Below are 144,179 nucleotides of genomic sequence, written 5' to 3'. Positions count from 1 at the left end.
ACTGGAGAAGTGCTAAATAAAAAGTCAAAAACCACAAATAAAAAATTAAACCCAATTGCAAATTGTCTCATCATACTAAAAGCTAACTCTAAGGTGAACAACCCTTTAATTTGATCTTTTATTCGATTATCCAGAAAAACATAGTGCTCTGTAATACATTGTGCAATGATACAATGATGTTTACCTCCTTTCAAAATAACGTTCATGTTATTTGTGATTGAAGATCAATTATTCGAGGTCATTTTAACAAATGTAGATAGCAAATATCATTTCATAGTTCCTCTAAACTAATATGGGTTTATTTTTGTTAGGTGCTTACTGTAGGTGTTGGGTGAACACTATACTGATCTAGCTATAACTATCTGTATGACTAGCAGAAATGTGTATTTTAATTGGATGGAGTGCTAAGTACTGTATCAAATGGAGTGTAAACCTTCCACAAGATGTCAATGCATTATGTGAGGATAACCAACAGCTTGTGATTAAATCTCCCCATGATAGGCATTTTCATTTCAACTATAAGACACATATAAGCGTACTGTTTGCTGAAGGTTACAATCCAGTAGCACCCTATACAAAGAAGGAAAAGTACAGCAGTTAAAGGAAAGTGGGGAAACTAACACATCAAAGGCAAACACAGACAAGCTCTTGCAAAGCTGAAGTCCAAATGAAAAAGAATTGTTTTTCAGAGGGCATAGCTGTTTTAAACGCTTTCAAGTCTGCACTATATTCAAGCAGTGTACAGTAATTACAGCTGGAAATGCAAGGCATCAGTATTCACTCACAAAGTGGTGAGCAGTAAAGGCAAATGGTATGGATGTCTTGTCTGGAGCTATTTTGACAGGCACTCCTGACAGTAGTTTCACTGTATATTTGAGTTATAAACTTTATAAATCCATAAGGATATGATTCTTTATACACTGTCAGTTATTCTGTTGATCACTGGCATGTTTTGCCTCAGACAAGGCAGCTAGTATAGGAAGGTGAGGATCTTAGGGAGAGCACATCTGCATTAAAAATGAAAAAGGAGGCAGAACAAAAGTTCAGAGGAAGAAACTTCTCGTAATAGGGAACAAGTTTAGTGGATTTCAATAAACAGAAGAAAAAAAAAGCTCTTGGTAATATCTACAGTCAAATGTCATTATTATGAATAGGAGTTAACAAAAGAAACCACATGAATGCTGCATAAACTGAGCCATAATTAGATATTGCAAAGGGTTGGAAACCAAAAAAATGCCCGTCAGTCAAAGTAGCACATCACTGACCCAGTCTTTGACGTTGTCAATCAAATACTGTTGGTATGTTCTTTCCTTATGGAGACTTAGTGCCATTAAAATAGTGCAGAGTATAGCATGTGTCATGATAATCATGCTGTTTAGCTGAGAGCTCTATTTATTTTTAGTCATGGGCTTCACATTTGCACCCGGCACTGGGAGATTTGGTGTTTTCATGCAACTTAAAATTCCAAGTCATAGGCGGGATGGATTTAAGGGTGATGCAGAGAGGTCAGAATGTTCTACTGCTCCCCTTTCACTCAATCAGGTCATCACAGTTGAGAATTTTATTTTGCATAAAATAAACAGTACACAGAATGCCCAAAGTACAGCAAAAAAGTAAAAATGTTTATTCCAGAAAAATGAACTCTTACGTAGTTATCCACTATCAGTACTATATATGTCTAACCACGCTGTGGAATATTTTTGAGAGGTGATTTTATTACAGTGGTTCCCACAGTAGCCTGTGTCAATAGAATCGCACTCGCCCCAAAAAATCACGTGCAGAAGTAATTTGATGCCAGGTGCCAGAAATGATCCATTAATTATGACAGATGTAACTTCCTCTCATTGCTGCAATTATCTGGATTTATGGGGAAAAGGACAGGGTTAAAAGCATGACAAACTGTGTATTAAGTTGCACTTGCAATTGTAAATGACCCTTATGTCTGAACTACACATTAATAGTTAAGGTTCATTGTTGAAAGTAGCATCTGGTGCTCTTTTTGGATACAAATTATAATGTTCTCCCCTCAGTTTAGCATTTTTCCTATAATTTCAGCATCATCTCGGCCAATGGCAAGTTGTGTCTGACACAACAGCGTGCAATGTTTTGAAAAAAAAAAAAAACTCTCATTCCCTTGTGAATTTCCATCAGTCACACGTTGCAGCTAGCATTTGCAGAGTTAGGATAGCATTACATCTGGTGCAGCCTGGCTCAAGTCAGTAGTGCCTATTTAAGCAATTTAACTGGCAAAAAAAACCATGTAATCCCTGTCATCCCAAAATGGAGGTAATTGCAGGGTTTCATTGTATAAATATGTGCACTTGTGTGTAATGCAGCAAGTGGAAATTTATCATTGACCATGTGATCTATCATTAGATGTTCCTGCTAATACCACTGACTAGTTGGACTTTTGTTAAAGTGGGTGAGGTTTAATTACATGACATAAACCAAGTAGAACAGCACCCTAGTATACACTGCTTTATTGTTCTTAGAAAAATCTGCTACAGGATTAATTTGAAGCTACATCTTTAGACATAGCATGACAGTCTGTATATTCTGTAGGTTGGTTGATAAGTATTAGTGCAGGTATGGGATCTGTTATCCAGACCTGGGTTTTTCTGGATAATGGATCTTTCTGTAATTTTGATCTTCATACCTTAAGTCTACTATTAAAATTGATTTTTAAAAATTTGGATTATTTGGATAAAATGGAGCCTGCGGGAGGTTTCTTGATAATGGATCCCATACCTGTATCAACAACCATAGATATGTAATAGACCTCTAAAAATTGTTATCGTATTTCTTCGAATATATGAATATCATATACTATACTATATATGCTTGAAAATGTATTTGGGTTTCTGTTGTTTATGCACTTAACCCTATGAAATCATTGCTAATAAAACAGTTTGCTGATATATATGCACTATATAGTATATACAGTATATATGTATATATTCATTGGGAGGCACATTTATCAAAGGTCAAATTTCAAATTCATGTGAGTTTTTAAAAACTCCCCTAAATTCCCATAAATTAAAAAGCTGACCAATCGAAAATCACATTTTTTAAACTCCAATGAATTAAATCAACCTGAAAACTCAAATCCAATTTGAATGGAATTCAATTCGAATTTAAAAACTCCAATGTCAAGAAGGCTGCAAACAACTCCAAATTGATCCCTGGACCTCTCCCGTTGACTTAAACAGCAATTTGGCAGGTTTTTAGGTGTCGAATAGTCAAATTTGAGTTCTTAAAGGGCCACAATATGATAAATCCTGAAAATCAATTCAAATTTTTTTTATAAAATTCAACTATAATTTGAATAACCCCCTAGTCGAGTTTGACAGTTTTGACCAAAAGAAATTTGAAAATTAAAATTTTCAATTCGACCCTTAAATAAATCTGCCCCATATATATATTTATTAAGCACGTCATTTAACATTTTAAAAGTACTGCTATTTATTTATTTTTTAAGTTCTTGATAAATGCTTTACTCAAAATGAAATATTTGTCCTAAAAAATTGATTAACTTGTTGCTTTTGACAGCTGTCATAAACTTAAATTTGGAGTTCAGTTAGTTTAAAGTGGATCTATCACCCAAACACAAAAATCTAAAATAAAAGTCCTTATTAAATTAAACATTTAAGCTCATTTAAAAATTTCAGCTGTCAATCGATTATCGTCTGCCACTCCTCTATGCCTTAGACATAGTTCTTTGTCATTTTCTATGTGAAAAAGATTCCCGCTTTCTGTCTATAATATCTTTAATGTACTTGTAATCATGTTGCAAATGCTCCTTTTTTCAGAGAAAACTCCAACCTTCATAGTCCTTAATCTGTCATTTCCTTATAGTCTACAGTCATTTCCTTTTAGTTTAATTGTGTTATATTGTTTTACATCACGAAAAATCCATGGTTTTTATGAATTCTTAAGCTAAACAGGGCAAACAAGGAAAGTGAAGCAGCTCCATGTTTAGTCCTCGTAAGGCAGATAATTAGATTACAAGTATTCAAGTACATAGATAAGTAGATATATAGTGAATAAAGTACCCCCTCTTGTAAAATATAAGGATATTATAAGTTACCGAGGAGTTTCATGACCATATAAAAACACGAGGCCGAAGGCCGAGTGTTTTTATACAGGTCATGGAACTCCGAGGTAACTTCTAATATCCTCATATTTTGCAACTGGGGGTACTTTATTTATTATAATACACAAATTTCAATGAGTCATGTGACAGAAATGACATCAGAACTCACCGTTTATAACTGATGACATCAGAACTCACTGTTTATAAGGATATAATTTACAGGATATTCATGGCTTTTGTGTATTATACAAGTATTCAACCCTCCATCCTGTCATCTTTGTTGTGACTGCTTCGTTAAAGCATTTCAGGTTACCTAATACTGTATGCAGTTTAATGCCATGGCACAACCTATACATTCACATGTGAATTATATGTATGCAAGTGCAAAGTTTTGGGGTAACAGGACTAATAAATATGTGTGTTGAACAGTAAATGTGTACAATTGCAAAAATTATGCATATAGAAACACGGAGTACCACAGGATGAAGGAGAAAATAATATTGCAAATTTATTAATTCATTAAAATCGGCACAGAATTATTGAAACATCAGAAAACCATAGGCTGCATTGCAAAAATTATGCCAGATTAATTGCACTTCCACTATAATTAAACTATATATTAAGTAACCTGGAATGTTCCTTCAGTCTATCCACAATAACAGCAACAACCATGAATAACAAACGTGTCTGCTTGTCTGTGTATTTTTTTGGGAAGGGGATAAAATATTTACAACTTAACCAATAGGTTACATTTTTATTGTACAAACAGGCAAATAAGTAAAACATTCATTCATTTTTCTAAAATTAGACTGACTTAGCCCATTTTCTTAGGTCAACTTTTGATGCTGGCAGTGCAACTGAGATGACCCTCCAATAAATAGAAGGATTATCCAGACTGCACTGCAAACAATGTCTTATTATTTGTGCCATGTGATTACCATAGTGCATTCAATGGGTCTTTGCATTCTGTGACACAAGAATCTAGTTTAAATTTCAGATCTAAATTTCCCTAGGCATTTCATAACTTTTGAAAGATTTTTGTGTGCATAGTAGATTGCTAGCTAAAATTAAGATTCACAGCATTTAATATAAATCTACATACATTTTCTATGGAAAATATTCAGTTTTTTTTTTTTTATTTCTCCAGTGGTTCCAGCATCTTTTCATTGCTTACATGCGTGTTTGAGCTATGGCTCCATCCCTAGAATTTGTAGCTCTACTACTATGGAGGATGACAGATATTAACATCAGTTTGCAATTTTTTCTGTATTCATTGTTATTTACATGTGTGTATATCTCTAAATGTTTACAGTGAACAAATATACTGTATGTTTTTAAAAGGTTTAAAATAAGCTTTTTGAACTTGATAATTTTTAGTAGTTTTAAAAAATAAACTCTAACCTCTACTGAAACCTATGCTTTATTAATACTGGTTATCAGGTGCAACTGTTACTGTCATCTGGGAAATCTGAGGGTAACCACAGAGAGTGAAAGCTCAAGAGTGAAATATTCAAGGATAATCAACACAAATGGTGCAAAAGTTGTGTATCTTGTGTTTATTATTCAAACATTTTTATAGCCAATTAATTGGTCCAAATAGATTCTCAAGCTTTTGCTCTTTTTCTTCTTCTACTGTTTAGTTTTTCAGAAAGATCCCCAATTGTTTCAGAGCATTGTATTTGTTCTACTGCATTGAGTTTTCTCATGTCATCATCATTGATGATCTAGTTACTCATCTTTATTCCTTCCCCAATTCACCAATAGTGTGTCCCATCTGGCTTAGTCTACAGGTGATATATATCTGATCACTTTTCTGCCAGATATCATTTGGGCATATTCTCATACACAGCCCAATAAAGGGCCAACTGAGTTGGCAGGTTTTATTTTAAAAAAAATGGCAGGTTACATAGAGCCGAAAGAGGATTGCATCAGCTTTAGCGATGAGTGATTCGCGCCAAAATTACGCACTTTGCCATCTGAAAATGTTTTTTGCGAAACTGTGGCTAAAATCCTCGGTGAAAAATTTTGCTGCAACAAAGAAGTCGCCAAGACAAGAAAGTCGCCAAGACGAAAAAGTTGCCACAGGAAAAAACACCTATTGACGTTAATGCATTTGGAGTGAGAAAACATTGGCGCATGCGTTAAAAAAAATTGTTGTGCGTAAAAAAAATGTTGACGTCTATTTACTTCAATGCTTTTCGCTAATTTTTTGCCGTTTCGCAAGACAGATTCGATCATCACTAATCAGCTTGATCTGACCTAGTATGGGTGGCCAGATTGTGCAAAGATCTACTAGTTCAGTAACCTTCCCATTATACAGTATATGATGACAGGGTTTTGTAAAGAAAAACAACTGCTAATTGAGATCCAATGTTTGCTTTACACAGTTCTTTTACCTTTTCCTTAGAAATAAAAGGTGGGCCATCGGAGTTATAGCTCACACACCAATTCAAATGTATGTTTTGACCATTTCTTTTCTTTTTGCTTGGTATTGACATTATAAAGATATGGCTTAAACATTCTGTGCCAGTAGTAAAATTGTGAGACTTGTAGTTTTAAAGTTTGATTTTCTGCGACTTTAACACAAAGTTGCAACTTCTACATTAATTTGCCAAAAGTAAAAAAAGGAAAACTCAGGATGTTGTCCCCATGCATGGATATGTGACTGGTAGATCTGGCTACTAAAGGACCCAGATGGCATACAAACATGTCTGTAGCGGGTAAGCATGCCCATTATAGAGCCCAGATGGCATAGAAAACATTTCTGAAATAATAGCATCTTGCTGCTTAGCTTGTTGTCTTCACAGGCATGCTGATGGCTTTGGCATTCATTTATATTTACTACAGCAGCTACGTTGCTTTAGGGCTGCATGGATTGTCTAATCTTCTGAAATGCCTTTTGCTTTTGGCTCTACTTTGATCTAGAGGACTTTGTCCACAATCTGTTCCTACTTGTGATCCTGGGTTTATTCTTTTTGAGAAAAAAAACGATTATTTTTCATGTTAAATCAAACAACAATTGCAACTTTATGTGAAGTAAAATGGTAGTTTGCTCATATCTTTGTTTTCCTTTGTTACCCTGCTCAACAACAAACGGAATTAATGGCTCTTTATATATATATATATATATATATATATATATATATATATATATATATATATATATATATATATATATATATATATATATTGCAGAAGAGCCATGAATTTCTGTAAAATATATTATTACAAGTAGGAAACCTGTTATCCTGAATGCTCGGGAACTGGGGTTTTCTGGATAATGGATCTTTCTGTATTTTGGATCTTCATACCTTGGGGCAGATTTACTAAAGAGCAAAGTGACTAACGCTGGCGATGATTCGCTAGCGTTACCGTTTTTAGGCACTTCTCCGACAGGCACAGGTGTAACATCGCTAGCGGAAGAGACAGACACTAGGGCTTATTCACAATCTATCGTCAGTCGAATTTTTGCTCTGACAAATGGACGTTACTCTGCAAATTCACTAAGATGTGGATTTTACTGAACGTTACCTCTTTCGCTAGACTTGCCTTCGCCAGCTCAGACCAGATGAAAACACTGCACTGGAGTGCATAGATCTTCCTCATTCTTCTGTTACTTACATCATATTTTTTAGTGAAAAAAGTTTCTAAGTTCAAGTTTCACAGTGATAGCCTGCAAAAGTCCTTAAAATATTTTTTGGGTAACAGGGTTCCCCCATACATTTTCTAACATATGGAACATGACTATACAGTTGGCTCATGTGTAGGACATTATAACAACTGTATTGTCTTTATTACTGTAATGTAATGTATTTGCTGCAACATATACGTCCATTCAACTTTAAATTTCCCGCTGTATGCAAATTAGCTTGCGCAAAGACCTCTAACGAAGTTGTGCTAGGATTTGCTCGCATTGCCGAAGTAACACTAGAGAAAATTCGCCAGCATTCGGTGCCCTGGACGCAACTTTTCATATTAGTAAATTAGCACTGTCTGAGCAAATTTTCACCTGGCGAAGTGTTGCGATTGCTGCGAAGCTGTCGCTGGCGAATTTTCGCCAGTAATTTTACCCCCTAAAGTCTATTAGAAAATCATGTAAACATTAAATAAACCCAATAGGCTGGTTCTACTTCCAATAAGGATTAATTATGTCTTAGTTTGGATCAAGTACAAGGTCCTGTTTTATTATTACAGAGAAAAAGGAAATAATTTTTTAAAATTTGTATTATTTGGATAAAATGGAGTCTATGGGAGCTGGCCTTGCCATAATTCAGAGATTTCTGGATAACAGGTTTCCAGTTAACAGATTGCATATCTGTATGAACAGATTAAGAAATAAGAAGATTATAAACAGTACTCAGTAATAATTGATGCTTGACTCATTATAACTTGTGTATTATTAAAAAATAATTTAGCCCCTGTTGCAGACACCTTGCAGTTCAATGACCTGTATAATAGCATTTAGCCTTCAGCCTAAAAATGCCTTAGGGGCTACATTATTAATATATATACATATACTGTATATCTAAGTAAAACATTTATTCTTTGACTTTAATTAAAAAAATAACCTTTTTGCATTGTAGCCAGTTTATATTAGCTGATGTAAGGTATAATTTAAATTTAAAATATTTGCTATTGAATTATGTTCTAACTTCTTTCACAGGAGCTTTTTAGTCTGAGACTCATTTCCCATTTAAATTAAATAATCAAGTGCTGATTTTACCCCACAAACTCACGCAGACAATAACCAAGGGTGCAAAGTTTTTTCAAAGTTGTTTTTTATTTAAATCAGTGGAAAGCAATTAGCAGAGGTTGTGGCTATATTGAGCGCCACACCTTACTTGAATTTTATATGTAAGGGAATTTATATAGAGCATTATGCAGGTATCACTCATCTCTATTAATGTTTAAGTACACAATGAATATCTATAGAAACACAAAAAGAGAAAAAAAAATGTTTTATGGACCTCTCTGTTGTTGGGTGTGCTGTACCTGTCTGTTTGCTCAGCAAGACTGAATGGGGATAGTGATAAAACAAGGTAGATTCCCATTGATTTGTTTTAGCTAGCCTATCTGATCTCTGGTTGAATTATTATTGTTAGTAAATGTATTCATTAAGCCGAAACATATTCCACAACATTATTCAATAGTAGGGTGTCATTAAGTTCCACAGAATCTATTATAGTATCATTCACAAGCTTTTATAAGCTTTTATAATGTTTTATTTGCTGGATTTTATATACTTATGGAATTCCTTACTGCCTTACTCTGTCTCAGCTTTGCTTTCTTATCTATTTCACTGACATTGTTAAATCAGCCACAGGATTATCCAAGCAGGACTGTTGTAAATGTTAATAAGCCTATTAGATAATGCGTAATTAATTCTCTTGTATGGCTCTGATAATGACAGTACATCAAGAATCCTTGCCATAACACAGGACGTAACTGTTTTTGCTATAAAGAAGGTAAAGGCAGTCATCTGAGTACCAGAAAACACATTCCTTCATGCTAACATTAAAAATGTCAAATAAAGTAAAGAAATGTTTTTTTGTTTTTTTTTAATAAAGCTGCTTTACGTGTTACCCATTATTTTTCTGGCAAACCAAACAATTATTCTTCTGATGATGGTATCTTTCAAAGTTCCTGTCCCAGCCTTCCCCTACTTGGGCTTCATATTTAATTAGCTTCCAAACAGCATATATTATACATGTATTTAGACATTGTCTACATATGGGAATGTTTGCGACAATTTTTTTTTAGTGTAATTGTTTTGATTGCTTTATCAAATATTCAATTCTGAATATATGATTCAATTACAAGACAGTGTCACAGAGAAAGAAATATCAGCACTTGTCTTCCCACGGTGTAGCATCTCTATTAGAGTTTGTCAATCGTGTCAGTTTGAGATCTTTAACCAGCCATTTCTGAAAAGCGTATGTTAATTGTGGCAGAGATCATGAGCAGGTCAATTAGGATGCTAGTCTGAAACAGAATGAAACATTCAGCTGGAGGGGAAATACAGGGCAGGTGTTGGACAGAGCACAGTATAGCCCTGGCAGGAGCTCTAAGGATCCTGGGTAGAGCTCATTTAATGTTCTCATTGAGTAAATTAGCATTTTTTGAATTTCTTTCCTGATAGACAATATAGTGAGTTTTTGTAATGAGGATTCTGATTACATGAGTCATAATAATTGGTAATTAGTAGGGCAATCTCTATTTTTGGACTGCAGGCGGTTATACTAAAATATCTGTTTTGTTTTTAGTGTACAGTGAGCGCATTTTCTATTCTGCTTGGTGGCATGTTTTCAATTCCCTTTAATTCGCTGTTAGTTGAGGTAGAAAAGATGAACCTGCTACAGTTTCTGAAATGTAACTGAATGACTTAGAACTTACATGTACTAAGTAGTTCTCACCAAGACTGAAAATTAAAACACTATTTTCAAGGTTGATTAAAAGAGAATTTAATAACAAAATATCACAGTTATATTTAGACAGAGGCCACATACTGAAATGTTAATCAAAGATCAACTTTGACCAAAAGCAACAGACTACATAGAAGAGTGTTTACCCATGGGTGTATTATTGAGATATTTGTTAATAAGCCAGGGATGACACAAGAGTCATCTATGAATGCACTGGAGTGCAATTGCTCCAAAATGAAAGCAACAGAGATGCAAATGTATTAAGGTATTTGCATCCACAAATGCTGCTGTACTTTCACATGGTTGCCAATGCATCTATCCTGCCTGTTCTATGCTCAACTACAATATCCCTAATGACTTTAGGGAACCCTGGAGCTATCATCACCCTGGACCTAGCAGTAACTCCAGCAGGTTGTGTGAGTAGGCCACCCATTTTAGATGCAAATGCCATCTTGAAAACACACTTCAAAACCCCCACTCTGAAAATACCCTCAAATTTGAGATTCATTTGAGATAAAGCATTGCAGCTTAAGAGTTCACTTTTTTTGTGTTAAGATTTTTTTTGTGTTAAGAATATAAAATTGTATACCTGTAAGCCCTATTTTAATTTCTGAAGACATTTTCAATATAAGAAAGAGTATGGTAAGACTGTAATAGGACCTTGATGAAAAAGGTCAGTTAGCATATAGTGTATCTGTGTATCTCAGAACTAGATGAGAACAACAATTAACAATGAACTAGAATTTCTTTGTATATACAGTATCAGGCATATTGTCCCTGGGTACCTGTACTAAATCCATGTTAGAATTACCCACTGAGTTAGCTGACAGAAGACGTTGTGCCCAGTACTGCTGAACATACTGAGGCTTTACCAAAGGTTTAATAAAGAAAACTTGAAAAATATAGACCTCAGCATAAATTGTTCAAGGAACTGGCAGAAAATAGATAGTTTCCGAGTTCTGGCACAGGGTCAGGGCAGGCAGAAGGCAGACATAGTCCAGGAGGCAAGCAGAAGTTACAGAAGGTGACAGGTGAGCAGAATCAAAATACCAAGCCAAGGTCAAAACCAAATACAGTCAAAGGTAAAATAATTTGATGCTGACCTCCAGACCAAAACGTGCCTCCTGTGGCTCAGCCTGGAGGAGCAGTAGCCAGTAAGCACAGGGTCCATAGTTCTAGATTAAGGAGTTTCTAACAATCACACAGGCATTCCCACAAATACTTTATTTCAAGTATCCAGCACTATCACCATGAATTGTCCTCTATTCCATGCTTTAAATTAATTTAAAAATTTTTATGTATACACCTCTTTGTCACAGAGTGTTGTCTATACATGTGCATTTTTAGTTATAAAGTGAGTGGATTTGTTTCTCCTGTACGTAATCTTTGAGAGAGGAAACCAGAGGTTCCAACTGGGAAGTGAAAGATAACATATTAACTTGAACAGTGTATTTAATTTGACTAAAAGTGCCCAATTCAATTCTAGAAATTCAGCTCTTATTGTACGTTTTAAAACAATAATACATAAATTAATGTATACTGTATTCTATATTGTGCTGTATTGACTCTTTTTTGGGAGAAGGTGGCTTGATGATTAGACAGTATTTTATGACTGGGGGATGTTCAATTCTGAAATGGTATATCATGTTTGTGATAATTAAGATGATTGGGATTTGTGCAAATAAAATATAAAAAGCTGTGAGGTTGTACCAGGAAGTACCCATAAAATACCAAAGTTGACCTATAGATTTGGCTAAGTCAATATACTTTGATGTTTATGTAAATAGTAAATTGTGTGTTATTACACCACTATTGAGCTCCACTCCCACTAAATGTGCTCTGGCTGAGATCTGTAATCTTAGGGAGTGAGCCCTCGCAACGGTGTGGAGGCAGGGTGTAGAGCAACTGTAACTGGATTCAGGGTATAACAATTGGGCGCCAGTGGTTCTTATAACTTAAACTTGAACTGGTTTATTGAACATACACAATCCTCAGTGGAGTATACAATAGAGCATGACAGGATTTAGCATCACATTGAATAGGCAATACTCACAGCACCATATGGTCAGTAATAGTCCCCACAGGCAAGAGGACAAGCTCAGCAGCAATAAAGGTAAACCCAGCTTTCAGTCTTTTCCCTAAGTGGAACCTTAGGGGAATCTATCTACCCTGTTCCTATACACTTAGTCCCTACTTCTGGGCTATTAGTATCCGGGATCCTAATCCCTCTGACTCTCCTCGTCGGAGCCTTGAGCTGCTCAGCTAAATAACCTGTCTATCTGTCACTCCTAGAGTGACCTATAATGATGAGTAGCCTATTCTTACTAGACCTGATCTGTCTAGGTTCCACAGGGCTCTACCTGCCTGTTCAGGTCAGAGCCAGCACAAAATGGACACTGAAAGCATGGCTTCAGAGCCTTTTATATCCTAGCACAGTGCCATCTGCTGGTCACTGTGAGAAGTAGAAGGGGGCATAGCTTAGAGCAGAAAGAGCAAACAGTACCCCTCCCAACTGTATTTTAGGACCCAAATAGGTGTCCATAACATTGAGGGACTGCCTGCACAAAATACTAGGGGTGGCTATTTTACACATCCCTACATTTAGTTTTCACATTTTACTTTAAGTCTGCATATACTGGTTAAGTCCCTTAACAAATATAAATGAAAAACTATTAAAACAAATGTGACACTATATAGAACTCCCACCATACAATTACAAATAATCAAATTTTTTTTATTAAAGGCATCTTAGGTTTGTGTATAATATAGTTTTTTTATGAAAATCTCACCCTCCAATCTCAAATAGAGATTCTACAACAGAATGTCCTGTACAGTTCCACAGGATAACCACAGCAATACAGAGGTTAATTTAAATGACTATTTTACATTGCTGCGCAAGGTAAAAAAGTCAGAGAAAATTACAAAAGAAAGTGATGATATACACCAGGTTGTGAAAACAGTTCTATATTTTTTACAGTTTATTTTATTTGAAGACTCTAGGGTAAACTGCTCTATGCACCATAATAAATCAATTTTTTTGAGCTGAATTAGTAGCAATTTAGGTTATCTTTTTTTTAAATTTGGTTAGCTACTGACAACCACTGCCATATGTATGACATCACTGGTCAACCTAGAGTTGGAATGGTGCCCAATGATCAGATCATCTAAAGGTCTGCTTTGCTCAAATCGTACACTGACTATCTGAGAAAGGCAATTTGGGGCATATTGCATTTGATCTTTGATGACAATGTATGACATTGGTCTTTGATGTAAATATGTTAAGGTAGTCATTTTCACTAGTAATAGTGATCAAATCAAGTGAATGTGAATAAACAGTGCAAACACAATCCATACTGGAAAGCACAATGGAATTTAAGGGTTCTTGAACCAAAGAATTTTCACAGTATGACTGATTAGTATTTCTGTTTCTGCATGCCTAAAGCAGACCATATGCATAAAGATTCAAACTGCTGCCTTGGCCCTCCAGACTGAATTGGAAGCTAATTGGCTGTGCATGAGGACCTCCTTGTCCATCTTCTGGACTAAAACTGACTACAAAGGTTTCAGGCATTTCTGAAAAACTCATCATCCAAGGATCACATCAGCATATTGAATTAGTTGGGTCTCCATAGATCACAGTGTGATTGGTTTGTAGGCCCCTGTATCAAAGACCAACTCAAACAAGCAACTTGTATATGAATATGAACAGTTCCATTTTACTTGAAAATAAAAGGCAAATAATACAATTTTTAGTTATACTGCAAGACTGAACCTCAAGTCGGGGTAGCAGCGGAAAAAAAAGGAAAGGTTAAAAGCTTATGAATGTTAAGTTATACATCCGTACTTAAATACATTGGCAGAATCATACCTTGCAATGTATTTATAAAACTATGTAATCATTTCTGCACATGTCAGGAAAAAGGGCTTATGTAAAGCTGCCTTTGCTGCTGCTTTTCATGGCTTTGTATACAACTTTTATTTTTTATTTCCCATCTGAACTTTTGTGATACTTGGTTTGAGATGGTGTAAAACAATGTTGTACATTGGAATTAGTGGCAGGTTAAAGAAAGTACATATTTATATAAAGACAGGTATGGGATCTGTTATACGGAAACCCACTATCCAGAAACCCATTATTCAGAAAGCTCTGAATTACTGAAAGGCTGCCTCCTATAGACTCCATTGTATCCAAATAATCCAGATTTTTAAAAATGATTTCCTTTTTTTCTGTAATAATAAAACAGTTGCTTGTAACTCAAACTGAGATATAATTATTCCTTATTGGAAGCAAAGTCAGTCTATTCGTTTTTTTAACGTTTACATGATTTTCTAGGAGACAAGGTATGGAGATCCAAATTATGGAAAGATATGTCATCTGGAAACCCCTGGTTCCCGAGCATTGTGGATAACAGGTCCCAAACCTGTACTGTGAATATAACACTTTAACTAATGAATGATTTTCACAACTGTAATGCATAATGTTAATTCACAAGCAAACAGTACACAGAGCTTTAGAAACAAGCCATTTATTTTACACCACTTTTCATAACCATTTTTCTAGCACAGAAGAAACAACAAACAAATAAGCCCAGTAATGCACAATCCATATCTTTGTCTAAAAAGAAACCATTTTGTTTATGCAAAAGACATAAGCAGTGACCCTTCATATATGAAACAGTCATTTAGTGAGCTTTTCATCATGTAGCAGTACAATATTCTATAATCCCACATATGTCTTTCTCTGCATATATATATCTACTTGTTTCTTAACAAGAAAAAAGAAGTCATGTTATAAATTTGACGGGGAAGGTTTGCAGGGTCCATGACATTGCGTACTAAGTCATAGTGTAGTTGTTATTATTTATACATGAGTAAAGATTACAAATGCAGGCACTAGCTCAGATCTCTCACCCCCTGGATCTGTGAAACCTGTCACTCAGTCTCCTGCGGTGTGTCTTCCTGTCTCTGAGCCATTGGACCACCTGCTGCCATGACTCTCATCTACTGCATAGCCTGAAGGCCTCGATGATAACAGCATTGATTCCAATGTACATCTAATTACTTCTCATAATCTATTCATTTCACAATAGTGCAGTGAAACATCTGTCACATCATAAACTCTTTAGTATCCATATCAAACCACTAAAACATACTAGGCTGCCAATTGGAAACCACCTTTATTTTCCTTTTCATTAATATAATGCAGGCATGTCTATTTTGGGGCACCTTAATGGAATTTCCCTAGTGACCTGTGAAACAAAGCCGGAGAAGTGCTTTTAAGATTTAATACATGAAAATGAGATTACGGTTAAGTAAGGCCCAGTGAGATGAAACAATATAATTCAATGAAACAAACTTCTCGCCAGCATGTTAACATATTATTGCTCTTTAACAAACATCTCCTGCTTTTGCTCAGTGTGACTGATTAATTTACTGTAATCAATGATTTCATTGTTAATTTTATTGTAACAAAAGTATAATATTCTGTCCGGATTTTATTTTGCCTCAGGGGTGTCTTGCTTCCTGCCTTTGTGTTAAACAAAATAAGTGTGCTGACAACTGCCCATAAACCCACATATTTATAATGTATCTGTAAAGAGGACATTAGCCTGAATACCATTCTTAGACATTATATAGTTTATACATTTAACAAGGCAATTAATTGCATGTTTGGAAAAATTCTTTCAATAATAAATATTGTAGTTGTTATCAGAGTTCACTAAATTAGTAATGGTTCACCCTCTATAAAGGCTATTGTTTTCTACATTTGGGGGCAGATTTATCAAGGGTCGAATTTTGAGGTGTAAAAAACTTCGACCATCGAATTGCATTACTTCGACATTCGAAGTCGAAGTATTTTGTAATTGAATATAACCATTTTCAGTCGAAGTAAAATTGTTTGATCGTATGATGAAATCCTTCGAATTGAACAATTCAAACGATTTAATTGTTGGCTATGGGTTCTAGGAGGTCCCCATAGGCGAACATAGCAATTCGGCAGGTTTAAGGTGGCGAAGTGTTGAAGTCGAACTTTTTTAAAGAGACAGTACTTCAATTTTCAAAGTCAAACTTTTTTACTTCTAATTGAATTTAGGCCTATTCGATGGTCGAAGTACCCAAAAATAGTTCGAAATTCGAAGTTTTTTACTTCGAAAATTCACTTTGACCCTTAGTAAATCTGTCCCGTATTATTGTAAAGCAACTGTACATATGAATATTAATTTTTTTTCATATTTTTTGAAATATGGATGCATAAACAAATTGTCACATATAAAGTTTAATTTGTACGTTGTCTTACAAATAATATCCCAGCCCTTTTATATATAATGTAAATACTGTATATATGAAATGTACTTGATCATGTAGGTGTTTTATACTTATTGAGTAAAGGTGGGAAAAGTCATAACAGTCATCACAGTAATGCAGTGACCTTCTCCGTGTCTGATTGCACTATAGACTTTTCATTGTACCAGCTGAGAAATGTTAAGGTCCCCATAGAAGCAAAGATCTTTAGTTGGTGAACACTTGAAATGGTCTTTTTAGTTGATGATCAAATTGTACATTTAAACGATCGTATCGACATAATCGTGGTCTCACGATAACGAAAAGATCTTTTAAAAATCTTTACATCTATGGCCAGCTTTAGGTTTTGTTTAGGTCTTCTGAGCTGTTAAATTTATCTGTCTCGATTATCAATGCAGATCTCCCTACTAGTAAATTCAGTGTTTTATGATATATATATATATATATATATATATATATATATATATATATATATATATATATATATATATATATGGGTAATACTTACAGATCTCTTTCGGTCACTCTAGGGAGCCTATTTACTAAAATTAGAATTTTCATATTTTGTCTCTTAAAATATTTTTTTTATTTCTCTAAAACTTGAGAATACAAAACTTTGGCAAATAAAAGCAGTCCATAGAAGTTAATGGGAGCTCCATGTATCCTATTTGAAATTTTTTTTTACAGATTTTTTTTGTCACTAGTATTGCCCAAAAAAACAAATGTTTAGAGGTTTTTGAAGTTTTCATATTTTTTAGCTTTTTTCATTCATACTTTTTTGTATTTGGATCTTGTAATAAATCACAAGGTATTAGTTATTTTAGAGAAATAGGGGCTTATATAATAAAAGTCACTAAGTTTGCCCAGGAGCATTAACCCATAGCAACCAATCAGCATGAAGTATTTATTGGTCACCTGTTTAAAAGCAAACATATTATTGGTTGCTATGGGTTACTGCCCCATGGCAAACTTAGTGACTTTTATTACATATGGGGGATAGAGTTTAATCGTTGTTTAAAAAAGAAAAAAACTCTATAGCAAATAAAGTTTGAATGTTCATAAATGGGCCTCTAAGGGGCAGATTTATCAAAATGTAAGATCGCGCCACATTTAAAGTAGCCCAGAAACACAGCAAGGAAACACCCAAAACATCTTATCATAGGTTTACTTTGCAATACAATATGCACCAGTACAAACATTCATCAGGCTACCAGAAAAAGTACCTGTACTTTACATGCATCCATGAAAATGTTATTTCTTACATGCATGTTGACTGTCAAAGATTTAGTCTACGATTTACAAAAGCTTTTATGTTCTTGCCCACACTTAAGAAACATTAAGGGGGTTATTTATCAAAGGTTGAGTTGAATTTTCCATGAAAAATTCAAGTTTTTGAGGGTGTTTTTGAGTCAATAATCGATTTTTTTCGGTTAAAAAAAACTTTCTAGATTCATTGTACCCCGAAGCTAGAAATAGCTTAAATTAAAAAAAAACCCATCTAAAACTTGTTGAGGTCATATAGAAGTCAATGGCAGAGGTCCCTTGAACTACAGTATTTGATGTTCGAGTTTTTTCTGAGGTTTTTGGGGTTTTTTTTTTGCCAAATTCAAGTTTTTGGCTTGTTAACTCAGAACTCGCGGATTCAATTTTTTTCCATTCAAGTTTTTTCTTAAATTAGAAACCATTCAAGTTGTTCATTCAAGTATATTCAAGGTCTAAAAAAACTCACATAGTTCTAAAATTCAACCATCGATAAATAACCCCCAAAATGTGAGGGAACCTCTTTCATTCAAAAGATTTGTGTTGGTTTGATTTTTTACATAAAACAATCCCACAATCTTCTATAAGCTTTCTTAAATTAAATATTGTTTTATGTTTCGGCTTATAGAAAAGGTTATTTCTATATCATTCTATTAGACAACGCTTAAATGAAAAACAATGAAAAAAAAAAAGGATTTTCACAAAAGTAACTGTTGTTTGGTTTAATAACCATCTTGTAAATGAAATAGATTTTCACACAACTTTTCCCAGTAGGAAAACCAAAGGCATGGAAAGTTAAAAAAAAAAAAGTTACAGATAACATTACTGTATGCATTGCACTGTAATGTAAAATGTAAAATATAAAATCACTGGCAACACACCAATTTACACAATTCACACACCCTTTGGATCAGGGGTGCCCAAAAAGTAGATTGGATCTACCAATAGACCTTTAGCTGGTGATCAGTAAATCTCAAGTCATTGTCAACAAACAGCTTGTCGAAATCACCCTCCTGTTTCATTCTTTTCATTCAGATATTTATTACGTTTAAGTAACATAAGAAATAGTGGTTTGTTTAATAGAATAATATACATTTCCCCATAAATCAATATTTAAGTAATATTTTCCATGGAACATAATGCTAACAATGCTTTTATGGATGTAACAGTGGGAAATAATGACTAAAAGTAGACCTCATATTAGTAAAGTATGGCCACTCCTGCTTTGGATGAAGAACCATAAAGGACTAAATAAAACTTCTGATAATTAAGTATTATGTTTTGGATTTTTTTTCTCTCTACCAAACAGGGGTGTTCTGCATAGTATTTTTTTTAATTAATGTAGGGAAGTAGTGCAAAACCCTAGCTCTTATCCCTGTAAGGGCACAGGCAGAGATCCTGTGTCTGTGTGCTACAAGTTGTTACCTAGCAACCAGCTATTCTGTGATCTCAGTGCAGCAGGAAGTGACACAGAAGCTAGTGAGTGGCTGACAGGAAGAGGAAGACACAGATTCTGGAAGAAGAGAAAAGATAGGCAGAAAGAATCACATGGTCGACAGAGAGAGATTTATAGAGCTTCCGGTGAGCCCAGAGAGCTGAAATTTGGATCAGACTGGCACAGGGAAGCCAGATACTGTGCCTGAAGAGACAGAGAGCATAAAGGAATCCATACTGGAGGAGTAATCAGCTGGAGATTCCTATCTGAGCATCCAAATGGGCTGGTAGTCACACTGTATGTCTGAATGTGCTGGACTCGCCCGAAGAGAACTCTGTGAGGCATCTTAAGAGTATTTGGAATGAGTATCTTGTTTAAAGAGACAGTACCCTAAATAAGTGCTTGAAGATACAGAGACTGTTTTGTGGAAGGACATTAAAGGACTTTGCCTTCTTTAGTTAGCACAAGCAGGTTAGTTAGTGAGGCCCTACTCCCACCTGGTTAGAGTGAGATTTGTACTAGTTGGCCATTTAATTGTATTCAGTTTAACAAATACTGTGTGTGTTTTATTACTGTATTCCTAGTGGGACCATCCGTAGGTGCATTCCCAGATCCCAAGTGGAGGCACTGCGCTAGTAAGTACTAGGTACCCAGTCTCTCCCAATACCACTGCGGAGTGGCTCAGGTGTGTTGAAAGGGTTACATTAGATTTATTAATCTGTGTCCATGATAGTGGTACAGTATATAGGAATGCTTCCCAATTTCACATGCATAGGGTCTAGTAATGACTATAACTTGGGGTCATGCACATTTACATAGTTACATAGTTAAATCACTCACAACCCTACATACCTTCACATAAATTATATATACTCATATCTATACTAACTATTGAGTTTAGTATCACAATAGTCTTTGATATTGTGTCTGTGAAAGAAATCATCCAAGCCACTCTTAAAGGCATTAACAGAATCTGCCATTATACCATCACCCGGCAGTGCATTCCACAACCTCACTGTCCTCACGGTGAAGGACCACCTATGCTGTTTCAAATGAAAGTTCTTTTCTTCTAGTCTGAAGGGATGACCTCTGGTGCGGTGATCCTCTTTATGGGTAAAAAGGTCCCCTGCTATTTCTCTATAATGTCCTCTAATGTACTTGTAAAGTGTAATCATGTCCCCTCGCAAGCACATTTTTTCAGAGAAAACAACACCAACCTTGACAGTCTACCATCATAATTTAAGACTTCCATCCCTCCAACCAGTTTAGATGCACATCTTTGCACTCTCTCCAGCTCATTTATATCCCTCTTAAGGACTGGAGTCCAAAACTGCACTGCATACTCCAGGCGAAGCCTTACCAGGGAGCTATAAAGAGGCATAATTATGTTTTCATCCCTCGAGTTAATGCCCTTTTTTATGCGAAACAGAACTTCGCTTTAATAGCCAAAGAATTTGACAACGTGTTATCTACAAAAACCCCTAGATCATTCTCAGTTAAGGAAACTCCCAATACACTGCCATTTAGTGCATAACTTGCATTTAGATTATTTTTTCCAAATGCATAACCTTGCATTTATCAACATTGAACCTCATTTTCCAGTTTGCTGCCCAGTTTTCCAACTTAGACAAATCACTCTGCAAAGTGGCAGCATCCTGCATGGAACCTATAGTTCTGCACAATTTAGTATCACCTGCAAAATTAGAACCAGTACTTTCAATGCCCACCACCAGGTCAAAGCAGCATGTACAGAGCACTGCGGCACTCCAACAACAACATTGGTCCAATTAAAAAATGTTCTATTTACCACCAATCTTTGTAGTCTATCTTTTAGCCAATTCTCTATCCAGGTACAAATACTATGTTCCAGGCCAACTAAATGTTAGAGATGAGTTTGGTATTATTAGTTATTACAAGATCCAAAAGAGAGTTATTCCTAGTAGGTTCTTTAACGAGCTGGAATAAAAAGTTGTCATTCAGCATATTTACAAACCTACTAGCTTTTTCTGTCTTGGCAACCCCATTACCCCAGTCAATAATTGAAGTCACCCATAGTGATAACTTTACCTAGTTGTGAAGCCACTTCTATTTGTAAGAGTAGATGGGCTTCATACTCGTCACATATATGAGGTGGTTTATAGAAAACACCAACGATAATTTTCTTTGTACCCTTTTACCTAGTCAAAATCTCTACCCAGAGGGATTCCACACCCTCACCAGTGCCAGCAATGGTCATTTCTTTAGTGCATGACTTTAATTCTACCTCCATTCTTTTTAATCCCTCTGTCCCTCCTAAAAAGGGTGTAACCATTTAACATTTCATCCCACCAGGTCTCAGTGATACCAATTATATCATAATTTTTAGAGCATGCAATTAATTCTAGGTCTCCCATTTTACCCGACAAACGCCGTCCATTTGCCAGCATACATTTGAGGTTACTACTTTTTCTTTTGAAATTTGCATTACTTAGTGGAGAATTATATCTTAAGTTAGTATTAGTCTGTTATTCTTGTAACATAGGGACCTCTTTAGCAACTGTATGCCCAGCTAGCTGCCTCAACATCCTGCTGCTGTTCATTTCCTCCAAACTATCTGACTCTGCTAGGTCCTGCTTAGTGAGCAAGAGAATCCTTTCAAGATTGTCTATCGACCACAGTATTGCAAATTGTTGCTCTAGTGCTCTAACTCGAGTCTCCAAAGTGGTAATTTGCTCATAACCACGACATAGGTAAGCAGTTTGGATCTATTGTTCCAAATCTGCATACATATGGCAGACTGTGCACTGTGTCAGGCCTTCACTCTTGCTAGCGCTCATTATCCCAGTTACAGATCAAAACAAGAATAAAAAAATAAAAAAATTAGGGTTTATAACAAACTTTGAATCTCCTTTAGTCTGAAACTCCTGTGGTTGTAACTTCACTTACAGATCTCCCACTTAAAAAATCAGGCAAGTCAAAAAAAACCTGATGCTCAAAATTATTCGGACGTCCATTGATTTGAATGGACCAAATAGTCGTGTGTAAAAAAATTGTCGCTCACATTAAAATTGACGAGCATCAAAATTATTTTGCTGCCCATTGACTCCGGTGTGTTTCACAAATTTTTCGCCATTTAGCAAATTTTCCCGGAAAGCTGCAGATTTGCCCATCACTAATCAAGATGAAATCAGAAATGTGTGCTTTGCTAAAAATGCTCCTGAGTGGGAGAAATAATAGGTTATCTGAAAGCAGTTTCATTGTAAAGTGCTGGCTCTTTCTGAAAGCTCAGGAACAATAACCTGAGATGGCTGCATACACCTCAATATAAACTAAAAATGATTGCATTTATTGTTTAAATAATAAGATTTGAAATGGTAGAATGAATTATTTGCAATATACATAGGGGCCCATTTATTTGGCTCGAGTGAAGGATTAGAAGAAAAAATACTTCAAATTTTGAATGGTCGAATATGGCTACTTCGACCATCGAATAGGCTACTCCAACCTTCGACTACGACTTTGAATCCAATGATTTGAAGTAAAAATCATTCGACTATTCGACCATTCAATAGTCGAAGTACTGTCTCGTAAAAAAACTTTGACCCCCTAGTTCTCCACATAAAACCTACCGAGGCCAATGTTAGCCTATGGGGAAGGTCCCCATAGGCTTCCTAACAAATTTCTGATCGAAGGAAAATCCTTCGATTGATGGATTCGAAGGATTTAATTGCACGATCAAACGATTTTTCCTTCGATCGTTCGATCGTAGGAATAGCACTAAATCCTTCGACTTCGATATTCGAAGTCGAAGGATTTCAATTCGGCAGTCGAATATCGAGGGTTAATTAACCCTCGATATTCGACCCTAGGTAAATCTCCCCATAGTGTAAATTAGTAATAAAAACTATTATTTAAATATTTAGCTGATTTTATGTAGTGATGGGCGAATTTTTTCGCCTTGTTTCGCCAAAAAATGATGCCCATAGACTTGCATGGCGTTGTGCGTCAAAATAAAAAGACGCGCGTCAAAAAACATTTCGCTGGTGGCGAATTTTTGGCGAAACGAAACGGGTCAAATTCACCCATCCCTAATTTTATGTTCTATGTAATTAAGATCTGTAATACAATTACTCCGCCTGTGACTAATGACCTCTTTTGGACTTATAATGGGTCAGTTGCACATTATCCAAAAGCCTTGAACATTAGTGATGGGCGAATTTGCGCCGTTTCGCTTCGCCGAAAAATTCGCGAATTCCCGAAACGGCGAAAAATTCGCGAAACGGCGCCGGCGCCTCGTTTTTTCGGAAAAATTTTTTTTGACGCCGGCGAATTTTTGACGCGAATTTTCGCGGGCGTTTTGCGAATTTATTCGCTGGCGGCGAAACGCGCAAATTCGCCGCGAATTCGCGCCTGGCGAATAAATTCGCCCATCACTATTGAACATGTCTATTTTCCCTTCACAAAAAGTGATAGTTTTCTTTTGAAACTTAGGTTTATTCGTCTAATAAATACTTTTTCTTGGTTATGTAAATAAAAATAAGCACACGGTCTAATCCATTCATTTCCTTTTATGTATTCATTTTAGACTCTTCACAGAAATATGTGGGAGTTTCTCTTTAGGGAATTTCTTATTAAGGATTTGAGATGAGCTTACATTAAGCCAGTACACTTCTATTTTGATATCAGATTTAAAATCAAACATTTATCTGTAACATAAACTGTTGTAAATAAATAATAAATCAATAAAGTATATAGTGTAATAAAGATCAGTCTTATTTACCCGTATAGTATTCGAATGATGCAGTGTCCTTATTGGATGCGTTAGGATTATTGATTCCATTCTGTTACATTAAACAACATTAGCCTTCAGGTGCTTGACCTCTTTTATATCTGCACAGTATTTTAAATGACTTCTGAGCTCATTTTCAATTTTAATTTTAAAAATTAAACATAAATAAGAAAAATTCAACTCTTCAACAAACCAACAAGACTGCAACCTGTGTAAAAAATTACACAACCCTGGAAAGTGGTGGCAAAAACAATTTATGCAACCAAGATAGCCTAGGTAAACAAATGTCTTATTTTTTGCATTAAATAAAGTTTATAGTGGTTTTACTATACCTGTCTGTGAGATTTGTGAGTGCCTGGTGTATCTCCATAGTATAAACAAATGTCCGTATGCCCAGCTAGACGAATGAAAAAAGACCTGAGCTAATACAGGTCTTTCCTTACACTATCTTCTCTTACTGAGACCTATTTCCCCCTCGGGCTCTCAGTAGCTACCATCCAGCCCCAGAACTAGGGGTAGGCAGAAGAGGCAGCTGCCTATGGTGCAATGATTGGGGGGTGCTGGGCAGCTACCTCGTCTGCTAACCCCTAGACCAGACCTGGCACAAGATTTGTGCCCGTGAATGTTGCTGGTGCGCATGCAAGCTACTGCATCTCATACGAGTGCTGCTGATGCACATGCATGGGGATGGGGGGCGAGCTTGCTGGCTGGGCTGCCTAGGGCCCATAGTAGCACAAAGGAGACCTCTTTATAACACTAGACAGTGCCAAGAAGCCTATACATTTCGGCACTGTCCTAATACTTCTAATAAACTGGTTAGGAGATTATGAGGGACTCCTGGTAACATTTTATTCCTTATGCTTTGCATATTTATGTTCAATTTACGAATTGTATTTGAACAGTGATGAGTGACAGTTTCACTTTGCCAAAAAGTTGCAAAATGGCAAAAAATTGTGAAGTGAAACGCATTGAAGTCACTGGCCGTTTTTTTAACACACTCAACAATTTTTGCCACTCCAAATGCATTAAAGTCAATGGTAGTTTTTTCTTGTGGCAACTTTTTTGTCTCTGCAACTTTTTTGTTCAAATGCATTAAAGTCAACGGGCATTTTTTCTTATGGCTACTTCATTGTCCAAATTCTATAAAGTCAATGGGCATTTATTCTTATGGCTACTTTATTGTCCAAATGCAATAAAGTCAATGGGCACTTATTCTTATGGAGACTCATTTGTCCAAATGCATTAAAGTCGATGGGCATTTTTTCTTATGGCGACTTTTTTGTCTCAGCGACATTTTTATCTTAGCGACAGCGTTTTTCATGGTAAACTTTTGCTGCAGTTTTGCAAAAAAATTTGCAGGTGGCGAAATGCAGAATTTCATCATAAATCAATTACTGCCGAAAAAAATTGCTCATCGCTATATTTGAGTCATTAAAATTGGTTACTCTACGAAAGCGTGCAATTATACAGTTATGGTGTCTCTTTTTATGGAAGGTAAAACTGAAAATGCTAATAAAATGCTTACGAATGTTCATTTTTGTTTTCTTTATTAAGACAGGTCTAACTGAAAGAATGACAAACAACAACTATAAACTTATACAGCAAACTTTTCTTTCACTCTTTCATTCTTATTTTTGTAATAATAACTTGTAATAAAAATAACGTGAAAGCTATCTTAACATACAGATCTTTTTGATTACACTGACTTCATAAGTGTCATATTAAGCATCATTTATATAGCAGAAGTTCCACTGGTACACACAACATGATGGTACTGAACATCATTTTTCACTTTACCAGAATAAAATACAGCACTTTCATGCTTTAACACACAAGTTTGCAACCACAAAAGCTATACCCAAGTTTTTAAGAGCATCACGGCTGTCAGGGGCAGTTATTTTGAATGAAACCTGACAGTTGTGAGTTTAGCAAGAGAATGCATTTTATTGTTTAAAAGCATCCTTAACATTTAGCTTCTTGGACTGGCCTTAAGATTGTTTTTTTTAATTAACGTTCTGAGAAATGAAACAGTTGTGGTCAGGTTGATAGCTGGTATATATTAAGGACTGGTTTGTATTCATCCAGTCTGCAGAAAGGTGGATGTTGGTAGATGGGGTTTATTTTCTTCATATTTCTGGATGTATATGAGAATACAATGTTACAATTTTTATTTTAATAAAATTGGGAATGAGAAGCCATACATTGCATTTTGAGCAATTAAAAGTATATTGGAAAATAAGTTCTATGTAAAGACCTGGTTGCAAAAAATGTTGGATTTGTAGCTAAGCTTTGGTATCTCCTTCCTTCTGTCTGTCTGTTTGATATAATTTAAAGCAATATGCATCAGTTCTTTTTTTCTTTGTCTTTTTAACGTCAATATGAGCAATCAATAATTAATTCAATTAATAATTATTTTGACGGATGACTATAATTTTGTAAACTATGATTATAAAAGTCTTAGACCTAAGATTTACTTTTAAATGAACATATTCTCTTTTACTACAGTTTTTAAACTGAACAAATAGCAAGATCCCAAACATTCTTGCTTGTATTGATTTGTATTGTTGTATTCATGAAACAAATGAACACTACAGACATCATTGAGGAGAAGTGACATCATCTTGTTAAATTGAGAAGCATCAGTAATCGAAATAGACTTTACATGTGTTTAATTCCAATATATTATTTAATTACCTGTTTTATATTTTTATTCTGTTTCTGTTTTTTATAGCAGATTTAGGGGCATATTTATCAAAGTGTGAAATCAGAGGATTTTTAGAAGTATATTTATGAACTGGGCAAAGTTAGAGTGAAAACAATCCATATCTAGGTCATTTTGCTAAAATTACTTAAGCTCTGTGTGTGTTTTTTTTTCTGAAAACTATAAAACGTAGTTTTTGAAAACTATGAAAACATGAGGAAAAGGGTACAAGGGGATATATGGCATAGAGTGCAGTAGAAGAAGAGAGTGGGATCTTTACAATCAGCAACTTCACATGTCAGAATAATATTAATTACAAATGTATTGACAATGCAATTAATATTTAAGAAGAGGAGTTGAAATGAATTTACAGACAATATTTTTGAGCCGTATAAGCAAGATTACATTTTGAGGTGCAGCTTCTGTTAAAATAGATGAGCATGTAAGAAGAAAATATGGAACGAATTTGTAGTGTGCAGGTCTTTTAATTTTATTAGGATCACCTTCCTTACATAAAAGAGAATACAGCATCAATGTTATCATACAAAGTTCTTGCTGAGCAAATTGTTTAGTCAAATTAGGTTGAAAAAAAGACCAAAGTTCATCAATTCAACCACTCCAAATGAACCCCAGTGTACATATATACACACATACTTATCCAGTTCTCTCTATACACTCTCATATATAAACTCTATACCAATACCTATACTAACTGTAGATCATAACATCACGATAGCCTTTCATATAATGCTTGTTCAAGAAATTATCCAAGCCACTCCTAAAGGCATTGATTGAATCTGCCATCACAACATCACCTGGTAGGGTATTGCACAATGTCGCTGCACTCACCATGAAGGACCACCTACTCTGCTTCTAAAATAGTGGCATAAGGTAATTTGACCTTATATGGGAAAAAAATATCCTATACTGTATGTCTAAAATGCTTTTTAATTTATAGAGAAATAATGGGCCCCTTCTCCTCCAGAGAAAACAATCCCAACCCGTCAGAGAAATCACAAATGCATGGATTGGATGGGCAGTGAGTCCTAAAGCAAGGAACTGTTTGGGAGCAAGCTGGACAAATTGGAGTGGGACAGAACCAAACCAAGGCAGGACTGCTGGCGTTGACCCAGAAAAATACAGAAACAGGATGGAGCTGATGTAGAGCCAGGAACAGACAGAAGTGGGACAGAATGGATATAAAAGCAGGAACAGGACCAAAATAAGGGCAGGTGAGAGCAATGAAGAGCTAAAACTAGGCAAATCACAATACTCAAACCAAAACTACTTTAATGCTCAGGCAAGGAAATGATATGGGAGGATGCTTTATATAGTGCAGAGTCAGCTCTGATTGGCTGACAATAAGGCTGCTGGGTAGAGATGGAAAGTCGGGTGAAAATACTAGGACAATTTGCCAGTTGCTCTTCTAGCCTAAGAGTTAGGAAGAGCAACCAGAAACCTGGAGGTTCCTGGCTTGAATCCCAGCAAAGCACAACACTACCTTGACAGTCTTCCCTTATAGTTTAAATCTTCCATCTCTTTTACTAGTATATTTGCACATCTGGAACCCACAACTTCACTGCACACTCAGGAACCTATTAAGAAGCAAAATATGTTTCTATCCCTCAAGTTAAGTTGCCACTGTTTGTTTTAGTAGCCTCTGAATGGCACTGCCTAGAATTATACAGCTTGTTATCCAAAACAATCCCAAGGTCCTTTTCAATTAAGAATACCCCAAACACACTACCATTTAGAATATAACTTTCATTTAAGTTGTTTCTAACAGTCAACATATCAACAATTAACCTCATTTGCTACTTTACTTCTAATTAAGTCAAATCTGCAATGTGGCAGCATTCTGCATGGGACATAATGTTTTACACAATTTAGTATCATCAGCAAAGACAGAACCAGAACAATGCCAACCTCAAGGTTATTATAAAAGTTGAAAAGCAAAGGGCCAAGCACTAACCCTAAACCCCTACTCCACTAACAACACTGGCCCAAATAGAAAATGCTCCATTTACCACTTACCTCTACCTTAAAAAATTGCCCATGTCTCTCAAATCAGAGTATATTACCCATAAATATAGCACTGTATTTATGAGCTGCATGGGGAGTCACATTGTAGTCCATTCTCCCATTCATGAACTTGCACATCATTCAGACCCTTAGGCTGCAACATAGCCCTGTACTAACTACCTACCATAAGGCAATGAGATAAGAATACTGCAAATTCAGCTTCATTGGAACAAAATGTTGCTGACCCCAAAATGACATCTAATTACTTCCTAGCCAAAACCAGCAATTAATTTCTGACAGTTAAACCACTCATAATAACTGTATATATGCTTGTATTTGTTTTTCACTAGATTGGTATCCAGCCAGACATGTCAACATTCTCAGTTGGAGAAGAGAGAAAACCTAACTCCCAAAGTTGACAAGAAAACTTGTTGGAATATCGCACATTTATTTTAAGTTAATTAAATGTATCATGGCAGAAGCAGTATTTCAAACTAGTAAAGGTAAGGTGGTAAAGAGATGGCATACATTTCAAGGCCATGGTTGTACTTATAGCAAGATGTAAAAAACAAACAAATGCCATACACTAGCATACAGACCTATCCACTTTCCCTTCTATGCACACATCTGCATTCTCCTCTTCTACTCTTCCATTATTTCGCTTCCCTTTACCCGTTTTATTCTCCGTCCTATGTTTGTTGAATTTCATTTAATCAAAATCAAATTGTGTACTCCCTTCTAGTTTGTACACTTTTTTGCCTTTTTACTCCTTTCACATTTATTTTATCTCTTCCTAGTTTTATACTTTTGGCCCCCATATCTTTCTTTACTCATCCACCCCCCACCTGTTTCCCTTTTTTATGTGCAGATTTGTGTTTAGATTTAGTTTTAATTTCTTTAGACAGCTGCAATCTTAAACCTTTCTTGCTCTTTATATTATATTGTGTTAGTTATACTTCTTATGTCCAAAGGCATCATTGGTGCCTGAACTCACCATCCCAAAAGATTTATTTTTTCAACTCTCTACTTTCAAGAACAGCACAGAGCCTTGTGAATGAATTTCAACTCTGTTTCTCTGAACTTAGTTGTATATTAAATATTTTATTCATGTATGTCCATTACAAAAGTCAGTGCTATTAATATGTATCGAATCACTAGGAAATATGCAGCATACACATTATTCCAAATAACCCACAGTCTTTGGCAAATAGATTAATGAGACCGTTTATATTTTTTTATTAGAAGTATTTTTAAACCTTTCTTCTACATTGATTTTTATGAATATTAGCACTGCTATCTAAGTTGCCTGGTTTTATATTAAGGCAAACTCTTCATAGAGTGTATCTAATCATTTTCTGACAACTTTCAAGACCAGAGCATAGACAGTGGTTAAGCAAACCAGTCTCTCTGTCTGGCTTGTTCTAAACCACAAATTAGGCTACGAGAGCAAAGCGATTCAATTTCTATTCCTTTCGTCATCACTGTTAATACTAAAGTAATTCCTAAAGAGCCCATTTACTGGATTCTTAAATTGTCAGAAAAAATTAATCTCAGCAAAAATTATGCTTCTTTTTTGACTATGTATGCTAATCTTGTACGTATGTCATAGGTGTAAGGGAAAGCCCTTGAGCTATAAGCACAGGGGCAGCATGACAAGGGATCTGAATGACCAGCAGCCAAATTACACTGGTTTATGTGCTGAACTTATCTCATGGTGGGATATGCAGCCCCTGCTGGTAGCAGAGTTTGGGGTCATCCTCTCTGTAGGTAGAGGCAGCCTAATACTCAGTGGTGGATACAATGATATAGCGCTGATCTCAAGTCTTCACTGAGGAACACCACAGCATAGTAGAGATGGAATTCTGGCTTTAGAATATTGCCTTGGGTTATAGGTTGGCACGGCTCTAATTATTTAATAAAATATGAATAAATGCTGTGGCAATTTTATCCCATTTCTGGATCCTGGTGTTTCATTAAAGTATATAACAATGGGGGTTCAGTGGGATGGTTGAGGGTAAAGGGTCAGTTGAGGAGTTGCCTTGTCATAGGTTCTACAGCTTTGTACATTTTTTTTCATATCTGAGTTTCTTGTATTCAAATGGTCATTCAGATGATAGTTCAGCATACCTTTCATTCCTAACCTGTTATGAATAGTGTCTTATTTACCTGTTATTAATGGCCTACAGAATGTATCCTGTTAAAAAAAACTCCACCAGGCATGACTAATTCCGATAATTAATTTGCAAGAACATTAACACCCTCAAATGAGGCTGCTAAACCGGTAAATTTAAAGTAAATTAAACTTAATTTGCAGGTTATTGCAATTAAGTGTGTCTTATCTTTCTGAGGGATTTCATCATCCTCAGTATTTAAGAGGCAATCATAATGCATGAAAGTAGGCGGGCTTTTTGGCTAATTAACACAAGAGCCTAATCTGCTTTTCAATTAGGGTTGATGTTTATTATGTGTCAGTGTCAGTGTTGCAATTCAGTACAGCATAACAGGAGCGTGTGGCATAATTATAGCTGAAAAGAAAATCTCATGCAGGGCCTGTTTAGGGGTTAATGAGACATTGGCAGTTTCCAGCTGGGGAGATCGAGCCAGTTTAGTTAGGCTTCAAGAAGAAACCACCCATAGGGGTTTCCTTTGAAGTGTCAAAAGGTCCCCTTGTTCAGGGTGGCTTATGTTTCATTTGTCTGAGTGGCATATAAAAAATTGATGAGCTGCCAGCAGCAGTCCTCATGACATTAATTCACCAATTGTGTTCCTAATAGTTTCATCCTTAAATACATTTGGCTGACAATAGTGTAAAAAAGTCAATGTTATCAAAACAATAAGAGTGACCTGAGTAATTGAAACTATGTATATGAAATGGGAAATGGTCAAGCAGCCTCTTAAGAATGTTGACCTAGTCTTTATTAAACATAACACAGTAAATCAGCAGTAATATTTGTTGGGCATTTTTTCCCCTATGGTTGGATTTCACTAATTAGGCATAATAAATGTATACACGCAGACAGTAAAGGTCACAGAATCCTTTGCATTGTGAATTTAACATTCAAGCCCTCGCACCTGCTCTCTACAAATAGAATCCAAACTAAGGTTGAAATAAGGCTTTGAGTTGACTTAAGCAGCAAATATTTATTTTTCTAGTAATATGAATGTGCCACTAATAAATGCCAATATGTATACGTATTTATTTGTACAATGTCATAAATATACTCCTTATACAAAACCAAAATAGTGCAAGTAGAACATGAAGACAGTAATGCAATATGCTATTTTTAGGAATCACATATCATATAAGTGCAGCTCCGGATTTCAATGAGGGGCGCCCCTAGGCCACACTGTCCGACCAGGCGGCCGCGCGGTCCTAGCGCCCACCTCCCCTTCCCAGCGCACCGGGGAAAAAACGCCGGCGCAGCTGCTGTAATTGAATGGGGACGCACACGTCCCCATAATGCGGCTGGGCGGCATGCCGCCCCTATTTTTTTGCCGCCCTAGGAAATCCGGGCCTGCCTAAGTGACCCAATTCATGAAAAAGTGGGGCAAATTGTACCATAACCACCAAGGGGAACTATTGTGAAAATGAAAATGTAATATAAGCTTCAGCATACTAAAAATAAGAAACTTTCTAAATACAATCAATTAAAACTTTCTTTATTGTTTCTGAAATAACCAAGTTCATCTTCACTAAGGTGAATGTATGGAGGGGTGTGTGTATGGCTTCTGGGTTTTCATATGGAGGGGTTGAACTTGATGGACTGTCTTTTTTCAAACCGATTTAACTACGTAACTATTCCTCTCTCAGCATCTGTTTCTTTTCATTCTCTCTTCATGCAGGAGTTGGGTGTAATAATCATTGACAGTTAGATTCAATATATGTTATAGTGGGGCTTCTTTTGCCTAGAAGATGTATTAGAGCTCACTCTATTGAAATCACCAGACGACTCTCTCTATTCATTTCCATGGGATTTTTATCAAAGGGTGAAAGTGAAAGTTCACCATTTGATAAATACACCTTTAAAAATCCCATCACTCTTAATAAATATACCCCATGTTTCTCTACTTGCAGAATTTGTGCAAAAGGAAGTTATTTTGTTAGATTTTGTTTGTACTGGAATCAGTTATTTGAATGAGCTCTAATACATCTGCTAGGAAAGGAAGCCCCTATAAGATGTATTGGATCTCAATATCTGAATATCTGACACCCAACTGCTGCATGAAGACAGAATGAAGAGAAACAGATGCTGGGAGAGGAATAGTGCAGATTAACTTGATTATTTCAGAAGCAATGCAGAATATTTCATTTACTGTAATTACAACGTTTCTTATTTCAGTATGCGGACGCTCATATTAAATATAAATTTTTGCAATAGTTCCCCTTTAATGCAGTGCATATTGTAATGAACTAAACATTACAATAATGCAGTAATACCACACTTGTTTCCAAGTGTGAACATTTTGAACATTATTAAATTACTTTGGGAGCTAAAAAAAAATAGTTACAATAAAGGGTTCCTCTGATTTGCAATTGTTACTATAGCCTATAAATATTTTGTGTTGCAAAGTAATGATAAAGTGAATATGATGATCTGATTACTTTTCTTGGAACACCGACATATTTCCCAAGGCCTGCTATGCAGAAATGTACCAATTTATTACAGTTCTAATTTAAATATTCAGGGCTCTCCAGATGAAGCGGTAGAACTGGAAATTGTTGGTGCTTTGGAAATTTGGTTAGACCTAGGCTTTCCAGTATACAGTGTATGGCAGAGGAAACAAACACATTGCTCCTTCACAATATCAAATTTGAAGTTCAGCTTGTAGCAAAGCTACCTTACTTTGGACATATGAGAACACCTTGATCTTTAGAAGCAATTATACATGAAAGAGTTGAAAGGAAAAGAACAACCAGAACCAAGGTGGATGGAGTCAGTCACAATGCACTGTGAAGCCTGAAGACCCAAACATATGGTGACCACAATCAAAACTGCCTTGACAGCACTAAAATATATTGGACTATCCTCAACTATTCCTAACTAAGACTCTCCAAGACTATTTTCTGGAAAGGTGGACCACACATGTGATGTGATAACACTAGACTTCCTAGTTTGCATTATGAATGTGGACAGTGTATTCATCAGCAGAAGAAAATGTAATGCTCAGCAGACTCCTGGGGCTAGAGATGCCTTATTGCTTCAGAATGTTAATAAAATTACATTATCTTTTTCTCTGCTTCCAAGGAAGAATGTATCATTGCTTTACAAATTCATAGCCTTGAATTGTTTATGTTTAATACTGCATTAAAAAACAATAAAAAAATACTAACTATACTGGAGATATTTCTGTATATTTTGTAGAAATATATCTAATTTTTATTGCCTAATAATCAATTGTTAAACAATGTTATTTAGTGTTGTATTATTTAGAAGGAAAGAAACAATAATATTTTAGAAGCCAGAGGCCAAGGCTACTGAGTAAAGGGAGGAGAAAAAGCTCTTAGTTTTCTTTACAAAGACTTTCTCCTTTGTAGATTTGCGCTACATTATCTATTTTATCATTTTTCGCTCCTTGGAAAACCTTTTGTGGCTGCTGGCATTTAAAATTGTTGTAAAGAGCACAGGCTTTAAAAGCTAAACTTATTCAAAATGATTTACAGACTCCCTCCTACTTAACCTGACTTTACAGGAAGCTCAATGACTTCAATAAATCTTGCAAAAAAGCCTTTGGAAGCATTAAAATTACTTGTATAACATCATCCGTTTACATTATTATCAGACAATTTATACAGAAAAATCCGTGTTGCAGTCACTTTACCAGCAGTATCGGAAGAGGAGTGGGTATATAATACGTGATCTAATTCTTGCTTTCACTGCTTTCTTTATTCAGTGGAAAATAAATAAATGAAAACTCATTTGAGCATAACACACATATAAACAAGTGAACCAGAATAATGAAATAAAGATTAACATATACTATATATGAATGTTTTTTTTCCTGCAGATTCAGATTAAATTGAACGGAGTTAGAGAGACACCCAACCTCTTTGAGCCTCCATTTTTCCATCCATATAAATTGCTTCTGTGGCTCAAAAGTGATAGAGATTTCTCTACAGATTTATGTCGTAAAACATCATACTCTGCAGGAAAGCCACTGAAAGATGCCACAGAGGATCACCTGGGTACTCAGAGGATCACCTGGGTACTAGCAAGGCAGCAAGCACATTTACAGGTTTGGGGGGCAATAATGGTCCACATGCTGTGGTATGCTGAAAGGGTCAGATTTGCAGTATCTAGTAGAGATAAGGATAAAACAACTGAAGTTATAATGTTCTTGAAAATTATTCTCCACTCATCCGAGTGGCTTCTTCTTGGCATTTCAAACCCTTGAGGGTAATATAACATCCATTCAAAATGGCTTTATTGAACTTATTCAGGTAGGTGTTCACACCATTTGCACCTTCAACTTTTTTGTAACCGCTTGTAGTGTTTTGTGTTGCTTTTCAAATTGTTTGGGCCCAAAGCCCCTTTAAATATTCAAATTTTGCACCAAATAAACTTGATGATTGCACGCGCACGGCACAAACCAAAGAGGAAGCACCACACGTCGGGCTTCCCTGCCAGCCCACTAGACCACCAGGGTATTTTAGTAGAAAGCAGTCTTAAAAATAGTAGGTGAATATATAGTGGAATTGCTCCACGACTGAAGCTTTTTGTATTACTGTCTCTTCTTGCAGTTTACAACTTGCATAAACTGTTACTGTCATACTGGCATCCAGGGTCTCTATCACTTTTTCAGTCCTCCTAAGGTGTTTATATATGATTTAAAAGAAACCATAAGGGAACGTGGCACGAATTGAGAAATGTTGATTGTTTCAGTACTTACTCCCCTTTGCTGTGAAACTCAACTCAACTAAATAATCTCCGGTGCAACCAAATATCTTCACACATAATTAGTTAAATGGAGCTATGTGCAAATAAACTGTTCATTGATCTCAAAATAAATACTGTTCACCTGTTTCTCAAAGGCTGTGGGGTTAATTATCTAATAAACAGCATGATTAAGACCAAGAAGCTATCAAAACCAGCTTTTAATAACATTTTGAAGAACCACCAATCAGGGTTGGGTTATAAAAAGGTAACTTTAAATATCTTTCAGTGAATTCTTAAATCCTGTATTAACTAATGGGAAATAGTTAGAGAGGCAACAGAAGTCTTGAATGCTAGATCTGCTGGATAGATCTACAGCTGATATGAACTAGAACTGAGCCCTTCACAAAGTAGTCATTATTGTGTTTCAAGACAAACTCCATTGCTGAAAACCCTACTTGTGTCAGAAAGTCACCACTGCCCATGATCCTGAGAACATCATGACATCATGAAGAGTTGTTTTTTTATCATTAGGGACTGAAAAACTAGTCAGGAATGAGGACAAGGTGGATGAAGTTGTGTACAAATCAACTGTAGAGGAAAACCTGTTTCTGTCTGCAAAGAGACCTGACACTGGGTGGAAGTTAATTTTAATCAGGACAATGATCTTAAATACACTGCCAAATCTTTACTGTAGTGGTTTAAAACCAAGAACCTGCATGTCTTAGAATGTATAAGGGGGTTATTTACTAAAACTTAAATTAATAAAAAAAAAATTATTATAACAAAGTCAACCAAACTCCCTTCAACAAATTGAACTTATTTATCAATAATTTTTCATGAAAAAGTAAATTGGTATTGTACTATTGACGCACTAAAAACTTGACTTTTTCAGATTATTTGACGAAAATCCAGCGCAGATCAAGATGTCAAGACTTTGACTTCTATATGACTCAACAGGTTTTAGATTTTTAGTAGCTTTGGGGTATAATAAATCTCTAATAATTCCAGTTCTTTTTTTCTTCGAAAAATGTGAGTTTAACCCTTTAAAACCTTGACCACATAAATTTGAGATTTAATAAATGGACCCCTAAATCAAAGCCCAGACTTTTTCTAAATATCTGTGACTACTGTTCACCAACAGTCCTCACTCAACCTGATATAGATTTACCAAGCAATTTTGTTAAGAATAAGCAAATCCAGATATGCAAAGCCTAAATGACTTGTAGCTGTTATTGCAGCCAAAGGTGGATTTAACAAGTTATACTTAGTGGTTAAATACTTATGTAACTAACAAATGTCTGCTATTTTGTTTGATTACTTTTTGTGTCACAATAAATAAATGTTTTCCCATTCATAGTCTTAAATACTGTTTGTTGTGTAAATTAGATTATATAACTACCAGTTTAATGCATTTTAATTCCAGGTTGTCACATAACAAAATGTTGAAAAGCCCAAGGGAAGAAATATTTATGCAAGTCACTGTATTTGCTAGTGAGGCAATCAATTTTTCATCTATTTTTTGCCTTTTGATTGCTGCTTTATAACAATTTTATAGGTCTTAGCCTCAGTCTCCTGTGCCTTTCTTCCTTCCTATTCCTTCCTTACACCTAAGCCACATAGGTTTGCATAAGTCTTTAATGCTTTTCCATTTCAAATAACAATAACTTCAAATAAGACAATAACTTGAGAACTTAAATGGTTTATTATTATTTTACAGGTCAACCGTTTTTGTTGTGTGCTTTTTACAATGAAAATGTCAGCCCAGTCTACAATTTGCATTATATGTTTGATTTTTTATAAAAGGTTAGTGACATGAAGCTGTCTCATATACCCACAATTATTATTTCCCCTATTTTCTCAATGATAATGGACAAGATGACCTGAACAGTACAGGAAACCACCCATTAAATCACTAGTAGTGATGGGCAAATATATTCGCCAGGCATGAATAAATACATTCGCGAAACTGCCACGAAAATTCGCAGGCATCAAAAACAAATGGACGCCGACGCATTTTACCCAGCGAATGTGCGCCGGCATCCAAAAATACAGATGCCAGTGCTGTTTCGAATTTTTCGAACGGCCCAAATTTGCCCATCACTAATCACTAGCCTTACAATGTACTATGAGGCCTATGTTTAACTTGCTACTAAATTTGCCAACCAATATATATGTGTGAGCATGAAAACTTGCCTACTAGAAACATGTAATCCCATCCTCCCCCTTACTATGATGACCAACAATCCTACCCCCAATTTCATTATATATATATATATATATATATATATATATATATATATATATATATATATATATATATATATATATATACAGTATATATATATATATATATATATAATCTGCGTTAAACTTGCTTTTCTAAGTTTTAATATATTTTTGACCAGTGTATGTAACCTATATGGTCATGTTTAATTTATGTGTTCTCTATTGTTAAAGATCAGATTAGAATTTCTACTTTTCAGATATAGGCCTTCTGGCCATTCCTGATGAGTGAAAACCTACAAAACTATCATTAACTTAAAGAATCAAATGGTGCAGATTCATGTAGAGCAACATTGGATGTGCTAGACTGATGTAAGATGTTCTACAAAATACAGTACACATGCAGGGTTGTTAAAAACAGTAGGGCGTCTACTGTGTGAAGCTTTACATTGCATTCTCTATTCCTATACTGGAGATTCAGACAAGTTGCACAGTTCCTGCTTAGTACAAAAACTAAAAATGCTCTCTTACTTATGGACCTTTGTGATGCATTGATGGGTCTGGGGTTTAACTCTTTTTCTAATACTGGGATATTTGGCACCTGGGCAGAAACTCATGGGTGAAGAAACCATTGATGTCTTAATTTTGATATACTATACTGTAGTGTCATTGTGACCTTCTTGAATAGAAACATGGGCTGCATCTGCTACTTAGACTGTAAGTTCAACAGGGCAGGGACCTCCTCCCTACTGTGTCTCTTACCACATAGTACTTAAGCTCAATGTCCTTATATAAGCTTTTTGTACTGTGCATATTTATTGTACCTATTATGTGACTTGTCCTCCCGGTGTGTACTTTTTATATAATGTTCTTATATATATTGAACTTGTATGAATTGAACAAATAAAGTTATACATACTAGGGGGTGTGTCTGTGATCCTCTAAAAAATATAGCCCAGTCCTACTTAAATATTTTGAGAGATATCTTCAACAGTATGTTTCTTCCTCAGTGGAAGCATAAACTCACATTTTTATGACTATTCTATGTTTATTAGTTTCAGAAATATGAATCCATGTAACACTGGCTGTGGAAACAAACATAAGTGCCTGTCAAAAAATAATTCCAAATGTCAAAAAATGGCTTCCTAAAGGAATCTTTCAGAGCTTCTCCATAGATGAGCACTTGCTTATAAATGCATAAAGAAAGAAGGCAGATGAAAGCCTCTTACTCTTTAATTCGTGCTGTGACAGAAATCATATGCAAATAGAGCTCATTTCAAGACTGTTTGTTAAGTGTCACACTGCCGTACATTAAAAATAGTACATGTAGTTAACTAATCAACATATAAAATATTACGCATTTTATTCTCTAAGAAGCACATCAAATATTCAGATACTCCTTCAAAGCGGAGATGTTTCCTTTGACCACCTAAATCAATTGAGGTACTTGACTCATATCTCAAATCCTTTTTTCTAAACATGGCCTTTTTTTTGTTTACCAGTCTCCCTAGGGCATCTAAACAAATTGCACCAATCTGTTACTATTTACTACACCTGCACATTTTTTTTTACAAGGTAAAATTATGAGTAGTAAAATGTAGAAATTGCATATACTGGCATTTTCTCAGTGCCTACCAAAACTGTGCAGTAGTAACGGGTGGTGTGCCCCATTTCTGATTACATTATTCCTCCATATACTAAAAATGTATTACATATTTTATGAAATATTACAAAAAAGGTTGCTAAATTTTAATTTCTTCTGTATTAACATCAACTGTATACAATATTACAGAATTTCTTCTCTATTAACATTTCTTCTCTATTAAGGGAAGACCCCTTACTGTGTTAGGTAGGGCAGACTGAGTGGAAAGGGAAAGAATGTTAACAGGTAGTGGCAACAGTGAATAGGAAATGGAAGTCAGATGCAAGAGATGCGGGAGAGTTATAGGATGCGGGAGAGGAAACAGCAGCCTTTTTCAGGGGTCAGCATGGGGAGAATCAGCATCCTTTTAATCTGCCTTGGTGATGAATAGGTCCAGTCCAGTTTCAGCTTCAAATCTTACATAAAGATCCTAAAGAATGAACCCTACAGTTATGAAAACTATTTCATAATTCAAATCATAAACCCTTCCATGAATTTTTCCAATGTATATTTTTAATCTCAGTTACGTTATTTATAAATACAGCTGAACATTTGTGACTCTTTAGGAATTAATACCTGTGTACATATCTTTCATATTCTAATATTGATATAGCGTGTTTATATTCTTATACATATCACAAAGTCACAGATAAAGCAATAGAGAACATTTATCTCTATATTTTCATGTAACTTATTATGCTTTCATTTTGAAGAACGAATGGAGAGGTCTGATGACAAAAAGTAATTATTGAAGGACCTGGATTATAATACAAGTGATTGCAGATAATTGAATGCTATAAATACTTGTGAAAACAAATTATGGGAAATGTGCTGTTTATGAAATGAAGTAGATTATTTAAAAAATAGAACATTTTTAAGTACCGAACCATATTTGTTGAGTTCTACTGCATACTTAGATGGTCTAATACAATTTTGCTTGGCAAGTATTAAATATGAATGCAATTTAAAAATAACACTTATTTACAGAATACAGGAAGCTGTATCTAAAGGCCCACAAATTATTTGAGAAAGAGTGACTGCTAAGGTTTGTCAGATTGGTTTTGATAATTATTATTTGAGATCTGTTTGATCTCAATGATGAATACCTTATTAGTTTTTCATGAAATCATTCAACCACACCATTCGGTATTGCTCATGTGAAACGATGCTGATTTAGCTGTCCAAATGCAAGCAGTCTACCTCTTAACAGGTCTGCTAGACTGGTCTTTAGGGAAAAAAGAGGTGGAAGGAGGGCAAGTTTATGGGTAATGACATTGGATTACTAGATATTTAAGGGTTTGATATTTCTCTTCTCAATTATGTCCAATCCTTACCTTATTCGTCTGGCTGCTACATCTCCACAGAATCAATCTTAACGGTTAGATATGTTTCTGTTTTTTCAAAAAGAACCCTTCCTGACACCATTGTCATGTTTGAAGCCTCTGGGGGATTTACTCTGATAAATAATATTCCATATGTGGAATGCTTATGTGATTTTCACGGAGTGATAACCTCGTTTCTGCCTAACTTTGATGCATTGAGATTGCTCCTGTTCTATACTAAAGTGCTCTTAAACCAGCTCCAGCAAATTAACTTAAGAGTAAGAAATGTAAAATGCAATGTCACTCGGAATCTCTCAAAAAGGATTTTATATGTGGATTGCATTATGCTCTACCTTTTTTATATGGACGTTTCACATAAAATGGCGTGTGTTACAGCAGTTACACCAGTTACACAAAACGTCAGAAAACATCTCCCTAAAGCCAGAATTAAAATGAAAAAAGACAGTATTCTAAAACTGGAAAGCCTACTTTACCAGTGATCAGGTGTCTCAGGTTACATTTAATGACAAGTGAAAATTATTCACGTAAAATAAAAATGTAAATGTTTCATCTTTTCAGTAGGTAGCTATGCTTGACATGCCATTGTAAATTTAAAAAATATGTGTAAAAGCCAATTGTATGTTTATTGAAGTACCTAACAAAATGGGACAAACATTATTCTATAAAATGGCACTATGTAGCCATCTAATTTGCAAGTGAAACCAACTTTAGTAATGTTTTTGGCTGAACAAGAAAAGAAAGAAACGTGCATTTTGGAAGATGTCAAATTTCTTTCTCAAAAGGATATGGTACATTTTACTTTGTAAACAATTAACATTCATATTTCATTAGACAAATAAATAAAAATACAGTTTAAAAAAATATGTCTGATTGGTTTGGGATATTCAAATTACAACAATTATTTTTAGGATTATGGCCATGGTTTCAAGGTGCTTCTGCATTCATATAAATCTTGCCTGTAGTCATCTTACCAAATGAATCAGGAAGATTTTATGGCAATTTCCATTTTTGTTCTCTAATAATTGATGGAAGGAATGTAAAGGGCTTTACTTAACCCACAAACACAAACAACACATTTGGCACCCTATTGTATAGGATTGAGTGATTTTTTTTTTTTGGTCTGGAGTTTTACAGGGAAATTAGCAGCTGTGCTTGCGACAAAATGTTTGCAATGCCATGCAGTCTGTTGTGACACCTTGTTTTCCATATCATCATCGTACATTGAATAAGCTTCTTTAAACAGGTGGGTCTTTAAGGAGCGCATGAAAGTTTGGAAAGAAGGAGAAAGTCTGACAGCTCGAGGCAGAGAGTTCCAGAAAAAAGAAGAAGCCAGAGAGAAGTCTTGTAGACAAGAATGGACAGAAGTAATGAGAGGAGAAGCGAGGCGAAGATCAGAAGCAGAGCGAAGGTTGCGTGAAGTAGAGTATTTGAGGATCACAGATGAAATATAGGAAGGGGCTTCATTATTTAGGGCCTTGAATGCGAGTGTTAGTAATCTGAACTAGGAGTTGCATGACACATTGGATAATCTTATCACAGTAACTACACAGAATAAACACCTCTGTGAATTTCTTCAGATGTCACCTCATTGAAGAGTTACAATGTGCCATTGTGATTGGATTAGTGGAGGAGTTTATATGCCGAGAACTTCCCACACCAGTCAGTTGAATTGAAGAAGCTGCTCGGATGAGTAGTGAAACGTCTTCATTGATTACTCAGCAAGTTCAGTTGTTTTTAGACTTACCTATACTAGATATACCATGACCTGGATGAATGAAAATCTTCATAGTCATATAGTAGAAGTAGAGTTAGAGAAGGCAACTTTAAAGGAACGGTCAGACAGATAAGATGTAAACCATGAAAGAGCAGTGTCACGAATTACAGCTGAGTGTAGAATGTCTAGGTGGATTGTGTGGTCAACTGTGTCAAAGGCTGCAGAGAGATCTAAAAGGATTATTATGGAATAGTGACCTTTAGACTTTGCCAGTAGAAGATCATTGGTTACTTTGGTGAGTGCAGTTTTAGTTGAGTATGTTGGGCAGAAGCCAGATTGCAGGGGGTCAAGAAGGGAGTTGTGAGTCAGATGCTGGATCAGGCATTTGTAAACAAGCCTTTCTAGTGATTTGGATGTGAATGGAAGAAGGGATACCGGACGATAGTTAGCGGGAGAGATGTGATCAAGGGAAGGTTTTTTGAGGATAGGAGTGATTAGTGCTTGTTTGTACAAGGATGGAAAAGTACCAGTTCCATATCAACAAATGGGATTGGAGCCTTTCTCAGCAATATGCTGATTGGTTGTTTTTATTGTTTTTTTAAACCTAGTGCAGACTTTGGACCAATCATTACATTAACCCACAGAATTTTTGCAGCCATGTCTGTGAATTTTGCCAGTGTTGGACAAATACCTTTAGCATACAGTATCATAAACCATAAACATGAAAGAAGAAAAGCTTTTAACAGGTATCACAGATAATGCAAGGCATTGTTGAATAGGAATTCTTGGCTCGAGAAGAGCTTGACTTCAGAGTGAGGATAATCAGCCAAGAGAATAGATTACATTAAATTACATTAAAGAATACATGTCACACCGACGAAAATGTTTAAAACAACTGAAATGGGAAGTTGCTTCAAATTCGATTTTCGATTTTTTATGATTCAAAATATAATTTGTTTCATAATTATTTTACTCTATAGGTAGAGTTTACCTTTAAACAATACTTTTTAAAAAAGTACTGCTGAAAGGTAAACTCTGCCCATAGAGTATATAATAATGAATATATATCACATGTTGTTCAGTTTTTAGTGTGATGACATTATAATACACATTTCTATTACCATGCCAATGCAATTTTGTTTGCTTTTTCCAGTAAACCTTAACAGAAACAAAATGAAAGAAAAATAATCTTTTGCATTATCATAATGATACTTGTATTGCAGTAAATTGACTGGATGGATAATTATCAGGGCTTTTTCTGTTCTAAAAGTACTTACTGTAACATGGACAACAATAAAATGAAATCCATAGTGAAGCTCAATCATCTATTGTTTTAGCTAATGGAAGTCTTTTACTAGACTAAGAAGCCAGCTAATAATGACAGTGACTTCTCATATTTAGAGTAATAAATTTAAATAAATGGGAGGTTTTTATTAGCATGGAGTAGCAGTATGTTAGGCTTAGCATCAGCCCCTGCTTAGCAATGTTGCAGGAGAGACTGTTCTTTCACAAGATAATAAAAATATGAAACAGGGAGATTGCTCTATTGCTTTTGGGGATATTTAGAGACCTGCAATTTGAGATATCAAAGCTAATTTGTATCAACATTATTTCAAACAATATTCTCCATGTAACTGTAATGCAAGAGATTCTGATTAAATATTTTATTATTTAAGTTATCGAAGTTATCGAAACCACACAGAGTAAATCATATTGATGAATTCACAGTGTGTCACAGGGGTGTCAATATGGTAGTTCTAATGGAACTTTCTGTTGACAATATTGGACTGCTGTGATTTACTGGTAAGCAGATGTTGAGTTGGTGATCAGTATATTACATTAGCCTTATATTGTCAACAGACAGTTCCATTCAATCATCTGTTTGAGTATTTGCAATGAATTTTGACTTTCCATTGCAGTGAAACACACATGCTGGTAGAACCTGATATACTTACTTTGCTAAGAATAGATCCCAGTAAAGTCTGTGCACCAAACTGTGTCCTCAGTTTATTCCCACTGGCAGGCCAACTTAGAATCAGAAAAAAAGATAAGAATACCCTATAAAGTATCAACTTTTTAAAAAATATATTTTTACTGAGATGCTTTCAGTGCCAATGATTACATCCCATTCCCTGTGTATATATATATCTCAGCAAATACATATAAAGGAACATGAGGAGACACAAGGAAAGGTGCAAGGAATAGAGCCACATTTATTGGGAAAAGGGCTGTGCATAAGGTTTCTAGATAATATACCCTTCATTGTATGTGTCATACTACAAATCATGTTGCTGTTCTTGGTGCTTTTACAATTATTTATCCCCAGCAACACTGTACATTAAAGTGTAACTGTGCAGCAAAATCATGTCCGCTTACCCTTTACTCAGAAGCTCTAGTGAGACAAGCAGGGTAGCTTTTAAGTGCCAGCTGTTTATAAAATAAGAACTGCTTAAATTAAAGGCTGAATCACAACCAGAAGCAGTATTAGGCTACTATTTGTACATGAAAAAAATAAAGAGATCACCAGTGCTCAGTTTAAAAGATCACCAGTGCTCACCATTGCTCAGTTGAACCCATGCAGTAACAGTGGTCAGCAGCTCAAAGCACATTTATGTTAGCACATGGTCTAACCTACATTATAGATTTGGCCAGCTCCTGTACAGTCATGTTTGTATAGATATATTCATATCTACATCACTTGTTTTCTTAAACCTTACTAATATAAACAGAGTGCACTCTAGTTAAAATCAATTAGACTAGTCCACATGCAATAGTGAGGGAAGAGGTGAAAATGCCAAAACTTTAGGCAAACTCAATATGCGTCAACAAGTATTGGGCCAAAATGTCACCATGCATTTGTTTCTACAAGGGAAAAAGATGCCAAAAAATGCCTATTGACTCTAATGCAGTCGACAAAAATGGAAGACATGTCTGAAAACTCAAATGACCTTAGTAATAGTGATGTGTGGGTTGGGTAAAACCTGACCTGAACCCGACCCGAACCTGCCCTTCCTCCACCTGCGCCTGCCCGATCCCAATTTCCGGCTTCCATTCTTAGACCTGCGCAGCCCCGCTGATGACGTCACAAAAGGGCCGGAGGAGCGTCTATAAAAAAGGAAGTCGGAAGCCGGCACTGTAAATGGGGATGTGAGGTCGTCCTGAACCCGCCCGACCCACGGGTCCCGCAGGTACCGGGCCGGACTGCACATCACTACTTAGCAGGTAAGAAGATGCATTTACAGTATCTGCCTGCACAGTGAGTGATAAGCAGTGCTTTGGCTGGAATGAGTGCTTCCTTTGTTTTTTATCACTAGAACAGTCAATATTGTTGTATAGGTATATATGATTTATTATTCTGAATGTTCAGGCCCTGTGGTTTTATGGACAAGGGATTTTTCTGTAATTTGGATCTCCTTAAGTCTGCTCAAAAATGTTTAAATATTAAATAAACCCAGTGGCATTGTTATGCCACCAATATGGATGCAGCTTAAGCAGGATCACATATAGGGTACTGTTTTATTATTACAGTGCATAAAGGAATTATTTTTAAAAAGTAGAGTTATTTGCTTAAAATTTACTATATGGGAGATAGAGTAGAGTACTTTTATTTTTGGCAGAAAATCATAGTTAATTTTAATATCTTAAAGTGTCTACATTTTTGAGGCAAGAATTTATGTCTGACCTTTATAGATATACATGTAATAACATTTGAGTTTTAGATACCGAATTTTTGTTAATGTATTTTATCCCCTTTAATTATGTGCTTTTACCCACTGGTGCCACATAAAACACTGATGTTTACAAATGTGGAATGCAAATAATTGTGGTGTTACTGTGAAATGCAGCAATTTAAATTTGCTGACAGAGTTGCTAAGGAACAAACCTTTTGATATGGGGAAACTCTTGTTTAATGCAGATACACGGTCTGACAGTCTAAGTTACTAAACAAGAGTGAGGATTTTTTAAAAGGAAATATCTGACATTTGTTATGTTTTTGGAGTCTTTTACATTTTGCTGAGTATTCCTTCATTGTCACTTTCACTTATAGCAAGATTTGGGCATATTTTCTTCATTTGTTGTAAGAATATTTTAAAAGTGTCATGCTTCGTAGCAATTTAGGTATGCATTCACAATTGTTATAGATCCTGTCTATATTGCATGTGAAAACCTTTAAAGGATAAACAAGTCTATTTTATACACCTTCACTCATAAAGGAATATAATCCTGTTTTATTAACCTAATTATTAACCTCATCATATAGTTTACTGTATATACTATTTATTAACAGTATATTTATTCTTTTGCATCAGTAGTTTAAAAGCAATTAAAGGCCATATAACTGCTTTAAACCAGCTAAGACTTGGAGACTGCTGCACCTTGGCCTTACATTTTATAGATAAATAAGCAGACAATAGAATAAACTCTTCCGTGCCTTAGTCACCAACAGATTCAACCAGGGGACACAAGGGCATATATTTGTTTATGTTTAAATGCAAAAAAGGGCTTGTGCCAAACAAACTTATTGCTTTTTGGTTTAATAACAAAGAATCTGCATTTTGTTATTACTTGAGCTAATCAGGACAAACAGGGTATATTGAAGCTACTCTATGTTTGGTTCTTGAGAGGTAGATAAGTAGATTGCTAGTGCACAGGTACTACCACAGCTAACATAACAGTCATAAAGAAGGGTAAAGAAAGGGTATTGCAGTAATTTTTCACATGTAAGGAAATAGCATTTACCACCAACGTTTTTATTTATTTTTTTTGACAAAGTACAAGAATCAGTAAATCGAATTATATAGTATGTCTTCTTTTGTAGCTGTTCATTTAGGTCTACTTTTGTAGTTCTCATTATATTGGTCATGGGGTTTTTAAAGAACTCATAAACATAGAAATATATTTGACATTAAAAGCCCTGACTGTCATTATAAGCACAAGGCCTAAAATAATTGTTAGATATTGATCTGCTCCATTATTGACAATTCTGAGATCCTACTCAACATCTGATCTGGAGACAAGAATTGCAAGACAATGTTGCCTTGGGTCAGTGATGAATCAGTTTGGGTACCTTCCAGTGAGCAATACATCATCAAACAATGGTAAAAAGGGGAGAAACTAAGAGTTTAAAAAAAAACCAATCAGGATTCATAAGGGTCAAGTCTTATGAGTACTGCTGCCAAGTGTAAAATAAAATAATAAAGTACATTGAATACCAGACAGGTAGGGATTATGGCAGTGGCAAATCAGATTAGAAAGTAACTTAATAAAGCAAAATCTATTAGACCAGTTTTGCTATTTCTTAGATAAACTGTAACACTCACGCTAGCAGAAAATATTGGGTAAAAGGTAGGTTCTAAATATGTTTTGGGTATTCCATTTTATTTATTTATTTAGTGATTCATAAGTTACTAGTTCACCTTCTTAACATTATTAATATTATTGTTATTTTTTAACATTGTTATTGACAAATGTTGGTGTTTTTTGGAACCTTCTTAATGTTGATGTTTTGGGGGGTTGCATGTTTTTCTAATAGCTATATGTTTAATGAATAGCAAAAAAATAATGAATAACCAAAAACAAAAAGTTCCAGTTGATCTTGCACGGTTTATCTTTCTAACAAGATATTGCTTATGGTCACAATATAGCAATGTTTTTAAATGTTTTTCACCATAAGTGGGAAGAGTCTATGGAATCCGTTGCCAGGAGGTCTGTAGACTTCATTCTTTCTTCTCTTTACTGTCAAAAATTTAATCGGACCTCATAATGATTGTTATAGTCACTCCCCCATAATTCTGGTTATAGCCAAGACTGTAAATAAGTATCCAACCTCAAATTTTACCCTAGGAGCCCTTAAGACCCTATGTGAGATTTAGGCCCTTTTGAGGGGTTAGCCTCACAGTTTCAGAACCATTGCCTTAATGCCTTTACAATGGGCTTAGATATAGTGCTTTGCATGCCATGCATAATTAGCACTTAAGAACGAAATAGCAATTCTATCTAATAATTTTGTATGTATGGCTTTTGCTCAAGATCTTTAAGTCAAACAGGATTTCTATTTTCAGTACTTCTTTTTAGTAATGCACAAAACAAACCAGCAGGTGTGAGGGTGTGTGCTTATACAGAAACTCTCCAGTTTGACATTTTTATTGCTCTTTAAAGAGTTGAAACAGGGAAATCTGTAGTACAAAATATTTGTTCTCAAATGTTACTACTAATAACATCTAGACTTAATGGAAATCTACTTTCTTGTTTTCTTAAGTCACTTGCCATCTCAATAAGTTGCAAATTGCAAAATGAAAAGGCAAATTATAAAACAGAAGGAAACTTCACAGAAAGTCACTAACTTACCATGGGGTAATGCAATAATGGCTTTAGTTCGCTCCAGCTCTTCACCCATAGCAATCAGTCATCAGGTGGCTATTAATGGTCTCTACTCTCTATACGTAAGGTTACTACCAGGAAACAACTGTGTACCTATTATTAGATTATCACCGAAAGGCTACTGTATTTTTAACTTATTTCGTATGACAAGTCTTGGCTCAGAGGCATAAAAAAAAGGTTTATGTATAGCTTTTGGGTCATATTCTACTTCTGAGTACAGTTGTTAGTTCTCATGTCTGGTACTTGGACTTCTTTAATTAAAAGGGATATTTGCACACTGAATACGTGAATAAGGATGAACTAGTAGAAAAACAAACCTAGGTAACGGTAGTGGCTAGGGTAAGGGTATGATAGTGGGTATGATATCCTCATAACATCCTCATCCCCAGTACAAACAGCAGGATAAACTGTATAAGTGATTAGTTCTATGTAAAGTAACAAAATTGCTACACATTTTCTCTAAACACGCAATTCATTTAATTTTTAATTTAAGACCAGACATATCATATTCTGTGATTTAATGCTTCTGTTCATACTGTATTTACAAAAAAAAAATATTTAATTACTTTATTAACATCTGCATTTAAATAACACCAGGGTTTAAAAAAACTTTCCAATATTTTTAAATCAATCTTTCTGATTCCACAAACTCTGTGTATTTTCCTGTGGATATTTTTTCACCAAAACAAATATGTGCTTTCTCTTCAGATAACCCAGGAGCATACTAATACCTATCGTCTAGATTCTGTTTCAATGCCCAAAGGATTACTGAATGGAAGTCCTCCATGTTCACAGGCTTGAAAAACATTGAAAATTCTTGACAATCCCCCATGGATGGTATAACATAGAAACCATTTATTAGGATTGAAGAAACCACACGACAGACTCCAGATAATTCTCTAGTCAATGTACAATTGCCGTAGGAGTGAGGTTTAGTCATTTGTTTCTGTTAAAATTGAAAAATGACAGTCCACTGTACTCTATCACAATTCCTTTCTTTTACTAAAAAACAAGTCAAGCTAATAGAACATGTTAGTTAGAAATAAGGTGCATAAAGACCTTGTTTACACAATTCTACATGTGAAATAACATATCAGATTACATTAATTATATGCAATTAATTGCAAAGCAACCATGTATTATAATGCACCTAATGGCTCACATGTGCAAAGTTCTTGGCTCTAAAGCATATACTGTATGTTAAGTCCTATATTTTCCCATGCCGAGTTATTATGACTAAACCTTGAATTTACTAAACCTTGAATTTTCTGATCAAGCTTTTTTTCCCAAAAACTAGAATCTTTCGCGGGAATTTTTTATTTTTTTCGAGATTTATTATACCACGATGCTGCAAAAAGTCATAATCCGAAAATCCGCCAAATCAGACCTGTCGATGTCCTGTATAAGTCAGTAGTACTTATTTGAAGTTATCATGGTCTATGCTGGGTTTAGCCTGAAAATCTGACTTTTTCAGGTTTTTCAGGCAATACTCGAAAAAAAATCGAGTGATTCGGTACAAAAAAAATTGTACGATTCCACTCAATTTTATAGAGTTTTTTTACGATCTGATTCAATCGAGGTTTTCTTATTAATAAATAAGCTAAAATCAGTCATGGGAGTTTGGACGATCTTTTTTAATAATATTATAAGATAAATTTGGATTTTAGTAAATAAACCCCCTAAACACTGCCATCTATACAAGAATATGAGATTATTTCATGAAATCCTAAATAAATAAAAGTTGCTGGGCTTCACTGGTTGTAAACAGATAGTATTTAAATACAAATAAATAAACGAAATATAGCAGCCCTTCTAGATTGTGTCCATTAATTTATATTCACATGATCTACTCTATTTACGAGTCTCCATATACAATTAAAACATGGGTCACTAATGCACACTTTGTACTCTAATTATATGATCGTCATTATCGAGGATTCTGCATCTTTGGAGCAGATAAATATGTGCAAGCCATGTCTTGTTATATCTGCCTAGTTTTATAGGCAGATACAACAATATATACTGAACATTTTTCAGTAAAAAGAAAAAGCTTTGGATGCAGGCAAATGTACAGCCTCTCTACCTTTCTTCTCAGAACAGCAGCAGCAAATCTCACAGCTGTCTCCCCAGATTGCAGAACCACTAGAGAAAAAGATTCTAAGTCTAAGCAAAATTCAGTACAAGCTATCTGTCCATAAACAAAACATTAAAGTGTACTAACTCATATTCTGCAGGGGTTAATAAAAAGGTATTCTCTCCTAGGTGATCAAGAAAAAAAAAATACATTTGGAGTTTATTTCTCCTCTTTTATTTTGATTATCAGGTTACATAAACTATGGTAGAAACTGCAATGGGCTTGACTGCTTTAGGCTCAGTAGCAAATGTTGCATCATTCATCCCAATGGATATAAAAAAGGACTTTGGAAGAGGCTATGAAACTTCTCAGTACTTAAAAGGTGTAAAGCTTTTGCCAGCTGAAAACTTTTTATGAAGCAGCTTCCTAGATTACAAATAAATAAAGAAATTGGCATGCTTGTTTACATTTTTATTCTGTGACCAAGAGTGAGCGAACCCTAAAAAAAGAACAATGGTATTAAGGTCATATGGATGTTTATATTTAAACGTTTTTTTTTTAAATTGCTTTTGCATTAAGGGATTCTTTTCTGGGGTTACTTAAACTCTAAAATAAGCAATCCTTTGGAGAGAATCTCTCTTAAGCACTCCGTACTGGAGAAAAATATCTACCATCCCAATACTATAAAGTTGGTGTCCAGTAACTACAATATTTTACTAAATAAATTTCTTGACCCACTCCCCAGAGACAAACTAAAATGGGAAATGTTGAACCCACCGCTAGATAAGTCAGAATAGGAAGATGTTCAAGACAATATGCAGCACAAAGGTTAATTTAAAGTTGTACACCAGACCTACATAATACTCCACAGAAACTATTTCAAATGGGGGAAAAACCCTACTCGCAATGTTTAAGATGTGGAACAGATAATGGAACATTTCTACATGTTATACAGGAATGCGCCCTGGTATACAGATATTGGCAAAAAGTACTCCAGTTCTTGGCAGATAAATTATAGCACTGCCTAATGTGATGTGCCCAAAGGTCTGCATTTTACATGTAACTGATGACCTTCTACTTAATACGCGGTCGCTTACTTTACTGTTTTTCCTCCTGTTCTATGCAACAAAAATTAGTGGCTATGACTTGGATGGGCCCCATGCTCCCCACTATAGCAAAATGGAAAGCCTTAGTTAATAAGCAAATGGAGCTCTATAAATTGACATATTACAAGGGGAGCTCCGGACAAGTTTGACCCTGGATTGACTCTAAAGCCACAAATGCTAAATGAATGCAACGTTGTGTATCTTATGATGTTAACTGCTGAATGTAACCTCCTTATCTTTCCTTTTTCTGTACTTCACTGTTATGTTAAAGTGCAAAATAAAAACCTTTAAAAAATAAAAGGTGGAGAAAACTGGGGTTTTGGGCAATATATAGAGGGGGAAAAATTTAACAAAGTAATGAAAAATATTGTCTGGTGCTGAGAAATTTGAAGACATATATATCAATTTGAAATAGTGAGCATATTATATGAAACAGAAAAAGTCTGTAAAGTGGCCATTGTTGAAAATGTCTAGAGTAGTAAAAAAGGAGAGGGATAAAAGATATTCTAATAGAAGCTGTTCGACTGTTCCTCCTAAGTGGGTCATGGCAAAGGACCAGGAGAGATATGGGGAGAATGCTTATTTTCTCCTTAAAACTAGACTAGACTGAAAAAACAATTAGGGAGAAATTTTGGGTGAACCCTGATTTGTAAGTAGCAAATGTTAAAAGGCAACAATAGCACTAAATCCTAAAAAAAGGTAATTCTAAATCAGTGGTAGGCCCCACTTGAATGTCGAACATATGGCTTGCACCCTCCTTTAGCTCAAACAATGAACATATTGAGTGTATGCAATGAGTTTATTGAGTATATTGGTGTATCAGTCATTAAGTCATAGTTTACATATTTGGTAGATTATCTCAGGGTCAGGGTTACAGGTGAGAAAGAATAAAATGTTGTGTATGCAGATTCCTCCATGCGCCCCCCTTACTTGATAAATGGATTCTGTTCTCAAGCTAGCCTTGGTTACTATTACCCTGAGCATGAGGCAGAGCCCCCTTTTGGCTCTAAGAGCAGTTCTTTGTTTTTCTGGGCTGTGAAGATATTTCTATACTCTCCCACCCGTAACTCCCATTCATTCTCATGTATGTATGTTCTAATTTAATATGTTCCCAAGTCTGTAAAAAACTCCTTTGTTTAGGGTTTTGACTCTTTCTGAGTTCTGAATCCACAAGCTTGTGTCAAATAAACTTTATATTTTACATCAAGTGATCTCTGATAACTGAATTTTCACAACACAGACATTCCAATGGATGGTACGTCAATGAAAAATGCCCTATGGCCAGTGTGAGGATTGATACAACCAGTGTGACTTTAACTAAACAAAACATCCCTAGACAGAATGCTGCATAAGCATAGAAATAACTGCTGGAGCTTTCACTGCTCCTCACAAAACATACTACATTGTCCTTTCTTTGTTTTTACAGGTTCTGAAATGTAGATGCTCAAGCAAAATACAGATTATGAGATGTTGGTGAAAATGCAAACAAAGTATGGTGTATTGCAATAGTATTACGTTTTAAAAGTCCAGTACACAGTATCTACTTTATTGGCCTAAAGGACAAATTAATAGGTAAATGTCAATGTATCATTATTAAAATATATGTTTATATATAATCACTATATAAAGTATCTCTCTCGCCTTACCTACACCTCTTAATTTGTGTTTCTTCACATTGACTACTAGAGCTCTGAATGTTTTTGATACTGTCACATGACACAACAAATAGTGCCTGAACAAACATTTATATTTCTGTAACCATGTTAACTTACCATATACAATTCAAAAAGAACTTCTCAAAACATGCCACGTACTGTATAAATACAGAACTAAATGCTAAAAACAAATATGGGTAGAAATTCTATATTTTATATACTGACTGAGCATTGATATACCTTGTATATATTATAAAAGAACATATTTTCCTTTGATGCAATTCTGGATTATTTATTGTCCCTAACTTACCTGGAACAAGCTACATGGGACTTTTTGATCCCCACAGTTGTTGTTATGTTATTCTGGGCACTTCTCCAGTTAAGTGACAATTGTTTGGAAACACAACTTCTTGAATATGTGATAAGAACAAAGAGCTCCTTCTAGTGGTTGCATCTTCTAGTATTATAAAAACAATGTTTGTACATGTCTGGGTGGAAAAAAGGTTTGTAACAATTTAACATGCTTTTAACTGTATTCTTGTTGTTATCAATAACACACTGCATGTTTCTATTGGTACAGGTAACAGCAGCCAATATGCTGAGGACCACAGTGGATAGCCTCCAATGGAAAAGACCACATAACCAAAGACTGGAATGGAAAGGACCAGGGGGCAGATTTACTAAAGGGCAAGTGGCTAACGCTAGTGACTTTTTGCCAGATATCATATCCGCAGGGGAATCGCCAATTCACTAACAGGCGCATACGATAATTCGCTAGCAAAAGAGACTGTTGCTAGTGTTGGTTTGCACTCTATCACTAGATGACTTTTTTCGCTCAAGCGAATGGTCGTTGTTCAGCAAATTCACTAAAGTGCGGATTTTACTGAACATTACCTTTTCCGCCAGAGTTGATTTCGCCACCTCAGACCAGGCGAACTACTAAAATGAAGCTAGATCTTCAATCTTATGTCACTTACATCATATACTGTCTGCTGAAAATGCATTAAAGTTAAAAAAAACAATGGCAACTTTTCCTTTTTTTAAGCGGGTTTGTCTGCAAAAGTCCTGAGTTAAACTTTTTTGGGTTAACGTGTTTCCCCAGACATTTGAGGGCCATGGAACATTTATTTTACAATGGGCTCATATACAACTTTAATGTATCCACCCTATACAGACTGAGCTAGGAGTAAGATCACTAGCGACTTTTCGCTAGGCATAAACGCCAGCGAATCTTCGCTATGACAAGCCCGCTCTGAATAAGTATCTCTAGTGAAAAGTCTCCAGCGTTCAGTGCCCAGGACACAACTTCCCATTTTAGTGAATTAGCTTAGTGGTAATGAATTTGCGCCTGGTAAAGTGGTGCAAAGCGACAATTTGCCTTTTAGTAAATTTGCCCCTATTAGAGTAGAGACTGTAGCCTGACAAACTGCAAATGATTATGGAGGTATAACATATGGCATCTATATAGTTTGTACTTACCAATACACAATAAAGGCAATTGTCATGATACAAGATTTTACAAGTAATTTGAATGATGTTGTAGATGCAGCTACGTGGAAATTATCCATTTGCAATAAAATATACAATACAAATTTGGGTTACCGAGGACACTACAAACACTTTTTTTTGTGAATTGTTCTTGTTACCTCGACTACATTTTCTTTCTTGCTTACTGCGTATCTTTCCTAACTGTATCATGCTGCAGACACTGTAATGACAAACAATTCAAAACATTACATTATTATTGTGCACAATTTTTTTTTTTTAGCTTTCTTTGCATAGACACTGATCTGAGATAAAGGCATTGAACAAGCACCTGTCAATTACGAAGCATCACCTTAACAGAAAGTCCTCTCCACATTTCCATCAGGAAAACCTTTAGCAGCAAAGGCCAAGAGTTTCAGACAATCTTCCCGCATCATATCAGAATTGTAAGACCCTTGACATGGAGTGCAGCCTGTCTCCAATGAAGACCTTTTGATCACAATGCTCTTTTATTAAGATTTGACTTCACATTATTGCTAATCAATATCTTGCAGCCCTCAGAGCACCTTGTTATAAATATGTCTCCTACAATCAGGCAGGGAGGACCACTAATTGAAGAAAAAGTCAGCGAATCAGGTACCACAGCCCTCAGGCCATAGTCCTGCTTGTACATTTTATCTTGCAGTGTATTCTAGCAATGGTAGAAATAAAATTTGGATACATGACAGGCAAAGAAAAGAAAGATCAATTTCTGTCACTTGCCTCCAATGTTTACTGCTTTTCTGGGTGTTCAGATGGTGTTTTCTTTCATAGCTTAGGGGAACTTAACCTTTTCTAAATGGAAAGCTGGTGTTCCCATGCATTTTAAAGTATTTTATCTCACAGTACCACAATCTGTATTCTGTCATTCTAAACTAGAATGTTAGGACTGTTATACTGTGAGTACATTTATGTGCCTTATTCTGCATATTCTTATATGTTACATGTGATTCCATAAGCTGTTTTAAAATATATTAAATGAAATGGTGTGCTGTATATTTATGCAAATATCCTGTAAATCAGTTTCTTTTTGTGACACTGAACTTTGAATCCTGTTACACAGATATCAACAGATTTTTTAATTAATTTCATGAGATTTATTGTTATCAAACTGCTGCTTATATTTACTTTTTACTTCATATTTTATACTATATTTTGCACAATTTTTAGGGATACTAAAACACTCTCAATTGTTGTCTGCTGTGTATAAAAAGTCATTGATCAGTATCTGAAGTGACTTAAACTCAAAATATAAAATAAAATAATGCTTTTTGTACAAAAAAAATATTTCTTTCCCAATAATTTCCCATTAATAGCATTTTTTTTCATTTTGCTTTGATATCTCATTAAAATGTTATAAGTGATGAAGCCTTGACCTTGAAGGCCATGCATAATACATGAAAGTAAACCTTTAGTAAAATGTATTTTTTTTACTCTTCACTGACTGCTGCGTGCATTTCGTTTTTCTCATCCCCAATGACCCAATAGGGAGAGTTCTGCTAGAGAAGCCAAGGTATGCAGTTGTGGGCTGCAAATCCACTAGTTCCATTAGTTTTCCCCACTGATGACAGCTGCAATATGTTAATGGATTGTGTTTGGATGTGATGGCCTTGCTGCTACTTAGGGCACTATGCTAATTACCATAAGATGGTGACAACAGGTGCAAATGTCACTTCACATCAGCATCAGCCCTATGCGAAAAATAGCTGGCAGCACCAAAAGCGACTAGAAAAATGTATACTTCAGTATGTAGCCTGTGATTATCTGAAGGACTTGCTCTTTAATGCTTATGATTAAAGCATTTACAGCAGAACTTAGGATTTTTTGCAAGTACAGTGTTTTTTAGTTTTCGCTGCCTTTCCTAAAATAAGCATTTTTACATTATAATGGAATAGCGTAATTTATTGCACAGTTTGGGCAATATGCTCAAGCTGTATAATTATGATGTTTTTTTCCATCTTAGTAAGCGTTTTTATTCCTGTTTGGGACTTTTTCATGCTGAATAAAAGAAACAAGACATTAAAATGTGCATTTGTTTAGTAATAGTATCCTGGCCTGTTTGTAAGGCAATATTTAATTATTAAATTATAGAGGGATTTTCTTTTTTCTACAATAATTGATCATTTGCATAATCAGAATTCAACGCCTGTCAATGGTATGTCTGGAAATAATGAGAGTGCTGTTGTAACGGGTGGCAAAGTATTATTCATTACTTTGGCAAATTATATCGCCTCAAATCCACTGAGTGATGCACACAATTGACTCTTTCATTTCATTGTAACACGTTTGAGGGCAATTTCTTTTAGCCTAGGATTTTACTTAATTAGAAACTTCTTTCGCCCTTGCCTAAGAAATATATATGCATACACTTTAAACTTAATCCTTCATTTATATAAGGAAAAGAAAATATTATTTAAATAGGTTTAATATTAACAACTCACAGTATGTTTAATAACCCAGATAAACTTTGTGTTATTTTTTCATTGCTGAAACAATGTTCTATAATATCTCAGTATTACAGGAAAATATATAGTTCATTAACAAAATAAATTTAAAATAGCAAATTTTGTTTAATTTAATACTTTGTTTAAAAAGCTGCTATCAATTCCTTTTGCAATAGACAGATAGAATAGACAGCAGACAGATTAAGACAAACAGACATAAATACAGAGTAGATAATAGCTGATTGGTAGATGATAGAAAGATAGATAGATAGATAGATAGATAGATAGATAACTTTACTGACTATATACTGTAGATTGTAAAATATGCTATTCATATTTTAGCTTTGTCTACTTTATTAAATTATAGAAATTGCTTTTCCAATTTGCACCAACCAATGTTACATTCACAGCTCAATTCTCATCTTTCCTTGTAGTTCATTATTTCTTTATCTGGTATTCCCCAACGCACAAATCATTTAAGGCACTAATGAACAAATCATGCATCAACGCAGAACTACGGTAAAATATTGTTATTGGATTTCCTTATCATTTTGTATGGAATTTGTATGGGTCAGATTTGCTAGTAATATAAAGGGTTAAAACAGGGGGTCAATTTATGATCAAGTTCAAGATATCGATTGCTATCTCCTTATGAGTGGTATTCATGCACTCAAAAAAAGGCACAGTTTTTTTATCCTATTTAACAGTTAATTGTCTGAATCCTTTCTCTCCACATGCAAATTACATTGGGGATTAAGGATCAGGATAGGCATTAGTGCTTAGTGCTTATGCTGAGCTACGCTGAGCACTGACACCCATCCTACAGATTCATAATTCCAACATACATGCTTCCATTAATATAAACAGATGGGTACACATTATGTATAGTAAAGACATAAGTATTTGTTTCATGTTCTAAGTATAAAGCCTACATTTAAACAATTTCTTTAATTTACTAACAATGCAAAAGAGCTTTTGTTCGTGCTAAAATTACATGTAATCTCACATTTGTTTGTTTGTTTGCAACACTTCCAGGTTTTGTTGGATGCACACAAGCAATTGGTTGATTCATTTGTCAAGACAAATTATATTATTGCCCACTTTGCCCCGCTGTGCTCTTTCATGCAAATATGAATGCTAAAATAGCTTTATTTAGTTAACTCCTTGTAAAAATGCACTAAAAAAAAGAGTATTTGAAAAGCAATGTAAATATTATTTTTTTTTTTTTATATAAATTACCCAATTGTATTGCTTATAAAGACACAATAATAAAAGATATGGCATTGTCTCTTCTTTGAGAGTGCAGCGTAAAAACAGCACTTTATCGGGGGAATGTAATAATAGTCGGTAATGGAAAAACTATTCACAATGCAAAAAGTTATGCCTTTGCGCGAACAAATTTTGCTTTGTGCGAATTTAGTATAGCTTTTGTGAACCACTTCCGACAGTGGAAGACCTTTTGTGAATTTTATGGTTTGCGCCAATGCGCAGTAAATGTAATAAAACTTCTTACTGAAAAAGTCGTTGTTTGCTCCAAAAGATTACGACACCTTCAAGCTCTTCTTGAGTGCGCAATTAAAATTCGCAATGCGCAATTACAATTTGCAATGCAATAACAGTTTGAGGAACAAGATTACATTGTGAGATGTGGATTTTTATTCTTATTGGTGCGAATTGTTTTGCTCTTTTCGACTTTCGTTTTTATTACATTCCCCCAAAAGTCTTCTGAAAAGCACTTAACAGCAACTTTATTCGCATGTTGGCACCTGCTGATAGAAGTTTCCTTTTTCCTTTCTTATTTTACAAATTTGTGTTAAAAAATGTATTTTGTTACTTCTTTAAACCCTTCTGCAGCAACAGCACACAACATTGCTTGACCACTTCTAGGATATTTCTGTGCATCAACCTGGTATAATAATGAAGGCAAATTGTTATGGTGTGTCTTCCATAATTAAGTGAACCTCCTTTGTTGCCACAACATGATGGCCCTGTTAGCAGCATTCATTTCACTTCAAGTCAAAGTAGCAAGCTATTGTGTCTGCTTGGAGAGGAGATTATAGGATTATTAGAACCTAATTATTCCAGCTGAGCTACCAATGGAGCTATGGTACTTATACTATTGATTCCTTATGGAATTAGGCTACAGATTCAATATCAAGAAATACAAAAAAAAGCAAGGAGCTTAATTCATATACACCTTTAATAATGAAAACTGGTTATGTGTAAACCACTAATACTTTATTTTATAGTTTTAATGATACATTGAATTAAACAAAAAAAAAATATTAATATATAAATATGATACTATGCTATTCTATGGATTTGTTTTGTGGATACCTATTTAAAAAAAATCTAAATGGAAATTATGTAAGGAATGATCTGATATAAGCAACTGTATTATGATTTCCCTAGATGAAGAGATGGTAAGGCTTAAGGGTATAAAAAATGCATAATTTTGTTTTCCCTCTTTTTTCAACTTTTAGGATCAATACCATGCATTTCAAATAGATTTAGAGGGAATTTATATATGGTGCATGTACTGCATAGCTAAATTATGCCATTGAAGATTAGAATGCACAATATACACACACACACAAACATCTCTTCCAATCTGTGTCAGTTTGCTGAAAGTTCATCCACAACGCATTCTTCGAATCCTGGACAAGCTCCCCATAGAGCACAGAGAGAAAAAATACAGTCATTAGGGGTCCATTCATCAGAATCTCGTGGCTGAAAATCTTGGGCAAACTGGAACATGAAAGGCACCACACTTATTAAAGAAAAAATTCCCCACTGAAAGCCATTGATTTTTTACTCCTTTAAAAAAAATACAAATGTTGCTCCAGTTTTGCAGACTTTGATAGTGAACCTCTAAGTTCTCCAGATTTGCTCTCAATATTTATTTCACAGAATAAAAATAGACAGCTAGTTGGTCACTTTTCTAATAACAGAAAGTAAAATGAATACTTAATATGTAGCAAGAATATAAAGGTGGATCCTAACATTTTATTTGGAGACTATAATATTACATAAAACATGGGCAGATCATGCACTAGCAGCAGGCACAATACCAGTGGCATCATGAGCCTGAGGCACTGGCCCTTAGTAAAGATAAACACACTGCAATAACACCAACCACCCAAGCTGATCTGTAAGAAGGGAAAAGAGAGCTATTGCCCTTTGGACAGAAAAAGTCCTTGGTAAAAGTAAAGTTGAATAATACTGCATTGTATAATACTTATTTGATGTTACAGGACTTAATCAGTGATGGACCTGGTGGATTTCCAACTGCTCTTGCACTGTAACTGACAGAATCCTGCTGACAGTTCATAACTGATGAGTGATGAAAACTATATTTTAACAATTGCAGAACGCCTGTGGGTTACATATCCTAGATCCAACTGCACAGTTGGCCCTCCTATGGATTGTCTTGGGGGGTGGAGATTGAGGTAGAATGACCATTTGCTTTTCTAGATACTGCTGAAGCAATTCAATAAACCTGGAACAAAGTTTTATTTGCCAACCTATAAATATTTTAAATAAAATGATGAATGACTGATACAGAAATGTCATAGTTTACCTTGTAACTCAAGTGGAGTCTGAACCACTGTCCTAGATTTATGTATGACCATAACCTTCAACATTCCTGAAATACATGGGTGACCCATTTATGCTAATGCAATGATGAACAAATGAAAGATATTATAGGAGCAATGAGGTCTACCTAGCTCTGGCCAGGTAGGTTGCAAATAACATCAAAGCTGAGTTTAATGAGAGAGTGGCTTTACTGGTTCAGTTTCTGCCTGCTATATGGTTGTGATTAGGAAATCAGAGACATCTTGTACTTGTTAGGGATGTTGAGGTTGCAACTCTAATCATTTGTACCATAGCAATTTACAATTTTCAGTTTTTTAACATGTGATTAACACTACTGATCATTTTAACATTAATTTGGAAGCAAGCTAAAAAAAAAAAAGACTAGCATTAGAAATGGGTTCTACCTTTTTTAACTAAAATAAAAAAATTCACATAACTAGTCTACATTAAAAGATCAATTGTAAATGGAAAACAGATTATAGAGAGGAAGCCCTGCCCTATATTACCTAACACTAGAATGAAAGCTTTAGAGTACTCCTAATACTTTTCCTGTTCCAGCAGTAAAATATGGTTTCCATTTATGTAAATGGGTAATAGAATGGTATATTCCAGACATATTTCTGCCAGCAGAAAAAAGCCTGCTGAGCATCCACATACTGTGATATTACGCTTAAAGAAGCAGGAAGTAGAGAGACTGAGACCCAGGGCCCTAACTATGAAGCAGGGATCCCCAACCCTTTGAACCCGTGAGCAACATTCAGGTGTTAAAGGAGTTAGGGAGCAATGCTAGCATGAAAAATGTTCTTGGGTGCCAAGTAAGTGCTGTGATTGGTCATTTGGTAGCCCGATGTGCACTGTCAACCTACTTGGGGCTCTTTTTGGAAGAATATGTGTTTGTATGCACTAAAAAAATACCTCCTAGTCAGTAATTCAAAAATAAGTGCTTGGTTTGAGGCCCCTGGGAGCAACATCCAAGGGGTTGGGGAGCAACATCCAAGGGGTTGGAGAGCAACATGTTGCTCACAAGCTACTGGTTAGGGATCTATGTTATAGAGGAAGCAGACCCTGCAGCTGCAGGGGGCCCAGGAGTTATAGGGGCCCCATGAGTCTCTAATTCATATATCATTTTAATAAATATTGGTAAAACAGGACAACCTCTGGATATGTTGGGGGCCCTGAAATGAATTTGCTGTGTGGCCCAGTAACATCTAGTAGACCATTATAACATTTAAATGTGGGACTGTAGACATGCCTGATATTACTAGAAGATAGATCAGCCATGTAAATGTGAACCTAAAAGAGCCTCTAGTGGCAGCAAAAGGTTGTAAAGCATTGACTGCCCCCATACACATAGAAGGATTAGATTAGAGTGAAGAGCTCTCACCATTCTATCTCTCCTGCTGTAGCGGGCGTCCAGGCTGAAGAGCTCTCATCATTCTATCTCTCCTGCTGTAGAGGGCATCCTCTTATGTCCGCAGTTCTGTGTAGCAATAAGCATGAACAATGAACAAAAAAAACACATATACAGAAGGTTGCTGTTAAACATTACAGGGGTAAGGGGCAATAACTTTGATTTCAGAAGGCTGGAGACCAAATACAGAGGCGGAATCCTTTGGATTTAAATGTAATAAAAGCCTTTTTGAATTTGTTGACACATACAATCTTAATATTAAGGCACACATATTTATTTGTAATGGTTTCTAGAGCTAGATAGCAGGGTGCATTACTGTTATCTAAAAGACATGACACGTACAAGATTTTAAAGGCCCACACATGTCCTTACTGAATTACTTTGTAGTCCTCTTGCTAATTACCTGTCAAAATATGCACGAAGTGTGGAAGGCAAAGCTTTACATTAATATCTTGGAGTGCTCTATATTCACCAGAACAGCCTGCTTTAAAGCACGTTTGTGCTGAATCCCTAGAAGTATTACAATCACAGAAGTTCCTGAATCCTTCCATCTGCAGGCATTCTTTAATGAATATGTGCTGAATATGAAACTAAAGTTGATATAAATGTGCTGGGTGAGACATCGGCTAATAAGCATACTTTTTGGCCATTTTGCAGTAGGACAATTGATAAATTAGTCAAATGAAAATTGTCTCAGCTAGCAGTGGCTTGTGATAATTCTGAATTCCAATGGAATAAAAAGCTAATCAAAAATAATTTCCCCCAATAGTGAGTATGTTCATTTTATTGCAATTAGGGAAATACAGATACATGCCGGTTCAAAGTTTTGATCTTTTTCCTTGCAAATCCGTATTTATTCACCTGCAATATTTTCAATCTTGGTTGCTGTATTTGCATACAGAATGCCTTATTATACAAATGGGCTTGAATTGTTCACCATCTCTTTTCATTAAATGAATAAGTGACAACACAGGCTGCAAAGCAATACAAATAATGCAGATACAGCATTTGAAAGAAAACATGCAAAAAAAAAATGAGGCAATCAAACTTTACTAAAAACTTTCTTCAGCTTCATAAGGAAAGTTCTGTTTGACATGAACGTAAAGGGACACTATGAGCTTCATTTGCAAAGGACCAAAAATCACGGCTCTTAAAAACTCATGCAATAATGGGTTGCACCCAGCCCTTTCAAAAGTGCTACTGCACTCTACACCCAGACAGATTAAAACCAGGTATGGGAGAATTGCTGTGAGATGCAAAAGAGCTTGTATCCAACACCTTCCTTAAGCAGCTGGTAAATACAGGGTTCCCTTGAGCCTTGCCCACCCTTCTCTCCAGACTGAGCACTCTAAATGAAGGGCAAGCAGTATTGCAGGGGACACCCGGCTATGGAGCTAGTTAGAACAAGATGAACCTTATTACTTTTTTATTTTTTAATTTTACCTTTACGTTCCTTTACACACATAATTTTATTCCCTTCTCTTTTTTACCCAGTTTCTTTGAAGGTGTTAATCACTCAGTTTGCATTTTTAATCTTATGTAAGTCGTGATACATCAATAGCTAACTGGCCACAATGTTCCTTCTCATAAAGCATAGTCTTCCTGTGATATCAGAACTGCCGCACAAGAAGCCAGTAGGGAGTTTGGCCTACAAAGCTTTGGTATGTAGCATGATGTCTTTACTTTGTGATCAGTCTCAGCCATGCTGAGCATGTATGGCACCTTAGGGGTGATTTTGCCAGATCATACTTGTATCCTATCATATTGCAGCTAGGCTTTGTAAACTGAAATTTTCAGTTCTCTGCATATTTTTATATTTTTTTTCACGGGAGGAATCTTTTAAAGCACATCTTGTTTTTTGCCATCCCAGACCTGTGAAAACACAGCAGCTGGATGCTTCTGTGCCATTGTGCCAACCATAGGTTCCCTAAGGTCTGTCACTGACCTAATGAGCCCCATGTATCGTTGCAGCCATCGGATAGCCTTTCTTTTGCTTGCTATATCATCCTGTTAGCACCTGCCGGAGTGTTTCAAGCAACTGAAGAACAAAAATCTAAGCTCTTGCTGTGTGTTCTAATATAAAACTCTATCACAGAAACATTGCTGGTCTTTTCAGAACCTTGAGGTACCCAATAAAAAAAAAAATCATACAAAAGACAAAAAAGTAAAATACTAAGAATGTAGAAGAAATAAGTAAACTTCAATAATTACATTTAGTAAATAACTTCAAAGCAATATAAAATAAAAATATATAAAGTATAGTATACCTGTAAATACCCTACCTTATGTTACTCCAAACATCCAAAATACAATGGCTGCTCATAGAAATACCATGGTGCAAGTCCCCTGGATAATAAGACAGAAGCACTAACTATGGGAATGCATGGGGTTAAAAGAGCTCATTAATTCTTTCACCTTTCAGGAGGTTGGGAGAGGGTAAAATGGTTGGAAAAAACAATGATTTATGAGTGCCTTTTGCTGAAAGGGTTAAAAACAATTAGGTTTTGCAATTTTAAAAAACATAGTATTGCCCTGTTAATACTGTAGTGTGCAAATGAGCACCATTGAGCACCATGTGTGGTCAGTATGTACCAAAAACTTTTTAATGTGATTATTAATAAATAACTTACTTTTATTACAAAAAAAGCCTTGGGACATATATCTTTTTGGATATAATTTATGCATTGTGACTGCCTTTGGAATTGGCGTGTGTCCCTCTGGCTTGGATAGTGATTTACAGAAATCAGCCACGTGGACTTCCGACTAGTAAATAATCCATTTTCTGGAAACCCATTATCCAGAAATGTCCAAATTACAGAAAGGCCATTTCCCATTGACTCCAACTTATTTAAATAATCCAAATTTTTAAAAATTATTTATTTTTCCCTTTTCCGTTTTCTCTGTAATAATAAAACAATAAATTGAACTGGATCCAAACTAATTTTTTTGGAACACAACCAGCCTATTGGGCTTATTTAGGGGGTTATTTATTAAAAGTCCAGTTGTATTTTCACAAAAAATTAGAGTTTTTAAAGAATATACCGAACCCAAAAATACTCCAGCTAAAACCTGTCAAATTCACGTAAAAGTCAATGGCAGAGGTCCCTTTATCCACTTGATGCTTTTTACCTTCATGGTTTTTGGGGGTATTACCCTCGTTTGCGCTCTAAAATTCAATAAATTTGAGGTATTCAAGGTTTTTTAGCCTATAAACTTGACAAATTTGAGGTATTCAAGTTTTTACGTTCGGATTTTTTCATAAATAAGCAAACATTCGAATTGTGAGTTTATTCGAGGTAGAAAAAAACCTCTACATTCAAGGTTCAAGGTTCAAGGTTTTTTTTTTATTCATTTTTTCATATTAATGGCAACATTGGTACAGACATCATTTGTCATTGGTATAGACATTGCGTTTGGTTAGACTATGTTTGATGGTGGTCTCGTTTTTTCATGGTTACATGAAATCAGAAAGCATTTGATGTCTCAACAGTAATTAGTAGCGATAATGTAAGGTCAAACAGGAAAAAGAAAGGGAAAGAAGGAAATGGAGTAAAAGGAGGGTGGGGGGTTAGGAGTATTGCGTAAAGTAAAGGTGGGCGGGGTGGAAGGAGTAGGATTAGTAGAGTTTCCGATCTCACTTTTTCTGTCATTGCCCTTTACTTGTTTTTTAGGTAATAGAGGGGTCTTCATCCTCAGTGTGTTGACAGATGGTATTTTTCTTTCCAGTTCTTTACATGGAAGATTTCATTTAAGGAGTATTCAACCCGTAATTAAAAAAAACCCTTCCCCCTACCCTGGGTAGACCCCCCTCCCTCCTCCCCCCAGCCTACCTGCCCCCCCCCCCCGGGCAAATGCTCCTAATTTTTTACTCACCCCTCCATGGAGATTCTGGCCTTGGACTCACAGCAGCCAACTTCTTCTTCTCCGGTAATCTTTGTGTCTTGACTGCATTTTCGGCGCATGCGCAGTTGGAGTAAATTTCCGGTCCCAAACCACTGTGCATGCGCCAAAAGTCCCCAAAATTTTTCCGAAATTTTGGTGACTTTAGGCGCATATGCAGTGGTTTGGGACTCCAACTGCGCATGTGCCGAAAATGCCGTCAAGACACGAATATTACCGGAGAAGAAGAAGATGGCTGCTGTGAATCCGAGGCCAGAATCTCCATGGAGGGGTAAGTAAAAAATTAGGGCCATTTGCCCCGGGGGGGCAGGTAGGCTGGAGGGTAGGGGGAAGGGATTTTTATATTACGGGTTGAATTCTCCTTTAAGATAATTCTTATTCCTGTGGCCTTCTAGCATCGCCCTAGCACTCCCATTCTCCTAGCAGAGAAAACAATATCCCAGCATGCAGGGAATGATGTTCACATAACCTTAACAGATAAGGTTAGGTTAAGGAAGTATTTTAACAAATCATTTATATCTTAAAACAAAAATATTAAACACCCACTACATTTTGGGTACAGGGTACTCTATGTTACGCAGCAGGCAAGTTTTAATTTGAAATTGTTACATTTAGAAAATTCTGCTCATTTATGTATTACATGCAATAATTAAAATTAAAACATTTGGATTATAGCTATAAGTTATAGCTAAAGGCTAATCATGTAATAATTAAGTAATGTGTGGACAACCTTGGCATTAATGCAGCCCTAGCTTTGTTTTACCTGTTTAATTCAGCCCTCGCTTTTACCTGTTTGACATGCCTGCTTTACAGCTTCCGTAGAGACTTTGGGTTAATTGCATTATGCCTGAAAGACATTCTGAAATGAATAAAAGAAGCTGTGAGTCAGTGAACTAGTCAGGCTGTGTTGCAGGTTACAGTAAAAATCTCCATTCTCATTGACCTGAAACCCAATAGCTAAATAATGGCAAACCACATAATGGCTAGTCATAGAAACAGATCCTGCACCTGCTTTCACGGCTGTAAAAAGAGGAGAAATTTATCCTGTGAATATTGTGGGGTGGGGGGGTGACATTTCCATATATGTTTGAAAAACAAGTTATCTTGCCTGATTTTTACAGGCCCTAGAAATATTAAGCTGTGGGGCAACAGTAATTTATTTTTGTATACCATTGCAATGACAAATAGGGGCAAAATCTAGGAAAAAATGTGATTATCGAATGAAGTAAAGATACACTTTCTATCGACTTCTATGGCATCTCGGCAAATTTTAATTGGTGTCATTTTCATTTTTCTTTTTCGCATTAAGCAAAATCATGAAAAAAATGGTAAACTACAATTTTTTTGCAATTTGCATGCATTGCTACAAAATCGTGGTCATGTTTTATCATGCATTTAAATAAATCAAACATTTCATTGTAGCTTACCCCTTTATCTGTGGTGCAGCCATGAGATCCTCATGACACTTGCATAACCAGTCTGTAGAGTTTGATATCAGGGTTGGGTTATAAAAACAAATGTCAAACACTGAACATCCCCCAAAAGAAATGTTACACTCATATGAAAAAATCTAAATAATATGGAACAACCACAGCTAAAGAGGTAATACTCGTTGACTTTCTCCTATTTAAGAAGAGAATTCCGAAAATATGCAACAAAATAATGTGAGTCAGCTTGAAATGCAGAGCTTATGCTTTTGGGCTCCAATGTGTTTATTTACCAAAATACCTGTCGACATCTTGTATAAGTGGATGGTTCCTGAGAAGTTTAGTTGTATTCAATCAAATTGTGTCCAAACACATAAAAAGAAGCAAACAAACTCTCTTCTTATATAATTAGAAATCCAATTAAAGCATGTATACTGCTTCTTATTCAGAATACCATTCACAGTTTTGCTCTTTAAACATAACATTCAATGCTCATATGCCATTCTATGTAATATATGCCCTGGGAAACTTGCACCTTCAAACATATTCTAGGAAACTCAGATCAAGTTATCAAAAATATTTCCATAATAGTATTTAGTATAATGAACCTAAAAATGATTACTTATATTTAGAGTGACAGTAACTGGATAATCTGTCTGCTGCATCATTTCATTTTACATCTTTAAACAGAGAAACGGTGAGGATGTTTTTTTGAATATGAATCTATGTTATTCTAGGCATACTAATAAAATAAAAGCAGAAATTCATCCATAATACCAATCCCCCTAGATTGTAGGCTCTTTGGTGCAGGGCCCTTTGACCTTATGTGCCCCGTGACTGGTAATTTCATTTGTTTGTATCTGTATGAGTTCTTTCAATTCAGTGTTGCAGAATATGTTAGCAATTTATAAACTATAATAATAATAAATTCTATAATCGAAAGCTCTTGTAAACAATTGATACGCAGATATATAATCTATACATTTACAGATTTCTAACACCAGTAAATAATATCTTTCTTTGCTGTTACATCCAGTTTTCAACACATACAATCCTAAAGAGGGTATTTGCCATGGTTCCAAAATAATCAATAACTTTACAGCTATGTTTAACATTATTTGGTTTAGGATCCCACGCCACCTTCAAAGGAACATGAAGTAAGGCCCTCTCTAAGGTCATTCATTCCACCGCCTGCTCTGGGTTATTTAAAGTGGTCCATGGGGTCCCCACTTATATGTTGAAATTAGCTAAGCAAAGGATACCATGGAATGCCACATATTTCTAGATAGTACACAACATTTCCACTTCTCCACAAGAGCCTCTCAGCGCCCAGAGAGAGTATACAGTGTAGTGTATATTTATGGTATTTTGAAAAGGGGAGGCTGATTTGCTTGATTGATTTATATGGTTATATTAAATTGGTCCTTAGCAATAAATATAGAATACATTCAAATATGAAAATCAAAAAAGAAAAATGCAAGAGAGATAATTTTGTGTGATGCAATGCATCCAACAATGTTCCTCTTCAGAATAACAAAACAAGTTAATTGAAAGCCTCCCTGTGAAGCTAACACTTGTAATTTACTAAAGTACAGTAATCAGTTACCCCCAAAACCCATCAAGCCCTATGCAATGAAAAGTGCAAATACAGTAGGGAACAGTTGTGCTAAATTGGCCGCAGTCATTGCATGACAAAATCCCTTTCAGTAAATGTACTTGCATCAAAAGTCTCTCCTTGTACTTCTGTATGATTTTGCTTGGTGTCACCCTTCTGTTCAAAAGATAGGAAAATGGTGTGAGTAGCTTATGAGTAAGTGCTCCAATAGGCAAGAAACATGTTTAACTTTTTAACTACTTTTTTTTTTTTTTTGAAAACTCACACCATTTTCCTATCTTTTGAGTTTGTACCAGGCACATGAACTGTGATGTTTTTTTCCATGTACTATTTCATTTTTGGATTTACCTATGCATTTGATGTGATGGTGATTTATGATTTTGCATTATTTTTGACACTCTACACTGCTCGTTTTTTGTTGGGAGTCTCCCTCCTAATCCAGATTAAGCACAGAGCACCTAAAAAAACCCAGGAACTACTGCCAACTCCAAAGGTTGAGCTAGCTACAGGATTCCCACTGTGCCCTTCATCAACTGGTGCAGCAAACTTCCATCTATAGAATTCATCATCTATCAGGAATTTCCCATAGTCTTGTATGGTGTAAAAAACCCACAATATAGAACTTATCTTGAGTTTTAATATTAGAAGCATAGGATAAAATGTTTTTCAACTGCAGTTGGGTAATTCTTTTTGGGGTAAAACAGCAATAGGTAAGTGGGGAAATTGTAGTATTTTATAGAACGCCCTTAGCCAGTTTTCAACTAGTCTTCATTTTGAATACTTTTTTTTAATTGCCTTTCTTTTTAACCTCTTTCCAGCAACCAAAAATCTCTATGAGACTACAATTTTATTGTTATTGTTACTTTTTAGTAACAAAAGAAGTAACAACAGTCTATGTTAGAAGCCACTGCCTGGTAGTTAGGGTTGATTGGTTTTATGCGTAATAGATCTTGCCAGACTAACTTAATTTCTTTTTGTGAGAAGGTGAGCAGGGATCTCAATTCTGGGATGGCAGTGGATGTGATTTACTTAGACTTTGCTAAAGCATTTGATACAGTGCCACACAAAAGGTTACTGGTTAAATTAAGGAATGTTGGCCTGGAACATAGTATTTGTACCTGGATAGAGAACTGGCTAAAAGATAGACTACAAAGAGTGGTGGTAAATGGAACATTTTCTGATTGGACCAGTGTTGTTAATGGAGTACCACAGGGCTCTGTACTTGGTGCTTTTCAACTTGTTTATTAATGACCTGGAGGTGGGCATTGAAAGCACTGTTTCTACTTTTGCAGATACAAAATTGTGCAGAACTATAGGTCCCTTTTCAGAGTGATTTGACTAAGTTGGAAAACTGGTCAGCAAACTGCAAAATGAGGTTCAATGTTGATAAATGCAAGGTTATGCATTAACTCAAGGGATGAAAACATAATTATGCCTCTTTATAGGTCCCTGGTAAGGCCTCATCTGGAGTATGCAGTGCAGTTTTGGACTCCAGTCCTTAACAGGGATATAAATGAGCTGGAGAGAGTTCAGAGACGTGCAACTAAACTGGTTAGAGGGATGGAAGACTTAAATTATGAGGATAGACTGTCAAGGTTGGGGTTGTTTTCTCTGGAAAAAAGGCGCTTTAGAGGATATTATAGACAAATAGCAGGGGACCTTTTTACCCATAAAGTGGATCACCGTACCAGAGGCCACCCCTTTAGACTAGAAGAAAAGAACTTTCATTTGAAGCAACATAGGTGGTTCTTCACAATGAGGACAGTGAGGTTGTGGAATGCGTTAATGCGTGGCTTGGGTGATTTCTTGGACAGACATAATATCAAAGGCTATTGTGATACTAAACTCTATAGTTAGTATAGATATGGGTATATATCATTTATGTGAGGGTGGGAGGGGGGGTGTGTATGGATGCTGGGTTTTCATTTGGAGAAGTTGAACTTAATGGACTTTTTCAACCCAATTTAACTATGTAACTATGTAACCATAGCAACCAAATAGCTGCAGGAGAGCTACTCAACAAAAAGGAAAATAATTTAAAATTCACAACAAATAAAAAATATCACCAAAATCATTGTCAGCATCATACTCAAAGTTCATTTAAATGGGAATATTGCTTTAATGCGGTCCTCCATTCAAGGAATAATGAAAGAAATGTAATTCCAAGCAAGTTTCCAGTACATATTCTTTAAACATTACCAACTGTTATTTATAAATGTAACTTCATCTAAAATCAGTGTTTGTTCATCGCTCTCTGTTCTATAGGTCTGACTTATAAAACAGGGGTCAGATCTCCTATTGAAGTTTAATGAGCTGGCTTGAGTCATTGTTTCAGGAGTGAGAACTATGAGTGCTGAGAATGTAAATAGAAAGACAGACACTGATATCACTTGAAAGTACATTTACAAAAAAAAAACTTTAAAATCACTGAAAATGTTTAATGAATGTATATAAGAATGAATTAAATACAAGATTACTCAGCACTATGAATGACTAATTCAGAAACCATATGAACAGAAAAGTTGCTTTTAAAAGTTCCATCTATAAAAGTTAATATGAAGGTGAACATCCCATTGTATTCAGGTGCTTTACAAATATACAGCCATTTAACCACATTTACCATATGGCATTGCAGACTTCTACATTTCAGTTAAATATGATTCTTTGTGTTTATTTTTTTTTCTGAGGCCAAACAATATCAGGGATGGCATTTACATCCTCTCCATGAACCACGGAATGGTAATTTGTTGCTGAGAAATATTCTGTCTTCTTAAATGGTTTGATAGTTCCAAGTAATGTTAACAAATAGGAAAATGCAGTCACAATGGAAGAAAAAAAGTGTGTGGAATGCACAAATGGGTATAATATTGTATACATTAAATCATTCCTCCCTGCTTCCAGGTCACATTAACCAATGCAAATAAATGTTACTGAACTTTAAAGATCTCCCAGAACATGGATACAAAGTGCTGCACATTTCAAATACCATTATGTTTGTGTAAAGTGGATACATAGTGCCCATTATCTTTACAATAACTTCATTGTCATATAAGCATAATAAATGATTTTAGCAATGCATACAAGCATCATAAAGTGCTCAAGAAAGAAAACTGCATTTAGTTTTGAAAACCCTTATGGCATAAAATGAACCTAATGTACTTTTTTTTTCTATTTCTCACTGTAGTTGCTAGTCCTGCTATTTATAGGCATAATAAAGGTATAATGTTTGCTTCAGAAATAGTATCTGGTTAAAGCTGCATTTACATTTATAGGGTTGCTTTATATGAGTTGCACTGTCCACTTTACTGGAGCTTATGTAGTTGCCTGGAGCAAAAACAATCCTGTAAAATAAATATGACATTACATGAAGTCATAGAGTATGTCACATGCTATGTTGGTACCATCTAATAAGTGTGTCATACTCATTTACGTTTTAGTTTTTGACATCTGGGCAACTGATTAAGGTTTTTAAAGCTACAGATCCCTTAAAGAAAAATGCAAGTATTTATGGGACCCTCGTTATAGTTTTAAGAATAAATATACTGAGAATGTCTCTTCTGTCCAGCACAGAAAGTGACTCCACTTCACGTCTGCCTTTGTTAAAGATGGTTTATTCATTATTAAGTGCTATAATGTTAAGCAATCATATCACACTAATTCTACAGAAATATATAAGCTATCTATATAATACCAATTAGACAACTTGTTATCTACAAAAACCCCTAGATCCTTCTCATTTAAGGAAACTCCCAACACACTGCCATTTAGCGTATAACTTGCATTTATATTATTTTTGCCAAAGTGCATAACCTTTATTTATCAACATTGAATCTCATTTTCCAGTTTCCCAACTTAGACACATCTCTCTGCAAAATGGCAGCATCCTGCATGGAACCAATAGTTCTGCAGAATTTAGCCCACCTCCAGGTCATTAATAATCAAGTTGAAAAGCAAGGGACCTAGTACAGAGCCATGCGGTACACCACTAACAACACTGGTCCAATTAGAAAATGTTCCATTTACTACCACTCTTTGTAGTCTATATTTTAACCAGTTTTTATTTTAACCAGGTACAAATATTATGTTCCATTCCTTAATTTACCCAGTAACCTTTTGTTTGGCACTGTATCAAATGCTTTAGCAAAGTCTAAGTAAATCACATCCACTGCCATCCCAGAATCGAGGTCCCTGCTCACCTTCTCATAAAAAGAAATTAAGTTAGTTTGGCAAGATCTATTACGCATAAAACCATGCTGGCACACACTCATAGTATTATGATTTGCTATAAAGTCCAGTATCTTATCCTTTATTAACCCTTCGAAAAGCTTTCCTACCACTGACGTCAGACTAACTGGCCTATAGTTTTGAGGCTGAGAACGGGATCCTTTTTTGAATAGAGGCAATACATTAGCAATTCGCCAGTCTCTCGGCACTATGCCAGATCTCAATGAATCCTGAAAAATTAAGTAAAGAGGTTTGGCAATCACAGAGCTAAGCTCGCTAAGTACCCTGGGATGAATACCATCTGGGCCCGAACCTTTGTTGTATTAGAATTGGGACTATTAAGAAGTAAACTGGTTCCTCATTTGTGTAGACAGACGAGAACTATGAGTTCAGAATCTGCGCCTTTATTTTGTTTTCATCAACCAGCTGACCCCTCTGATACTAAAGGTCCCACCCCTTCCTGCTTCATTTTTTTAACATTAACATATTTTAAAAATAATTTTGGATTTTTTTTACTGCTTGCTGCAATATCCTTTTCCATATCAATTTTAGCTTGCCTTATAGCTTCTTTGCATGATTTATTAGCCTCCTTGTACCTTATAAATGATTCCTTGGGGCTACCTCAAGTCTCAGACCAGGGAATGTTATTTTATTTATATATTCTTTTTCAATACTACTTCTTTGCTGATGATACTCAGATGGATATCTACTCACCTCAACCTAGATTTCATTTTTCTCTTTTTACCTTGGATGTCCCACCACAACCATAAATTAGATCCGTCATATATAGAAATAGAGATGACTTTTCTAAAAACAAAAACATCCACTACTATCCATACTACAAATTTTAGGCATTTCCATGTCCTTTTAGTGTTGTGTGGGGATAAAACAATTCTGGCAAAATAGATTATTGCAGATTTTTCATATCAAGTACCTTCAATGTTTTGTGGTAGTGCTAGGTTTAGTGCTAGGTTGCAGAGTTTACTATCTGATCTTTAAAATATTGTTATGCTAGTGTACAAATTCTATGAACATTAACTATAATCTATCAATGTCATCAGAGAAACAGTTATTCTGATTTTGTATTGAATAACAATGGGCAGCAGTGGACTATGCAGGTATGCAGAGATTACTGAGCAGGACCTACTTTACAAATACCTTTAAAAGCATCTATGAATATTTGCAACTTAGTAGCAGGTACTTTTCTGCAACTAATTATATCCAGGTTTTATGAAATTACATATTTTAAAACTGCTATTGAATTGTTTTGCATAGCTAGGCTTTCTTACTGTGCTTAGAAATCCTAAATCCTTTATGCAGAAACCCATTATCCAGAAAGCTCCCAATTAGGGGAATAGGCTCCATTTTGATAAAAAAAATTAAACAATTATTTCCTTTGTCTCTGCAATAATAAAACATTAGTTTGTACTTTATCATTCATTATGATATAACGAATCCTTATTTGAGACAAAAGACTCCTATTGAGTTTAATTAATGTATTTTAGTTGATTTAGGGGCAGATTTATCAAAGGTCGAGGTGAATTTTCGAATGACGAGCTATTTTTTGTGTACTTCGACTAGGGAATAGTCCAAATTCGATTCAAATTTGAAAAACATTTGAATATCGAAATTTATCATGTACTGTCTCTTTAAAAATTCAACTTCAACCATTCACCATCTAAAACCTGCAGAATTGCTGTTTTAGCCTATGGGGGACCTCCTAGAACCCACTTGGAGTCAACTGGTGGACTTAGAAAACTTCCAATCGAATTCGATCGAATGTGCTATTCCTTCGAATTCAGCCGAACATGGACCTATTTGATTAAAAACGGACCTATTCAACCCAAAAAAAAAACTTTGACTTAATTTTGGCTGGTCTTTTTCAATATGGAGATCCAAATTAGGAAAATAAAACCCTAGGTCCTGAGCGTTCTTTATAACAGGCCCATACCTATATGGTTATTAAAGCAACTCAAATCACAGTCAATAAGTATGTTAGAAATGTTTGTGATAGATAGTAAGCAGACATAACTAACAGATTAAATGACACTGGCCATGCGAAAAAGTGTCACTGTAACATTTTCAGAATTTAAGAAAGTTAATTACCTATAATACTACTCTCTTAAGCATTCAATATTCTTTTTATTTTCAAAGGCAATCTGTTTTGACATACAAATACAGTATGAAAGAGCTGCAAGACTGTGTTATTATCTGCAGAGGATTCTTCAAGCACATTGCAGGAAACATAGGATGCTCAGATGTCAGGGTGGAAAAGTTAAATAATCAGAATTTTTTAAGCTCAGCAGCCCTGTGCACAGCCATTGTACAATCCCCAAGTAACAGGACAAATGCTTATAGCTGCTGATCAACTTCCACATCAATGCATCAATCAAGGAGTGAAACAGACATTGCAAGATGTTCCAGCCCTGCACAGAAAAGAGAGCAAGTGGCACACCAATAACTAATTCATATCTTTGCATATATAATACAAACCTGTGTTTTAATACAGTGTTCAAGAAAATATAATAAAATATGTTGCACTAAATTCACCCAGCTACCAAGTGTTCTTCATAGTATTGTGTATTATTAAAGGGGACATGTCACCTTATGAAATAATTACAAATCTTATTTTGTCATATTAGTCAAGCAAAATAAACTTTACTTACAATGTTTAAATAATTTACATTTTGTTTCCTTACATCTGGGAATTCATAATTATAGCTAACAGGAAGGTGCCATTTTGTGGGCACTGTTATTAAGGCAAGCCTTGCATCATCTCACGATCTTGTTTGTGCTCCGGAATAGTGGACCTGATGCCCATGCATTGGCCACACAATTAAATGGTGAGGAGGGGGAATGTGGGGAGTGTAGTGATATTACTAAGTTCTGAATGGAAAGTGAATGCCCTGCCTCTATGCCTAAGGAGGGGCAGGCAATATATGATTGGCAGCTGAGATTTTTAAATGAGTTTACAGCAGGTATGAATGCTTCGATAAAAAAGAAATTTGGATTTCATGTTTAATTTGAAAAGGACTTTTAGGTCCACTTTAAAGAAACATTTCTATCGAAGAAACACCATGTGAAACAGTAAGTGACAAAGGTAAGTCAAATATGAATTGAAATAACAATTGATGTTACTGAGTTAAGATGTTTCAATGTTGATGAGGAAAATTGCTTTATTTGTTACTGGCACCCTAGTGCCAAGGCCACACAAAGGCAATGGTGAGTGTAACATGACAATGGGATCCTATATTCTCTGTGTCGTTTGCCATAGAACATTAAGGAGGAGAGCACAGTGGGAATTTTGTTTATTGATAAAATACAATAACAAAGTAAAAAATCAATAACAATGCACACTGCACAGAACACAGGATAATCAAAGCTCTGAAATAACAACAAAACAGATGAAATGAAAGAATAAATCTGTAACCTTCAATATTATTAATAAAGTTTATCTTTCCGTTCATCAATCATTTACTTTGAGTGCAGGGTTTTAGAGATTTAGCTGCTGATGTTTCCTCTTCTTCTGATCTTTCACCCTGAACCCCTCTTATTCCTGGGGATCCCTTTCTCTCTTCTAGGAAGACACTTTGCTCCTCCCTGAAAGCTACACAACCATCTTCCAACTTCCCCTTCCTGATAGAATACTCTTCCAACCTCTTAAAGCCTCCTGAGAGCTTTTGTTTCACTGGGGAATCTAGAGCTGCCAACAACTGCCCACTCCTCAGAAACCTTTTTAGTTCCTTTTCCTCCTGTTCCACCATCCCCCCTCAACCTTCCGAATAATCAAAATGTCTGGAAAACTAGTCATTTGTTTTCAAATGGCACATGAACCAATATCAAAGGAAAATCAATATATCTTTGTTTGTGATTTTGGCATATTCATTGCTCATGTGTGTCACAAGCTGTATTATTCACATTATGCATGTAACAGGTGGATGGGTCAGGGTCTGCCTTATCCTTCATTACTATATACTGGTTCCAGAACCTTCCAGGCAAGGGGTTCAACTCCCGGTAGGCACAATATGATTTGACTCTTTATCTTCAAGTGGGGCCCCGCTTATGGTATGGAGGATGGGATTGCCACTCTGGTATAAACACACAGCAATCAGTCTTGCTCAAATAACTTTGGGTGGCAGTGGTTCTTTAAAACAACCAAATGCTTATTGCACTGATAATACACTTGTCAATTACTTCACATATTCATGGTGCATAATCAGATGGTACACTCCAAGAACAAGTAATGGCAGCAGGTCATTTACACAAATGCATCACTCATGTAGTGTCGGACTGGGATGCCAGGGGACCACCAGAAAACCTTAGACTATGGGCCCACTTTCCAAACTATTATTCCTCCTCTCCTCACTCACTTCTTTATTTTCCTAGTCTTTTATATCTACGTACTATACTCTGTTCTTCCATTATTAAGCCCCTTCAAGAAATAGGGAATGACCATGAAATAGGCCAAATGGTTAGAAGCAAGAGAGCCCGCTGACACTTGGGCCCACCGGGAGTTTTCCTGGTATCCCGGTGGGCCAGTCCGACACTGCACTCACTAATACTCTCTAATCCTTTGTTAGTCAGCGTTCTCAATTGAGTTGACTTCCCTGCCTTTGGTAACAATCCTCATTGAAGGTGAATCTCATTGCTGGTCTCACGCTCCAAGGATCTCTTTATCCCTGAGCCTAACCACTTGAGTCCCTAACCTGGCAACCTTGTCACCATATCATAAGAAGGGTGTAAACCCTTCACTAAACTCCTCTTGGAGTCCTTGCTTCTCACTAACTTTCTTGAACCTATCTGTCACTCCTATTTTGCTTGCTTCTTTACTGAGGTCTATCTCCACCTCAGGCCCTCCCAGCCACACATCACCTCCTCCAACGAGTAGGTGTACTAGAAAAGAGGTGCAGAACACATGGGAACATCCCTTTTTAGAACTTTGATTATCAATGTATGTGCATAAGGATGTAGGCATACAGTATTTTAACATTGCTTTCATTAGACTAAGCGCTACACAATTCTTGGTATTTCAGCTCTACTGTATACTGATTTGATTTGGTCCTTCCAATGAAGCCCTCTTATCAAAATCAGAAAAGTAACTCAAAGAATGTTTAATAGATTTGTAATACTAATATTACATATGAGTGTACTGTATATAATGTACAGTACATTATATAAAGGGGGTGTTTATCAAGGATTGAATGGTATCTTATTTTAGAAAAAAAAACTCAATGGGAAAATCAGATTCTGAGAGTTCGAGTCCCGAAACCCGAAAACTCTACTTGAGTCGAATTGCATGAATCATTCGAGTTTTCATGCAGGCTATTTACATATTCAAATGGTTCAAGGGACCTCTGACATTGACTCCTATATGACCATGACAGGTTTTAGATGGTGTATTTTCAGATTCAAGCTATTTCCAGGGTCACGGAATAATAAATCTTTAAAAATTCTAGTTTTTTTTAACCCAAAAATACAACTCGAAAACTCGAATCTTTGTGGAAAACACAACTTGAACCTTAATAAATCTGCCCCATAATATTACATTTGACTGGAAACTGATATAAGCAAGTTAGTGTTAGTTGGCCGAAAGAATCTCATTATATATTTTGAAAAAACAATATAAAAAGAGTTCCTTTTTTTAAAGTTAAAAAATGCAGTAATGGCCAAACCAATCATGCACTGGCTGATCAATGTAACATGCAAACAATAAGATCCTTATACAGGAATGGGATCTGTTATCTGGAAACCCATTATCCAGAAAGCCCAGACTTAGAGGAAGGCCATCTCCTGTAGACTCCATTTTAATCAAATAATTTAGATTTTGAAAATCGATTCCCTTTTTCTCTGTAATAAGGAAACAGTAGCTTGTACTTAAGCCAAAGTAAAATATAATGAATACGTATTAAAGGCAATTTTTCAGATTGGGTTTATTTAATATTTATATTAATCTTAAATAGACAAATTATGGAGATTCAAATTATGAAAAGATTTCTTATCTGGAAACCCCTGAGCATTCTGAATAATAGGTCCCATACCTGTAGAACTTACTGTCTATAAAAAATCTGTGCGTTGGAAGTCTACTTTCTGTGGTAGGAGTCGTCATATCTCTTGTACTGCTCTGATAACACTTGTGAGGTCTCAGTGTAACATCCTTTGATCGGAATACGATAGGCTCATTTGTGAACATGGGTGCTAAATTGCACACTTGTAGCGGCCAATAACAACCAATCAGCAACTAGTCTTGGTTTTGAGTCATTTATTACAACTTGAAAAATAAGAGCAAAAACTGTTGGTTGCTAATAGCAACTACATGTGCTATTTGGAGTCATGAGTTATCACTCATGTTTATAAATAAACCCTAGAGATTTAGCAAATAGTGTCACACACACTAAGCATGTGTCAAAATAAATGTAAAGTGAAACAGAGGAGCTGCACTTTAGAAATCATTCTGTATACAGAACTATTCATATTATTTCAGTGAATTCTGAACAGTGTTAGAGCCTGAAATCTTGTGATAACTGTCATTTTTTGCCTACAGGTATTGCTTTCTTAACTTTTGGAGACACACAATTTTCTTGCAGCATTGAACCAATTTGTGCTCACATAGACTGGAGTTTTAGTGAGCTATTCTCATAAGGACAAAGCCGTTACTAAATGTTTAAAAGAATTGCACCTTAATCCTTCTACACTTCTCAGTATTCATTTCATAAAGCTTTCCTTCCCTGACCATTATTACAAATAATTATATCAATATATTTTGCCAGCACTATGAACTGCTGTTTCTCCAGGATAGCAGATTGAATTTATTCACCTTTAGGATATATTGTTATCACATATAATAACTGCAGCATGATAATTATCATTAATTATTCATTTGGATTAAGAGGCAAATGGGCTTGTATTCAATGGCCTCCCAGAGCACTCTTCATTTAGGCAGAGTCTTGTGCACCACTGTGACTAATTCATACTCTTTTGGTGTTGTCATTGGATTGTGACTGGTCCCATATGTATTTGAGTGGAAATATTGTAGAACAAGAATTGCCTCATTAATGAAAGAGTCTGAATTTTTTGTGCCCTTTTGCATGTCATAGGGAATAAATAGATACAAATTACTGCTATTTAAGCATTGACTCTAAAATTTTACACTGATCATAGAAGTCTGATGTGGTTTTTTGGTTGTGTGAAATCAGACACTTTCTGCAATTTTATACTGTGTGTATACATATAGGTGTGTTTTAATACAATTCAAGATAAATGCTTGTTTTCTAGTGTGTGTGCCACAGTATGTATGAGCATAAAAAAAACAAAAGCCATGAATAATCAGTAAATTCTATCCTTGTAAATGGTGAGTTCTGATGTCATCAGTTATAAACGGTGAGTTCTGACGTCATTTCTGTCACATGACTCACTGAAACTTGTGTATTATAATAAATAAAGTACCCCCAGTTGCAAAATATGAGGATATTAGGATTTACCTCAGAGTTCCATGACCTGTATAAAAATACTCGGCCTTTGGCCTCGTGTTTTTATATGGTCATGAAACTCCTCGGTAATTTATAATATCCTTAGAATTTACAAGAGGGGGTACTTTATTCACTATATATATATTTATATATATATTTATATATATATATATATATATATATATATATATATATATATATATATATATATATATATATATATATATATATATATATATATATATATATATATATATATACTACAAGTGTCAAAAACACAACCTAAGTACCAGATAAAATTCGTTTAAATATGAAACCAAAGAACAGAATTCTCACAATTCAAAGAGAAAAAAAATAAAATCTGCACAAGAGTTCTAGACATACAGTAGACATACAATAGACCATTTTTTTAATATAATCCAACTTTCAAACATGCGTTATGTATTATATTATTATTATTATCACCTTTTTTTAATAAAATAATTAAATATGCTGTTGTATAATTATTCAGATTCCACAATCATGGGTAAAGGGGTGGGGTAAGAATTTTCCAGTTGTGCAAATTAGTTGATCCATTCATCAGGGTAGATTTGTTACAGGGTTACCAGGTTACTCAGAAAATACATGGGGGTCCGTTTACTAAAGTGCGGTAAATTTGACTTTAAGTTATCGCTGAGAATATTTTTACGCCAGAATATTCGCAGCGACTAAGTTTACTAAACAGCGATGCGCTCAGAAGTCATTGCGATCACTTGCGGTAACTACGTTAATGAACCAGCTTACATTAGCGGTAATTTTAGCGAGTTGTGAATTTTCTGGCGAAAAATTAAGTTTTTGCAAATATTTATGCTATAAAATAGTCTTGTTTTATGGCGGATATTTTGGAAATTTTTACTGTGACATTTATGGCCAGAAATGCATCTTCAAAACTCATTAACTTTATTGACTGATGATTATCCCATCCAACAACATTACCAGAGTAACACCAATGAAACATGTCTGCATCATATAAACTCTTCTGCCAATAGAATCATAGGAACAAGAAATCATACCAGTCAATCTCTTTGCTTCATAGAAATGCACAGTTTAATGTAGCCAATCACAATGAAACCAAAAAAGTGTAGAGGCTGACGAATCTTTGGACTGTGATGCCGCTGCCAATAATACGCCTCTGAGCTGAAACTGCTGCTGTTGTACCAGATAGAAGCAGAAGCCAAAACATCCTGTCAGCAATAGCTACAGATCTCTCTCTCCTGTCAGCAATGAATGATGGGTAAAAAAAAAAGAACTATGGGATATTTCCTGCCCCTTGAGAATTTTCTGGCGAAAAAATACTTCTTCGCCACTACATAGGTGGCGGTAAAATTTTGTCTTTAGCACATTTCGCTGTTTAGTAAACCAGGCGTTAATGTATACGTAGCGTTATTTTCAGCAAATGCGATAACTGGCGAAAACATATTTTTGCGCAAGAAAATTCGCAAATTTATATTTACCTCAGGTTAGTAAACTGGCAAAAACATATTTAGCAACAAATTTGTCTATATTTTGTGCGAATATTTTTACCGCACTTTAGTAAACAGACCCCATGGCCCCTTAGTCAGTGGTGTAACAACTCTGTGCCAAGCCCCCTGCAAGAAAATCTTGGGAGGGGCCCGCTGCAGAGTAGCAAACCTTGCCTAGCCCCTACCCCTGCGTGCATCCCACACTTATAAATCACCACCTACTCTCCTATCTATGAGCCGGCAGGTAGTGGGGATTTCTACAACTGAGGGAGCCCCTGCCACAACTGCAGAGTCTGCTTCCTCTATTGTTATAGCACTGCCATTATTGTTTTTGTAATGACACTTAACTGAATTAAGATCAGTGTTTTGACTAGGCCATGTAGGGTATTCTGTACTTGAGCCACTTCAGTTTTAGCTAGCCTTGTGCTTTGGAACATTTTCATTCCGTTTTTTTTTTGCAGAGACACATTCCTTCCACTACAAACACTACAGCTCCCAGGACCCAACAACAACATTGAACAGTTTGCCCTCATTTAACCCTTTAAGTGCCAGCAGAATTTCACATTTCTGGTACGCGAAATGCCAGACGTTTTTTAAGCATTTGGTACTTGTTCAGTTTAACAAGGTTTTTCTGTAGGAAAACCTCCATGAAACTAGGAAAATTATATATTGTTTTTTTCGTTATAAATTGGACTTTGACATGCAAGTGTAATTTTGCAACTTTTCTGGAGATTTAGTGTGTATTTTGGGTGAAATATGTAAAAAAAAAAAAAAATTATTAAAAAATGGAGTATATCTTGAGTTTTTTTTCCACAGAAAAGTTGATTTTACGAGCATTTTTTTTGTGTTTGTAAAAGCCGTGATCCTGCCAAGTCCAACGATACCAAATATGTATCAGTAACCCACTTTTTTTGTCCAGGAGTAACCCCCAAACTAAATCAGCATTTTCTAGAATTTTACACCAGAACAAAGTAGATAAGCACATGTAACAGTTGATGCAGCATAACTTATATGTAAATTTAAATTATCCCTTCAAGTTTGGTATTTTTAGAAACAACAGACCTTCAGGTTTGTAGGGGTGCTGTATTTTTTACTCAAAATTGAAATACATTTTACCAGCGCATCATGAAATTTAGAGCTTTTTTGTTGCATTTTTAGTTTTTTTCTAAAATGTAAACTTAGACGCAGGATCAAATGTAAATCTGACAAAACAACACGGTTATAAATGTTGAAACCACAGACAATTTGAAAGACAAACTTCTCATGAATAAAACAATACCCCATATGTATGGATACACATAGAGACGCAGCCACCAAACACCCCAAAACAGGAGCAATGCATAAGGGCAATTGCAGTTGAAAATCTGGGGACTGCGCTCTATGTGTACTACTTGCAGTTTTTCCATCTAAACACCCCCAAAATGTGAAATAACCCCCACAAACCATACATTACCGAAACGTACACTTCTTCAGCTATTCAAAGATGCCATTCTCGCTTTTCTACACGGAGAATTGTGGCCGCAGTCCTTCGTAGAAGTCCGAGACTTGGCCTGAAATAAAGGAAAAAAGATATACAAAGCTAGATTTCTCCCTAACTATCCATGGTAACTACCAAAAACCTGCTCAATAACAATCTGCAAGTCCCCCTGAATGAAATGATACCCCCTATGTATGGATACACATAGAGACGCAGCCACCAAACACCCCAAAACAGGAGCAATGCAGAAGGGCAATTGCAGTTGAAAATCTGGGGGCTGCGCTCTATGTGTACTACTTGCGGTTTTTCAGTCTAAACACCCCCAAACTCTGAAATAACCCCCACAAACCATATATTACCGTAAAGTGCACTTCTTCAGCTATTCACAGACGCCATTCTTGCTTTTCTACACGGAGAATTGTGGCCGCAGTCCTTCGTAGAAGTCCGAGACTTGGTCTGAAATAAGGGAAAAAAGATATACAAAGCTAGATTTCTCCCTAACTATCCATGGTAACTACCAAAAACCTGCTCAATAACAATCTGCAAGTCCCCCTGAATGAAATGATACCCCCTATGTATGGATACACATAGAGACGCAGCCACCAAACACCCCAAAACAGGAGCAATGCAGAAGGACAATTGCAGTTGAAAATCTGGGGGCTGCGCTCTATGTGTACTACTTGTGGTTTTTCAGTCTAAACACCCCCAAACTCTGAAATAACCCCCACAAACCATATATTACCGTAAAGTGCACTTCTTCAGCTATTCAAAGACGCCATTCTTGCTTTTCTACACGGAGAATTGTGGCCGCAGTCCTTCGTAGAAGTCCGAGACTTGGTCTGAAATAAAGGAAAAAAGATATACAAAGCTAGATTTCTCCCTAACTATCCATGGTAACTACCAAAAACCTGCTCAATAACAATCTGCAAGTCCCCCTGAATGAAATGATACCCCCTATGTATGGATACACATAGAGACGCAGCCACCAAACACCCCAAAACAGGAGCAATGCAGAAGGACAATTGCAGTTGAAAATCTGGGGGCTGCGCTCTATGTGTACTACTTGTGGTTTTTCAGTCTAAACACCCCCAAACTCTGAAATAACCCCCACAAACCATATATTACCGTAAAGTGCACTTCTTCAGCTATTCAAAGACGCCATTCTTGCTTTTCTACACGGAGAATTGTGGCCGCAGTCCTTCGTAGAATTCCGAGACTTGGTCTGAAATAAAGGAAAACAGATATACAAAGCTAGATTTCTCCCTAACTATCCATGGTAACTACCAAAAACCTGCTCAATAACAATCTGCAAGTCCCCCTGAATGAAATGATACCCCCTATGTATGGATACACATAGAGACGCAGCCACCAAACACCCCAAAACAGGAGCAATGCAGAAGGGCAATTGCAGTTGAAAATCTGGGGGCTGCGCTCTATGTGTACTACTTGTGGTTTTTCAGTCTAAACACCCCCAAACTCTGAAATAACCCCCACAAACTATATATTACCGTAAAGTGCACTTCTTCAGCTATTCAAAGACGCCATTCTTGCTTTTCTACACGGAGAATTGTGGCCGCAGTCCTTCGCAGAAGTCCGAGACTTGGTCTGAAATAAAGGAAAAAAGATATACAAAGCTAGATTTCTCCCTAACTATCCATGGTAACTACCAAAAACCTGCTCAATAACAATCTGCAAGTCCCCCTGAATGAAACGATACCCCCTATGTATGGATACACATAGAGACGCAGCCACCAAACACCCCAAAACAGGAGCAATGCAGAAGGGCAATTGCAGTTGAAAATCTGGGGGCTGCGCTCTATGTGTACTACTTGTGGTTTTTCAGTCTAAACACCCCTAAACTCTGAAATAACCCCCACAAACCATATATTACCGTAAAGTACACTTCTTCAGCTATTCAAAGACGCCATTCTTGCTTTTCTACACAGAGAATTGTGGCCGCAGTCCTTCGCAGAAGTCCGAGACTTGGTCTGAAATAAAGGAAAAAAGATATACAAAGCTAGATTTCTCCCTAACTATCCATGGTAACTACCAAAAACCTGCTCAATAACAATCTGCAAGTCCCCCTGAATGAAATGATACCCCCTATGTATGGATACACATAGAGACGCAGCCACCAAACACCCCAAAACAGGAGCAATGCAGAAGGGCAATTGCAGTTGAAAATCTGGGGGCTGCGCTCTATGTGTACTACTTGCGGTTTTTCAGTCTAAACACCCCCAAACTCTGAAATAACCCCCACAAACCATATATTACCGTAAAGTGCACTTCTTCAGCTATTCAAAGACGCCATTCTTGCTTTTCTACACGGAGAATTGTGGCCGCAGTCCTTCGCAGAAGTCCGAGACTTGGTCTGAAATAAAGGAAAAAAGATATACAAAGCTAGATTTCTCCCTAACTATCCATGGTAACTACCAAAAACCTGCTCAATAACAATCTGCAAGTCCCCCTGAATGAAACGATACCCCCTATGTATGGATACACATAGAGACGCAGCCACCAAACACCCCAAAACAGGAGCAATGCAGAAGGGCAATTGCAGTTGAAAATCTGGGGGCTGCGCTCTATGTGTACTACTTGTGGTTTTTCAGTCTAAACACCCCTAAACTCTGAAATAACCCCCACAAACCATATATTACCGTAAAGTACACTTCTTCAGCTATTCAAAGACGCCATTCTTGCTTTTCTACACAGAGAATTGTGGCCGCAGTCCTTCGCAGAAGTCCGAGACTTGGTCTGAAATAAAGGAAAAAAGATATACAAAGCTAGATTTCTCCCTAACTATCCATGGTAACTACCAAAAACCTGCTCAATAACAATCTGCAAGTCCCCCTGAATGAAATGATACCCCCTATGTATGGATACACATAGAGACGCAGCCACCAAACACCCTAAAACAGGAGCAATGCAGAAGGGCAATTGCAGTTGAAAATCTGGGGGCTGCGCTCTATGTGTACTACTTGCGGTTTTTCAGTCTAAACACCCCCAAACTCTGAAATAACCCCCACAAACCATATATTACCGTAAAGTGCACTTCTTCAGCTATTCAAAGACGCCATTCTTGCTTTTCTACACGGAGAATTGTGGCCGCAGTCCTTCGCAGAAGTCCGAGACTTGGTCTGAAATAAAGGAAAAAAGATATACAAAGCTAGATTTCTCCCTAACTATCCATGGTAACTACCAAAAACCTGCTCAATAACAATCTGCAAGTCCCCCTGAATGAAATGATACCCCCTATGTATGGATACACATAGAGACGCAGCCACCAAACACCCCAAAACAGGAGCAATGCAGAAGGGCAATTGCAGTTGAAAATCTGGGGGCTGCGCTCTATGTGTACTACTTGTGGTTTTTCAGTCTAAACACCCCCAAACTCTGAAATAACCCCCACAAACCATATATTACCGTAAAGTACACTTCTTCAGCTATTCAAAGACACCATTCTTGCTTTTCTACACGGAGAATTGTGGCCGCAGTCCTTCGTAGAAGTCCGAGACTTGGTCTGAAATAAAGGAAAAAAGATATACAAAGCTAGATTTCTCCCTAACTATCCATGGTAACTACCAAAAACCTGCTCAATAACAATCTGCAAGTCCCCCTGAATGAAATGATACCCCCTATGTATGGATACACATAGAGACACAGCCACCAAACACCCCAAAACAGGGACAATGCATAATATTGGGGCTGCGAATTTATATGAGGTTCTCAACTTTTCTCATCCTAAACTGCACCTTTTCTGTTAAACCCCCACAAACCATATATTTTTGAAAAGTACACTTCATTAGATATTCAAAGATGCCATTCTTACTTTTCTACACGGAGAATTGTGGCCGCAGTCCTTCGTAGAAGTCCGAGACTTGGCCTGAAATAAAGGAAAAAAGATATACAAAGCTAGATTTCTCCCTAAGTATCCATGGTAACTACCAAAAACCTGCTCAATAACAATCTGCAAGTCCCCCTGAATGAAATGATACCCCCTATGTATGGATACACATAGAGACACAGCCACAAAACACTCCAAAACAGGGACAATGCATAATATTGGGGCTGCGAATTTATACGAGGTTCTCAACTTTTCTAATCCTAAACTGCACCTTTTCTGTTAAATAACCCCCACAAACCATATATTTTTGAAAAGTACACTTCATTAGATATTCAAAGATGCCATTCTTACTTTTCTACACGGAGAATTGTGGCCGCAGTCCTTCGTAGAAATCCGAGACTTGGTCTGAAATAAAGGAAAAAAAGATATACAAACTTAGATTTCCCCCTAAGTTTCCATGGTAACTAACAAAAACCTGCTCAATAACAATCTGCAAGTCCCCCTGAATAAAATGATACCCCATATGTATGCATAAACATAGAGACACAGCCACCAAACATCCCAAAACAGGGACAATGCGTAATATTGGTGCTGTGAATTTAGGTGCATGTATCCATATATCATCTGAAACTGTCCCTTACTGATGAAATAACCCCCAAAAACTAAGATTTCTTGAAAATAAACACCTTCAACTATTCAGAGATGCCATTCATGCTTTACTGCGTGGAGAATTTTGGCCACATTCTGCATTGCAGAACTCTGCTTTGGTCTGAAATAAAGGAAAAGATAGTATACAAAGTTAAGATTTATCTCCCAGGGAATTTTGGGAGCACTTTATGGATCTGCATCTGGGTGCTACTACCCCAAAATATATTTCACTCACCTATTCGGATATATTGTAGTGGAGTGTCTTTGAGTTCCATCTGTCCTGTGGTGTTACGATACGAATTCCTTTGCTTCTTCCTACACTATTTCGCCAATGACAAAATCTGTACCACATTTACAAATACATTTTCCAACAGAAACCATAGTAAATTTGGCCCATAAATTATGCAAGTGTCCTAAGAAGTTTAGGAATTTAGGTGGCAACAATGAGGATTGGGGCATTAGCAGCTGAAATACTCACAAATCCAGAGATACCTAAATCTACAAAAACAAATGCAAATGTTGCTCAGAAATACAGACAAAACTATAGATAACTGCGCTGATAGACGAGCTTTTGAGGTGCCAGTAAAATAAAAGACTTGTAGCATCAGCATTAGAGATGCACATCATCCCACGTATTCATCACGCACCACAAGTTCTATCGTGTGCCCTCTCGCCAACCAGCACCTCATTTTGCTATTTACCACCAGCGCAATAGAAGTGCTATCCATAACACAACTGGTCTAAAACACCATTGCTCAACACAAAAGCTGAATGCCTAGACTAAGAACAATTGGAGTAGACACTCGCACACCCGTTGTGCAGGTATATAGCTTTGCTCGGTGCACAGTGAATGGAGGATACGGTGGCCTCCTAGTAACGTCTTGTATCTGCAGGGCAAGCCCTAGCAAAGGTTTTTACTGCGGTGGCACCACGGCAGTAAAAACCTTTGCAAGGGCTTGCCCTGCAGATACAAGTCTCGTGTGCTAGTGTGGTTTTTTGATTTAGACTAAGAACAAAACTACATACAAGTTTTTACTGCTACATTGCACTGCTCACCCAGTGCCAAATCCTATATAAAAAATCAAAGATCACTACTATACAGAAAAAAAACTGTCATTGTTTGCCTTGTCAAACTTTTTTTTTTATTAACAACATCTATACCTAGTTATAAGCGAAGTAGGGACCTGCCAAAATGTTAGATCTCAATAGGGGGGCTTGAATCTGAAAAACCACTCCACAAAAAAAAAACAAAAAAAAGAAAAGTATCACTCTGCCAGCACACCTAAACAGCTACTGCTAGCATGTGCATAAAACCTAGAGCATGCCAAGTTTACTATACAGATTTACTAAATCCTTTTACCACCAACAAACCCAGAGAGCCCTAACCTACCAACACAATACAGAATTCAAGCCCTCTCGTAGTGTACCACAGTGTGGTACACCTCAAAACAGGGTTCGAAACACAAAGCAGGCTTGCTAGGACACTTGGGACAAAAATACCGCACATCTTTTCTAACACCCCTGGAACGGCAAACCTTACAAGCTCTCTGGGCATATCTTTTATTAGGAGTTGGTGGAATTTGGGCAATGAAATGCTTACCCACCATTCGGGCAACATTGTCATTGCCAGGCATTTCTGGAACCTCCTGTAAATCACCAAACAAAAGGGCAGGGAGCAGCTGCAGCAGATAATTGTAAAAACTCAATTTTGGGCCTGGTACTGCCGTTTTGTAAACGACATAAGAATTATAAAGGGCCATTTGGATCATATAAATTGCGGCTTTTTTGTACCAGGCCCTGGTTTTTCTGGTGGCGTCGTAATAAGTTTGGATTTGGTCGGTTTTATCGACGCCACCCATATGCTTACTATATTCTTTACAACAGAGTGGCTTTGATTTTGCGGGCCTATCACCACTTCTGTGTTGGACAACTACACTCTCATTGTGGATAGTAGTAAGCATAAAAACATTTTTGGTGTCTGCAAATTTTAATGCCAGGAGCTCATCGCTTCTTAGAGCATGTACTTCTCCACGTTTCAATTTCTTATCCACCAGTTCCTTGGGCAGTCCTCTGCGGTTACGCCTAACAGTGCCACAAGCTGGGGTGTCCAACCAGTAAAGGGTTCTGAATAAGGGGATGCTTGTGTAAAAGTTATCCACGTATAAGTGGTAACCTTGGCCCAACAGTGGAGATATGAGCTCCCAGACAATTTTACCACTGACAGTCAAGTCAAGGGGACAGCCGGGGGGGTCCAAATTAGTGTCCTTTCCCTCGTAGATCATGAAAAAACTAGTATAGCCCGAGCTGCTTTCACAGAGTTTGTAAAATTTCATCCCATATCGAGCACGCTTACTAGGGATGTATTGGCGAAATTTTAGGCGCCCTTTGAAGAGCAAAAGGGACTCGTCCACACATATATTTTGGGAGGGGGAGTAGACCTCTGTGAAGCGCTGAGACAGGCTATCTATAAGGGGCCTCAATTTGTAAAGCCTGTCGTAACCGGGCTCATTAGGGGGAACAGCCGCTGCATTGTCGTTAAAATGAAGAAACCGCAGTAAAATTTGATAACGGTTTCTTGGCATAACGGCTGAAAAAAGAGGGATGGAAAGGACTGTAGTGGTATCCCAGTATGAAGCTAAGGTGTTGCGTTCTACGAGTCCCATTGCCAATGTGAGCGCCAGGAATCTTTTGATTTCATTTACAGTAGTGGGATACCACGCCTGGGCTCTTGAATACCCTGGTATAGGGTGGCTGGCAAGATACTGCTCAGCGTATAAATTTGTGTAATGGACCATGTCCTGTAGGATGGCCTCTGTGATAAAAAGATTGAAGAAATCTAGGATTTCAAAGTTAGTGGTGTCCACCTTGACGCCCGTGACTGCAGTGAATGGGGGAATTTCAGGGGCATAATTACAGGGAGGCCCCCACATAGGCGCTCCAACTGCTGCATCACCACTACCCTCACCCTCTTCTACCTCCATGGGTGCATCTGGCACACTGCCACCAGCCTCTCCCTCTTCTTCTACTTCTTCAGCAGTAAGTGTGCCGCCACTACTAGCCTCTGCGCTAATAGTGCTGCTATCACCAACCTCTGATTCATCAGTAGAGTCATTAGATGGGACATACTCCGAATCAGAATTGCTAAATTCCTCTGAGCTGGAGTCCTCACAATACCTAGCCGCTTCTGCAGCGGTATAAAACCGTTTGGCCATTGTGCCAGAAAAATACAGACCACTGCAAAACTAGTAACAACTGCAAAGCAAGAAGCTCCTAAATCCAATCCAGCAAGATTTGACCAACTGCTAATACAAACAACCAGAGGGAAAAAAAAAAGGCAGCAAGATCTGACCAACAGTTAACCACTGCTAAAACAAACAACCAGAAGAAAAAGGAAAAAAAAGAAGGCAGCAAGATCTGACCAACAGTTAACCACTGCTAAAACAAACAACCAGAAGAAAAAGGAAAAAAAAGAAGGCAGCAAGATCTGACCAACAGTTAACCACTGCTAAACAAACAACCAGAAGAAAAAGGAAAAAAAAGAAGGCAGCAAGATCTGACCAACAGTTAACCACTGCTAAACAAACAACCAGAAGAAAAAGAAAAAAAAGAAGGCAGCAAGATCTGACCAACAGTTAACCACTGCTAAAACAAACCAGAAGAAAAAGGAAAAAAAAGAAGGCAGCAAGATCTGACCAACAGTTAACCACTGCTAAACAAACAACCAGAAGAAAAAGAAAAAAAAGAAGGCAGCAAGATCTGACCAACAGTTAACCACTGCTAAAACAAACCAGAAGAAAAAGGAAAAAAAAGAAGGCAGCAAGATCTGACCAACAGTTAACCACTGCTAAAACAAACAACCAGAAGAAAAAGAAAAAAAAGAAGGCAGCAAGATCTGACCAACAGTTAACCCCTGCTAAAATAAACAACAAGAATAAAAAAAAAAAAAGAAGGCAGCAAGATCTGACCAACAGTTAACCCCTGCTAATACAAACACCAAGAAGAAGGAAAAAAAGAAGGCAGCAAGATTTGACCAACAGTTAACCCCTGCTAATACAAACAATCAGAAGAAGAAAAAAAAACTAGAACTTGAACTCCTTCCAGAAATCTACAGAATAGATTACAGACAAGACACTGCACGTGCCCAAAATCGAAAAGAATCTTTTGGGGGCACTAAACAAGCAAACAGGGCAAAGGAACAGTCTGGAATAAAATCACCCAAAGCACTAAAACCAACAGCTATTGGAATGAAATCGGGGGCCAGAAACCTAAACCAACCAGCGTCACTGCAAACAACTTTTTTGGGGCACTAAACAAGTAGCAAAGGGCAATGCAAATGAAAAACAGAATAAAACAACAAAATGTAATAAAAATCAGCTAAAGCAATAAAAACCAACAGCTATTGGAATGAAATCAGGGGCCAGAAACCTAGACCAACCAGCGTCACTGCAAAGGCAAACTTTTTTGGGGGCACTAAACAAGCAGCAAAGGGCAAAGCAGAATAAAACAACAAAATATAAGAAAAAAAACTAGAACTTGAACTCCTTCCAGAAATCTACAGAATAGATTACAGACAAGACACTGCACGTGCCCAAAATCGAAAAGAACCTTTTGGGGGCACTAAACAAGCAAACAGGGCAAAGGAACAGTCTGGAATAAAATCACCCAAAGCACTAAAACCAACAGCTATTGGAATGAAATCGGGGGCCAGAAACCTAAACCAACCAGCGTCACTGCAAACAACTTTTTTTGGGGCACTAAACAAGTAGCAAAGGGCAATGCAAATGAAAAACAGAATAAAACAACAAAATGTAATAAAAATCAGCTAAAGCACAAAAACCAACAGCTATTGGAATGAAATCAGGGGCCAGAAACCTAGACCAACCAGCGTCACTGCAAAGGCAAACTTTTTTGGGGGCACTAAACAAGCAGCAAAGGGCAAAGCAGAATAAAACAACAAAATATAATAAAAATCAGCTAAGACAATAAAAATAACAGCTATTGGAATGAAATTGGTGGTTAGAAACCTTGATCCACCAACGTCACTGTAAAGGCACCAAACAGCAAATAAAAGTGAAAATGCAATATAATAGATATAAAACACAAAGCAACAATGAAAATGGTAAAAAACTGCAAAAATACAATAAAATAAAGCAGATAATTATAGAACAAGAGTAGAAATAAAGTTTTAGCAAAAAAAAAACCAACTACTAAAGAAAGCAAAGAAAGAAAGAAAAGAAAAGAAGTATAGGGGAAAGAAAAAGTGTAGAAGTGTGAGTGTGTGTGTGAGTGTGTGTGTGAGTGTGAGTGTGTGCTTGGCAAAGATGCCTGTAAGTGTGTGAGTGTACAAAAGTGTGCTAAATGATAAAGACAGAAGAAAAAAATATTCAAAAAAAAAAAAAACAAATTTAGAGAGATTAGAAGGAAACAAGTAAAATAAAAGGTGTAAGGGTGTTGTAGTTCAGCTCACTGAATCCAAGGCAGGCAATCAAGGCGACCAAACCAGCAGGAGAACCGCAGGAAGGCAGCAGGAGGGCTCCAACAGACACAAGTGCGCAGTAGGAGTGAAAGGGGAGGCGTCAGGAGGGCTGGATTTATTTGGGCAGCAGGAGCGCGTCACAGCCATGCGCCCTGCGTGCGCCCTGCGCTCCTATTGGTTCCAGCGACGATCGGTGGGGAGACCGGTGAGTATGACCGGTTTTGCTCGTTGCCTAGGGGGTTCTGCCGGCATCTAACGTGCGCTTGCGGTTTTAAATGCAACCGCTGCGCACTGGAACCCGGAAGTGCTGGAGATCGTAGAATCTACGATCTGTGGCACTTTGGTCCTTTGATCCACAGAACGTAGATTCTACGATCTGTGGCACTTAAAGGGTTAATGACAATCTCCTTACAATAGGGAACAATTATTAATTATTATTATTAATTACTTTTTTCACATATTCATTTTGTTATGTGATCAGTACATTTAGCCATTTATGTTTAGCAAAGTTATCTGCTGTGAGTTTTTTTTAGCAAATTGAAGCGAGGTAGAGAGGTATTTAGTGTATATACTATACACATTTAAGAGCTTACTTTCGAAGAGATATGACAGTTGCGTTTGCACACATTTTGCCAAGTCATTGTTTGAATATATGCCATTCTTTAAAAGTACTTGTGTTTAAAGCCGATTCTTCCACTTCCACAAATCAATGGTTTTAGAGGATTTGTCGTAAATTTTCTCCTTCCTTCATGATTAATTTGGAGTTCACAAATTTTTTTGACAGACATTTTCATTTGTACTTTTTTAATTCGGATACTTTAATAACTTTCATGGCTTTCGTGATTTTAAAGAAATAGAGTTTTATTGTGGTTTCAAAAAGCTCTAATACCACTAAAATTAGACCTTTAGTAAATGGCCTCCCCTCATAAAGTAACAGTTTTGTACTGTGTCTACTTGGCTATTGGTGAAGTTTGCAATGTAATTTGTTCTTCTTCCTCTCCCCATCTTAAATGATTGTATATGCCCTAAATCATATCTTAATCTCTACTGGCTTGAGGAGTTTTTGCCTATTTTTACTTGATTTTTACTTAGCCTTGTTTGAAAATCTGTTTGCTATAGCTGAATTCCAGAGGGGAATAGAGCTGCTAATATGAACCTTCTAGGCATCTAACAGATATCTTTATTCTAGAATAGTGGTAAATAAAATCAGAAAGCCAAGCTGCACGCACTCGCAAATCTGTCATATCAGACTTGTTTCTGCTTCTGTGACTCACATGGAATCTCTCTCTATCATCTGCTCCTCTAATTGAGACTATGCTTTGTGACATTGATGGTGCAGTTGGATTTGTTAAAGATGTCACTCCAGAGGACCACAAACAGGAAGCCAGACAACAAGAATAATAAGAAATGATTTTGCAAACATGCATGTAAAGTCAATTTTTTCAAGAGATAACAAAATGAATCAAATGCCATTATGTGTGCATAATCGGAAAAACATTTGCCTCCATAAGAGTTTCTCTTTTCCCAAAGTAGTCATCAATCATGTGGGTCTAGTGACTAAGAATCAGCCTTTTTTATTGTTATTTTTTTTTTAATGAGAGGATAAAAGAATATATATTGGATGCTGCAATACTAAAAAGTAGAATGCATTTGTTGATCCTTAGATTAAATAATAGAGAACCTGCTTTTTATTGATATTATGCAAAATTTACAGTAGAGTTAATGTGGATTTCTGTAAGGAAAAATCATTAAGGCTCTTTTCATTACAATTTTCTAAGGATGAAGTTCAGTGACAAGTGAAAAGTCTACTACGTCTAGTAACCAATGTCCTTTTCAAATTAAATATGGAATCCCAATGGATTAGGCATAGAGGCGGGGCAGGCAATTACTTTCACTTTCCATTCAGCACTTACAAGACATCACGGCATGGGGATAGAAATTAGGTCCCCCATTCTGGTGCACAAACAAGATGCTGAGATGATGCAAGGCTTGCCTTAATAACAGTGTCCACAAAATTGCAGCTGCCTGCTTGATTTGATTGTGAAGTCCAAGACTAAAAGATTTAAATAATTTATATAGTGTAAGTGAAGTTTATTTTGCTTGATTGACATCATTAAAAAACAATTTGAAATTATTTTTATTTTAAATATGATATGGATACATGCCAGTACAAACATATTCAAGTTGTGGCAAGAGGCCATATATTGTACATGTATGGAACCTGTTATCCAGAATTCTCTGGACCTGGGGTTTTCCAAATAAGGGATCTTTCAACAATTTGGATCTTCATACTATAAGTCCTAAAAAAAATCGTTTAGACATTAAATAAACCCAGTTTATTTAGATTATTTTGCTAAGCTCATAATTGATTTCTTTTTTACTCAACTGATAACAGATAAAATGATACTCATGTCCCTTGTGCCTGCCCCATACGCCCCTCATGAATACTGTTGTGCCAAATACAGGCTGTTCTCTGTTCATGAGTGCAGTCACAAGTCTCTGCTGCATCGTGGCTAAAAATGAGCGAGGGGGTTTGGGTTGTACATATTCTTACTTGTCATTGTACTTGATACTTGGTTCCCATGATCAGGTAAGGTAGGGATTAGTTGGATAATCAGATTTAAATTAATAACACTTACATTTAAGGCCCTTAACAATAAAGCCCTTCCTTATATTTTCTATATTTCAGCTCTCAAAATACACTTCTTCATACAGCCTATTCTCCGCTACTGACCTTTGCCTCTCTTCTCTTCTCATCACTTTATCCCATTCCCAACTGCTAGACATCTTCTGGGCTTCTAAATGTTTCTGGATAGTGATGGGCGAATTTATTCGCCAGGCGCGAATTCGCGGCGAATTTGCGCGATTCGCCGCCAGCGAATAAATTCGCGAAACGCCAGCGAAAATTCGCGGCAAAAATTCGCCGGCGTCAAAAAAATTTTTCCGAAAAAACAGGCGCCGACGTCAAAAACGAGACGACTGCGCCGTTTCGCAAATTTTTCGCCGCTGCGCAAATTCGCCCATCACTATTTCTGGAAATTTCTGCCTCAAGCTGTCAGACTCTCCCATTCCTTCCAAACATTCAAATACTCCCTAAAGAATCACCTGTTTAGGGATGCTTATTCAATAAATCTTGATTGATTAGACATCATTAATCACCAATTTGTTTTTATATTCCTTATGTTTTGCATGTCCCCTAAACCTTTAGATTGTGAGCTCTTGTGAGAAGGACCCGCTAATCCTATTCTTACTCTGTAAACCCTTGCTTGTTAAATTATTGTAAGGTCCCTGCCTGTGCTCAGACAAAAAAAAGTAAGATGGCAAAATGTTATGTATTGTTAGTATTTTTTCAGTGTTCGAACTTCCGCTATTTAGCCTGTATAATCAGTGCATGTAGTTTTGGACTGTTTTACCACAGTTTTCTTTGTCGTTAAGAAGAATGTTGGTATCGGTAATAAATCAGAATAATAATAGCTCCAACTCTTTTTAAATAACTACTTTGTACCAGTTAAACAACAAATACATAATCATAAAAATCTATAAACTGCAGCTCTTGTTGAAATGAGGCATATTTAAATATTTAGCTAACTTATGAATGGCTTTTTGAGATTTACGCCAGATTTGCTTGCTGAGAAACTGTACTCTTTCTTTCCATTGGAGTAGGAAGGTCTGTGTTAATGTGGAGAACTGCCAGATACTTTCGCTGGCAAAGATACATCATATTACAGAGCTGGCCAGCAAATGCATCTTTAAATAGATTTGTATGCAATTTGCTAACCTGATGTCGCATTCATAATGCATACATAACATTTGTGCCTCTTCAATGCTGTCGTTTATTTATCCTTTCAATGTAATGAATTACATTGAATTTTTCTAATAAAATATGATAATCGCAAGCATAATGTAGTGAAATGAATCCTGCGCCAGACATTCCTTATGCTAGAATGATTCAGTCACTCTTCATCCTGCTTTAAATCCACCAAGTAAAACAGAGCCCAAGCCAGTTAAAGTTAGTTTTCTTTTGTTGTGTTTTTCTATATTGTACTAAACATAGACCTATATGCTTTAATTTTTGGAGTGTATACCTGCAAATATACAACAGGTATACATTAAAGAATAACATAAAATAGTAGGCAATTGCAAGCAGTAAAGAGAGAGACCTTTACCACATATCACATCGGGGCTTTAAGACTCTAGTGCTGCTTCTAGCAAAGGTTTATTGTACTCGAGAAAGATAACGATTTTTTTCAGATCTCTATTCATCCTGCACAGCATCTTCTCATAGTCTTCTATTGGGCAGACATAGAAGTTATACAAAGGACTACAACATTTTGCAAATCACTTTTTTATGGGTGTTTTTTGCAGTGAAACCTGGTGAACAATTTCGTCTATTCCTACTCATGGTCTATGAATAGTTGCCTAAATAATTCACTTGACTATAATATTACAATCACATCTCCTTCTCTTTATAGATAAAGAACTAACCAGGTCCCATTTAACCATTTGTTTATGCCCTGTATGAGTAAATGTCATATTATTTTACATACAAGTTGTACCTCTCTGTATTAAACCAAAATACTAAAGTATATACATTCAAGCATAATGCATTGTCACAATGAACTGGTAAAATCTTCGCTTCAGAAACACTACTATAGTTTATATATATAAGCTGCTGTGTAGCCTTGGGGGAAGCCATTAAAGTGGCTATAGGGCTAAAAGGCACCGGTCAAATAGTAGACAACAGATACGCTCTGTAGAATGCAATGGCATTAGTTCTTACACAATAAGATAAACAGGGAGCAAATGTCATTTGTAGATCTCTACAGGATTATATAATGAAAACCTCACATTTAAAAATAGAAGTTTATTCCTAGGGAACAGTTGATTTGCAAGGGCTCAACCAACAAATGCACACTAAGGGGGTTATTTATCAAAGTCCTAATTTATCTCAATATTTTCTGAAAAAAACTCAGACCAAATTCTCTCTGGTTTTTCCAGTATATTTATTAATACAGTTTCCCAAAAATTTTGTCTGCGGGAAAAAATTGTAAAAAATAAAAATTTTACGAGTTTTTCGGAATTTCAGATTTTTGCCCGAAAACCCCAAAAACTTCGGATTATTGCACAAAACCCAGCGCAGATCAAAAAATCTTTGGGACTTCTCCCATTGACTTATATCCAACCTCGGCAGGTCTGAGATGCCGGATTTTAGGATTCAGACTTGAATTTTTCGGGGTTTTTTGGCATTCGGAGTTTAGTAAATAACCCCCTTAAAGTGTAAAAGAAAATACTGTAGCTTCATTTTTTACTGGTCCTTTAATAACTGGATTTAATTATGTAGCTTGCTATGTGAGTTTAAAATTATCTTTTATACTAAAACTTTGTATAGTCAAAAATATTCATTACAAATTCTGTAATGTTAGGCATCAATGAAAATCTCCATATTTATTTACAAAATTTAACAGAAATGCCTGTGACCTATTCAAGATGAATGATCTTTCTCAATCAAGTTGTCCAAAATACATTTTTTAGAGCAAAGATGCATTTCAAAAACAAGTGAATAGCAAAATATAGTTGAGGAAAAAGTATGTTAAATTCCCCAGGTTACAGATAACAGGCCCTTTAGAAACCATAGTTGTCAAGCACAAGTCAATCCCCCATATGTAATAAAAGGCAATAAGTTTGTTCAGGAGCAGTAACCAATAGCAACCAATAAGATGTTTGCTTTTAAACATACCTGCTGATGAGTTACTGTTTCTGAGCAAACTATAGTGCCTTTTATTAAATTACCCCCAATGAGTCCAGGATTTTAACATTTATCTAGGTTCTAGATCATCTAGGTTGTGTTTTGAAATGGAAGAGATACAGCATCCCGAAGAGAAGAATATTTTGGAAAAGCTTACAGGAAAGTTGTGGAGTCTTCCACGATTTAGCAATTAGTTGTTTGGCTTCTGTAAAAATAAATGTAATTCATTTTCTAGAGTTACCATCAATATTAGGTATCCAATTGTTAAATAAAGCAATCCATGGATATTTCTGAATATTAATCTGAGTAATAGAATCAATTATTCCAAAAACTCTGTACTAAAGGGCATTGCCACCATATATGGGCCATCGTTCCTTCTCCTCCACAATTCCTGAAACAAACTGAGGATTGAGATGGAAACATTTTATGTAGGCGTGAGGGAGTTAAGTACCATCGGGTAAGAACCTGGTAAGAAGTTTCAACTTGACCGACATTTACTTGTTCCTTCCCAAAACTTCTCCCACGCTTTTGGATCTAAGGTTTGCTGTAATTCCTGCTCCCAGGTTATTATATATGATGGAGGAGTTTCATTAGTATGGAACATTAAAGCCTGGTACAGCGTGGAAATTGGGCCTTTTGAGTGGGGATTTTTTTATACATATAGTATCGAGTATAGAACTAGCAGGACTATCAGAAAGATCTGATTTATTATTTATTGAGTGTAGGTAATGCTGAACTTGGAAAAATCTAAATTTTTCAGTATTAGGTGGAAGAAATTTACTTTCAAATGCTTCCCCAGTTAATTTACCCATAGGGTGACGTAGATCTTTAATATAATTTATATGGTTTGAATGCCACCATTGGGAGTAAATTCTAATCCAGGTTGTAATTCTGGATTACGCCACAGTGGGGTAGCTGGTTTAAGAGGGGAAACCAAATTAGCTGAATGTTTAATAGAGTCCCAAATTGATAATAAATGCTTGCATTAATTTCCGACATTCCTTTTGAACGAAGTTCCACATTAATCCAAGGGAGGGCTGCAGGAATGACAGAGTGAATTAATGATTTTTCTAAATGAACCCATATGGGGGGGGGAGTAGAAAAATACAATTTGGCTGCTTGGTAATATTTCAATATGTTAAGAAAAGCCAGGCCTCCATTTCGTTTAATTTTTTGTAAAGTCGCCCCTGAAATCTTATTATAACCAAAATACCAACCAAAACCAACTAGAGATCTTTGCAATAGCATCAGATCTTTCTTAGGAACAGGGATTGGTAACGACCGGAAGAGATTTACAGTTTAGGTAAAATAACCATCTTGATTGCATTGATGCCAGGGCCGGCCAAGCCAAGCGGGCGCCCAAAGCAACCCGGCCAGCCAGCCCACTACCCCCTGTGTGTGTGTGCCTGAGGGCATGTGCACGCGCAAACGCGTGCGTGTCCAAATGAACACAGAGGGGAGGGAGGAGCATGATGGAGAGAGCAGGAGGGAGGTGAGTAAAGGAAAGGGGAGGGGGGAGGAGGGAGGGGTGACCGGGAGTAGTAGGGAGGGGATTGGAGTGACGGATAAGGGAGGAGGAAGGGGTGACAGGAGAAGGAGGGAGGGGTGACTGGGAGGAGGTGACTGAGTGGAGGAGGGAGGGGAGAGCAGAGGCGTAGCAAACACGGAATAGGGGTAGGCAGCAATACGCTTAATAGGTACCTGCCAAGCGCCCCCTTAAGATTGTGCCCTAGGCAGGTGCCTCTTCTGCCTACCCCTAGTTCCGGCCCTGATTGATGCGCCCCAACCAAGAAATGTTGTGCTTGTTCCATTGGGTAAGTAGGAGTTTAATTTTCCGCCACATGGTTGGATAGTTTTGTTTGTAAAGGTTTATTAAGCTGGATTCCCAAATATTGTAAATGAGATGAGTTCCAAGAAAATTCTAAATTTAATTGAATCAATTTGATCACATGAGCGGGTAAATTTAGACTTAGAGCTTCTGATTTAGAATTATTTAGTGACAGGCCCAAAATCTGAGCAAATTGTACCAGGAGATTTGTTAAGTGCGGCAATGAAAAAAACAGGCTTTGTATTGTTTTCCAGAGAGATATATTACGTATATTTGTGAATGGTTTTTAATAAGCCTAGCTAAAGGCTCTATGGCAAGAGCACAGGGGATAGAGGGCACCCTTGTCTTGACCCTCTTTCTAGAAGAATGTTAGAGACGTATAGAGTGCTTTTATTATATGTTGGGAAACTGGACCGAAGCCCCATCTTGATAATATATAGGAAAGATAGTCCCATGAAACGGTGTCGAAAGCTTTGTGAATGTCGAGACTTAGAAGCATAGCGGGAGTTTTTGTTGAGTTTGCAATTTGGGTTAAATAAATGACACGTCTAATGTTGTCAGCTGTAAATCTTCTGCAGATGAAGCCCATTTGGTCGGGATGTATAAGGGTGTGCAAAAAAGTATTAAGCCTAGACACCAGTATCTTGCCAAAAATCCTACGGTCAAGGTTTAAAATTGAAATAGGGCGATAATAAGCACATTGGGTGTTGTCATTACCTTCTTTTGGGATAACTGCTATTTGAGCTTTCAGTGAGTCATGGGACCAGATTTTGCCTTGAGCAATAAAATTAAATGTGTTTGAAAGTTGGGGACATAAAATTTCAGAATACTTTTTATAATACTGGCTTGAAAAGCCATCTGGTCCTGGGGTAGTGTTATTTTTAAGGCTTTTAATAGTTTGGCGAACTTCAGTCACAGTAATTGGATCATCTAATAATTCTTTGTAATTAGTGGCAATTGAGGGTAGAACTATATATTGAAAAAGTTGATCAGCCTTTTGTGGGGGAAAGGTGGCTTCCTGTTGATAAAGGCTTGAATAAATTTTTAAATTATGCTAATATTATGTGAGGGTGAGCTGTTAGAAGCTTGTTTTAATTTTATGGGGGATAGTAGAGGAAATGGCAAAGACTTTATGTTTCCTAGCTAGTAAAGTGTTAGCTTTGTTATATTTAGTGTAAAATTTTTGGCTGGCCCATCTAATGGTCATGTCGGCCTCTCAAAAGCTGTAATATTTTCAATTCTGTAGACACATCCTGTAATTGCCGACGTGTTATGGGAGTGGGATTGGATCTGTGAAGTTGCTTAAGGGCAGATAATTGTTTTGTCAAATCCTGGAGCTTTAATGATTTTTCTTTTTTACGTTGAGAAGCTAGTTGAATAAAAATACCCCTCATTACCGCTTTATGTGCTTCCCAAAGAATAACTGGGGAAGTGGTTGAATTAGAATTTTCCTGAAAATAATTAATTAGGGCTTGTTTGGCCTTATCACATGTTAGAGGTACATGTAGTAGAATATCCTGCAAATTTAAAGGTTGCGGGTTTGATGATTAGGTTTGATAAATTCACTAACACAGGGGAATGATCTGACCAGGCTGTAGAGAGAGAATGTTCGCATCCTGGATGTTTGGCATCAATACTGCCGATGCAAAGATGTGGTCAGGCAGTGTGATATTTTCAACAACATTGTGTTTTGTTTTATAGATGTATCCACTTCTTTCCTAAAAGAAAGATGCAGTCCCTATATACACGTATCATAACAAAGTATTGTTTTACTAAGGTAAGACATATAGGTTAAAATCCACTATTTAATTCTTTGTAGCATATATCACACAGGGAGATCTTTCTCACGGAATTTGCAGTCATTTAGAGGGGGTTGAATTTTATGAACTTTATGGTCTTGTTTCAACCCAAATGAATTATGTAACCATTTACCTTAGAATGTGCATAATTGCATTTTAAGTCCTAATCACAGATGCCAACTTACCCTCAGCTCACACCATTAAAGTGAACAGATGGCAATCCAGTGTCAGTGGCAGCAGTTTGATGACACGATGAGTAGAAACACAACTAACTGTAACCACCTACAAATAGCAGCAGTTTTTGGTATAAGGGCAGCTGCTTTAGAATAGAAAAATAAGATGTAACAGGTTTATTAAACTTTCACTACACAATTGTGGATTTTTTAAAAAAGCGATGGCTCCATATTCATATGATTTTACAGCTACAGTAGTTGAGTAAGGCAAATGTTTTTCTGCATGATCTTTAGAGAAGATTAAACAGTAATTTGCTACTTAAGAAATTTAATCAAGAAATAGAATATAAAACTTGAAATCTGCTTTGTGTTTGCATGTTACGTGTGTGTATGTGTGTATGTATGTAACAAAAACACACGGATATTAACATACCAACACAGCGCATTAAAAATAATTTCATTCACTACGGTAATGTGTATAGAATCAACGCTGCTGTGAAATTCACTGTAGTTCCCAGAATGCTTTTTAACTATGCTAATAAAGTCTTTATTGTGTCTGCTTATAAAAGTTGCTACCATTCCCATTAGAAAGTCTCTGTTTATTCATCAAACATTTACTGACAGTGACTGCTGGGAACAGCTTCCCATTTCTACTCCATTACACATTTTGGCATAAAGTACATTAATTATAGATATATTACAATATTCAAATCATTGAGGAAAAATTAGATGATCAAGGCTCATTTTCTTTGACAATAAGCAAGTTAATGAAAATACTAATTACCTGATGATAAAGTGGAGCCTTCAGGATGGAATGTTTAGCATCTGTAGCAATGGCTGGCAATCGTGTCATATGAAATTAAGGACAGGAGGGCAATAAGTCCATCGAGTCAAAGAAGGGGTCATCAAGTGACCTTTAATTACATGTTTGGCCATAATGTGGATATTTGTTCTGGGGCCTGTATGATTATCTTCCTACAAATTGGCAAGACAAATAAGTGAACTTGCTATACAGAAAATAATACCAAGCAGCAATTGCAAGACTCCTTTGACACATTATAGAAGTGCTGAAAAGGAAAACTGGCACAAATTGTTATCTTAGTATTTGCTAGATGTGGGTGAATTACCATTCCCTGGTAGTTTGCTGTTTAATAATGAATAATATTGCTCCTGTTTTGTCTTGCCTAACAAGATATTCCAGAGTTATTACGTTACAAGTATCAACTTGGTTTGGTTTGAAGGGGACAGTATCAAAAAAGCAAAAAAAAAAGTGTAAGCTTTTAAAATGCATGCAAAGAATCTTACTGGGAGATATATAAGCTGCTTTATACACACAAGCCTAGAAATCTTTTACAAAGCGATAAAATGCTCATTTGAAATTGGATAACCTTGGAGTGTGCTTGTTTAACCATCATTTTCCAGTACAAGTATGGGATTCGTTATACGGTAACCCGTTATCCAGATAGCTCAGAATTAGGGGAAAACTCCCATAAACTTCATTTTAAAATAATTAACATTTTTCAAATTGATTTGTTTTTTTCTGTATTAATGAACAGTAACTTGTACTTGATGTCAATTAAGATATGATTAATCCTTACTGGAGGCAAAATTATCCTATTGGGTATATTAAATGTTTTCCAGTAGACTTAAGGCATGGTGATCCAAATTATGATAGATAGGTTCACTATTTGAATTCTTTATGAAGTGATTTGTTAAAACTGACTTTTTTTGTTCAACAACAGAGGATCCCATTGGGTTTGGATGGAGTTGTGGATATGTATTCTGTGACTCCTAATCATAGCTGACTAAACAGTTGCTTGCACCTCTTTAATTAATCTAGTACTTTAGATAACATAAATTGTCCAAGTATTTATGCCAATTTACAATAGATGGTAAATGAAAACACACACAAAGTAACTTGTGTAAAGGGACAACCCATTTAGAGAAGTCTGCTTAGACAGCAATAGGGCTTGCACTCTAGGCGGGTTATTTACTAAAGTCCGAATGCAAAAATCACAAAAAATTTGTGATTTTTTTTTATAAAATCTGACTTTTAAAAAATCACACATTTTTCAGAATTTATTAAACACAGAGGATGGAAAGATCCGAATGAGAAAATCCGACATCCTAGACCTGTCGAGGTTGCATATAAATCAATGGGAGAAGTCCCAATGATTTTTTGATGTGCGCTGGGTTTCATGCAATACCCCAAAGTTTTCAGGGTTTTGAGGCAAAAATTTGAGTTTTTGGGTGAAGAATTCCGAAAAAATCTTGGAAATCGGATGAGAAATCCAAAAAAAAGTGTGAAAATCTTTTTTTTTTCTAGCAAAGCAAAGTTCTTCCGTATCCCGCCGAAACAAACAGTCTGCGCATCATCTTTTCGTTTACCGACGAACAACAAACGATCAGTGCAATGGATTTTTCATGGATTCAAGGCAGAGAGCTGCAATTGCTATAATTTTACTCACATCAATAAAAAAGAAAAAAAAGAAGAGATCATTGTGGAGCAAACAATGGCTTATAAACCGTGACCAGTTTTCCCAAATGGGCTTATTGAAAGAGCTGAGAGAAAAAAAACCTGATGATTCTAAAAACTACCTACGAATGTCTGACGGCAGTTTTGAGACTTATAAAAGCAGTAGCACCTCTGATAACTAAACAAGACTGCGATATCTTGCAACTGGAAGGTCTTTAGAAGATTTAAAATACTCAACTGGAATTTCTGCACAGGCTTTAGGGCATATAAGAGTATGAATTAAACAGATGTATCTAGTAAGAGCAGTCTTGTGCTTCACATGAGGATCAATGGGTAGAGGTAGCTCTCCCATGGCAAAAAGAGCCTAAGAGACCACAGTAAGAAAAGTGATTCAGGTTAGTTTTTACTCCCTGAACTTCTACCTGAAGGGATCTGGCCCTAATGTTGCTCAAGCATGTACTTAGTCCCTCTGATTTGAGACACCCAATAGAATAGAGTTTCTGGACAACTGTAAGAGTTTTATACTGTGAAAGTTTTTTATTTGCATACCTCAATCCTGTCTTGTGCTCCTCAATCATTAAGGGAAATCAAATGCTTCTCTATCATTTTCTCTCTCTCATTAGCTTTACTAATTCATCACAGCCATATGAAATTGGGTAAAGGATAATGGATTTTGTTATATGTGATACCTGTTTTGTGGTCTACTTGTTGAAGTGCCCTTGTGGCAAGGCATGCACAGGCCTAACAAGAAGAGAAGTAATGGCAGGAATCATGGAGCACAGGGACAAAAATATATTTTTAGGCCATAATTGGTTGGTATGCTAAAACGGTTGGTACAAGTGGGAATGGGAAAGCGAAGTTACCACATACGGGTGAGGGACATCAGAAAATGCTCCTTCAAAGTGAGGTTGAGTAGAAACATTGGGGGAATGTAGAAAAATGTTGGCAATGGAAAAATATTTGCAATGCGCAAACAAATTTTCCTTCATGTGAATTTAATAATATAGTATTGGTGAACTCAGGAAATATTTAGCAACTACTTCTGCCAGTGGAAGAAAGATTGTGAATGTTATTTAGTATGCACCAGTGTGCAGTGCACTGTAAGTAATAAAATGTCTTAGTAAAAAAATTATATTTGATCCAATAGATTACAGCACTTTCAAGAATGCTTGAAAAGTGCACAATTCTGCAATGCAGTCTAATGAAGTCTAATGAAGAATATTACATGAAATTCATGTGAAATTCAAATGGTACTCTTTTATTTTTCATTTATGAATGTTTTTACATTGCAAATGGGAAAAAATTGTACAAATAAGAAATTCGCAATTTTGCAATGGTTGTGGTTTGTCCAGTAGTAAGATCTGTGGGAACCTAACAGGTCTAAAAATTGCCCCACTTCAGTCCACAATGGATGAATAACTGGCCAGTCTAAGAAGATGTGGGGCAGAGCATTTGGGCACCCAAATTCTAGGTCTGTTGCTTTTAACCTTGTGTATTGTTCTTGGAGAACTCACCTCAGTTGAGGCGAATATACCTGTAGGATGAATGCCTTTGGCCAGGAGACACATTTCTTCTGTTCCTATGTGCTTCACCCAAAAAAATCAGAAATGGACTTCAGATACAGGTGTAAAAGGTTTTTAAAATTCTAAGTATGCCAGGACCAGAACAAATACTACAAATTGTAACACAGCCTTCTTGCAAACAACATCTGTCTTTGGGTATCATATTCCAAAGTAAGCCATCATTCAGAAAAATGTATGTTTTGTGATCTCTAAAATGTAAATAATCTAGAAAACAATGACCCAAGCACTGAAGCCAACAAACCAAGCAAAGTTCAAAAATTGGCTCAAACTGTAATGACGGGACCTTGTATAGATGCAAGTACCTTTGTTAATTGCTTTTTCACTTCATTAAGTTGACATTCTTAATCTAACTAATAGACTTCCCATTTTCTTAAACCTTATCAAAATACCTTGTTTGACTTAATGTATATGTGCTTTCCCTTTCCCAAGATTAAAGCCAAGCAGGTGTAAAAATAAATAGCTATATTTTTATTCCATAAAAAATGTCTTATTACTGTTTACATTTATAAAGGGATCCATTTCTGCTACATATACTGTATATTTCTATGTATTAAGGATTATTTTATCTGTCTTGCTCTATTACAACATATATCAGAATAATGAGTAAGCCAGTTTTAATAACTCTGATTCCTCATTTTCACGGATGTCTCTTAAAAGAATAAGATTCAGCACAATATAAATGTACAAGTCTGAATTGTGTAAAGTCTATTGATGCAACCTATTGATTTGAAACATAACTTTCATTTGGGAAAACAGAATTACTTCCTTTCTGTGCAAGTCAGACTTTCTGTGTGCCTCTTGAGTATATCAATTTATTTCTGTGAGCCTCCAATCTCATGAGAGTAACCTTATATCATCATTTAAAATGAGAAATAAGGTTTGCACAATTAACATTGTTATTTTTTAGCCTATTTTACATTTTGAAATTTGCATTGTACAGATTTTATGACGATTTTAAAAAGACAGCCAAGAGGCAACCAATAACCAGGAATTCAAGTGTAAGAACAAAACTGTACTCATATTACATATATCATTTAAATACCACCTACTTATATTAGATATTATAAACAAGTATAGCTAGGAAACTTCACTGTAGTAGTAGTGATTGTTGCACCCCTATAGCACATTCTTCCGTATTTACACCTATAAAGCAAAATTGTGCAAATGAATTAGAGCACAGGGCTAAACTAATCAGCCAGTAGAGATAAGGTGAGAAATACAGCAAATGATTATTTCATAGAAATGCATTCTTTTTATACTAATAGGCTGACTCTACCATATGTAGAGTGCTTTAATTTGCCCGTGCCTTATCGATTTCTCCTGTGTATGTTTTCATTCTGAATAATTTAGAGGCACAATTTTTATTCCATTATGGTCAATAGCAAGAACAAATTTTGAGGATAATCAATTGTGCCTTGCCTGACAATTACTAGTGTTGATATCCCCAGACGTGAAGGAGCAGGGAAGCTGGGATATAGTGTGACACAACATTTAATCACTACCATCACTAGATATATCAGCAGTGGTTTTGTGTTAGGAGTTGGAGCTTACATGTTGGCTGGAGCAGGTGCTAATTGTTCTCACCTTTTCACTGCCCCTATAGCTAAACATACATAGGGGACTATTTATCATGCTGTGTAGAATTGTTTTAAATTTAATTGGAAATGAACAGAAGATGCAATGTAAAATAAATCCTGATTTAAAGGTGTGTATTTTCATTAAGATGCCTGATTCCAGTACAGGAATGGGATCCGTTATCCAGATTACGGATTGGGATACATTATCCTGGAAACCCATTACTTTATTACCCTCTAACCCATTATTAAAGGAAGGGTATCTTCCATACACTGCATTTTAATCAACTAATTCACAGTTTTAAAATTGATTTCCTTTTTCTCTGTAGTACATTGTATATGATGGCAATTAAGCTGCATGAATACATACTGGCAGCAAAACAACCCTATTGGGTATTTTTAGAGGATTTAGAGATATTTAAAATCTGAATTTATCTAATTTTTTAAAAAAAAACAGAACCAAACCCAATGTGACCTTATTTATTATTAATAAAACTTGATTCAATTGGTTTTGATAAAAACGTGCGAAAATCCAAATCATACAATGAGTTTTTTCTAGTGAATTTCTCCTGTTTCGAACTCCCGAAAAATTAGCGAAACGCGAATTTTGACGCCCGCATCAAAATATTTTTGATGCCGGTGACAATTCTGACACCAGCGACAATTCAGACGCACATTAAATTCAATGGGCATCTATTTAATGTCGCCGGCGTTGGAATTGTCACCAGCGTCAAATATATTTTGCGGTGATTCTGTTAATTTATTCACTGGCGGCGAAACAAGGAAATTCGCCGCAAATTCGTGCCTGGCGAATAAATTCTGAAAAGCCTGAAATATTTGGATTATTGCCAGAAAAAACTGAAAAGGTTGGATTTTCGGCCTAATTCCAGCGCAGACCACAGAAATTTCAAAATAGAATAGGGACCTCTGCCATTGACTTATACACAACCTTGGCAAGTCTGAGATGGCGGAGTTGAGTTTTGAGTTTTTGCCCCAAAAAGCCCTACTAAAGTTTAGTAAATAATAATAAATAACCCCCTTAATGTTTAAATGATTTTTAGCATGGAGATCGACATTATGGAAAGACCCTGTCCTATACCTGTGCTAAAATTACCTATGCACATATAGGTTTATAGTATCTATTTGTACCAGAATCCTCATTCAGAATCCTCCACTAAAGCCTTACTGCTAGGACATATTCCCTACTCTCTTCCGCAAGGGTATCATTAAACTAAAGGATGTCTATGAGAAGAGATAAGTAATTAATAGATGCTATAGGAAACAATATAACAACTGTTTTTTTCATCTTTCCATCAGACAAAAAGGAAGTGAACAACTAAGTGCAATGTGGCCCTTTAAATCTTGGAAAATTGAGATAAATAATTATAGAGCCATTATTTTTTTTTAATTTGTTGCTCTATATTTTTCTACTGTTTCTTCATCTATTTTTATTTTATTTGTTCTTTATTTTTTTCTTTATCTATCGCCGTCTGGGTAACTCTGAGAAAATGGATGCTTCCAGCAATTTACTTGTTTTTAGTCACTATATATGTATTTTTTGCTTCTGTGTTTGTATGCGCTTGAAATAATTGTATTCATTTTGGGATGAGAAATACTATTCTGGAATACAGCATTGAATAAAAATTCCAGAGGCACCACTGAATTCTTTATTTTATTAAACAGTTTTATTTGCACAGCTTCTATTTTTTCCTTTGGCACTTTCATACTTGTGTGGTTGTCAACCATGACAAACAGGAGTTGTAGGTTTTTCTCCAATATAAAGTTTTTCTTGCATGAGATGAACTGAAAACACAAAAAGAGATTAAAGAGAAACCCTAGCCATTACACCTTAGGCCAAATGTGGAAGATTTTCAGAAGAGCAAGTAGTTTACTGGCATACATCTTAGCCAAAACATATTATGTCATGTCTGCTGAAAGAACGCTAAAATGATTTATTTAAGTGAGGAGAGTTGAGCAATTTTTAACTCTCACCTTCAATACCTTAAAAATATGTGATAGATCAAACTGTGTATCTTATGAATTCACTTGGATGCTCATTTGTGTGTAATGATAAAATATCTTAGAATAAATATGTGGTTACTGGACTGGGGAAATTAGGATTCTGCTCTGAAACTTAACATCTGAACCTGAAAAGTGGGAAACTGGTAGAATTGCAGCTTTCTATGTAAATGGTGAAAAATAATTCAGAGCATAGCAGTTCCTTAAACAGATTACTCTTTATCTGTGAATGGGATTGGGCTACTTACCTTTTTTATATTTTAATGGGAGAAAAACGAAAGAATAAATGACTGTGAAGATGTTTTACTCCTACAACCTTAGCACTACAGTATCTTAAACTCTCATCCCTTCCAACATGTTGGTCAGAAACCCAGATTTTCCTCTCTGAAGAGATTCTCTTTCTTACTCTATATAACTTGCTTTTAATAGAAAAAAATATGCACAGAACATACAAATATAGCAAAGGAGAGCTTACTCTATACCAAAGGTTCCCAACCTTTTTTACATATGTGCCACATTCAAATGTAAACAGAGCTGGAGAGCAACACAAGCATGAAACATGTTCCTGGGGGTTGGCTTTTTGTTATCTCCATGTGTACTGGAGACTATGGGGCACATTTACTAAGGGTCGAATATCGAGGGTTAATAAACCCTCGAATTCGACCCTCAAAGTAAAATCCTATGAATTTGAATATCGAATTCGAAGGATGTACCACAAATCCTACGATCGATCGATCGATCGAAGGAAAAATTGTTCAATCGAACGATGAAATCCTTCGAATCGAACGATTCAAAGGATTTTAATTGATCGATCGAAGGATTTTTCTTTGATCAAAAAAACCTTAGAAAACTGATGGGGAAGGTCCCCATAGGCTAACATTGTACCTCGGTAGGTTTAAACTGCCGAAGTATGTAGTCTAAGTATTTTTTTAAAGAGACAGTACTTCGACTATCGAATGGTCGAATAGCCGAACGATTTTTAGTTTGAATCGTTCGAATCAAAGTTGAAGGTCGTAGTAGCCTATTCGATGGTTGAAGTACCCAACAAAAATACTTAGAAATTCGAAGGTTTTTTACTTTGAATCAGATGCATATGGCAGCTCAGGTCATGGTATTTAAAGCATCAAATTGCTTTAAAACTGCAATCCTTAGTATCAAATATGGAAAAACTAAGTGTATAGGAAACCAATAGTAGACAGGTAATTAAGGTAACAAAGACAAAATGAATTTAGGCCAAATGGACATATGGATTTTGGGAAGACTAGACTACGGTCATCCAATGGAAAAATGTGTCAGTCTACATATGTCATTCTACTGGCAGCTGCTTCCTATACTAATAAATATGAAATAAACTTCTCTATGCACTTCCATTAGAATGCAAATGTTATCACTCGGCAATGATCCTATCAACAACAAATATCCACGACAGCCCTTCCATAGGCCACATTTTAGAGATGGTTGAACTACTGTTGTAATATATCTGGCTTAGGCCTGAAGTGGCATAAAAATGCTTGGTGTGATTGGGTCCAGTATAGAATTTGTCTTTTTTTGCTGTTCCTTTGCTTTAATATATTTTCTCCAGTTTTAAAAATCATTGACTAAAATTATTACAATATCATTTTAAAATGCAGAACTGCTGGTCTTTTTTAATATTTATGGTGCTCATTATCTTCACAATTTAGCAGAATCAATGAGACGCAATTTAAAATAATGTTTTAATAAACCAAAATAAGCATCTTACAAACAGAACAGAACTGTAGCAGTTATAACTTTATTAATAATCTACCTATAGCCTGTTTATTATGCAGTGCAGAGTAAAGCCTATGCTTTATCACATACTTGGATGATTTCTTCAACAAGCATAATATCCAAGGCTACTGGGATTTTAAGATCTGCAGTTAGTTTAGTATAGATACTGGTATATATTGTGAGTGTATAGATGGGTCAGTATAAGTATGTGCACTGGGTTTCATTTGGAAGATTGGATTTTGGTGTTTTTTCAATCCAACTATGTAACAGGGAGGCCCATTTATTGAAGTTGAATTTTAGTGGTATTAAAGCTTTTTGAAATCACATTTATATTATTTCTTTAAACTCATGCATACAGTTATTGAAAGTTATTAAAAGATCCGAATATAAAAAGTACCAATGGTAAAAAGTTCAGAAAAAAATACTAATATCTCTAAAAACCTTTAAAAGTTCAAGTTTTTTTGGATAATTACGAGCAAAAAACATAAAAACACCTCTAAAAGTCTGAATGACTAAATAGAAAGTCCAATATCCTCTAAAAGCCTGAATGACTAAATAGAAAGTCCAATATCCCATTAACTTTTATGGGACTTTATAAGACTGTATGAATGGTTTTAATGTTTTTTTTTACACTCAAATTTTTTATTTTTAGAGAAAATGTTTTAGAAACTCAAATTATTTGAGAAAAATATGATTTGTTTAAAAATAAAAAGGAAATCCGAATGTTAGTCAATTGGCTCCATAGATACCATCATTTACTACAGTATATGCTAATAAACCATTTAAAGTTCTTCTGTAGACTAGTGATGAGAGAATACATTCGACAGGCGTGAAAAAAATTTGAGCGCCCGTCAGAAATCGCGCGCATAATCATTGTTGTGCGTCAAAAATATTAACATGCCCACTGACTCTAATAGCATTTAGCCAAAATAGGCACGCGTATAACACTTGTCGCGGGCATCGAAACTGATGTGCGTCAAAATAATTTTTGATGCCAATTGACTTCAATGCGTTTCACTAATTTGTTACCATTTCGCAAGTTTTTTGGGAAATTTGCAAATTTTTCGGCGAAACGAGACAAATTCACCCATCACTAATGTAGACTTTGGTATACTGAGATACTGAGCTTGCTGCTGCCAAACTGCTTTGGAAAAGTAACCACCCAAATGAGATTGGGATGGAAAAGCACTGAAATATAGTGACACTGCTTAAAGGAACAGTAACACCAAAAACTGGAATTGTTTTAAAGTAATGGAAATATAATGTAGTGTTGCCCTGCATTAGTAAACCTGATGTGTTTGCTTCAGAAACACTACTATAGTTCATATAAACAAGCTGCTGTGTAGCAATGGCGGAAATTGAAAAATGCCTATATGGCACAGGTTAATTAATGGATGACAGATAGCATTATGTTCTACAGAACATGCAGGGCAACACTGCATTATATTTTTATTATTTTAAAACAATTTAATTTTTTGATGTTACTGCTCCTTTAAGAGAATCTGTTACTGATCATTCCACTCTTCTGTTCTCCCCCTCAACAGCATTGCTGTGCAATAAATGCTTACAAATAGGCCATGGCCAATCTATCTTGGGTTTCTTTAATAGAAATTGAGATATATCATTTTGGTCTCTACCCTTATTTCCCAATCACTAAACAACCCGTTTGAGAGAAGTACACAATTAGCTTTCTGTCCAAAATATGAATATTTACCAGATTGTACCAGTTATAACAAGACTCAATGTATAAAGCAAATGCTTATAAAATATAAAAATACACTGTTTTGGAGCCACATAACCGTGATATATTTGACTTGGCTTAAATCAGCAGTTTTTCATTAAATTTAGTGATTGTTATACGACAACCTGGATGAACTGTTGAATGAAAGGGTAATTGACTGACATTGACAGTAAAACAATCTGAGGCATAAAGATACTGAGCTTGCACACTGATTCCACTGTGGTTTTTATTATACACAATAAAAATGCACAACTGGGTCTCCTGAGGTTCTTGTCTGATGCCTGAAGACAGATGGTCTGAATGTTAAAGTCCAGAAGATATATATTTAGGTCAGAAAAGGAGGTTACCAACTTAAGCAGCATGGGAAAACGCTGACAAGGGAATGTACTTGTGACTTCTGCAAATATCTCTAGAAGACATTGTAGAAATAAAAAGGAAAAAAATACCATTGTACTCATTCATGTAAAGGATTTAAATTAAATCAGGTACTCAATAATGGGATGAACATGTAAGTAAGTAAGTAAGTAGTTTTCTGAAGCCCTAACGACATTCAACAATTAAATTTTTACAGTCTCAGATGTCGTGTTTTTCTGTGGGGAACAACAATAGATAATCAATTATTCACTTCAGAGAAACTAAAACAACAGTTGACTGAGGATGCTGGGAAAAGGAGAAAAGCAACACATGAACTATTGTTGTACAGTAGTGAATTTATAACAGGAGCAACAGCAACAGCAAGGAAATCGCAATGGGTCTTTTATTCATGTTGGTTTGGTGAAAGAGTAGGGAATGTGGTTACCACCACATAGGGTTATATTTATCAGAGTGAAGTTAAAGATCACCACAGTCCGCTAGAGTGAAATTCCGCCACTCTCCATTCATTTCTATGGGATTTTGAAAGGTGTATTTATCAAAGGATGAACTTTCCCTTTCCCCCAATGATAAACACTCTTTTAAAAATCCTATAAAAATTAGTGATTAGTGGCGGAGTTTCACTCTAGAGGACTGTGGCGATCTCAAAGTTCACTATTTGATAAATATACCCCTTGTCCAGACAAATTCATTTGTAGCACTAAATTAGCGTGTAATACTTACGTCGCACAGTAGATAGATTTGGGATCCATTATCTGGAAACCCATTATCCAAAATCTTCTAATTATGGAAAGGCCTTATCCCAAAGACTCCATTTTAATTTATATTTATTTCCCTGTAATAATAAAACAGTACCTTGTACTTGATCTAACCCTTATTGGATACAGAACATTCCTATTGGGTTTAATTTATAAATTAAATGATTCTTTAGTAGACATATTATTCAAAGGTCGAGTGATAGAGTTTTTTTTCTACCTCGAATGACCTTGAATCACCTCAAAACTCGAAATAGTATCTTATTCAAGAAAAAACTCCAACGTCTAAAACTCGAACTAATACTCAAATCTATTTTTTTCTCAGAAAAAAACTCAAATGTCAGGAAGGCTATTAACATCTTCAAATGGGTCACTGGACCTCTGCCATTGACTTCTACATGAACTCGGCAGGTTTTAGGTGGTGTACTATCGAATTTGAGTTGTTCCCAGGGTCACAGTATGATAAATCTCAAATTCGAATTTGAGTTTTGACCATAAATCCAACTCGAAAATCTGATTTTGAATTTACCCTTCGAACCTTAATAAATCTGTCCCTTATGTATGAAGATCCAAATCCCTTATCCTGAAAACCTCAAGTCTTGAGCATTCTGGATAAAAGGTCCCAAACTTGTATTATTACTGAATTGTAATATATGTTATTGTCATGCTAATTGAAATCTTATGCTAGCATTATCCTTTTTGCAGGGTAGATCAGCTGGAACTAGAGAACATGGCAGCATTCACAGCACTCAATAAATCTGCATATGAATTAAGGCATTGCCTGGACATTTTTGGTGTGCTCCTTCCCACTTCACATATCAGCATTCACAGCACAAATGTTAACATATAACTCAGAAACAGTGACAACTTGACAACTTGTACTTTTAAAACACATCTCTGTGACACAGTCACTCAAGTTTTGTAACTGATGTAAAAACAATAAGTATCCCTTTGTATACCTTTCATAATGAAATAAACTTGCCTACTTACACTTTTGTGGGGTTATTTATTAAACTCCAAATGCAAAAATCACAAAAAAATTGGTGATTTTTTTAATATAAAATCTGACTTTTGAAAAATCACGATTTTTTTCGGAATTTATTAAACCCCGAGGATGGAAAAGTCAGAATCTGAAAGGTTCTGACCTGTAGAGGTTGCATATAAGTCAATGGGAGAAGTCCCAATGATTTTTTGATGTGTGCTGGGTTTCGGGCAGTACCCCGAAGTTTTTGGGTGAAAATTACAAAAAAAACGTGAAAATCGGATGAAAAATTCATGAAAATCAGATTTTTTCCCACAAAGCAAATTTTCGGGAAAATTTAATAAATAAGCGTAGCAGAAAATATTGAGATAAATTCTGACTTTTATAAATAAACCCCCTTGGTGTCTGTAAACCTTCACCAGCATGTTCTCTCTACACAGGCACTTTATGGTGGTTCTCTCAAAGTCAGTGTGAATGAAAATAATCTGACCAGTAGTGGTTACATGACAGGGTACTGAAGCCCAACCCAGCCATGGCTGCGTTTACTGGCAGATAGAGGCTGTATCTTCATGTTAGTGTTGTAATCACATAGAATCCATAGAATTTTATAAGTGTAAGTAGTCTCTATTCTACAACTGTAAATATTACCCCATGAAATGCTATACAGTATCCATAATATATTCTTTAGCAACCATATGTAATAACTATATCCTCTGCAAGGCTGTGTGGATATCTCTCTTATCTGGAAGTCATGAAAACAGGCTCCCAAGTCCATTATAATGCAAGTATGGTGGCCACCATACTTTTGAGTAACTGTAAATACCATCCCCATTGATTGCTCACATGGCGAATGCAGATTTCCTAAAGAGAACCTCTTCTCCATCTTTCCATTGTGGAAAGAGGAAAACTTGCCTAAACTAAAAACCCACATTGCTCCACTCGTTCCTACCTGCTCTGCATCATTGGGATCTATACCTCTGCTAACTAATTCAAAGGAAACTGTATTTTTATATTAATTAATAGAGAGGTAAACTGGCCTAATTGCTTCGAGTTGAATGTAATTGCCTTTATGATCATTTCAAACAGCATATTTAGTCATATAAAAAATTAATAATGATACGAAAAAAAGAGTAGCTGATTTGCTTTAAATCAGAAGACATTTTGGCAGGTTAGCCCCATGTATTCTTTATTAGTATTCACTGTGGCCAGCTGTTCTACACACTTCTCACGCTAGTCATTTCAGCAAGGAACTGAAAAACATCTTTACACTTTTCCACTCCAATTTTAAACAGGGTGTCTTAACTACAAAGAAGCAGACCCTGTGGCTGCAGGGGGCCCAGGATCTATAGGGAGCCCCATGAGGCCCAAATAAAGAGCAATTTCAACATAAAGGAGCACATTTACTCGAGTGAAGGATTAGAATAAAAAATAGTTCGAATTTCGAAGTATTTTTTTGGCTACTTCGACCATCGAATTGGCTACTTCAACCTTTGACTAAGACTTCGACTTCGAATCAAACTAATAATCGTTCGACTATTCGACCATTCGATAGTCAAAGTACTGTCTCTTTAAAAAACTTCGACCACCTACTTCGCCACCTAAAACCTACCGATCACCAATATTAGTCTATGGGGAAGGTCCCCATAGGCTTTCCTACCTTTTTTTGATTGAAGGAAATGCGGTAAATCCTTCGACTTCCTTTTTCGAAGTCGAAGGATTTTTCTTCGACGGTCAAATATCGAGGGTTAATTAACCCTCGATATTCGACCAATAGTAAATGTGCCTCAAAGTATATTGGCAAAGCAGGACAACTTTTGGATATGTTAGGGGCCCTAAATGTATTTGTTGTGGTGCCCAGTAACATCTAGTTATGCCTCTGTCATATCACATCTTTTAGTGAATCTAATAGAATTAAGTCCAACATTTTCTGTTGGAATCCCTCAATTTATATTAAAATTCAAACGGCTCAAACTATGCTGTTTGGAAAAGCAAATAGCATTGGGACCAGATACTATTTTAAATGAAGTTAGAGCTATATATTTTATACCAGCATGTATTTGTTTATGTGTGGGTCTGGAGATTACAGTCCAATTTATTTACACAGCAGTTCTGCTGCTGAGATCCGGTAAACCAGTTTTATGCAAAAGCACTGTAATTTGAAACTTTCATTATAATACATTAGCATCCACCATTTGTCATTACAGCTTTTAATGACTGTAAAAATAATGCCTTTAATGCATTACTCGCACTGGAAGGAGGACTATAATTAGAAATTGGTACACTTGTACGTTTGTTGAAATGATATATTTAAAGGTCATTTTGTATTATATAAGTGCATTTACAGTGTTTTTGTCCTTTTTAACTATTCAAGTTTATCTGCTGCTTTCTTTTCTTTTATAAAGTTCTTCGTAAAGTAGGGAAGGGTGTAGGGTAAATTTAGAGCATGGTGCAAAGTTAAAAAACAATAAGTACATATTTTTTGCAGTTTTGCCCCATTAGTAGCACAGGGGCCACAGATATTCTTCAGAATTCTAAATTGAAAGACCTGTGCTTATAGCCCAAGAATACAGCATTGCAGGTATTTGGCAGTTATGTATTCGTAAGAGGTGGACTGGGGAGTGCATATAGGCTCCCTATCTGCCCCATTACTTGTTCATCATTTAGACAAGTTAGAAGCACTGGCGGTCCATGCTCTACTTGAGACTTAAATACTGGGTAAATGTGCACTAAGGGGACAACTTGCCACTTAACCTTTTAATATTTACCAGTTAGGCCATTATATTCCAGACTAGGTGGCAGCAATAGCTACAGAGCATTATCCAACAATACATTGTTTAATAGTAAAAGTGCATCCAATGTGCCCTAGTAAGCAGCCGCAATAACTGATGTTTATTATAAACCCTAAGGTAAGTGGCAGACGGGGAGATTAGTTGCCCAGCGACAAATCTCCCCTATTTTCTACCTGAAATCCCTTCACGCCAGCAAGAAGACTAATCGCTGGCGGAATGGCATACGAATCGCTTTCCTCATGAGGCAACTTTGGGCGACTTCGGAAATTCGTATTCTTGACAGTTGGAAGGCATTTGGGGAGATTAGTCGCCCGAAGTAGGGAAGATTTGTTGCAGCATCTGTCCCATATATACAAAAGACCTTTGTTTATAAAAGTAGTACAGGTAGGTATAGGATCCCTTATCCGGAAACCTGATATCCAGAAAGCTCTGAATTACGGAATGGCTGTCTCCCATAGACTCCATTTTATCCAAATAATCCAAATTTTTAAAAATTATTTCCTTTTTCTCTGTAATAATAAAACAGTAGGGATGTAGCGAACCGCCGATAATGTGTTCGCGAACGCCGTTCGCGAACACCGGCAAAAAATGCGAACAGTTCGCGAACAGTTCGCGAACTTCGAACATCCGAAAATCGTTCGATTCGAACGATCGAAGGATTTTAATCGTTCGATCGAACGATTTTCGTTCGAATCGAACGAAAATCGTTCGATTTTAGCGACCGAATGGTCGAATGGTCGAACGATTTTGACGCGAACGCCTATTGGCGAACGTCGCGCGACATTCGCGAACTTGTGGCGGACGCGAACAGCCGATGTTCGCGCGAACAAGTTCGCCGCAGAACAGTCCGCGACATCCCTATAAAACAGTAGCTTGTACTTGATCCCAACTAAGATAAAATTAATCCTTATTGGAAGCAAAACCAGCCTATTGGGTTTATTTAATGTTTAAATGAATTTCTAATAGACTTAAGGCACGAAAACCCAAATTACGGAAAGATCTGTTATCCGGAAAACCCCAGGTCCCGAGCATTCTGGATAACAGGTCCCATACCTGTAGTTGAAGTCTACATAACTACCATAAATTCTGATACAAAACTATTAATTAACTATCAGTAAGCCTACATCACCTTTCTATAAAAACTATGAAAAGACAGCCCATGTTGCGCACACAACCATGCTTTTATAATTGAATGATTTTAGAATATTTCCAAAAATTCCTACACATGTTATGGGGCGGTTAATCAGGGTTAGATTACATACATTGTAAGATGTTTGCTTCCCTTTATAGGTTGTTTTTTTTTTTATTTTAAACTTAACACAGACTGCAAAGCTCGTTTCACCTCTTGGAGCCAGTTGTACTAAAATTTGAGTCCCTGATGTGAAAGTCTTCTTCTTCATCAGTAAGCTAAAGAAATCATTTATTTTTTCTATTAAACAACGGTATGTGGCTAGATTGCACAGTGGCTAGACAGCACACTCTAAATATCAAGGTTAACAAAAGTCACAGAGAAACCTTTAAAATAATTTAGAGTGGGGATAGATTGAAAACTGCCCTCAGTTTGTATTGATGCAGCAGTCATTAACCCTAGATCGGACATTTCTTGTTCTAGTCAGGCTACAATAATTCTTTGTTTTGTATAGTTATCAGTAGATTGCACCAATGTATTACTAATACTGTATAAATGACACTTCATATGATTATCTACAATGTCAATTTACTAAAACAAATTGCAAACAAAAGAGATTTCACAAGTTACTGTGCAAAATTGCATTCTCACTTGATGCTACAGCCAAGTGGGATTTCATTTCAAGGGGTTTAAATGCATATCCAGAAACTGCATAATACAGGTATAGGACCTGTTATCCAGAATGCTTGGGACCTGGGGTTTTCCAGATAAGGGCTCTTTCCGTAATTTGGATCTTCATACCTTAAGTCTACTAGAAAATCATTTAAACATTAAATAGACCCAACAGGCCGGTTTTGCCTCCAATAAGGATTAATTATATCTTAGTTTGGATCAAGCACAAGTTTCAGGTTATGGGCTTCTGGATAACAAGTCCCATACCTGTATATAACCAGGTATTGTTTTCTTAGAATATCATTACTACTGTATGTGTCCCTGACAAACTAAATTACATTAGGGAACATTAAGCACATTATCCAGAGCTACAAGTCACAGTAATCGCCCATAGAGTTCATTTTGAGCTAATAATTCTTATTTTAAAAAAAAAAAAAAGATTTCCTTTTCCTCTTTAATAATAAAAACAATACTTCTGATCCTAACTAATCTGCATAAATCTGTATCCAATCCACATCCATGGCGGCAACACAATTTTATTTGGCTTATTTATTTAGCAGACTTAGGGGGTTATTTACTACTCCCAATGTCAAAAACCCAGCAAATTTGTGTTTTTTTAGAATAAAATCCAGATTTTTAGTGGACAAATAAAAACACACAATTCTTTCGAGATTTATTATACCCCGAGGATGGAAAAAGTCTGAATCCGAAAATCTGGCATCTAAGACCTGCCGAGGTTGCATATAAGTCAATGGGAGACGTCCCAAAGATTTTTCTCGGATGGAAAATCCAAAACATTTACATTTACAATTCGTATTTTTCACAATTTATTCAGTTTTTTTCCGCAAACGAAATCTTCAGAAAAGTGTATTAATAAATAAGGCAAAAATACCTCAGATTTGGTCTGAGTTTGTTTTTTAAAAAAATTTTGATAAATTCAGACTTTGATAAGTAACCCCTTAAAGTATGGTGAACCAAATTGAGGAAAGATAACTTATCTGGAAACCACTAGGCCCCGAGCATTCTGCATAATAGATCCAATACCTGTAATTGGTGGTTTTATTTAAATGAAAAGGGTTGTTGGGAAGCATAAGAAAGTTATGGATTCCGAGTCAAACTTTGCCATCAACAAATGTTTTCAAGGAAACCACCGCAAAAGTTCAAAGCAATTATGTTTGTGGTGGAATAATTTGGTGATAGTATGCCAATAGACTATATTCGATTGGGGGGAAATTGCTAAAAAAAAAACCACACACACCCATAGGGGGTTATTTACTAAACTCCAAATGCAAAAATCAGAACAATTCGTCATTTCTTTTATAAAATTGGAAAAATCTCGAATTTATTAAACCCCAAAGATGGAAAAGTCTGAATCTGAAAATCCGGCATCGCAGACCTGTCGAGGTTGCATATAAGTCAATGGGAGAAGTCCCAATGATTTTTTGATGGATGTTTTGTGGGGAAAATCTGAAAAAAATCATGAAAATCTGATTTTTTTTCTTGCAAAGCAAATGCAATAAATAAGGACTTTGATAAATAACCCCCATAGACTCCAATAGGTCAGTTCTGTTATAAGCTTTATGATGTCATATTCCCTTTATATTTTATCATATGAATCCTCCTAGTCTTCCCTATTCATTCACATATTATTCACTCCCTCAATAACTTGTTTATTCCCCGTTTACTTTGGTTTATCTGCTGTCACTGGTGTAGCTATTTATTATACATGTAGCCATTTATAGTACATGTATATGACAATTTAATATATATATTATACAGCTTTCTACCATCATTCTTCACTGAACGGAAGATTTATCATATTTAAAAGTAGGGTTTATCATCGACTTACTTATCTTTAAATACACAGTAAATGATTACACACTAAATTGCAAAAAGCCCGAATTTTGTGTAAGAAGGGAAATGTCAAATTCTGTCTAAAATGAATGAAGATGTAAGAAGAATTGTTTTTATTTCTGTTTATTAACCTACACATAATACATCAATTGAGGGTAATCAAATATTACAGCTGCAGATACAGAGCCATAAAGCAAGGAAAAGTGTCATGAATGCCTGATACTAAAATAATTGTGATGAAAATTGGGTGAATAATTTTCCAGCATATAAAGGTCAATTTTAACTTAGGACATAATAAAACATGTATGCATGGAAGAGAAAGAAAGAAGAAAGAGTGCCGATTCTCTGTGAAAATAATTGTGGTGACAATGTTGTGTGCGAGCACTTAAAATACTACATAAAATGTATGCAATGGATTATATAAATATGGTGCTTAGTTTTATATTTGCTTGGATCCAACATTTACCCTGCTAACAATAGAAATTATTTGCTAACAATTAGGTCATTATTTACTAAAACTCGAACTTATTTCATATTTTTATTAAACCGAACTCAACCAAACTCCCATGCACGATTTTATCTTATTTGTTAATAAAATAGCTCAAAAAAAATCAGGAAAAAAATCTATAAAATCTTTGACACCAGAATCACTAGATTTTTTTCTGGTTATTGCCCAAAAACCCCAAATTTTCGGGTTATCGGATGAAGCCCAGCACAGATCACAAAAAAATAGTGTTTTTGCCCATAAAACCCCACCAGAAAAAATTGTGGTTTAGTAAATAACCCCCTAAATCTACTAGAAAATCATTTTAACATTAGGGGGCCGATTCACTAAGGGTTGAATATCGAGGGTTAATTAACCCTCGATATTCGACTAGGAATTAAAATCCTTCGACTTCCAATATCGAAGTCGAAGGATTTAGCACAGATAGTTCGATTGAACAATCGAATGATAATTCCTTCGATCGAACGATAAAATCGAACGATTCGAAGGATTTTAATCCAACGATCGAAGGAATATCCTTCAATCAAAAAAAGTAAGCCAAGCCTATGGGGACCTTCCCCATAGGCTAACATTGACTTCGGTAGCTTTTAGATGGTGAACTAGGGGGTCGAAGTTTTTTTTAAAGAGACAGTACTTCGACTATCGAATGGTCGAATAGTCGAACGATTTTTACTACGAATCCTTCGTTTCGAAGTCGTAGTCGTAGTCGAAGGTCGAAGTAGCCCATTCGATGGTCGAAGTAGTCGAAAAAAAACTTCGAAATTCGACGTTTTTTACCTTCGAATACTTCACTCGAAGTTAGTAAATCGGCCCCCAAATAAACCCAACAGGCGGGTTTTGCTTCCAATAAGAATTATTTATGTGTTAGCTAGGATTAAGTACAATGTTCTTTTTTTCTATTACAGAGAAAAAGGGGATCATTTTAAAAAAAAATTGGATTACAGTATGGGATCTGTTATCTGGAAACTCATTATCCAGAAAGCTCCAAATAACATAAATAGAGTTTAGAATAGAATCCATTTTATCCAAATAATCCACATTTTAAAAAATGCTTTCCTATTTCTCTATAATAATAAAACAAGTACTTGATCCAAACTAAGATATAAATAATAGGGATGCACCGAATCCAGGATTCGGTTCGGGGTTCGGCCAGGATTCGGCTTTTTTCAGCAGGATTCGGCCGAATCCTTCTGCCTGGCCGAACAGAATCCTAATTTACATATGCCAATTAGTGGTGGGAAGGGAAATCGCGTGACTTTTTGTCACAAAACAAGGAAGTAAAAGATGTTTTCCCTTCCCACCCCCTAATTTGCATATGCAAATAAGGGTTCTGATTCAGTTCGGTATTTGGCCGAATCTTTCACAAAGGATTCGGGGGTTCGGCTGAATCCAAAATAGTGGATTCGGTGCATCCCTAATAAATAATCCTTATTGTAAGAAAAACTAGTCTGGGTTTATCTAATCTCTATGTGATTTTCTGGTAGACTTTTGGGGGCCCATTTACTTAGCTCGAGTGAAGGAATAGAGGAAAAAAAACTTTGAATTTCAAATGTTTTTTTTGGCTTCTTCGACCGTTGAATGGGCAACTTCGACTAGGACTTTGAATCGAACGATTCGAACTAAAAATCGTTCGATAGTCGAAGTACTGTCTCTTTAAAAAAAAACTTCGACCCCCTAGTTCACCACCTCAAAGCAACCGAAGTCAATGTTAGCCTATGGGGAAGGTCCCCATAGGCTTTGCAAGGTCTTTTTGATCGAAGGAATTTCATTCGATCGATGGATTAACCATCAAAATTCGACCTTAAGTAAATTTGTCCCAAAGTATAAAGATCCAAATTACAGAAAGAAAATCCCTAAGTCTCAAGCATTCCAGAGAATAGGTCCTATAGCTGTATTTGGATAAAATGGGGTCTATAAGAGACAGCCATCCCATAATTCGTATACTTTAGACTTATGAAGTATAGTAATAGAGTAACTAGTAATCAATAAAACAAAACCACTGTGTTTTTAAAAAAAAAATAATTTCATCTTTTAGTTGATAAAGGGGAAAAAACTGCAGTTGTGAAAACATAAACTGAAAATAATGGTTACAGAGAGTACACCATAAGGCACGACCAAAGTCTCAGCACACCAAAAGGAAAATCTTGTTTGCTTAAATTATTTGTTTCTTCTGTCTAATGAATGTAATTCTAATATACAAGCGATAACACTGGCATTTCTTTGAAATGTTGATTTAGTTTAATTATGAAAATCACCAAGGTATTTTCTGGCTGCCGCATCACTCCCTGTACTAAGATTAATCACATCAACATCATTCATTTAATCTTCAAAAAGGAAGCAGTTGTCCACAAGAGCTTTCAAATAGCTTCATTAGTGCAATTTCTCAGACTCAAATACTTAGCTAGCAGTGTAAGATTGAGAAGAAGGAAGGTCATTGTATTCTATTCAATCTTCTAATTAATTTTTGAATGTTTACACATTTTATGCAACTTTGCATATGCTGATGTAGCGTTCTCCCAAGACAGCTTATTGGCATGTTAAACTTCATGTACACATGGATCTGAATTAAAGTTAAAGAATAAACGAGGATATGAATTGGAATCTTCACTTTCCTCATATGGTCACAGAAAATACCCAAACTACATATATATATATATATATATACAGTATATATAGATATATAGATATAAATTCCAAAATGAATAGGTTTAAAAAGTTAAAGAAATTATCATTTATATTAAAACAGTTGAGCAATATATGTATATAAAATCCAGTATATGCACTTATTAGATTATTTGAGAAATTTAACTAAAAAAGATAATGTAAAAGTAATTGTTTTTAGCATAACTCAGAATCAAATTTGAAGATGACCCTTAATAACCAAATTAAAATGTATGACCATCCCTAATCCTCCACCATGACAGCTGTATCCTGACTGTAATCTATGCAATGAAGTTTTCAGTGACTAGTACCAGGATAGTTAAAAGGAGCAGTAACTCCAAAAAAGTAAATAGTTTAATATGCATAGGGGGTTATTTATCAAAGTCCGAATTTATCTCAATATTTTCTGCTACAAACTCCGATCAAATCCGCTCAGGTTTTTTATGCTTATTTATTATTACATTTTCACGAAAATTTACTTTTCACAATATTTTCAGATTGTTCACCTGAAAACTACGATTTCTTATGCTTTTTGTCCGAAAACTTGAAAACTTCGGGGTATTGCACGAACCCCAGCGCACATAAAAAAATCATTGGGACTTCTTCCATTGAGTTATATGCAACCTCGACAGGTCTGAGATGCCTGTTGACCAAATTCCCTTTCACAAATTTAATTCATTTATCAATAATTTTTCTCGAAAAAACTGGAGCAACAAAACATTGCAACAAAATCAAGTGTCAATTTTGATCTCACGATTGACGCTCTGAAAACCAGACTTTTTCGGATTATCCAGCCAGATCACGATGTCAAGACTTCAGGGACATCTACCATTTCCTTCTACATGACCTCGACAGGTTTGAGAGTGAGTATTTTCGAATTCAGATTTTTAGCAGCTTTGGGGTATAATAAACCTCTAAAAATTCTAGGTTTTTTTTCACCAAAAATTCAAGTTTTCCCCTTAAAAACCTCAAACAGACAAATCTGATGTTTAATAAATGGGCCCACAGGTATTTGTGAAAAATTCACAGAAGTTTACATTGTATCACATTTATTAACACCTTCCTAATTGTCAAAATTAAGAAAAATAGTCAGTGATTTGATGCAGAGTAATGTTTCAGAATATGCTCAGCTGCTTTGGGTAGTTAGCATAGTAGAGAAAAAAAAGGCTACTGATTATTATATGTACGGTGTAGTGTTGATCCATGGACTGATACTCTGTTTTCAGAAAGGTTTTGATTTCTTCTTCTTTGAGGCAAACTGGGTACTGAAAAGCTTTTTTTCTCCCTCTTTATTTTATACAACTTATAAAGAAATAATTTTTAATTTGGTACAAAAAGAAAAACCTTAATCCTTGGGGAGTATACTGTGTGTATTCACTAAAAAATGTCAAAGATGGAATTAATGAATGCATAATATCTTAATATTTTAAAGAGAATATTTTCTGTACATTCTATATTATCATGGTCCTTTATTTACAAAAATTCTTTTTCATAATGTCATTTCTTTTTTTATTATTTAAGATTTGCACTTGAAACCTGTAGTACCAGTAACACTATTTCTGAAAACCTTATAACAATCCATACAAATAAGAATTTTTTTATAGTCTATCAAGCTAGCTGAATATATTTGTCTGGGCTGTATAAATTATGCATAAATTATTATGGGTAGAATGATGACTTCTAATTTCTTTTTGCTTTATCTATATAGTATTTAAATAAATGTCAGAAATTGTGTTTAATGCTTACATTTTTTTTCTTAATAAAGGGAAACATTAGCTCTTGATCAAAAATTAAAGGAAAAAAATAATAGTAATAATATTTTTAAAAAATAATTTCAGGTCATTCATTTATTAGTATTAGAAGGGACTGCTGTATATGGGAAACAGGCTCCCTTTGGCACTCACATTTGCAGCCAAACATCACTCATGGTGGCCTGTTATTATGAACACCCATGAATTGCAGAACTCAATAAATGAATAAAATGTACTGTTATTAACATTAAAACAAATCAGATACTTGGATGTTTACATCTGTTTTTGATGGGTCAGGATCAGATGGCCAACTCACAGTTTGCTCTGGCAAGCAAGTAAGACTTGTCATTGTTGATGTGATTAGAAGGCTCAATCCAGCAACTTGTAAAACAAACAACCTTGCTTGTATCTTATCACCAGTCTTCAGTTCTGGCCATAGAATGGCTTTTCACATGAGGAATACATAATCCCATCAGCAACAAGCTAGTGTCACCAGGGAAGCACTAATAGCAGCACTCATGTCCCCGCTGATACTCTCTCATACATCTCTTGCCAGTGGATGGCTTTGCAGATGAGGGATAAAACATCCCATCAGCAAAAAACTAGTGTCACCAGGGATGCACTAATAGCAACATTCACAAGCCCTCTCTGGGACCAAAGAGATATGCAAGTGTCAGATATATAAATCATTTATTAATCTAACTGCCATCAACTTCCCTGTGATAACAACTTGTGACTAAGAAAGTGTTGGCACCTCAGTTTCCTTTACTGGGAAAGAGGAGCAATAATGTTCTACATTAGCTGTAAAAAGTGTGCTTGCTTCAATGCTATTCACAAAGGTACTTGCACTTATACATTCTCCTTGGCATCTTGCAGCAAGTGCCCAATAAGCTCAGCCTGATGAGTTTCACACTAGTGCAAAGCACAGGGCATAACAGAGCCATGTAATTAAGGCCAGCCTTCAACCCCTTAGTCCAGGGTTCCCTTCCAGGCTATGTTTACATGAACTGACTTGCATCCGATAAATTGGACACTAATGTTGTTACTGCAGCCCGCCAGAAGTAACACAATTGATACACAACCATAATAAGAGAAATGTGCACTGCAGCTTGTGTGCCATTTACCAAAGAGGACTGTTCGTTAGCTATTTAGCAAGTGCCTAATGATACTTAATTCTGATAAAACATGACATGCTGAGAGAAGTTCTTGTATCAGCCCACTTAATATGCCAGTCTCACATTAGGATACTTCTGTGACTCTATGAAAAGTAACAATGAAAAAATTAGAGGGCTCCACAGATTGTGAAAAATGACGGTTTGCTATGATGGTATATTTACTGATGGGAATAATTGGAACACGATCTGCTCACATACATTCTGCTGAATTCAATATCTAGTTCACTGTCCAGTTTAGGGACAGATATACTAAAGTTTGGATTGGGAATCTGAATCTGAAGGATTCCCAGAAGAACAAAACATTGCAGAGGTACTTATCACTTTCCTAATTGTCAGGATTTTTTTTCTGGATGAATTGCTTTTAAAAAAAATTACACATTTATGAAAGCTTTAAACACCATCCTGTTCTTTTGGGTTTGAATTGATTTCAGTGCAAGGTGTAGCTCTAAAACCCCTCTGAATAGTAAGTCCCCAAAGCAAATTGTAAGCAGCAATTGATGAATCAATAAAATCCCTTCCACCCTCAAGAAAAATGTTACATTTGTTAAAAAACATATATTAATGCTTATAAGGACAAATGCAGCTCTTTTTAGGGCAAAGATTGTATGAAATAATTAAACTAAATTGTTTTATTTCTATCCCCTTCTACCTAGTGCAGTGATCTTCCACTGGATCCCTAGGGGCAGATTCACTAAAGGATGAATTGTCGCCAGTGACCGCTTCACACACGTCGCACCACTTCGCCAGGCGCAAATTCACTACCACTGTGCTAATTCACTAATATACAAAGTTGTGCCCTGGTTGCCGAACAATGGCGTCTTTTTGCTAACGATACTTCAGAAGTGCGAGCATTTCATAGCAAAGAAACGCTACTTTTCATCTGTGCCTAGTGAAAATTCGCTAGTTATCTTGCGCTTAGGTCAATTTTCATACAGCGGGTAATTTAAAGTTGTATCGAGGTCTTTATTATAAATGTTGGTGCAAATGCTTGAAGTTACCACTTTTTATTACACATGTCCAAGGAACTTTAATAAAGACAGGAGAGTGAATATAATGCCCTACACATGAGTCCACTGTAAAATGAATGTTCCATATGTTATGAAATGTCTGGATTACCCAAAAAAGGAAAAGTCGCAAGCGTTTTTGGAACTTTAATGCATTTTCCACACACAGGATATGATGTACAGTAAGTGACAGAAGATTGAGGAAGATCTAGCTTCGTTTTAGCACTTCTTCTGGTCTGCAGTGGTGAAGTCAACTTTGGCGAAAGAGGTAACGTTCAGTAAAATCCGCACTTTAGTGAATTTGCGCATTAGCGCCCATTTGCCAGAGAGAGAGAGAGAGAGAGTGACAGTCTGGATTGCTAGCAAATTGGTGCTCTTTAGTAAATTTGCCCCCTAGAGTGATTCTCAAAGGGATATTTAGGGTCTCCAATCCGCCAACTTTCATATCACATCATTATTTTGCTATACAGAAAGATATCAGATAAATTGCTTGCCATGCAGTAATGTTGGGCAGAAATGATAAATATCTACATTGCTGATCCACCGGATAAACACCAAATGAAACCAGTTGAAACAGTATTCACTTGAAAATTAAAGGTGGCTGCAGTCATAATGGAGAATCTAAAGTTTGATACACTGATCAATTATTGCAATTTGTGTATCTGCAGTTTAATTCAAGGACAACATTTCCAGATAACTTAAGAAGTCAATATGGAATGCCAGCAAATTAAATGTATTATTACATATCGCTATAATTTTGTAATTTTCAAAGTTTCTGTATATTGATATTATGTGTAAGAAATAATAGTGACTATTATTGAATGGTTTTGGTTCTATATATATATATATCTCCCAGGACTTGTTTTATTGGCAGGTGTGTTAGAAAAGCAATGGTATAGTTAGATGTTTAAAATAGATCAAATTCAGTAATAAGTAGAGCATGTATATTTACATAAATACTAGTTTGCTATTTGACACCAATATTAGAACTGTGCTGCGTGTTAAATAAGATTTCACAATTCTAATTCTAAGTTATAAAGGAGACTAGCCTTCTTCACAGAACACTGAGCACTATAATTTCACCTTTCTGACCACTTCTTCCCTTCTTCCCATATATCTTCATTAAATATTTACTACTCTGCTGAATGACCACTCAGATTATCCTAGAACTATCTTGCAGAATCCCCGATGATGTCATGGAAATGCTAAACCCATTATGCAAAGTTAGGATCTCTATTTGCTACGACCTCTTGGCAAATACATACGGGGAGGAGAGATTTTTACATGAATTATTCTTAATTCAGGTTAGAAACATAGGCTTCTGTGTTTTGCCATTATATTTTTCAGAATAAAATTTTAACCATTAATGGGTAAATCTTTAATTTCAAAGAGAAAAAAGCAAACAGTAAATATATTTCAAAGTTAAAAAAAGGGTATAAAAATGGGGTAAAATTGATTGATAATGACTGACTATTTTATAGAGCATTTTCAGGTAGCCACTGCTTTTTTTTACCAGTAAGTTGAACAGTCTCCTAAAATCATTACATATCTTGATAAGTTGGGAATATGTTGTGTATTTTATCACCATTTTACACATGATAAATAGGGCAGTTTTGTAGCTGAATTGTCATTACTGCTTTTGTCAGTTAGGATACCCTTCTCTCTATTCTGGGGCTTATATTCTGGTCATGCCATTGATTTGTGTACATCTCTATTTGCATTGTACTTGCCTCTGAGTTTATGTAAAGTGTCTTATTTGCTGTTATGTTTATATCCTGAAATCTATCATTTACATATTACTATGAATGCATCTTCAGGTCATGGTATGATCTCCAGACTCTTCTGTAACTAACAAACCCCCTTTGAGTCCATTCACTGGTCAACATCCAAGACAAATTCAGTCAGTACATCAGACAGGAGATACCTGAGTATGTATAGTAATGAATATCTATTTATAGCCAGGAAACATATTACACAAAAATGGACAGATCCCACCCCTCCCTATCCTATGCCCTGATGGTCTGGTCCTCTGAGGTTAATCATAGCTTATTTTATAAAGCGAGAGATAGAAAAAAGAAACATGCAAAAAATCTGGGGTTAGTGGCTGGAATAGGAACACCAAATTAAGGCCTCCATCTTGTGAATTAAGGTTAAACACATGTCATTTTAAGACCATATCTTCATGGGTTGTGGGCTAAAATCAACTTAAAGAATATGAATGTTTTGGCAATTCCATTGTTACTTCTCTCCTGGATACAAAGAGGTCTGTAAACTGAACATACAATTACTGATATGTAGCTACTGATAATTGTACTTGCTATGCCCTCACCTGTTTCTACAGTATCAAACAGTCAGGAATCATCCCGATGTAACAGAAATATATTTTTTAAATGGATGGGGTGTAACCTTCCTTCCACTAGAGAGTTGTGGCCCTAAACTGTAAAAAAAAAATGTCAGCTTTGTGCCAATAACACCTTATTTAAGCAGGTCTTGCACTATGTAAGATTTGTAATGTGAAGGAGATTAAGGAGATGTGAAAGAAAAATATTAAATTGTGAAAATCACATTTTTGTTCTAATTTGTACACATTATTTTTACATTTGTTTTTCATTTAATTTCCTGTAATTACATGGAATCTATTCACAATTATACTATTCTCCAGAAAATAAAATTACCAAAGAAAACAATGTGTCATGTTTACTTAAACTTATTTAGATTAATATTTTTAGTTGCATTAAAAAATATTTTTCATTCTGCCTCCTTTTGATTAAAGAATTGTACATATTTATATAGCCAGTTAGTTTAGATTAGTGGTCCATATCTAAATGACTAATTTTTGTTGCTGTAAGAAAAGAGATATTATAATCATAACTACTGTATTTTATTTCCTTAACCCCTATATCAGGGGTGTCCAACCTGCGGCCCAGGATGTATATGAATGCTGCCCAGCTTGAATTTCCTTCAATCCAGGAAACGTCATGTTGCAATGTCACGCACAGAGAGAGTATGTACGCGGTCGCTAATTGTGTGCATGTGTGCTTTTAATTTTACATGGGGTGTGCGGTGTATGGCTTCCTAGAGCAGCAAAAGCTGTTAACAAGTGAGCGTTCGGTTACTTACAAAGGCAGGTAAGCATTCTTCAGCAGCATCGCCTGCTATGCTAGGGATATATGCAGAGCCTACATTTGTGAACAACTTTTTTCAAGAAAGAGCACACTAAGGGGGTTATTTACTAAACTCCGAATGCAAAAATCATGAAAAATTTGTGATTTTTTTTAATAAAATCTGACTTTTAAAAAAACCACGAATTTTTCAGGATTTATTAAACCCAGAGGATGGAAAAATCCGAATCCAAAATTCCGGCATCTCAGACCTGTCGAGGTTGCATATAAGTCAATGGGAGAAGTCCCAATAATGTTTTGATGTGTGCTGGGTTTTGTGCAATACCCCAAAGTTTTCGGAGTTTTCGGGTGAAAAATCCTAAAAATTTGTGAAAATCTTGAAAATCGGATGAAAAATTCATGAAAATCGGATCGAATATCCGAAAAAATTTTGAAATTCTGATTTTTTTTCCTGCAAAGCAAATTTTCGGGAAAATGTAATAATAAAGAAGCGGGGGGGAAAAAAAACAGGTTTGATCAGAGTTTGTAACAGTAAATTCGGACTTTGATAAATAACCCCCTAAGAGTAAAATTATCTGATAAGCACCTTGAGAATTCACTGAGAATTGCAACTACCTCCATTCAACCAGATAACGATACATTAGTTTCTCAAACACAATGTCAAAAATCCCACTAGGTTTATGATACCCTCTTTTCTTTTACTTTTACAATAAATTAAATCAAAACTTAGCGTTAGTGTTTGTGTGTATTTCGAGTGTGGCCCCAGAACATTTTTCTTCTTCCAATGTGGCCCAGGGAAGCCAAAAGGTTGGACATCCCTGCCCTATATTGTGTAAACATGCAAACAGGATACTACATTAAATAGAAAAAACATTCCTTTCATTTGTAAGTTGACTGTACTTGGGAAGATCTGCTCAGTTGGTGAGGGTACAAAGGGAGCAGATCCTTGCCCAGTCTGGTTGAGGTAAGAATAGAGATAAAAAACTGAGTCTGGTAAAACCTGAGTGCCCCTACTTAAGTAAAAATACTGTATATAAACTAATGATGTCAAGTCTGTGGCTTTTAAGTTGTTCTTAGACTATAAATTCTGGCATTTTGTACTACAAGAGTTTTACTGCTACTGCAGCAGGACGAACACCTACTGAGCATTCCTAACTTCAACACCAAACTAATGTATATAACAACTTACACACACTGTATGTTTTAATTGTATTCAGGGGATAACTCAGAGGTTAGAATTTAGAGCCCTCTCTACTAAACATGGCATTAAACCCTTTAAGGGCTAGTCCACACGGGGAGATAGCGACGCGTTTGCGGTCGCGGCGACAAAGCGCCGCGACCGGCGCAGGTGACAGTTTTGTATGGGCGCCTATGTAAAAACGCCTGTGCTAACCACACGAGGCGATGCGCTTTTCAACAGTCGCCTGAAAAAGCCTGGCGAGGCATTTTCAGGCGACTGTTGAAAAGCGCATCACCTCGTGTGGTTAGCACAGGCGTTTTTACATAGGCGCCCATACAAAACTGTCGCCTGCGCCGGTCGCGGCGACTGTCGCGGCGCTTTGTCACCGCGACCGCAAACGCGTCGCTATCTCCCCGTGTGGACTAGCCCTAACTGCCAGGAATGCAGCATCTTACTAAAAAAAAGTTACAGTGTCAACTACATAGATACTTTTTTTCCCCAAATAAATGGATAAACAAAAAGCATAGCAAGAAAATTAATGGCTCCAAAGCAGAATGGCCACTGGTGTTCACATGATTAATGGGATAATCTATAATTATTTAATTTATTTTCATTGTGCCCAAATATACTATTCAGTTTCAAGATTATTATTACTTGAAACTGTTTTTACACATGACAATGATGTCATTGAAGCTCTACAACAATTCTTATTTCTTTGAAAACAGACTATATGAAAACTTTCCCAAGTGAGTTGTGAGATTTGTATCTGAATTTTAAAGGGTTCAAAATACTTTGATCAATAGTCAATCTTAATACATGGCTGTTGGTTGAATTAGCTGACACCTAAGTCTGAAAACTTTGTAGTGTCATTGTTCCTTAAGTAAGGCTGAAAAAAGACAAAAGTTCATAAACCTCAAAAAAACTTTTGCAGGTTAGTTGGTAAAGTTTCTTACACACAGGCATTTCTTCCTGTGATTCTGTATGATAGATGTTTTTATCTGTTCTACCACATGGGAATGAACAAGTTAACCAACCCCATTCTATCCTGTAGTGACAGTTCCCATTGCACCACATTGAATTGTTTAATGTTATGGGAAAACTGAATGTTGCCTCTCATGTGCTTTGGCAGTTCAGTGTGGTGCAGTACTGTTGTTATAGGACAAAATAGGTTATGTTAACTCATGCATTCTTGTGCAATGGAACTCTTAAAAAGCCACTACACAAGATGCCATGAAGAAACCCCCATGTGTAAGAACCCTAATTCAGCCTAACGGGCAAAAAATAAACTCCTGTCTTGCATCAACATGGCAAAATTGGTCACTGTACCACTTTGTACTCAACATTGAACAAATTAGAACTATATTTTCAATTTCTTGTCAACCCATTTTTATACCCATATATGTATCCTAGCTGTCTTTTTGGGATTTTTATATCCAGACTGCCTGTAAATCCCTTTCCTCCATTCTCACTGGATTTCCTCTTGTCGACTGCACCATCCTATGGAGTATAAAAAGGGAGTCAGATAATCTATCTGGTACATATATGTGCAAAATTAGCAAATTCTCTCTAATAGAATGTATCTTTGGGTCCCCAGATGTTGCTTACCTACAACTCTACAAGTTTTAGATTATATGTAGTCCAGCAATATCCATTTATTTAGAAGCACCCTATTTGCCAAGACTTTTGGAAGTTAAAGGGATACTGTCATGGAAAAATGTTTTTTTTTTTTTTTTGAAAAAGCATCTGTTAATAGTGCTACTCCAGCAGACTTCTGCACTGAAATCCAGTTCTCAAATGAGCAAACAGATTTTTTTTATATTCAATTTTGAAATCTGACATGGGGCTAGACATTTTGTGAGTTTCCAAATATGCCCCTAGTCATGTGACTTGTGTCTGCACTTTAGGATGGAACTACTTTCTGGCAGGCTGTTATTTCTCCTACTTAATGTAACTGAATCTGTCTCAGTGGGACTTGGCTTTTACTATTGAGTGTTGTTATTAGATCTACCAGGGAGCTGTTATCTTGTGTTAGGGAGCTGCTATCTGGTTACCTTCCCATTGTTCTGTTGTTAGGCTGCTGGGGGGGGGGGAAGGGAGAGGGATGATATCACTCAAACTTGCAGTACAGCAGTAAAGAGTGACTGAAGTTTATCAGAGCACAAGTCACATGACTGGGGGCAGCTGGGAAACTGAAAATATGCCTAGACCCATGTCAGATTTCAAAATTGAATAAAAAAAAATCTGTTTGCTCTTTTGAAAAATGGATATCAGTTCAGAATTCTGCTGGAGCAGCACTATTAACTGATGCATTTTGAAAAAAAAACATGTTTTCCCATGACAGTATCCCTTTAACTTTTGTTGCAGAGTTGAATAAAGGGTATTATTGTTTGCCATCAATGATCATTTTTCCTAAATACGGAGATTTTATTTTTTTTATATATATATATATATATATATATATATAAATATATATATATATATATACACACACAGTAGTGTGATGATGCAGTTGTAGTGTATAACTGTGCTGTATTTTTAGGAAGGAGAAGCTGGTTTGCCCTTTTAGTTCTTATATACGTGCTGTGTCTTGGGTAATTAGAGTACAACCTGCTGACAAGGAAGGAAGAAATGTGTGAGAAGATTACTTCCTTTAGCTGCTGATGCCTGCGCAGGCAGTATTATAGAGGATAGGAATAAATAAAAAGCAGTGAAAGTACAAACAGGGAGTTTGAGGTTACATTTTATCAGATGGAGGCAAATATTTTTATTTATGACATTTGGTTGCATTTCCATTGTGAAAGTAGTAGTTAAACCGGACTGAGTTTAGGGTAGGGCCAAAGGATATTAGTCATCCAGCCTCAGAGGGGCCCCTGGTAAGAAAGCACATATTATTAGATAATAAAGTAATAATCATTATATATTTTAGAATTTATCTCAAGGATATCTGACCTTGCATCACAGCTCTCAGAATCACCTGATTGCTTTCCTGCATAGCCTGGGGCCCTGCACATGGAAATAACAATAAATACACCAAACAGATGCACTAATATTTCCATTGGTTTTTACTGATTCTTGGCAGGTTCAAAACATTTTTGGTTCAATTCCTTTTTTGTGATGCAAAAGATAGAGAAAGAAAAGAGCTGCAAAGAAAGATAAAGGTAAATGATTTAAACATGTTGTGCTCCGTATTCTCTTTCACATCCTGCACCTACAGCACGTTCACTGATATAGCCCCCGGTGTTGTAAGTACTAGCAGGATGAGAAATCCTACAGATCTATGAATTTGGCAGCAGCCTGTTCTTTTATTCTGCAATGTGCATCTTACCTAAGCCCCTTCTGGTGCATGCTGAAAGCTCTTCATGGCCATGCCATGACAATATATCACTGACACCAAGGACAAATTTCACATTGATCATAGCAGTCAATACTTCTCTTTATAATAGTGTGTGTGTAGGTCTGGAGGAGAGAAAGTCTCTGAACAGTGAAATGTTAGCATGCAGTCAATACATGGCATACCTGGTGTGAAATAGTTCTCAGCAACAGTATTTGTTGCAAAAAATATATGTATATATAACAAATATTGTTAGGACAGAATAAGTGGTAACAAGGGGTAAAACAGGAAAGTACTTAGAGTACTTTTAAAGGAATTCCATTAAAATGAACAATTAGGCTGCAAACTTTAAATCTGTTGCATCTATATTTAATGTGGACATGGTCAAAAGCCATCTCTCTCCATCTGCACTACAAATTCCATCATCCTCTAAACTCCGTGTGCCACAGGATGGCTATTTCTGCTCCAAGGGGGGAGCAGTTATGCACAGAAGAGAGAGATACTGACTTGTGATTGAACGACCTAGGTTGTTAACAGAACAATTCTACTTCAAGTCACTTATTTGCTATGTTTAGGGAATACACAGGAATCCCATTTTGCTTTGGCCAGTAAAACATATTTACAACTGTACTACCATCAAGAGTTCCTCTCCAGAGTATTATATGAACTGCATTCACTGTATGACTTCACTTCTGAGCTATTCCTGGTTGCATGGATAATAGATATTTGATTCCAACAGTTATATATATAGATTACTACTCTGCCTTCCTCCTTCTGTATGTGGAATGGCCTATTATGCCATTGCAGGGGTGGTGTATATTAAGGTGGTGCTGAAAATCACTGCTGGTGCACACACACTGTATTGGTTAAAAATATTAGAAAGCCCTGACTGATTCTGTGTTTTTTAAATAAAGCAGAAAATCACATTTGGAGCATATGAATTTTTTTTTTTCCTTCTCATTTAAATTTGACTCCTTCATTTAAAGTTAGAAGGATGATGCACATTTTAAGAATGAATAGACTGGAAGAAGCGAGTAACTTTTTAAAGAGAAGCAGGCAAGTTTAAGATGAGGGTCTGAAGCTCAATCATAACAGCAAAAATACGATTCTATTTACAGTTTAATCACAGTATTTAAAATAGACATTTCCATCTAAAATCCAATCAGGAATCAACTCTTTACCTGGAGGCATTAAATTATCATCTTGATTTTGCATTTGTAAACTGGTAGGAAAAAATGTGACTTCTGGATACTAAGAGGTCAAGTGCGGCTGCTCAAATATTTTTCTTACAAAATGACGGATTTATTAGACAAATAAGTAGTCCGGCTGCAGCAAAACCCCTAGTGATTGAATTCTGACGTTAAGTCAACAACAACTCGAACTACATCAGTGCTCCAAGATTTAGTCATGATGGTAGAGATTACTGAACAAATAAGAGGCAGAAATGAATACAAATTTCTTCTGATCTGCCCCTGGCTCGTTCCCCCCTGACATTCTCCTCCATATGCTCCCCCTATTCATATTGTATTCTAATTAAGTGCTGGCTCGGGTGTTAATATTCCTGGTTACAGACTCCTTTCAATACATCGTGGGGATAAAAAAAATAACACTGCCAAGCTGGAAAAGATCTGTCTGTGGTATGATATGGTGAAAAGAAAGTTTTATTTAAAAAAAGGACCAGGATTTAAAATGTTTGGATAAACTTAGCAATCAGGGGTATGTGGGCTTTGCGTTTCTTATACAAAATGAAAATATGTGTTGCCACAGAAGTAGAATATCTACTGTAAATTGCAGGAACATGGAGAGTCGCTTTGGGGTTTAGCGTGAGTACAGATTTCTGATTCAGTACAATGGATTTGCTCGGCCGTAATGCATAGAGGGAGCTGTCCATGGTGCTGAACTCACACAGGCACGGTCAGGGCTCTATTTGCTTTGCACTTTACTGAATGGGAGCTGAATGGCTTTTATCCAGCCATAGCAAGTGCTGCTCCTAGGACCCCACAATGGGCTTTTTTATTGTTGTGCAAGTATTTGACACCAGAATACAATCGTACACAACTAATATTAAACCTTAAGGGGGGAAATATTTATATCAAACCGTGGGAGCGGGGTTGCTGCTATTCTACTTAATTAAAGGTTTGTCTATGTGTAGCATATCCTGGAGAGTTAGTAAGGTGCCAAAGAGAACCTAGTTAGATAACCACTGCCAAGAGAGGTAGGTGCAAGCATAGTTATTAGTATCATATGGCTTGCACAGGCGCATATATAAAAATAAAAAAAAATATTTATATATATATATATATATATATATATATATATATATATATATATATATATATATATATATATATATATATATATATATATATATATGGTTTGGATAATTATGTTGATCAGTTCTCGTTCACTAAGCATATTGGGATTTGAAGGAGTATCCTGAAGCAAGTCATTGCTCTAACTGGTGTTGCCAGCACAAAAATAGGCTCTGATCTGTCTGGTTTCCTGTCAGGCTTCTTCGGCTCATCTGTCAAGAAACCAATTTGACTTTATTTACATCCATTTGCGGGTTTAATTACTTTGGTGATGAATAGCCTGAAGGAATTAAGTTACAACCCTTAATGTGAAACGACAGATATATAGGAAAGCTCTCTCTCTGTCTCTCTGTAGATGGACATAATGCATTATATTGTACCGTCAATGTGTATTCTTAGTTCACTCCCTACAAATAAAGCATAACAAAAAAAGCCATTGTGGGTATAAAGCGCGTTAATAAAGCATCCCTCATTCTGAGAAGTAGTTTTTCTGAGCAGTACTGCTGGGTCACCCCAAGAAACTTACATACTTAGGGTGAGCTTGTCAGAGATCCAATTGTGCAATCCCCATCCAGAAGGTCGTGCACAGCCCACTCTACTGTAGGAACTGGAAATAAAATATTAATTACAGGATTGCTGCATGGTGGATTGTTCCATTTTTGCTACAATAATATGCATATTAAAAATCACTGGGAGAAATTATTTAAACTCCAGGATCCACTGTAATATGCAAGGGCCACATAGAGACTCGAATGGGGTGTAAAGCCAAATATAAAATGTTGCTTAATAAAATAATTTCTAAGCAACAGCTTTTTAAATGCAGCTTCCAATGTATTTAAAATAATAACTTATGGAGTGGTGTCCTATTCAATACTCTGCCCTGGTGGTTCTAAGCTTTGAAACAATGTAGCAGAATATGCACTCAAATATCACTTCTGCTGCATAGTTTCAAGAGACTGGACCAGCGGTGCAATTGCAATCACTGCTTTCAATTGCAGTTAAAACAATTAAAACCGTTAATAGCGTTTAATGAATGGATATCGGAAAGTTGCTTAGGGATTAGATTTCATTTTTAGGTTTACATGCCCTTTTAAGGTGCTGATATATATATATATATATAGAGAGAGAGAGAGAGATGATAGATGACAGATAGATGGATAGATGTAAGTTTTTTTTTTTTCAAACAAGTCAATTTGTTTCCTATGTTAAAGACAACGGGCTAATATTAGCAGAGATACAGTAAGTGGGGTACTTTTTCTGTTTTGATTAATAGATCCATGTGGCTAACGGCCTGACATATGGTGTGCGAAGCAGCTTGAGATGGATCCTAAGGCTTCCCCTACGGCCATTAACATATTAGAGGCTTGTGTGCAGTCAGACAGTCAGACTTCATCTCCAGCCCAACGCAGAGAGCCTGCAAGCCAGGGCTGTTTGATATAGGTTTTCAATAATGCATCACGCCTCGAATTTAAGGGAAGAAGCTTGTTGTGCAGAAGGAATTGTATAGAGTCATAGCACAATTTGGTGACAAATATCTCCCTTTCATTTAAACACACAGAAAAATGAACACACTACTCCTGCTCAGTTATTTTTTAACTAGAAGCTAACAGGGAAAACTGAGGTGCTGGTAAACACTTCAGTAATAATAATAATAATAATAATAATAATAATAATTATAAAATACAAAAGGATTATAATGTTGTCAGCAGCATCAAAAAGTGAAACAAAATGGCAAAGATAAACCGACCCACCTGCAATTATGGAGTTAATAATCCCAAAGGGGACTCAGGGTCCTTCTGTCCCACCATGTGCTGATGGGGCTGTGGGTACAGATCAGAGAGGAAAGGTCGTTCCACATTTGAGCAGTGACTAATTTGAATTAACCTTTCTGAAAGAGATAATCCTACTGGATGTGCCTTGTGTGGTTCTGGAGTTAGAAAACCCGTTTACCTCATACTGTTCTTCCCTGTTACTGGTAAACAGGAGGAAAGATTTACCTTGTGATCTCCTGGAAATAGTGTTAATAAGGGCTTTGATGGTGTTGCACTTTAGAGAAAGAGAGTGCCTGGAGGCAGGCTGGATAACAGAAGGGTGAAAGAAAACTCTCATAAACGCACAGTTATGTTTAGGGGGGATATCTAGCTAGCTAGAGGGAATGATGGGAGATGTAGTCCATAAACAGCTGGAGGCCTGTTTTTCAAACACTACAACCCATCCGAAATCTCTCAGTCGCCAGCTTTATTTACTGGCACTAACTGCTCCCTTATTTTTTTTTAAAAATACCAAAAATAAACTTTGATCGCCGACCTCGATCGATTTCCTGCCAGCGATGAATTTATGTATCTATTATAACGAAATGATCTCGCCTCCTACTACTAGAAAAAACCCCAGTAATAATCTGCCGACCCCCCTTTTTTTCATTAAGCACGTAGCGGCGTTCTGCATAAATCGCATGTAGATTCTGTGCCGCAGGTTAATCTGATCGACACCTAATATTAAAAAAAAAAACGCAGACGCTCGTGTGCGTCTGCGATGGAGAAGCCTGTGGAGTCCACCCGGATGGCTTTAATTCCAGTGTAAACAAGTTTTTAACCCGGTGCTTTTGAATATAGTGATTTCTGTTTTTTTTTCCAGGCTGAATGCTTTATGGCATAATGCCTCCTTTCATAAAGTCGCATAGGTGAACGAAATTAACATAAATCATTATTAGTTATTAGGATTTGCTCTAAATGACTCTCGGAATATAACAGGCAAACCCCATCTGCCACCCGTGCTCCACAAGCCCATAGATTGCAGATAAAATAAATGTCCTTACCCCCATTACAGTGTTCCAGTGTCTGTAGCCAAAAGCCAAACAAAAGCAATAAATACCGAGCTTTTTCTCCTCACTATTCAGCTGTGGCTGGTTTCATCAGCTCTTCCTCTGGAAAAGCTCGATAGCTGCCTGAAAATATTGCATTTTATATCACCAAAGGGCGATTAATATTGCATTAACTGTATTTAACATTTTTGAAGAGCCAGTGATCTGCAATGAGTAAATTTTCTCTCAGCAAACACAAAGTATGTCAGGGAAAGCAGAAAGCTTAAACTATACATATAAACATCTTATTTGTTTTGCATCTTTTTCTTTCTCTTTTTTTTTTTTTTCCTTCTTCTTCTTTCGTATAATGTTACTGTATGGTGTGCAGTGTTTGAAGTAGAGAAATCCATGTTAATGGTCTGTATAAAGTATTCTGACACTGTCTGGAGACATGCAAGTCTCTGCCTTCATTAAATGTTTATTGTCAACACTTCAGTGAAAAGAGAGAGTCTGGTGTAAGTGAAT

General features: G+C 36.1%; 2 long non-coding RNA genes across 2 annotated transcripts; one reads left to right on the top strand and one right to left on the bottom strand.

Moving 5' to 3' along the window:
• Positions 1 to 29,423: 29,423 nt before the first annotated feature.
• LOC121400035 lies at positions 29,424 to 54,948 on the top strand. Its single transcript, XR_005965498.1, has 3 exons — positions 29,424 to 29,507; positions 53,789 to 53,934; positions 54,598 to 54,948. It is a non-coding gene; the product is annotated as an uncharacterized LOC121400035 (long non-coding RNA).
• Positions 54,949 to 60,221: 5,273 nt separating this feature from the next.
• LOC121400034 lies at positions 60,222 to 143,772 on the bottom strand. The gene is made up of 3 exons (XR_005965497.1): positions 143,670 to 143,772; positions 62,967 to 63,062; positions 60,222 to 60,733 (listed from the first exon to the last, which is right to left on the bottom strand). It is a non-coding gene; the product is annotated as an uncharacterized LOC121400034 (long non-coding RNA).
• Positions 143,773 to 144,179: the final 407 nt, after the last annotated feature.

Source organism: Xenopus laevis, chromosome 2L (assembly GCF_017654675.1).
Source record: "Xenopus laevis strain J_2021 chromosome 2L, Xenopus_laevis_v10.1, whole genome shotgun sequence".
NCBI classification, from domain to species: Eukaryota; Metazoa; Chordata; class Amphibia; order Anura; family Pipidae; genus Xenopus; species Xenopus laevis.
This window is presented reverse-complemented; position numbering and strand designations above follow the sequence as displayed.